Source organism: Talpa occidentalis, unplaced genomic scaffold (genome assembly GCF_014898055.3).
Source record: "Talpa occidentalis isolate TD23 unplaced genomic scaffold, MPIMG_talOcc4v2.1 talOcc4.6, whole genome shotgun sequence".
Lineage (NCBI taxonomy): Eukaryota > Metazoa > Chordata > Mammalia > Eulipotyphla > Talpidae > Talpa > Talpa occidentalis.
Window position 1 is genome coordinate 106648888 of NW_023604972.1, and position 144179 is coordinate 106793066.

Here is a 144179-nt window from a genome sequence, read left to right on the forward strand (position 1 = left end):
CTCCCTGCAAGACCCAAACATTTAATGGTTAATAAGAATGGATTGTCAACAAGTAAGACAGGAAAAGAGTTGTAGGGCCTCCCCTGGTGGCGCAGCAGTTGAGCGCTTGGCTTGGAAGCTGCCTGCAGCCTCTGTAGCGCTAATTCGAACCCCAGCCACCAGCGAGGGTCCCACATGGCAAGCAGACCTCTCCTGCCGCGCCCCCTGCTCCCCTCAGCAGTGTATTTCATCACTCTGCCTGTTCTGTTCCCCACTCTGGCTCTGGTGAATTCTCCCACCCTCCCGTGCTTCTGACTGTACCCAGTGCTTGTATAAATAAATAAATAAAAATCTTAAAAAAAAAAGAAAGAAAAGAGTTGCAAAATGATAATACCCAGATAGTGTTTTAAGAAAAAAAGTATTATTTCATTGAATTGGCAGGTGCTGCATCAGTAAGTAAACAGAATTGAAATGCCTTCAACTGATGTAATATTGTGGAGGGCGATGATGACACTGGAAAGAGCAAGCCCAGTGGTATAGAGGAACCAGAAGCCAGATTGAAAATGAACAGTTTGAGGGAGGAAAATAAAGCCACATTAAAAAAATGATTGTGGAAGGAAGAAAATAGGATGATGGATGGAAAGGGCTGTAGGCTTAAGGGTTTTATTATGTGGAATTTCTTTTAAGTTTAGAGAGACACGAACATGGCAAAATGATAGTGCAAATGAGTTCTGGGGGGGGCTTAAAGTGAAAGAAAGAGAAAGAGGGAGGGAGAGAGAGAGGGAGAGAGAGAGAGAGAGAGAGAGAGAGAGAGAGAGAGAGACTGACTACGGGTTCCGAATTGAAAGAAGAGGGAGGATAAAGGAGTAAATTACAAATTTGAGAATTTGGATTTGGTGGTGGGAAGTCGAGGTTATGTAGTTCCAATCCAATAGTTTATTTTCCTTGACTAGGAATTAAGATCATTTGCCAAGAATTTGTGGGTCAGAGAATGGAAGAAGTTTGAGGATAGTGGACAAATTCTGAAAGGAACTTCAGCTAGTGCATATACAGAGGACCATGAGAAGGAGAGAGTAAAGGTTCCTAACAAGAGGCTGAGCAGGTTGAGGGTTTACAGAGGATGGAAAAATATTTGTCTGGAATGTGGAACTCTCTTCCAACCCTGAGGTACTTGGGAAATTAGGAAATATGCAACTTCTATTGAAAGAAAGGGAAGTGGGAAAGGTATAACTGTGAGGAGAAAGTGGAGGGTAGACAAGTTTGAGGACATAGAATTGTTCATCATTGAGTTGGGGTTTCTAGTGAGTAAAATATACAGTCTGAGAGTAAGAATTAGAGCTGAAATTAGGTCAGGGAGGAGAAATAGCATTATACATGTAGACAGAAATATTCTGCAATGATTTTTTTTCTGTTGTTTTGTTTTGTTTTAAACTATATTTTTTTCTACTAAAAAATATAAACTATGCCCTACTTGTAGCGGTCTGAAGGTGGAGTGGAAGTTCCAACCCTCTTAATTACCAGGTTGGTTTTTCATTCCTTGCAAACGCAGTTAAAATAAGATACTGAAATTGAAGTTTATAGTTTGCTTAATTAAAAATGGAGTTAATCCTTTAAAGAATACTTTTAATTTTGAGTATAGTTTACCATTTTTGCTTAATTATAACTAAACATGATTATTCTTCTTTTTCCTTGACCTCACTCTAACAGAATTGAAAGTTTTGACATGATAGAATTCTTAAGTGAACTTTTTTTTTCTTTTAAATGCAACCTATGTTACTGTTCATCAAGAATTTGCTAACAGTATATTTATCTTCCATTTCTATCAGGAATTCTATCTGCTACAATGAGTCTTTCTAAGATGGTTAAGAGATACATATAAACTTAGGGTAAAGAGTAGAGGAATAAGAGGAATAGATATACCTATATCTTTCAAAATAAGGGTACATTTGCAGTTGAAAATTTTTTTACTATTATCAATTGCATACTTCATTAAAATTGAAGTAGTGCATTGGAAAATGAAGATTGAAAAGTAGGTTGGCTTCAAGTTTTTGAAAGATGGCTGTATATAGGGACTATTCTCTATAGCAATAAGGAAACTCCTTTCCTTCTTTCCTTTTTTAAAGAGTTTAGCAGTTTTTTTTTTTTTTTAAGATTTATTTATTTAAGCACTGGGTACAGTCAGAAGCGCAGGAGGGTGAGAGAATTCACCAGAGCCAGAGCGGGGAGCAGAATAGACAGACAGATGAAATACACGGCTGAGCAGAGTAGTGGGTGGCAGGAGAGGTCTGCGTGCCATGTGGGACCCTCGCTGGTGGCCAGGGATCGAACCGGCGGCCAGGGATCGAACCAGCGCTGCAGAGGCTACGGGCAGTTTCGCAACCCAGCGCTTAACCTCTGGGCCACCAGGGGAGGCCCAAGGAAACTCCTTTCTGATGATGACTTTCAATGTCAGAACTGGGCGTTAGTAAGATAACTTTCACTACTTTGTGTATGTTGGAATGGAAAGGGAGATACTGGAAGCAAAAGAACAGGAAGTTAGTGACATAGTCTGGTGACATAGTCTCATGAGAAATATCATGAGTCTTCTCTATACTAGAAATACAAAAGATGGTAAAAGAAAATTCCTGTTTCTCTGCCACTTTCAATACTTAAACTTCAATGTGTGGAGGATTTTCCTACACCAACCACTTCTCCAACTCTAGAGACATCAGTTAGATGTCCTATAATTCAATCATGACACTATCTGGAGTTAGCTCAATCAGTAGGGTGTTCAGTGCAACAAACTACCCCCCAATGCATACCCCTCAATGTCAGGTGCCAAATTCAAGGCCAGTTTCTCACCTGGTCTATAACTGACCAGCTATAAATCCTAGGTTCTTGTGACTTCCCTTCTTAGTTTCAATAATTTGCTAAATAGTTCACGGAACTCAGACAAACAACTTATTTGCTGTATCAAAACTGTATTACAAAAGGATTCAACTGGGGAGCAGCCAGAGAGAGATACAAAGGGCAAACCATGGAAGGAGGCATCTGGAGTTCCCACACCCTCTCCTCTCCTGTGTTACCCCTCTCCCCCAAACCCATATGTGTTCAACTAAGAAGTTCTCTGAAACCCTTAGGTTAGGATTTCTATTGAGGATTTGGTACACATGCACAGTTAAACAAACATTGACCATCTGGTGATTGCGTCAATCTCCAGCTCCTTTCTCTTCCCCAGGGGTCTGAAGGTGGAGTGGAAGTTCCAACCCTCTTAATTACCAGGTTGGTTTTTCATTCCTTGCAAGCAGCCCCGCTTGCCAATAGTCTCCTTATTAGCATAAACTCAGGTATGGTTGACAGGGGCTTATTATCAGTAACAAAAGGAGCTCTTTTCACTCTATTGTTGTGTCAGCAACACCACATTCATAAAGAAAAGAAAAAGGAGTCTTGGAGTATGCTGTACAATGCAGGGTGCTCTCGAAGAGCAAGAGCTTGGCTTTTTTTAATTGATAGAACAAAGAAAAAAGGGTGGGTCAAACTGGAATACAATAGTGTTACTTAGGGCTTTAGGGAGGGTGAGTCCCGCTGATCAGATAAATCATACTCCTAACCCTCCACCCATGGTTCCAATCTTATTAACAAGGCATTCCACAGATCAGTCTCTGGGATGCAAAGAACATCAGACAGTGCTCCTTCCCCTCCCAACCTTCCTGGTCGTACCTCGGAAGTATTCCCATTGCCTCAGGGCCAGCAAGCATCCTGCTCTTGTTTAACTTAAGGAGCCTTGAAGGGTCTGGTATGCTGTATTTAGCAGATCCGTGCTCTATCATTTAGGATGTTCCAGGGCTTTAGGAACTCTGTGCTAAAGACCAAAATATATATTTCTTCTATATCACAATATCACAGATGGGGTGGAGTAAGCTGAATACACTAACCATACTTTATTAGAAACTGACTATACTGCCTGACTTGTTTAGTAATAGTAGAAAAATCATGATTCCTGACTTTGTGCGTTTTCCAACTTCACCCTTTTCCACTTGCCCCCAGCTACCTTTCTGAGCCACATAGAATTTGTGTTAAAAGGAACAGGATGTTTCCTGACATCTGTAATGTTAGGGAGGATGGGGTAGAAAATAATTGCATAATTACCATTGTGAAATCGCAATTGGAAATGATTCTTCTGGCCTGAAACTGGCCCTTGGTGTCCCTTCGTGACATTTTCAGACTTTATTATAAGTGAAGAACCTTGGTAACCATGTCACACATTTTCCTGTGGTCTGAAACACATTCATTTAATGAGATGATGACCTTTGTTTATCTACAAAATGTGGAACCATTAGCTGTTAACCAAACATAGAGAATGAGGTGGAAACAATGGCTTGGGACTTTGAATCTCAAAATTTAGATGATTTTCTAAACAATATCTGAGCAAATTGAACATAAGTTTTCTATATTCCTGGAAATTCTGATATGAAAGCAGATGCACTATAGCTGTAGTTTAATGTGAATGATAAATGGTGTAACTATTTACTAATATTCTGTGCCCCACTTGCAAAAAATATATACTTATTTGATCCTTTGAAGTTAGGTTTGGTGATATATTTGCTTTGGTCAAAGAAATACAACTTTATGCACGTTCCTTCCAGGGGAACCAGTAAATCTCTTGCAGAGTTGCCTTTGTTCTGTCTCACTGGCAATGTAGCCAGAGGTCTCTCTCTCAGGCTAAATCCCTGGGTGAGGACAAAGCAATGTGGAGCAGAGTCCTCAGCTGCCATGTGAGGGAAATATATGATGAGCAAAAAATAAACCTTTGTTGTTTTAAGCCACTGAGAGTCACGGTTATTTGTTACCAACACATATAAAGGACATATATTCCTATTGTAGTTCTGTATTATATATCTGAAGTTATTCTTATAAGAAAGAAACATGGGGGAAGATAGTGTGGGTTGACAAGAAAAATTGGTAGGTCCTCCCCGGTGGCGCAGTGGTTGAGCGCTGGGTTGCGAAGCTGCCCCGCAGCCTCTGCAGCACTGGTTCGATCCCCAGCCGCCAGGCGAGGGTCCTACAAGGCACTCAGACCTCTCCTGCCGCCCGCGGCTCCCCTTAGCAGTGTATTTCGTCAGTCTGCCTGCTCTGCTCCCCGCTCTGGCTCTGGTGAATTCTCTCACCCTCCTGCACTTCTGACAGTACCCAGTGTTTGTATAAATAAGGAAATAAATCTTTTTAAAAATATGTTTAAAAAAAAAAACAAGAAAAATTGGTAGAAAATAGTCTTTAAGTTGTCACTAGAAATTGGTGAAAATAACCCACTTGTTCTTTTATGTTTAACTGTATACTGCTATAAAAAGAGATAAAATACTTTGTTTTAAGTACTTAGGAGAAGAGAAGGAGGTGGAAGAATTGGAACTACAAAATAATAAACATACAAAGAAATGAAAAGTTCTCCAGATTTTCTAAAGGATCAAAGACGAGTGAACTGACAGAAATGCCTCTGATCACAGAAGCCAAACCAACTCTGTGCTGAGTGTTTTTCTGGTTCCTCATCTGGGATTAACCTGTGACTGTGCTTCTCACTCTGCCAATCTCATCTTAGAGGGTCATTTCAACACTTGCAATATTGGAGGGGGTCTGTGGATCCGCCCATTACCCAGGATAGACAAAGTGATGACCAAAGACCAGGTGGAACTCAAAAAAGAAGTCTACAGAGAGACACGGCACTTGCAATTTTATCAGTTCGATATGCTTTTTTGGCTAGAAAGGAAGGATTTCCTTGTGTCTCTTCTTGGAGTCTGGAGACACATATCTCAAAGAAAAATGTGAAATGTAGATTAAAAAAAGTCTGATCAGAAAATTGTAAAATAATTTTTATTAAGGTATAATGCACTTATAACATATATAAGTTTCAAATATGCATCATTGTAAGTCAACATCTGTACACAGATGTTAAGTTCACCACTAAAATGACAGATATATTTATATATTGTGATATGATTAACACATTAGCATTAATACCTCTATCACATCATATATTAATTATTGTTTATTTTTTTGTGGTGAGAACAATTAAGATCTAGTCTCTTAGCAACTTTGAAATTTATAATACAGTATTGTAGACTATAATCATATATAAATGGATCAAAATCAATATATTGTATACCTTAAATTTAAACAATGTTATATGTCAATTATATCTCAATAAAAAAGTATGATGAGAGGTCAAAATCTGGACCTGACTTAGGGTTATTTTGAAGAAAGTAAACATGAGTTGCCCCATCTGACTTGAATATGCTAACTTTTAATTGCTTTGGGGTGTGTTTGTCTGTATGAAGTGAGTTCCAAGAAATTAGGCATAAAGTAATTGACTAGCACTAGAACAGTTGGCTCTCTCTGAGGGGGGTAGCAGGCTTATTCCTGTTACTCAAGAAATGTGGCATCCATGATTCAGTGCAATAGGAGTTCTGGTTTTAACTTTTTCTCCAATTAGGTAGTATGTGCTCCCACCAACAGGGATTATAACATCCTTTTAAAATTCTATAGATTTAATTCTGCTTAAAAGAACTGAAGTTTAGTTAAAAAGTGTTTAGATTTTCTGAACAGGTGTGTGATCTCACTTGGCTATGGCCAGCATTTGCTGACAATACTAGAAAGAAGCAAACACTGATTGATTAAAAAATGAATACTTAAAGACTTCTTTCTGAGCAAATACATGAACAAAAGCTATAGTTTATAATTTATTAAAACAAGCAAAAGCAAATTGACCACACCATTAAAAAAAAAGAGGTAGAGAAATAAAGAAACAAACCCAGATTTTAACTCCAGCCTAGCTAGAACAGAGCCCCAGATTTGTATGTGTAACCTGCTTTCCAGCCACTTCCACTTAGATGTCAAAAGGCATCCAAACTAATATGTCCCAACTTTATTCTTTTTTTTTAAGATTTTTTTTTTGATTAATTGATTTATACAAGCTCTGGGTACAGTCAGAAGCGCGGGAGGGTGAGAGAATTCACCAGAGCCAGAGCAGGGAGCAGAGCAGGCAGAAGGACCAAAGTACACTGCTGAGGGGAGCAGCGGGCGGCAGGAGAGGTCTGCGCGCCATGTGGGACCCTCCTCTGGTGGCCTGGGATCAGCCGGGGATCGAACCGGCACCTCAGAGGCTGCGGGCAGCTTCACAACCCAGCGCTCAACCACTGCGCCTCCGGGGAGGCCCCAAACTCTGTTCTTGATCTTTACCCTTTCTTAACTTTTCCTGTAGTCTTCCCCATCTCAGGAGATTGAAAATTTCTTCTTCCAGCTACTCAGGCAAAGCACTTTGGGGTTAGCTGGACTCTCCTCTTCTACATTCCATTTGTAGGCAGCAGGAAAGTTGGTCAGCTTTATAAAGATAGATCCAGAATCTGACCATTGCTTATTACCACCACTCTTCTCAAGGTCCCCTTTTGGGCTAAGAGCCCCTATTTATCTCCTTCCTTCCACTTTTATTCTCTCCAATACACCCCCTAAAAGAGAAACCAAGGAGTTTTTTCTTTTTTTCCATTTTACTGTAATAAAGTATACCCACACACATAATTTAGAATGAAATAATTTCATAAGGTGATTGCTAAAACAGCGATCCTTTACCACCACCCTTCTTGACATTTCCTGCTTCCCAGAGGCAGCCACTTTGAACTGCCTTTAATGATTATTTTGATATTTACCACATTTCCTTGTATCAACAATGCCCCATGATTGTAGCATGTAACAAATGCTGCCAGTTAAACTGTTGAGATATATCCTGATTATGAAAATGACATAGGAAAAAAGTCTCAGAAGAAAAATATTGATGATTTCATTTATGTGTGAACCATAAAGAAACAAAAAGAAAAAAACTGACTGGGTAAATGGGTGTTGTCAGGTTTTCTTTTGTCCTCCCACCATTGGGATCCATGATCAACATTTGTGGTCTTACACTGTGCCTGATGGCGGCACCTGGAATGTGGTGTGCGTGAGTGGGTGCACCTGAGCCGGAGACTGAGCAAATAAGCATGGTGTCCACAGAGAACAGAGAGTGGCGGCAGAGGACCAGGCGGTGGAGTACTATAGAGGCCAGCAGAGAGACCATGAGAGAAGAAGGCCAGAGAGCCCAGAAATAGTGAAGATTCTCTGAGACTGGGAAGCCTGCCAGCCTTCTGGCCCCCAGATCTCCCTGCCTGCCCTGTGCCTTGTTGCCTCATTACAAATGGTGTAGAAAGATCATAAAAAGCCTGAAAAAGCCACTGAGGGCTCCAGGACTCTCCTTTACCCATCTTCCCGAGTCATAGAAAAGCTGCTCTGTGCCTAGCTGGCACTATAGACTAAAACAGAACAAATACTAGAAATTTGACTGCAGAATTGAAACTACCAGAATGGGAAGGTGGGCAGGGGAAAAATAAGGGGGGCCCAGAGGATGATGGTGGAGGAATATGGGCGCTTTGGGGGTGGGTGTGAGCCTGTACCCCTAAAACATATAAACATTGTAAAGCAATGTTACTGCAATTAAAAAAAAAGATAAACAGACGAAGTCTCAGAATTGAAGAAATATGGTAATTTTATTTCTTTGAATAAAAATGTTTATATATGAATATAAATCATAATTGTGTATATTATAAATTATTGATTCTTGACTTTAGGCATTAAACATTTACTTTCCAATATGGAAGGTAAAGCCCTTGTGTGCTTTATAGCCTCTTCCCCAAAGCTCACCTCATTTAATGTAATTTGATTATGTGACTATCCAACATTTCATAGTATGACTAAACATTTTCAGAGCTGGACTATATATATGTATATATATATAATACTCTTTAATTATCTCTCCTTTTTTTCCCTGGAGTTATTGTCTTTTTCAAAATTTGCTTAAGTATGTACACAATTACTTTCAAACTCACTCCAGTATATAAATCTCAGACACGTTCACTCCTTCCTCTCAGAACCTTCTATTTCACTCCAGTCAGGAGAGGCTGATCTTGAAACCTGTGGCAGAGCTGTAAGCCTTTCACCTGGGATTCCTTTCCCCTCTTTTAGCAAGTCCCTGTTCCTAGGATCCTATGCTTTGGTATTTCTGGAACACAGTGACCAAAAAAACAAATCAGTGTGATATAATAGTACTGAATGTAATTGTTCTTATTATCTTGCAACTGGGGACCCCAGCTGGGAACAATAGGCAATTTGAATTGTCATAAACTAAATAGAACAATATGGAGCTGCTGGACAATTCCTGGGCCAGACTGGTACTTCTACTCTCATGCCACAACTGCATCCAGCCTGTATACACAGAATACTGAAACTCAGAGGGAGAGCAGTTCTGATTCACAATAAAGGGTCAGCTTAGGTGTCCATGGTACTGTTGCTGTATGCATATCTAGATAGGGGATATGGTAAAGGGTTTGGATTGTGAATGCCCAGCCTGACTGCTTCTACTATATGGTGCAACTGTTACTTATCAAAAAGGATTTAATGTAGTGAAACTATGAGGGCTCATATATAACAAATCTGCAAGCAAAGTCATAAAATAAAATACTTATTTTTCCAACTCTCCCATAGAAGAGCAATGAGAAAGTTTGAGATGGTTTCTTAAGATTCACTGACTCACTCTCCAGACATGTAAGCCTAAAAAAAGCAAAGTTGATGTCCATAATATGCTCTTTTCCACTTCTAGTTTCTGGTATCTATCTTTATATTTAAAGGAAATAAAAAAAAACATTCATTGAGCAGATGGCAGTCTACATAAGGGCCACGGAACACACCTGGGCCTTGCCAGCCACAGTTACAATAGAAACAGCTGTTGACCTGGAGCAATGTGTTAGTTTTCCATTAGCTCACAGTGCTCACCAGGCCATCTGTAGCTCTGAGGTACATTAATGGAGTCATTTTTTCCATGGTTGGCTTATTTCCATAGGTCATTAGGTAGAAAAACTGATAAAGCATGTTTACTACAAAGGAAAAAAAAAAAAAACCAAACCTTAGAGAGTCTACCAAAGTATCCAGGAAGGTCATCATTAACAAGACAATTCAATACACTTCAATACACTCCCTACCACCTGTAGATTCTTTACTAATCCTGGGCCAGCCTGGGGTGGGGGAGGGTTGGTCTACTTGGATTGATGTCAAAAGGCAACTTAAGTGTGGAGCAGAGGCTTGGCTTACTCAGACTTATTTTATTTTCTGATGTGCACTTCCTCCTCTCTCCTTTCTTTCTTCTTTCTTTCAGAAACATTTATTTCCAGTGTTGAGAGGATGAAGTATTTTATGAGGTGACTGAACTTTCAAGGTGTGAAGTAGTGCTTCCCTTCAGTTTCTTGCAGTAAAAAGTTCATTGACCCACTGAAATATGCTTTCTAGAAAGGAGGGACCCAATCTGTAGAATTGGTTCTTTCCCTCTAGAAAGGAGGGAACCAATCTGAATGCATGATCCTTATTGCCTGTCAGAGTATCTAGCACATAGTAAGTACTCAATAAATACCTGTAGACTGAAAGTTTGACTAAATACCTACATATATTGGGAGGCATTTTGGTCAGGCGCCTAGATAGCCTAACTATGTTAGTGTTTAAATAACATCAGCTCTGTAGACTGAAAGTAGGATAAAAGGTTGAAGACAAACAGAAAAAAAAAAAACCTTCAAAACAGCAGAATTTATAATCAACATAGAGATAAAAAGGCACTTTATATTCAAACACTAAGGAGGTATACATATCAACCTTTGTTTTCACTGGTGTAAGTTCCTCTAGCTCAATTTGTAGATTATACCTTGTGTAGGGAAAGTGGAGTTAATCAGGCTTTCTCTTGCCTCCTGCCGCTAGCCTCTACAGCTCCACCTGAGGCCTTCCTTTCCTCCCAGGTTTCATGCCCACACATGAGAGCGGGTTATTGCAAAAAGCACTTGGGGGTGCAAGCATGGGGCACACACAGTAGTGCCAAGAGCATGGGGCAGGCGTACCTATAAATGTAGATGCTAGGGAGATTACTTGGAGGGGAGGGGTGCTTGAAGCCTTGGTTGCTGCCAGCTTCCTGACCTCCCGGCCCTGTCAGCCCTCCTGCCCTGCCCTATGCCTGGTTTGCCCCACACCTTGTAATACATTTTCCTTGATTATATTTCTTTCAAAAAACTAAGTGTCAATTTTGTGCAGAGATGCTTTGCATTTCTTTTCTCTTATAAATTACAGGAAGAAGAGATCACGTTTTGGGAGAAGGAAAAATTGAGACTGAGCGTTCGGTAATTTTTCCTACAGGTAGTATGTGGGATGGCCAGGATTTCACCCAGGTTTGTCTGCTTGTAGGGTAAGGTAAAAGTATCAGGCTTTTCTTCCCTCCTGCCATCAGGATAGATGACGGAACCCTGCGGTCCTGAATGCATGCCTGATGGCGGGCACCTGGAGTAGGATGTGGGCATATGTAGATGGGATTCAGCTGGGCTAAGACTGGGCTTTTAAGGGTGGCATCACGGGGATGCCAGCAGAAACAGGAGAGCAGAGAAGCAGAGAGAACGCCAGAGAGCCCAGATAGAGTGAAGACTTGCTGGGGGCTGGGAGGCCTGCCAGCCTCCCGGCCCCCCGACACCTCTGCCTTCCGTGTGCCTGGTAAATCCCAATAAAAGCCTGTAAAAGACACCGAGGACTCTAGGACTCTTTCTTTATCCAGTCTGCTGGATTAGAAAACCTGCACTGTGTCTTCCTGCCACTACACTGCTACGACACACTCTCTTAAACATCAGATGACTCCTTCAGTGCTCCCTGGACATAGCTAATGTAGGGTAAGTAAAGAATCAGGCTTTTCTGCCCTTCTGCCATTAGGATTAACAAAGGAACCCTGTGGTCCTAAATGCATGCCTGATGGCGGGCACCTGGAGTAGGGTGTAGGCATATGTAGATGAGTACACCTAGGCTGAGAGACTGGGCTTATAAGGAGAGCGTTATGGGGACACCAGGGGAACAGCAGAGTGAAAGGAGCAGAGCAGAGAAGCAGAGGCCACGAGAGAACGTTAGAGAGCCCAGGAAGAGTGAAGACCTGCCAGCCTCCTGGTCCCCCAGCACCCCTGCCTGCTGTGTACCTGGTAAATCCCAATAAAAACCTGCAAAAGCCACCGAGGGCTCCAGGACTCCTTATCCCATCTGCTCAGGTCATAGAGAGCCTGCCCTGTGTCTTCCTGCTGCTACACTAATTTTCTGGAATTTCATTCAGGATAGATTCCCTGAGATCTTTGTTCATCAACACTTATTTTTCTTTCTTTTGATGACACTTAAGTTATACCCATGGCCTTCAGAATCTGACTAGACCTTGGCCAGTGTCGACTCTTTAATCAATGATTGCCTTAGTGGCCGTCCTCAGAAGCCATTAAAACCTGCAGGAGAGCCTTGGGAGGATGAACCCCACTTGCTCAAGGACACAGCTGTACACTGCTGAAGAGACCAGAATTCACTCAGGAGTGCTGCATTAGCCACAAATGTAGGTACTACGGGACTTGGGCTGAGGATAAACATGTCTGATGCTAGGTGAGGGGTAGCCAGGGGGTTCCTGGCTCTTTCTCAATAGATTTATGTGTTGTTCCTGTCTCCACAAAAACAATGAAGCCTGCTGGAGTTTCCCTCACACCTTTCTGGCTAAAGCCAATCAGATTTCTGCCCTCCCTCAGGCTATCTGCTAGGAACCACTCTGCTATTTTCCTTACCTTCAGTGACTCTTCTTTCCTGTTCTTTGGACATCCTCAGCCTGAGGGCCATTCATACACAGTAAGAGAACCTTCTGTATCATCTCAGAAATAACTAATCTGTCTCACCATTTTATACTGAACCCAATGAAGTAGAGTTTCATAGATGTCTGCCCAGTTGTTTTTTTTTTTTTATGGTAAAATTTAATAAGGAAATAATATTAGCATAGAGCCACCACCTTAATCTTTCTGTAAGCTCCTGGATACATGCAGGAGTTTTGAAACCTCACATTCAGCCATTCTTTTTCTTTGTTCTTCTTAATTAGGCTCCTAAGATGAACTGCAGTGGTTTTTCCCTTAGTAGCTTTGGCATTTCGTTTTGAATTTATTTAGTGCAATGCCCTGAAGCAGCTAGGAAAGGAAATTGTTTGCTAATTAGGACATATATCTCTGTTTTTTGAGGTGATCCTCCATTTTCTTTGTGTCCTTTCTTTTGACAGAATCCTTAGTGTCTGCTTGGATCCTGGCATGCACATCTTTCTGCTGTAATGCTTTCTCTCCATTTGACAGGCAGGATTGTCTTACAAGGAAAAGCTGAGCACTCTGACAGCTGATTACATTACATGGCTTTTAAAATTTTGTTCCTCAAAGGGCACTGAATGACAGTGATGATGACCTATGAAAAGCAATTAAGGTTTCAGGATCATTTCTACGTGTGAGCTGGGGAGGAGATGGCAGGGAGCACAAAGGGACTGTTTATAAGTGGTGAGAGGCTCTTGGGATAAGCATAGGGTAGGACATGAAATATCTTAGGTTCCATAAAACTATTGTTTTTCTATGTCAAAATAGGTAGAAAAATCCAATAGAACTGTAATACTGGTCAAGCAATTTAATCTTCTCTGCTTTTGCCAAAAGATCCAATGAAAAGTGAAGTCATTTGTCTTTTTCAGAAACAGGTTTTCTTCTCTTATTCAGAAAATTGCTTAGGATTCTGAAAACATTGCAGCACTGTGGGCACTTCCATAGGAAGTGGAAGAAGCTACTCCCTTTGAAGACCAAACTGTGAATAATTTCACATAGGTGGAGTTGCAATGCACAAAAGCGGGGCACCAGTGCTTTTGTGATCTGCGAGGCTTGTGCTGAACGTGGAGTGTGTGGTTTCTTGTTGGTGGAATCTGAGTTTTTGGAGTTGGGAAGACTTGTCTTTCTTTGATTCACTGGAGAAAGCACCTTGGCATATTAATTTCCTAACTATTTAAGTGGTAGGAAGTAAGCTGATTGAGAAATCTCAATCCACCAGGATTCCAGAAAACTTGTAATTTATTTTCTTAAAATAGTTATTTTTGCTTAGAAGAGTTGATATTTTGCCTATATTCAGCGTAGGCAGTAATATTTGCTGTTCCATTTAACATATGAAGTTGATATAAAACATGTGTGAAAATATTAAGATTGGGCACCTTATATAGAGAACCCACTTCACTCAAAATTGGATAATTGCCAGGTATTCAAATATACTTGAAGAAAAGCTAAGTTTCCATGGCACCAGGCAAGACATATGTTTCCCAGTCCAAATACAAATTTTAATTTAGATTCAAAATGTTCTCCCCCTTCCTTTATTTGGTTTTTGCTAATATGACAATGAGAGAATAGAAGAAAATATTTAGGACTATCTAACACAGGTCAATTTCCAGAAAACAGTTCAGTTCATTAGAAAAAGACATTGCAGAAAAAACCCTCGCAATGCTCATGAATATTTACTTTGTTCTGGAAATTTTGACATAGTGACAGTGCAATGAAAAACATCATGGTCTAAAATAATATCTGATTTCCATTCTACAGGCACAACATGAGGGAGATAGAATGGCACACAACAAGAAAGCTATCCCATGCATTATTTGTAATTCACTGTATTATCTGCTTCAGAATAATTCATGTGCTGCTTAACATTTTTTTGAAACATTCTCTTATGTCTTGGTAGTTTCCATATTTTGAGTCCTGCTGTGTTAAGATAAATGCAAAAAAACTGACAGAACCTCAGTGTGTGAAGTACAAATGCACAGGATGTAGATTTCCCATTTGGATATACCTGGACTATCTATGGATGAGGAAGGGAGCGATTAGGATGTGACCCACACAGAAACATCTTCTGGCAAGTGTGGTAGCACAAGGGTTAGTTAGGTACGTGACAGAACAATGAAAACAAAGCATGGAAGCTTAAGTCAAAATTTAACCCAGAGGGCTTCCCCGGTGGTGCAGCGGTTGAGCGCTGGGTTGCGAAGCTGCGCGCAGCCTCTACAGCGCAGGTTCGATCCCCGGCTGTTCCCCGGCCTCCGGAGGAGGGTCCCACATGGTGCGCAGACCTCTCCTGCCGCCCGCTGCTCCCCTCAGCAGTGTACTTCGGTCCTTCTGCCTGCTCTGCTCCCCACTCTGGCTCTGGTGAATTCTCTCACCCTCCCGCGCTTCTGACTGTACCCAGTGCTTGTATAAATAAATAAATCTTTAAAAAAAAAAATTTAACCCAGGTGCAACAAATAAAGACACTGGAAATGGAAGTTTGGAAATAGTCCATAGAATGAAGGAATCTGAGAGATTTCAGTGATCTCCAAATGTAGTTCTTTTCTTACTTAAATTAGAATTTTTCCCCTCAGTGTTCCTCATTGCTTCTGAACCTAAATCTAAATTACCTCAAAGTACTAGGGGAAAATTTTTTTGAGTAGTTTCAAAGTTGTAAAACAACATTAAGAACATAAAAATTGTCCCAAATCATCATCTGGTATAACTTTTCATTAGCTTTGTTCCCCCAGTTTTGAGATATAATGGCACAATACTGTAAGTTTAAGGTGTACAGCATCATTTTAAACATGTATGTATTGTGAGATGATTACCACAATATCATCACCTAATCATGTCATCAACCACATCCATCACCTCAGTCACCTCTGTGTGTATGTGTGTGTGTGTGTGTAGTGAGAATTACTACTCTCAGCAATTTTCAAATAAATGAATATATTATTGTTGTATAGTCAACATGTTATGCATTAGCTCCCAAGAAGTTATTCATCTTATAACTGCAAGTCTGTATCCTTTGAACACCTTCACCCATTAGTACACCCATTTTCCAACTCTGTTTGACTTATTTAATATTATGCACTTAAAGTATATTCAGATGGTCACAAATGGCAAAATGTCCTTTTAATGGCTGAGTGATATTCCATTATATACACACATATAAACGTCTATAGATACATGCACATATATCTGGATGCTGGATATTATGATAGTTCTATTTTCAATTTTTTGGGAAACTTCATATTACTTTCTGTAGTGGTTTACCAATGTATATTTAACTAACAACACAAAGATTCCCATTTCTCCACACCCTTACCAGTACTTGTCATCTTTTTTGATAATAGTTGTAACAGGTATGAGATGATAGTTCATAACTGTGGATTGTATCTTGCTGATGATTAATGATGTTGAGCACCTTACCATCTACCTGTTGGCATTCTGTGTATCTTCTTTGGAAAAATGTCTATTCTGTTCTTTTGCCCATTTTTTCATTGAATTTTATGGTGGGTTTTCAAGGTATATAAGTTTCTTATTATTTTGGCTATTAACCCCTTAACAGATAAATGATTTGCTTATATTCTCTCCCATTCTGTAAGTTATCTTTTCATTTTGTTTAATTTTCCTTCTGCACAGAAACTTTCTAGTTTCAGGTAGTTCCACTTGTTGATTTTTGCTTTCTTTCCTTGTGAGTTGGTATCAGATCCAAAAACACCACTGCTAAGATTGATGTCAAGGAGCTTATCCCCTATGTTTTCTTCTAGGAATTTTGCAGTTTCAGTTCTTACATTTAAGTCTTAATCCATTTTGAATTGTTGTGACTTGTGCAAGATAGGAGTTCAATTTCATACTACATACACTATATATAGCAATATAGCATGTATGTATGTGCTTTTCCCCACTCGGCAGTACACCTTGAGCAAATTTTCACATTTTCTTATTGATTATACTCTTAAAAACATCATTTTGATGTCAATTTATTATTCAATGTGTGAATAGCACAATCTCTGAAAACAACACTAATAATATCCTTAAAAACTCCTAGAATTAGAATTTCTGGATAAATAAAATTCATGTTAACACTTCACATGGCCAAAGAGCTTTACAAATATGGATACCAAGTTATAATACTCTCATATATGTGAATGTCCACTTCCCCACATTTAACTGAGCTTTGTAACATTTATTAAAATTATTTTCTAATTTGGTATTAGAAGAATTCCATTATTCTAAAGTCTTTGTTTTTATATTTTATCAGTGTGTATATATTTAAATTTAATACTCTTTATTCTTACACTTACTGTTATAATAACTTATAATTATTATAAAATTATATTACAAAAATTAATTATATTGTCATGAATAATTTTTATACTATGAAATTTTCTACTTCATTTTAATGATAATAGCATTCTATTTCAGACGTATCATGATTTATTTATACATTCTTCAATTATTTAGGCTATTCTAGTTTTTTTTCAGTATTATACCTGTTTTGTGAAGAACATCTTTGAATATAAATTTTTAGTCAAAATTTCTAATTTCCTTAGAATATTTTCTTAGAGTGAGACTACAGGGCCAAAATGTATGAACTTTTTTAAACTTCTAATACCAGACAATGTTCTTACAGTTAATGAATAAGTCTATTTTCTCATCAGTCTTGGCAACTGGCTTTAAAAAATCAGAATTACCTTACAAAGAGGATGATCAAGAGCAAAACAGTCAGCATATTAAAAATACTAATGAGATTTAACTTCCACCCAATCTATGTTCCTTAGTTTTCAATATTTCCTTTTATATTTATAAAATGAGAATGTGACATTTAAGATTAGCATTTATAAATCCAGTCACATTGGAGGAGTCATTTTGTAAGTTCTTAATTTGCATTAATTTATATAGCCTTGTAAATGAAACAGCTAGAGCAATAAAAATATACTTGATGAAGTATATACACTTAAAAATTAAATTTCAAGGAATTACAGATATATACTTTTTGCAATTACCTATAACTTTGATGTTGGAGATAACTTTGCTGTTATCTGTAGTTCATACTGGAGAGGTTTAATGGCTGTGGAGTTGCCATGGCCCATGGAGGCAGATCTGTAGACAAAACTGAATCATCATAAGATTAGAGAAGAGAAGACTTTTAGGAGCAGAATGCTATGTATGATCACAGACACAATCCAAATGTCAATGCCCTGATGTGAACAGGGTGGGAATTAACAGAGGAAGACAATGAGGTAGAGTTTGCTGTGTTTTTATTTGCACTGACATTATTTTATTTTATTTTTAAATATTTATTTATGCATACAAGAACTGGGGTGTAGAGCAGAGGTGCAGGGGGTGGTGAGAGGATTCCCCAGAGAGAGTGGGAACAGAGCCGGCGGATCTACTGAAACACTCTGCTGAGGGGAGCAGCGGGCAAGGCAGGAGAGGTCTGCTGTGCCATGTGGGTAGCTCCCTGGCCAGCTGGGGATCAAACTTGTGCTGCAGTGGCTGCCAATAGCTTAATAGTGTTGTGTTTTTAACCCCTGAGCCACCAGGGAGGCCCCTGACATTATTTTAAAATAAATACTTTTGTGTTGAAAAATATGCTTAAATTTAAATGTTTGATTTGATAGCATAAGTTTAGTTCTTCTCAGCCTTTATGATATTTTTATTAAAACTCAGAAGTGTATCCATATCATTAAGGAGGAGTGGCTGAATCTGTGCTTTTCTATCTATGATGGCAGTTACTACCTTAGTGCCTGCATTGATGGACTGGGATATGGCAGCCTCTTCTGAAGGTTATTTTAACAGGATCATTTCTGTTTCGGTGAGTGCTCCCTGATTTCAGTCTATATCACATGGGTTTGTATAAAGGAACAATGTTCTTCAGTACTTAAAATTCTCTAACAGCAGTTTTATTTTTTTTTATTTTTTTTAAATAATAAATTTTATTGTTATATTCCCCATACAATTGCAGCCCCCCCATTCTGACCCCAATCCCTGCCCTCCCACCCCCGCCCCCCTAAAAGTGTCTCTGGTTCATAGTTTTTTGTTGATTTTGATTTTCACTTTCTTAAAGTTATTCATTTTCCTGGTCCCTTATTTAAGTTTTCTAGATTCCTGCTATGAGTGAGACCATCCGGTATTTTTCTTTTTCTTTTTGGCTTATTTCGCTGAGCATGATCCCTTCCAGCGCCATCCATGTTGCTGCAAATTGCATGTGTTTATCTTTTTTGAATGCTGAGTAATATTCCATGGTATATATGTACCACATCTTCTTGATCCAGTCATCTATTTTTGGGCATTTGGGTTGTTTCCAAAGCTTAGCTATTGTAAACAGTGCTGCTAACAGCAGTTTTAAAGTCTTCTCTAGGAGTCCTTTCAAAGGATACACAGACCCCTGGGAGTCCCATAGCCCTTGCAACTCTTTAAGGGTGTCTTCAGAGCCCAAACTATTTTCATAATAATTCTGATATTATTGGTGATATTTGTGTTGATGACACATCTTCACAAGAGTCAAGACAGCTGGACACAGGTATACTAGTAGTCATTGTGTGTCTGCTTCACCATCATATGCTGACAGCAATGAAAACAACAGCAGAAAAAAATGGCACAGCACTAAAAAGCAAATGTTGATAATTGAATGTGTCCTTTCAATAATTTAGATGATAAAATGGGAAATATATATGAAGCACTTGCCGTATATTACGATGCTATCTTGAAAAGAGTATTTGTGCAACTGTTTGAATTGCAATTTGAGCTACTTGCATTTTTTCTCATGACTTACCATTTTTACTTGAAAAAAAAATGACTGGCAAAATATGATCATTTTGACCTGGATATTTGGCAGAAATTTTCTTGAAAATGAATAAAGTAAACCTTTTAAGAAAAAGGTTTTTTCTTAAAAGTTGCTTTTAAGAAAAGCAACTGACAGTATGTTGCTAAAGATAAAATTTGAGCTTTCAGTGAAGTTAAAAATGGAAAAATTTGTACCTAACATGAGCTAGACAACTTCTTAGTACTAAAGACTTTTTGATGACATTGTCATGATATTAACTAATGTCATTTTAAAAACACATTGTCCGATGAAATGTGTCAACATTTGTCATATCTGCATAACTCTTTCAAATAAAAAATTCAAGTAACAGACATGGTGTTACAAATTTAAACATAGATAAAATTTTGATTCAAAGTTCAAGATAGATCAATGGGTTTTAGTTTAAGAGTGCAGAAAGTTTATTGATATGATTTCATAGTCTACATTTTATTTATTCTTTAAGAAACTACTTTTTGAGTCTTAGTGTACGCCAGCAAAAAAATCCATAAATATACTCCTTCTTTTTTTAGGTGTGTGTATGTGAGGATATATTTTCTTCTTCAAATACTTCCCTGCACACTTTTCTTTCTTCTACATATGCTCAACCAAGCCATCATTTTGTAGCAAGATGAATGTCAAAGCAGATAACAGTATGTGAATATCATGACACTATCCCAAGTAAATGTATTCAGCAAAAGATTAAGATGACCTCCTGATTTGAAGGTAACATTGAGTATAATGTCAGTAACAGTCACATAAATAATTCAGCGATGTCAAAAAGAAGAAACAAACCTTTAAAAGGCTCTTTAATACTTTGTTCATGTGCACGGAAGACTGCTGAACTTGGTTATTGACATGAGATGGTGAATGCAGTGCTTGGTCTCCTAGGGAAACTGTTTGCTTTGCAATGTCACACACACACGTGCTCTTTTGATCTCAAATACTCGTCTTCTGTCTGCCTTCCTTGTGTTTAATAATCTGACATATGGCTTGTTTGTATCTTTTATTATGTTATTTCATCAAGGTACTTTGAGATCAATATCAAGAATAATTAGCAAACTGTAATTTGGTTTTAAGTACACATCCTTATCAAAATACATAGAATTATATGATATTTTTAGGATTTAGTGCTTCAGCTGATGACATGCAAGGTAGAGCTGAAAAAACTATATAGCCTGGCATAGTTAAGTCTATTGTTACCTGACAGAGGACACAGAAACAGAAGATGGGGAAAGGTGCTTCAAAAATACGCAGCTGGATAAAAATAGCCAGATAAGAAAGATCTTTTCCTGCTGCTTTTCTGATGTCAGTATTTCTCTTTCTGAGCTTTGACTATCACTCCTCATTTCCTCTCTCCCTGGGACTCTGAATTCTCATCTCAAATTTGATCTAACTTAAAGATGCTGTCAGCATAATGAGATTACAGGTATATCTCTACCACTAGCTAAGTGACCTTGACCAAGTGACTTCACCTGTTTGTGCTGTATTTCTCTTTCTATAAAATGGGGAAAATAAGTGGATCTGTATCATTGAATAAATATTAAGTGAAACAATCCATGTGCCACACTCAGCATCCCTCCTGCCACCATGTGAGTTCTGCATGACTATAAGCCATGATTCCTCTTTTCTACTTTTACTCATTGACACTTTCAACTGTATAATAATGGGTAGGAAAATAAAGAACTATATTAGGTAATTCAACAAATATATATTAAACTAAATACAAACGTTGTGCTGGGACTGGGGATACAAAGTTGAATCAAAACAATATCAGTGAAGGTGAAGACCATGTCCAGTAGCACACTCCTCTATTTATGACTCTGTACAAGCACCTACCATACAGTTTATGGTTGGCAAGTATATGCCACTAAGCAAAAAGCCTACTTTATAAGGTCAGTATAATTACTTTTTCCATTTGCAGATGCAGAAACTGAGGTCTAGAAAGGTAATGTAATTCATCCAGTGTTATCCAGTAACTAAGTGAAAGAATCAGCATAGAAACCAACTCACCGTGACTCAACTTAGAGCTAGTAATTATGCTGCATTCCTACAAAGGAAATACTAACACTAGGAATCCATTCTGCTTGGGAGGTGTGAATTGGGATCCCCCAATTTTTAATTTCCAAAACTTATCCCGCACATATACCAAATCTTCAACAAGACATTCCCTAAGTATCAAATATCCATCTTCTTGTGCAAGACACTGTTCTAATCTTTGAGGATTTAAAAGTTAATATGAGAGATGATAATGGAACTTACATTTCATCGAGAGAGACAGACAACAAACAATGATGTGATTGTCGTTGTGATAGATGCTGTCTGGGAGCATATGACAGAGGTTCTTACTTAATCTGCTCAGTGGTCATCAGCCTTCCCTGAGGAAGGAATTTTAAAACTGAGCGCTGAAGGACAAATAGTAAAAAGTTAATTAAAATAGAAATAGATGAAGAGCATTTTCACATGATTATGTGAATAGCATGTCCACAAGATTAACTTAGGGGGGCCTCCCTGGTGGTTCAAGGGGTTAAGACACAACCTGTGACACTGTCCGTAGCCACTGCAGCATGAGTTCAATCCCTGGCCAGGGAGCTACTCACATGGCACAGCAGACCTCTCCTGACTCACCCTCTGCTCCCCTCAGCAGTGTATTACAGTCAGTCTGCCCGTTCTGTTCCCCATTCTGTCTCTGGTGAATCCTCTCACCCCCCACACCTCTGGCCTGTACCCCAGTTCTTGCATGCATAAATAAATCTTTTAAAAAAAGATTAACTTAGGGTACTGAAGTAAACAAAATAAGGCTACAGAAATGAGTTAAGGCAGTAAGATGATATGAAGCTATAGAGACAGGTAAGGGCTAAATTTTCCAGGACCGTCAAACCAGTTTAAATATTTTGGTCTTATCCTAAATACAGTGGGTTTTAAAGAAGAGAGTATGTGATAAGATATGAAATTTGGCAGCATCACAGTATGAAAGGAGACTATGGAAAGAAGATGGCAGTGTGGACCTGGATAGCAACAATGGAGAGGAGAAAATTGGATAGATCTGAAAGATACACATGAGATAGAATTCTCAGATTTGGTGGCTTAGATCAGAGAAAAAAGCAGGAGGCAAATCCAGATTTGTTGGGGCCTGAAGTTAATGGAATTGGGGAACTTTCACAGAAATGGATTTGCTATACAAAAGAAGGGCCAAGGTGGTTGGCAAAATCTCAGACATTGCACACACATACAATGAGTTCTGGATGAAAAAGTATAGAGGATTTTTCCCTGCACTTCTTTTTATTGAGGAGAAACACTTTTCCCAGAATCCTCCCCAGAATTCCTCTCATGTGTAGAAAATTACATGGAAAAACCAATAACTCCTTCCAATTCTGAGACTCTCTGAGTTGAAAGGAAACTATTTAGAGAAGTGCACTATCATCTGCAAGTCACAGGAAAGGCAGTCCATCCCTGCACTCTAGTAACAGGATATTATTGTACAAGATACTTTTGAAGTAATAATTTATACTTGAACAGCAGTGATAAATTGAGCTGTCCTCAACAAGTAGGGCCAATGATCACTATCTAGCCCGGACATGAATGGCTGGGTGGATTCCCTCCTTTTCTCACATCTGAGTCATCTTCCCTCATGAAGATGAGTTCCAGCTCTCCACGGTTTCACTGGTGGTGGATTGTGACTCATTGAAAGCAGTTGGCACCTGTTTTCTGTCAGCTGACTGGTGCTATAGCATCTTAAACTGAGGCAAAGAGAAGTCATGAGCTGTAATCACTTAGAAATAATTGCATGCATGGTGATTATAAGCCTTATTTTTAACAGAAGTCCGAATCAAGTAGGGAAATTATTGCTCAAAGGTAATGTCTTCCCAAGTTAGCGGAGAGAACACTGGTCCTAGAAGATGGTCCAGGAAAACAGGATTCTGTCTGGAGAAATGTATCTCCATCTTAAAGTATCACAAGATCCACCAACATGTTAAAAAGGACTTCTGAGGACTCCTACAATAAAGAAAAATTCTGTGGTGAGTTAACATACATCTGAAGGGATATGAACCTCTATCTACCCCTGAAACATATATGGTTTTGTAAACCAGTGTTACTGCAATAAAAATGACATAAAAACCACCAAGTGAATGTATTGATGAGTGCTCATCTTTATAGTGTCCTTCACTGTTTCTTGTTACCTTTTTCACCTGGAAATCTATTTTATATGATATAAGTAAACCTGTCCCTGCTTTTCTTTGGGTCCCATTTGCTTATAGGATTGTTTTCCAATCCTTTACTTTGAGCCCATATTTATCTTTGGAGCTCAGGTGTACTTCCTGGAGACAGCAGAAAGTTGGGTTTTATTTTCTAACTCAACCGCCCACTCTGTGCCTTTTGATGGGTGATCAGTCCACTTACATTTAGGGTGATTATTTATATGTGAGGGTTTGCTACTGCCATTTTGTCCTTAGTTTTTTTATTCTATTTATTCAGTTTTTTTTTTTCTTTGTGCCTATTGTTCTTTGCTCCTATTTAGATATGAGAGCTCCTTTCAACATTTCTTGTAGGGGACAACTAATGCATGCACACTCCTTCAGCTTCGGTTTATCTGAGAAGGATTTTCCTTTTCCTTTACATCTGAAGGAGAGTCTTGTAGAATATATTATTGTTAGCAGGAAGTTTTTATCTTCAAGTATTTTGGATACCTCATTTCATTCCATGTATTTCCTCAGAGAAGTTTGATGTAAGCCTGCTGGGGTTATCTGCTTTTTCTCCCTTGCCAACTTCAATATTCAATATACTTTTTTTGTCTTGAACTCTTGGATGTTACACTACTATTTCTCTTCACAAGGGGCCAATATCCAAGATACACAGAATTCGTACAATTCAACAAAAAGAAAGCCAATAACCCAATCAAAATATGGGCAGAAGGACTAAATAGATACTTCTCAAAAAACTTGCAGATGACCAATAGGTACATGGCAGAATACTTGGCATCACTTATCATCAGGGAAATGCAAATCAAAACCATCTCACACCTGTGAGAATGCCCCATACCAAAAGACCAGACACAGGTTTCTGTAACTGGAATGAAAGGAATCCTTGTACAGTGTTGGTGGGAATGTAGAGTGGCCCAGCTCCCATGGAAAGTAATATGGAGAGTCCTCAATATATTAAAAACAGACCTACCATATAATCCAGCAATTCCACTCCTGGGTATCTGCCTGAAAAATGAAAAAACACTAATTAAAAGAGATATATGCACTCCTTTGTTCATAGCAGCACTATTTACATTAGACAAGCTATGGAAACAACCAGTGTCCAAAGGTGGATAAGTGGATTAGGAAGTTTTGGTATAGACACACAATGGGATACTACTCAGGGATATATATATTATATATAAATATATAATATATATGTATAAAATAAGCTCCTGTCATGGATGAAACTGGAGGCAATCATGCCTCCAATGATGAAATAAGTCAGGAAGAGAAAGACAAGCACTGGATAGTTTCACTTATATATGGAATATAGAAAAGAAAAGAAAACATAGAGAAACAAACAGCTAAACAATATATATCTAGTTTCTGGAAGCAAAAATTTGCCTCCTAAGGGATAAATTTTAAAGAGGTGAAATAAATCTATAAAGTAAAGCAGGGTGGCATGGTGGCATAGTGAAATGATGGAGCCGTTTTATTTTTAATTTTTATTTATTTAATTTTCCTGACACTTATAGCACAGTATATGGTTTATAACATAAGTTTCAGAGGTACCGCCTCATATTTTAACATGTATATACATTATGATCACTACTGAAAATCTTGTTTCTATCCCCAACCTTACAATTGACCCCCTTTCACCCTTTTTACTCTAGTTCCCCTTCTCCTCTGGTGCACACCTTTCTGTTGTCAAAACTCTAAGGGTTTGTTTTTGTTTTTGTGGCTTATCTTTGTTCATTGCTTGAGCTCTTTAGCCAACTTTTAAAATTCTGATTTAGCTGTATGACTTTGGAGTAGTGACTTAACATCTCTGAGCCTCTGTTTCCATATTCATAAAAAATATGTCAATTGCTGGATTATGTAAGCATTGGAAATCATATAACTTATTCTCATACATTATTACCTTATCATTTTGAAAATGTAGACTATATGGGCTTAACATGTAAATGTTCAATTAATAAAAACTATTTCTATTATTTCAAATAGCAGAAAATAACTGATAATGTAAGACACATAGTACTCATTGGATTCCAGTCTTACAAATTTCTTCTAAGAGGTTATGTCACCTTTTTGTCTTGCTGTCATAAGCATAGTGTGGGTTTTGGAATTACTGCCATATTCAAATCTTAACTTTCCTACTTGCTTTCTGTATGACCTTAGACAAACCTCAGTAACCTCCCATTGCCTCAATTTTCTAATCTATAGAATAGAGACAATTACAATTCTTGTGAGAGTGCAATGAAACAATACTCAGTGTTGTGAATAGTTAAAACTCATTGCTTTTCATTATTGTAAACATCAACACTTCTCAATGCTTTATAAAATATTGATATTTGAAAACTACTCCCACATATTACACAAAAATATGATTGGACATAGAACAAATTATTTCATTATGTTCTTTTCCTTCATTTGTTGCCTCTGGCTTTCCTTTGCCTTGTATAACTGCTCTTGGAATCTCCTTTGTCATTTTGAACTCTTTTCTCATTGCATCCAGTCTACACTGGCTAAGATTAAGTTGTTTCTTAGGTGAAGGTTCACATTAGAATAAGTCCCATGACAACACTATCGTGGCCTGCAACAATTTAGTGTTACCATCTTCTTCATTGATTCTAATTATTTTCTCCTTTATTGAATGTGTGGATAAGAGCTAAAATTCAAATCTATTTGTCTCTAAAGTCCATTTTCTTTTCACAACAATAAGAACAACAATCTCATTAATAATAAAAACTAGCATTTATTGGATATTTACTAGGTACAGGAACCATGCTAAATTATTTATCTACATTATTTTAATTTTTTTAAAGATTTATTTATGCATACAAGAACTGGAGTACAGGCCAGGGGTGTGGGGGCTGAGAGGATTCACCAGAGATAGAGTGGGGAACAGAACAGGCAGACTGACTGAAATACACTGCTGAGGGAAGCAGCGGGCAAGACAGGAATGGTCTGCAGTACCATGTGGGTAGCTCCCTGGCAGGGGATCAAACTTGTGCTGCAGTGGCTGTGGATAACTTCAGAGGTTGCGTCTTAACCCCTTTCACCATAAGGGAGGCCCTGTTTCATTTTATCTTAACAGCAAACTTATCAGGCATAGACTTCATTGTTATAAAGGAAGAAATAAGGCTCCAAGAGATAGAGTAACTTTCTCAAAGACATGCAAGCTAGGAGATGGTAGAGCCAGGATTCAAAGTCACCATGGCTGTCTTAAGAACCCACACCTCTAGCCACTTTGTGTAACTGTTACATGTTCAGATTATTTTTTTTTTTTTTTGTTCAGATTATTTTTGTCCTTTAATTATTAGAATAATGCAATTTATTTCAACACATCAATAATACTAAAACTCATGGCTCTTTGGTTTCTGCAAGTAAAAATAGCATCATAACAGTGTGGCAAGAGATTTGGGACATCCATTCATGTCATGAAAGCACAGGAAATGCTGGTGAATAATGACCAGAGTAATTGTTTATGAGTTAGGGGGACCACTGGACCCTTTCCAAGAATAAATTTTGGTCTGAGCTCTGGTGATGTCTGGAAAAGGGGAATGATAACACAAGAAGGAACTATATAAAACTTAAGGTCAAATCAAGCCTAAAGGGCACTCCCCCCTCACATTAAAACATTGTGTAGATAATTTAAAAAATTATCTGCCAGGGCACTCCTAGGGCTGGCGATTAAGGGCCTGACGGTAGGAGGGAACATAAACACTCTGCAATAACAAATAGGAGAATGTTTTCTTCTACCCTCTTCCATGGACAAGAATTCTTTTGATCTTATGACCTCCTCCCCAGTCAAATACTCAAGGAAGTTACCTATTTTCTGGGGTTATGTGGAAGTGGATCATATGTGGGTGGTAAGGCAGAAGAAAGTGTTTTGTGACGTTCCAGGCAAATTGTCTGGAAGTAAAACCATGGTTGAGACCAGAAGAGAAATCAAGAAAGTCATTTCCTGCCATCCTGACACATGCCAGCAGAATGGGGGACACGTAATGACTATAATCACCTTTTTGTCCATAGTTTATGACAACGTAATCCTGACATACTACCTGTATGTAGCTATTAATGCATACAGGCAATACAGATGGTACAAATGTACAAATTGCAAGTTAAAACCTAAAGTGAGCAGAACTTATTTTTTTTTAATAACAGAACTTTGTTGAGAGCTTCCTTTCTGTTAGTGGAATCAAGTTTCTTTCCCTTACTGTAGAATCACCTCTAACTTCTGAGAGAGGCTGGTGGAAGTATCAAAGCATTGACTGGGATGGGAATGAGTGCAACAGGGGAGCAGAGTTGTCTGTTCTGATGACCTTCTGCCAATGCCAATATCAGCTGAAATGTCCCTTCTAGTCTAAGAGGTCCTGAGCTGGTCAGTGTCACCCCATATGGCTCACAGGTACTTGTGAGGACATCTGATCCCTGCTATTAACCCCTAAATAAACTACCAGTACACAAGTCATCAGTTATGTGAGGCTCTGCTTTCAGAGGGAACAAAGAGAAGGAAGACCTTTAAAATTTTTTTCAAAGCTTCAGCAAGATCTTTGATTAGTTTTGGGATCAGAATTGAGGTGTATAATAGCGGCTCTGTTTTTGCACTCTAAGCTCAAGTAGGCACAATTTGAAAGAGGTAGTGTTGGTAGTGGAATGGACAAATGGAACATTTATTTATTAGTGAGTTTTGTTGTTACAATAAGGCCATGTAACAAGCTACCGCAAGATGTGGTGGCTTGCAGTAAGCATTTATTCTCATTCTCACAAGTTGCCAAGATGACAAATTCAGTTTATTTACATTGCATTCATCTGGACAGATCTGTTTCATGCTGTGGGTTGGCAAGTTTGGTTCCAGAATCTGGATTTGGTTAGATCCGCTCTATAGATATTTGTTGTGGACACTGGGCTGAAGGAGTAACAGCTCCCATTGACATAATCTTCTCATAGCACTGGGTCACTAAAAGCAAGAGTCAAGCCAAACTGTGCAAGCACATTTAAAACCCTGTTTGCATCATGTCTGTTAATATTCCATTGACCAAAACAAATCACATGGTCAAGCTCAACATCAATGATCCAGGCAAGTATCCTCTGTCCAAGGGGCAGAAGGAGTAGTGTAAATCATCATCATCATCATCATCATCATGTGCTAGAGTCTTGCAAAATTATAAGGTAGTAAGGAAAACATTTCTCTTTCTCCTAAAGGTTTAAGTTGACATTTAACAATTCATGTTTATCCCTGGGACATGTGTATTTGTGTTTGTACTTCTAACCTACACATGGTTAATCTAATTACTACTGAGTGAGTGTTCAGAAGAAAACAGAGACACATCTTCAATCCTTCTGGTAGAAAGACTTTGAAGATGGCTGGAATAATTATGACTTAGGAGAAAGCAATTGAGTAGGAAGGGAAATCAATGTTCCTCACTAGGAAGGTCATATTCTGAAAAGGCACATGGAAACTCCAGGAATGGAGGTCTGAAGCAATATAGAAAAGTATGTCTGAGGAGAGGGGTGGATCAAAGTTGGGGGAACCCCTGGGCAGAACTTAATGCTTAAGTGTTGTACTCTGTCCTGTGAACAAAGTCATGATGAATAGTTACAAATAAGTCATCTCCCATGTAATAAGTTCCCTTAGTTTTTCCTCTTTTTTCCTTAACACTTCAGGTAAAGCTCAGCCCCACAAGTTTGTGTGTTATCAAGAAAGTGAGAGACCGGACTGTGGAGTAAAATGAAATACACCTATTCAAGTGGGTTCTTAAACTGCCTCCTAGAAGGCCCATTTTTCTAAAAAAGAATTAGTGTTTTAATGTGAACCTTCAACATTTGTTTTGTACCATCCATTTGGGAAACACAATAACTAAGAGAAGAAGATACTACTTTTGTTGGAAACATGAGCTTTTTTCTTTTTGACTGAGTGAGAAACCATTTATTTTTCTGATTGATAAGCATATTTTACATATTCTGGTTAATACATCAAGTGTATATAATGTGGAAGTGCCCTTAAGAATGCTGACTACACAAGAGAAACTCAGCTACACATTGTATTAGGCTATCAGGCAAATGGCACTAAAATCACAACACGTACATATTACACTTTTTTTCACTGACAGAGGATCATGCCTTTCAAAAATATTTTATTGGATGAAACTTTCTTATTTTCAGGAAAATTTTGGTTCTTTAATATAATTATGCCCTTTAAAATGCTGTTTGATAAAAGCATTGGTACATTATAAATACCTGTAAAGAAAATATAGTTTAAAATTCCAAGGGAAATATTATATAAGTTTCCTCTTTTACATTTTCACAAAAATCCACACAGGCACTAAGAAAGACTGACAAAAATATTTTATGTCTGAACAAAATACTCCAAGTTGGAAACATCCAAACGTGATTTCATTTAAGTATTAAAGCTTCTCTAGAGTGAACCTTTGGCTAGAATCCAATGAGTTGGTTGGGGTTTTAACCAGGAAAAGATACTGTTAAGGATGAAAAAGAAAGCTTTATACATTTAGCACTAGATTAGAAGTGAAGAAAGGGTGAGTTCTAAATTATTACCACTTACTGGTTTCTCTGGGCCTTAGCTTTGTTTTCAGTTGAAAATATATCTAATATCCAATAATTCTCTGGTCATTTTCAGAGCTAATGCTTTTTGATATGCTGCAATTTTCAAAATTATAGCCAACACTTACTATATCAAATACCACCTGAAACTTTAAGGACATAGTGAAATTGCAATCCCATTAGGAGAACATCCTCTAATCATCACAGGTATTACTTTGGAAATCACCTCATTCTGCCAAAATTCAAATGGTAGAATAGGGGTAAACATGACTACCTACATTTCACACCAAAGCAAGTGATTGACTCTAGTGTTCTCCTCCTGGTCCAGTTCAATGGCATGTGTGATCTTACGGAGTTCAAATGTCTTGGCAAGTTTGCAGACAGCACATTCCAGTAGGCAACTGGAAGTTTTGAGAGTATATAGATTATAGGAACCTAGGGGTTGACAGCTAGTGAATTAGTATAATGAGCATATATAGGTGAGGTGAGATTAAGTAACCACATCAAACTGAATTTCAGATGTACTTTCAAGGGTCTAAAAATACTATTTTGGATTTATAAATTAATTAGATCATGGGAAATGCTCATCATTATTATAAGATCCTGCCTGAAAGGAGCTGTGGACATTTTTCCTAATGCATTTACACATATTACATGTTCGTTCAGTTCCAGAGCAGGTACAATCTGATGCCTGTGGAACACTGACAAGTGCAGTGGCTTCTATGAGCAGTGTGAGCAGGTGCCACAGGACCTGGCATTAAGTTGAACTTCAGCTCCAGCCAGCTGATGTTGGGGGAAAGTTATGTCTAGGGGTGGGATTTTATATGGAATCGTGTATTCAATAATCACTCCTGTTTATAAACATTTCACATGCCAAACAAAATCTACCTGAAGTACAAAGACAGCCTGGGAGCTGCCAGGTTGTATCCTCTGAGTTAAAGCGTGGGAGAAATTAATTGGGTGAGAATTTGTATGCTATCAGCTGTAAGACAGGGAAGGGTCTCTAGTATCTGGGAATGAACCCAGTTTCAAAGACCTAGAATAAATATAATTTTCAAAATACCTCTAATTGATTCTCGTCATTATGAATATTTTCCTGTCATTATACTGGTTTTCTGTTATGAGTGGTTTCCTGTTAAGATGATTTAAAAAAAAAATCGTGGCTAGGAATTTCTCAAGTTCCAAGTGTAGGTTTGCTCTAAGGGTAGAAATAGTTCTCTCGGTATTTAGTTTGTGGCTGAGAAATGAGACAGGTGAGGAAAACCTTCAGGAGGGGAGGGAGAGGAAGACCAGCATACAGCCTGAATCATTGCTACCTTTAAGCCCATGGAGGCCTTTGTATGGCACACCAGGCAAAGAGTGTTCTAGAATTGTTCAAATCTGATATCACGTATTTTCAGGTCTGTTTTATAGTTAAACCACCAATCTTTCTCCTCAGATAACCGGATGGCCACCCCCTGAATGAGTGGTACTTTGGAGTACAAAGGCCTAGAATATGGTTCTAATTATGACTCTTTCATTAGACTTTCCATATTGTGCCTTGGCACCAAATATTAATAACCACATTGGCAAAGACAGGGGACGAGATATAGGAACGTTTTATCTCTCTCCTCTTTTCAGATTACTTGTTCAAATTAACCTACTGCCTAGGTTACACCTTTTCTTTTGAGATATGAAACAGGGGGTGCCTAGAAGGGGCTCCAATGTAGTGCGAGGACCACCTGTAAACTCTTTCTGCAGAAAGAACAAACCATTTTACTTGTGCAGGCAGGGAAGACACATTTTGAATGAGCTATAATCAGTTCAGAAAAATGGATTTACTACTCGAGCTTGTCCCTTTCAAATGTTCTTGGGGAGAAAAAGAAAATTACCACAAAGGATATTATAAGCATAAGAATCAATGACAAAAAACAACCACATCAGATACAGGCAAAATCTAAGGGGAAGGAAGAAGCATGAATATTTCCAACTCAGGACCATACACTTATTTTAATTTTCCTCCCTTAGAATGTCCACCAGAGCCTGCAGCAGCCGGTCGTCTCTGTGCTTGTAAGGTTTCGTGTTATAGAAAACATCAACATAGTCGTTATACAGATTGTCCTCAGAGTCTTTAAGCTGGGAAGGTTGGTTCAGCTTTTCCAGGGCTTCATAGAAATTTTTGTAAGGGATGCTGAGCTTTGCACTTGGAGACTTCTTTGGTGATTGCTTTGCGGATGCGTTTTTGCTGAAAGCACTTTGTAGGAGACGCAGCATGGCTTCAGAGGGGGCTCCCTCTGCTAGGTCATCCCTTCTGTCCCCCACACTGCCGAGGCTGGGGCTTTTTGATGTCGCAGGCTTCTCGTTCAGGATCTCCTGTGTGGGCTGCTCCTAAAGCACAGAATGCCACCAGCAAAGAGAAGAAGTCTCATTATTTTGGATCTGGTAGGCCTATGACCTATTCCTGGAGAGGCATTTTGAGAAGTAGAGAAAGCATGAGACTTGGAGTCACACTAACTTTGGTTTCATTTTTTCCACTTACTGATGTACTCTTGCTATCTTTTAACCTCCTAACTTTATATGTCAAATGGAAATCAGAATACCTCCATTTCTGATGGGTTTGAAGACTGAATGAGATGCTGACATAGGTAAGTGCTAATACTTACTCATCCCTTTCACATGTCAGTAAAATTCATGTAGGAGTACTTAATAATTTTTAATTCATTAATTTAATTTTATTTTTTTAAAGATTTATTTATGCATAAAAGAACTGGGGTACAGGCCAGATGTGTGAGGGGTGAGATTGACTGAAATACACTGCTGAGGGGAGTAGTAGGCGAATCAGGAGAGGTCTGATATGCTGTGTGGTAGCAACCTGGTCGGGGATCAAACTCGTGCTGCAGTGGCTGCGGATAGCTTCATAGGTTGTGTTTTAACCCCTTGCGCCACCAGGGAGGCCCAAATTCATTAATTTTAATTTCTAAATTCTGGAATTCTGGATAAAAGAACACATTTTTAAAAATAGGGTTGTACCCTGTGGAAAATAAACAGCTTACCCCTCCTATTCCCTTCCCTCTCCATCCATGGTTTAGAAAGGAGCTGATATTAAATATTTAATAACTCATAGACTAGACACCAACAATGCTGTCATATGGAAACAGTTTCCTAGGCTCCCTCCCTCTGTCAGGAGTTTCCCTTTCAGCTGTGAGGGAGATATGGGATCTGGGGACAGACAGGCTTGGTGGCTGGCTACTAGGGCAGGCAGGGGGGCAGACATTGAAAAGATTACAGAAATAAAGCTTTGTTAACCATTGTGGAAATATTTCATCATTTTGACAATCAAAGATTCCTACTCATGCCTGTAAGGAATCTCTGAGGGATAAAATACCCACAAGGTGCCTCCTTAAATGGAAAGTGAAGATGCCTGGCATGCATCATGGGGGTGAGGAGCTGGGGGTGGGGAACTGCTTTCCAACACATGAATAGGGCCAAAAATCTGAGTTGAGGCCTCCACACAACTAGTCTACAAGTGCCTTGAATAAATGCTGTGTCCTCCAAACACCCAGCACTGAGCCAGACTTCAGTAAAGGTCATGTACAGCGAAGTGAAATTTTCTGAGAGAAACTGATTCTGTAATTCTGTAGCTTGGAGTTTCCAAGAAACTCCTTTATTAAGGAGTTAGTAAAGAGGTTGACAGGATTTGGTCACTTAGTCTAGATTTTCTTTCTGTAAAATGCACATACTAATAGCTATCCTTTCTTGGGATTACTGGTTAAATGAGACAATGTAGATGCTTAAAAATGAAGTCAGTTCACAAGTTAGGTATATATTATCATGCAAATCTGCAGTTCTCTTTACAATTTAATAGTTATTATAAATGAGTTAATTCACTTTAAGGAATTTAATAATTTCAATTCATTAACTTTAATATTAAATTCTGGATGAAAGTATAAATTTGAAAAATAATAGGGATTCAACCTATAGAAAATAAACAGTTTAACCCTTTCCCTCCGCTTCTCCCCACTCATGTTTGACTCACTCGTTGCCAGATAAGTGCAGCCTCCCTCACTGTATTGTCTACTACAGTTAAAAAAGAGCATGCCAAGAAGAACCGAGCCACACAGACCTCCCCTGAATCCACCATCTTCTCCACCCCTCTTCTGTCGTTCTGAACGGTATTGTAGGATGTGTACACACGAGGCTGTTTCATGTGCTCTGGCTGGGTAGATGTCCCATGCAAAATCAGCTTCCAGTTCACAATCCTGCCTTCATTTTGCATTCTTCCAGACTAATAAATAAGCATACATAATCTTAGTGTGCATTCTGAGTAACAGTAAACAAACTCTTTCAAGATATCTAAAAAAGATTTTATAAAATCCAACTTAAAATTCTGTGCATTCCATGGGTACAGCTCTCTGTACAAATTAAGTAAATCACTGGAATCACTCTTACTATGAAAATTGACAGTGTAATGGATGGGCCTTGAAGGAATTATGCTAAGTGAAATAAGTCAGACCAAGTAAGATAAATACCCAATGATCTGACTCATACAGAGGATATAAAGACACAAAAACAAACAAAACAAAATAAAAACAAACTCCTAGATACAGAGAAGACTTCAGTGGTTACCAGAATGGGTCTGGGGGTAGATGAAGTGGATAAAGAGAGTCAGTTCTGTGGTGGTGGATGGAAGCCAGACTTTTGGTGATGAACATGAGCTCGTGTACATAGATGTTGAATTACAATGCTATACATCCAAAACTTATACAACATAATGAACCAATTTTACCTCAATACAATTTAAAAAAGATTTATAAATTCAAAGCATTAAAACTAATTAATATCTTCATTTAGTTAAAAAAGCAGAATTCTCTTTTTCTATATTGGTGTGTTCTTGAAAAGTTGACTGTACCTTCCTTAAACAGTTATATTTACCCATTATCCCCTTCTAGAAACATTCTATTGGGATAAAACGTCAGGCTCTATGATGTATTATAAGTAGCCTTCAACATTAATCAATCCTTGAAATCTATGTATTGTGGGATGGCTAATAATTTTCAGGGGCTCAATAATTATGTTAGAAGTAATGTGCTGAAGTATAAAATATCTAAAAAATACCTGAAAAGTGTAAAGTCAGATTTTTGGGCTTATTATAAAGTGTTCCATCTTGGAAAACAGATTTTCTTAGTTTCCTGATGGTGAAATTGAGCTATAGGACGAGGGTCAAGTTCACAAATAGGTACATCCACTAAGAACATTTCCCTATTTTTCTATGAGAATAGGAATTTTCACAACTTTCATTTCCAAATAACAATTTTTGTAGGAGAAAGTTATTCTCAGAGGAAAAAGAAAATAAATGCTATTAGAATTTGTTTTCATTTAACTGACATCTTCAAGTTAATTATTTAAAATAATTTATTTTTAAAAAATTATCTAGACACCGAAATCTAGCAGTGCTAATACTTACAACACTTCTATTTGAGAGAATTCAAACCCCAAACACTATTCATTTACATATTCACCTGCAGAAAATGCTGGATAAATGATGCAGAATTAAATAATTTAGGTGTATTTATTTGTTTTTTTGCTAAGACATTTCTTGTCTTATTTTTGTGACTGTGTTACAGGTTTAGAAAAACATCAAAGAGGTTAGTAAACACAGTGAGAGGACATTGGAAATGCTTTTCAGTTTGTTTCATAACTGAAATGAGAGTCAAATAAAATATATTGTCTAATAAGAAAATTATATCAAAATAGTCAAGTAGAAAATATTTGTAAGAGTTACTTCACATGACCACAACCAAGTGTCATACATTGATTGTGGGCGATGGGGTTGGCTACTTTCTGACATGGAAACACTTGAATTTGTTCCATAACCTGTCACATTGAGTATCAAAACATCTTTTCTTTCTTCTTATAGCATGGCTGCTGCCTAACCTTTGTTTATTTGTTTGTTTATAATCATTTTGCCAACTGGGCAAAGCTTGAAACACTACACCTTTTCCTTGGTCATGCTAGGGAGTGATTAAAGTTCCTTAGGACTTTGATTAATGATGATACCAACCTTAAAAGTATTTCAAAGTGTTTAAAAGTGAACTGTGTTTCTATATCCTTTCATTCATACTTACCATATCTGTTATTTGCAAAGTCCAGGTACCTATGGGATTCTCTCCCCATGTGTGAACAGACATGAAGTCCCAATTCTTGAAGCCATTGGGAGATGTATCCCGCTCTCTTTCAGCCAACAGTATGGTGCTGGTTCCTATTTTCATGCAACACACATAAGTTGATGAATGTCTTAACAGCTCTGATAGTAGGATACATTTATAGCATCTGATAACTGAGAGTGAAAGCTGGGAGAGATTAGCTGTCTTCATTTTCTTTTTTTTTAGTATAAGGCCAGAATTGAGACATTCACAAGCAAAAAAATGTTTTATCTATAGTACTTAGTACATTACCTGACATATAATAAATTCTCTTAGGGCAGAGAGGGAAGTAAAGTAAATTCTCAATAAATATTACAGAAAAATGAAGAATGGATGAATATATTGATTAAGGTTTATTTGAATAAGGAGAATTCAGACTACATTAAAATCAAACTATTTTAAAGCAGAGAGTCAAAGACTTAAAATACATTTCAGTGAAACAATCATTGTGAAATATCAGAGGAAATCTTACAAATGCAATAGGTGCCTGAATCTATAATTAGTATAAACATTAAAAAAGTTATATTAAATGTTATAATCAGTATAAACATAAAAAAGTTATATTAAATGTTATATTAATTTAATATATCTTGTCATATAAAAACTAGTAGTAGGAGTAACTCTAATTTTTCAAATCCAAGCTCTCCTAGAAATATTTGTTGCTAAGTGAAAGGATCCTCAGTGAAAAAGGATCCCACTAATATTTCATGACAATTCCAAGACATCTAGAAAGTAACTCCAAAATTAACAGTGCTCACTCCAAACCTCTAGGAAGTTCATATCCTATATGGAGCTTACAGAGATAGCCCAATAGTCCCCATACATCATCCAAAGAAATTGAATTTAGTCAGTTGAATCCCACTAAATCATGACAGAATGTTGAGACAGCATCTTCTGGTTATATTGTGGTTTATGGTCCACAAACTTGTCCCCATTCATATCTCACTTGCAAATATCACATTATATGGTCTTAATCATATCATTATGAGAAATTTGTTATTCATCTGAATCCTCTTTCATGTACCATAATTTCAAGCTTTTTAACTGATTCATTGAATGTGAAGCTGATATATGCCAGCTTTATTAATTAATTATCAGAATAACTTTCATTTATGTATGACCTGAGATAACTGAATGACACATCAGTGACCTAGAAAATTGTATATAATTTGAAAACATGTAATACTGGAATAGACTTCTTTCTCTACTTATCTGTGAATCAGTAAAGAGAGAAGGGCAGTGTTCTGAAACAAAGAAAACTAAAAAATAATTTTTAAGACCTGAAAATAGCTATTAGGAGACTTAGTCCTATAAATAAGCAAAACACTCATTGGTTGGAAATCGTTCAATTTATAAACAAATGGCTTAGAAGAAATTTTTTAAGCTTAAAATGAATTTACCAGCAGCAGAAGTGAGTGTGACATGAAGGTCTCCTCTTCGGGAATATTCAATTGTTGCTTCAAATTGCACATGTTCCAGGGACTTGATAGCATTTTCCTGTCCTTCACAAGCTCTTGTTGGGATTTCAATGATAACTTCTCCATTGGCTTTCAGGGCTCTAAATACATTACAGAATCATTTTAGTCAAGTACATACACATCAGTGTTAACCAGATACTCAACCAAGTTGTTGTCTCTCCCCTGTTAAGAGTAGAACCCAATGGAAGATTAGCTATATATGAATTTTAAAATGTGTGTTGCATAGAAAATAATGAGGCATGGTTTTTACTGAAGAAAAACCAATTGTACATTTCATGGAAATATAAAAAGACAACAAATAGCTCAATCCTGAGCAAGAACAAAGCTGGAGGCATCACACTAACTGATTTCAAGATAAGTTACAAAGCTACAATAATCAAAACAGTATGATGATGACATAAAGACAGACACATGGACCAAAAAATTCATGCATATGTAGTTAACTGATTTTTGACAATGGTGCCAAGAATAATCAATGATGAAAGGGTAGTCTCCTCAACAAAGGGTGGAAAACTGGATGTCCACATGTAAAATAATGAAAGTGAGCCCTTATCTAACCTGTATATGAAAATCGACACAAAATGAACTGAACTTAAACCTAAGACCCCAAACTGCAAAATCTGAAAGAAAACATGGAAAAATTTATAACATTGAAGCAATGATTTATTGGCAATAGTTTTATGGCTATGACACCAAAAACGCAGGCCACAAAGCAAAAATAAGCAAGTGAGGCTATATCAAACTAAAAATATTTTACATAAAAAAAAGCGATGGAGCAATCAACAAATAAAAATGGATAATTTATATAATGGGAGAAAATATGTGCAAACTACAATCTGACAGGGAGTTAATCTCCAAAATATATAAGGTAGTCCTATTACAAAATATATAAGGTATTCCTATTACATATAAATGTCCAACAGGTCTATGAAAAAATGCTCAACATCACTAATCACCAGAGAAATTACAAATCAAAGTACTTGTTGTGATGCATTATAAAAAAAAAAAAAGACAAATGTTGGTTGGGACAAGGAGAAATTGAAGCTATTGCACAATTGGTGGGAATGTGAAATGGTGCAGTCACTATGGAAAAATTGTAGACTTTCCTCAAAAATTTAAAAATACAACTACCATATGTTCCAGCATTTCTGGATATTTGTCAAAAATAACTGAAGTCGGGAATGTCGATGAGATCCCATGTTCACTGTAGTACTGTTTACAATAGTCAAGATGTGGAAACAATAAATATCCATAGATAAATGAATGACAAAGTGGTACATATACATACAATGGAATATTAGTCAGCTTTAAAAAAGGAGAAATAATTCTGCAATATGCAACAATATGGATGAAACTTGAGGACATTATGCTAAGTGAAATAAGCAAGTTAGTCACAGAAAGATGTATACTATGACTCTACTTTTATGAGGTATATGAAACACTCAGATTCATAGAGTAAACAAGTGGAATGTGGTTGCCTGGACTTGAGGGTGAGGGAAATGGAGTTACTAATGAAAGGGCAAAAAGTTTCAGTTAAGCAAGATGAGTAAGTTCTACAGATCAGCTCTACAGCATTGTACATCTAGTCAACAATAACGGATTGTGCACTTTAAAAAATTTGGAATGGTTTATTTCATTTTAAGTGGTTTTTCCACAATAAAATCTTAAAAAAAAAAAACAGTAAAGAACACAGATATGTGAATACAATGCTATTTCCTGTGGAATCAAATTCAGGAGGGTTTGCTTTGAACCCATCAAAAAGTGGTCCATTATTACAATGGACAGGACTCTTACCCTCTTAAGAAGACTTTCTTAATAAATGGTTTTATTTTCCTAATGCATACCCTGAAACCTCCACCCTTAGGTATTTTGTGTGAGGGGGTTTTCAGTATTGGCAGAAATCAACAAAACAATTGTAACAGATTCTGCTTTTGTGGCAAGTTGTGGTGGGTCAGGAGTTTCTACATAAAAATAGTATAAAAGTGGATGCTTTATGGCAGAGAAGCCATCTATCACATAGCACTGTGGCATGAAGTGAGGCTCTTCTAGAAGTAGGTTTTGGATAATAATGGCTAGCAAGCACTCCATTTTACCAATTCTGACATGCATTATTTTTAACCTGTTAACTTCTTTATATCTTGGGTGAATCACTGATATAAATTGGCAATGATTTTTGTTAGTGGTATATTAAGCAATGTGTACCTTAAACTTAATGCTATATAGTGGGTAGACTGAGAGGGCAATCAAATGTGCCAATGTGATTTGCATGTCTTTGATCTCTCAGTGATTCCATATGGACTCACAAGGAACATTGACAAATGCCATCTCTACCTATTTCAGAAAGATAGGTGAGAAGAGTGACAAATATCATAATCAGGTGTTGCCATGGCATATATTTGTTTCAAATTCCTGAAGACACTTACCTGGGCTCAAAGGCATTGTCCTTTACAACACACTCTTTCTTCTCAGGAACGCTGCTCCAGGTCCTGGGATCAGCTAAATCCACCAGAGCTTTGGCATTAAGCAACCCAAATCCAAATCGACTATTCACCATTAAGCCTGCTCCATTCTTTTTCCATCCAGGATTATTAGCGAGTGGGTCATACTCAGAGGTCCAGACAACCAAGTGTTGCATATCTCGCCAGGTAAGATTTGGACTAGAGGGGAAGTGACCCGAAATATCATTCAGAAACAAAATAGAGTTTCCCTGAAAAAGCAAGGGCTAAAAACAAGTATCTCCAGTCAACGATTGAAATGTGTCTTTTGCAGTTATACTTATATAATTTTAGTCTGTATTACTATAGATTTGTCTTTTCAGTCAGAATTCAAAACACAGGACTTCTCCCCATATCATAGGCGTTAAGTTGTTAATATGATTAAAATAGAGTATTCAGCATTGTAAAAGAATATGATTTATTCCTTGATTTAGCTGGAGCAAAAATTAAAAATGACAAAACTTCCTTTGTGTCTTCCAGTCTTCTGTTGTCCATTAACTGCCCTGCCATTTTCAGCATTATGAACCCATAGATGAGGCCTTGACTTCCTTCTTAGGAAGACTTCAATTTTAAAGACACTAGCAACCTACTCTTGTATATTTTTTGTTTCTTTTAGTTATATATCAAAAAGTGTCAAGAAACTCTTAGCTACTTGAGTTCACAATTACAAGGTATGGTACTGAATACCGTGTGGATATGCAAGGAGGTGGTTCTTGTCTTTAAGAGGCTTACAATCCAGTAAAGGAACTAAGTCTTTTTATAACCAAAATATATCAGTTGAATGTGGGCATAATGTATTGTAGGTGAAGAAAGAATTCTTTGAGGCTGGAAAGTTCTAGGAGACTTTGCTGGGAGGAAATAATTGAGCTGGAATTTGATGAGTAGGTAGAATGCCAAGAAGTGGAGATGGATCAAAGGGCCTAGGACAAGGGAGTATCTCAGAGGATGGGCAGGGAGTACAGGGAATGACCAGAGTACAAAGAATGGTCTCATTTTCTGAGCAGGAAGAGGTGATCAGGAACATTGAGCTAGATGGTCAGGATCTTGAAAAGTGAGTTAAAGAAGCTTATACATCACCCTTTGGACAGTAAAGGATCATCTAGAATTTTTGAGCAAGAACATGAATGGTATAATCAGACGTCTTGGTGAGATTAATATAGCCGCAATATAAAGATAATAAGGGATGCAAAGAATTGTTGGGTCTATTATAATGAAGATACAGACTTTCCTTATGACAGTTATTAAAATTTCAGTTCTCCCTGTGAGCTCCTAAGCTTATCATCCTGCTACACCTTTCATGCACTGATTGCCTTCTAACATTCTGGGCAACTCATTTGTTTGGTGTATTATTAATGTCTATCTCCTCTGCCAGCATTTGCCATGAGAAGGACTGAGCTTTTTATCTACCTTGTTCTCTCATGTTCACCAAGAACTCAGAAGAATACAAGGCACAGGGTACATGCTGTGTAAATACTAGTTGGCTGAATGACAGAACATGCCTAAGTATTAACTAGCCCCAGATATAATTTTAAAACCTGTTGCTATTAGTCATTAGATTCCTTCAAGATCTCAAACATTTCTTTAGTTTTAAGATCTGTGTCGCTGTTATCAAGGCAATCAGCCATTATTTAATAAATACATGCCCAATTGTTTAGTCCTTTAACTGTTTATCTTATCACTAGTTTGTAAAATCATCACCAGAGGAACCTGGCTCAATTTGCCATCTTGTCTCCAGAGCACATAGTGTTCTGGTTAAACAATCCCCTCATGACAAAAAAGAGACAGTGCACATTCCTAAACACTGAGGAGCCCAGCTCCTGGTTAAAAACTGGGCTTCATCACAGGCAAAGGCAAAGGCTCTACCTGGGTCTCCAGGGAAAGCTGCCTCCCCATGCCAGCCTGTGTGCACCATCCGGGAGCAGCAGTCTCTGAAGTGAGTTGTAGTCAAGGATGCGTGTCCCTTCACTGGCCAAGCTCTTCCCATAAATACATTCCTAGCTCCTGCACTTTCATTGCTAGGTCTGCTTTGGAGTTCTTGGGTATCCCCCAAATGTGAGATGAGAGGAACCCCATAGAGATGAGATGAAGACACTTTATTCTAATCCGACTCCTAACTTTCCTCCTTACCTCACTCCTACCTGAGAGTCCAAAAAGTTGCCAAAGCCTTTTGTTGGGGTTCCTGTATCTGCACTGTTACCTGACTCTCAGTTGGTACACCTTTCCATGGGGGGAAACAAAAAGAGGGGGAGTTGACATCTTATCTGGTTTTAGACAAGTTTATACCATCAAAATATATTAACGTTTTCATTTTGGGTTTGTTACTTTAATCAGTGATTTGTTCTCTCTCAGTTCAGTTGTACTCCTGACAAATATGACATGTAACCTCAGAGAGTGACTGATAAAGTCCTTAGAAAGATTCCACCTTATTGATTCCAGGCGTCCCAGAGAATCCATATTATAATCACTGGGTACACTTACAAATGATGAAAATTCTTGAGCCCCACCCCAAACCTACTAAATTAATTATCTTTGGGTAGCACTTGATTTTTATTATTTATATTTGAAAAAACTATCCAGTTCTATCTTATAGCTAAAAATGTAGGAATTGAGAGAAAGAATATAAGCATATAACCAATTACGAAAACTAGTAGTCATTTCAAATCATGGGGTCAGAATAAGGAGTAATGAAAAGTACTTTATCTATATTCCACTACCAAAGACCTGTATGACCTTAAGCAAGTGACTTTATTTCATCTTCTGGGTTTCAGTATATATGTATATGTATATGTGCATGTATGTATGTATGGCAGAAGGGCTGAGTATGACAATCTCCACCATTCAGATGCCCTATCTTTTCAATATGATAAATATCTCATTGTGGATATCATTTCCACATCAGCCATTCCACATTCATGAATAATTAACTAGCTGAGCAGAAGTGGCTATTTTTTCCATGTAGAAACTAAATTCATCCTATAAAGTATTTTTTTGAAATTCTTAGTTCCTCCCAGTTTATTAAATTTCCAGGAAATTTTAGGTATGTCTCTCTCTTGTCAAGTCAGCCAGTGAATAACGTACCTATTTTCCTTGTGGACCTTAAGTATGAGCAGGTGTGCATGTGGAGGTTGGGATATGAAAGTGTACTAAGGAGGCAGAGAATTGTCTTGATAGACATATTGATTAAACACAAAACTTAGACTTTAATTTTATAATAGATCCTTTTTCATATCTAGTTGCAAGTTTTACTTTCCTAAATTTTCTTTTACCTATTCTTTGCAAAATATTCAAGGGAGCTTCATTGTCATGCAATTAAAGAAATTAAGCCCATTTCCTAACAGAGTTATTCTTCATTTGTGTGATTGCATTTCATAAATGAAAAAGAGCTGCTAACAATAGCATATCTCATTTCTGACAATCTTGCTTTGTTAATTAATGCTCAGCAGCAACCAAAATAATTACATTTTAAAAATTTACATTGGATAGCTAATCAAGGATATGTTTGTAGAAAATAAGGGTTATGTAATTAAACACTGCATTTAAGTATTGCTTCTAATTAGAAGAATGTAGGTAACATAATCTGGAGCCAATATTCCAAAGTGAAAAAATCTTAGGCCTACCTGGCTGTCTCTAATCTCACCTAGATAAACCAAGATATTTCAGACTTTCTAACATGGAAACTTGCCAACATTTCACAACCCACTGAGTCAAAGATTTCTGTAATGTGATTTATCCAAAGTTTCCATGCAGTCTTGAGAGTCCATTCCCTTTCTGCAGCCTTTAATAAAAAACAGAAAATTGGTTCATCCCTTAGAGATGAGAGAGGATGTAATGTTTCAGTTCAGAATTTTTATTCTCTATTAAAAATCATCTTATTCATTTGGTCTCTCCTCAGAAGACTGAGGTTATTGCCTGCCATCTTTCTTAGGTATACTCACTGCATAATAATAATGGCTTCCACAGGAGTTTATCCAGAGAATCCCTCTCTCTTAGTAGAAGAAAGCTAGATAGGTAGATAGACAGAAGGACAGACAGACAGATGATAGATAGATAGATAGATAGATAGATAGATATAGATACTTTTATAGATGTACACACCAGGCTATGCCTATTCAATACACTAATCTTCAGAATTACAACTGGATGACTTATAGGAAAACTATAGTTGTAAAGTAACTCTTTATAGCGATAGTTCTCAAAATTTAACTAAACATTAGAACCTCTTATATTACTTGTTATGAAAAGAATACCAGACAGTGGCAATAAGAGCTAGATATCTGCATGGTAAATAAACTCCCAAGGTGATTATATGCTGGGTTGGAGAAACACTTCCATGGAAGAGAGGTTCTTCTCTATCCATATTTGAGCCAGAAATATTTCTTTCCTCTTTTCTCCCTTCCTCCCAGTCCTCCAGGTATGTCATATCTAATGCAGCAGTAGTCTGTTTGTAATAAGAAACTTTTAGGAGGAACTCCTAAACAAATGAGCATTCTCTATTCCTTTTTCAGACTTAATCTTATTGGCCATCACTCCCCCTTCTTTGGGAGGATGGAAATCAACATTTCGTCTCCTTCACAAGGCTATAGGAAGCAGTTTGTTATAGTTGTTGACAACACAGATCTGGGGATCAGACAGACCTTTGAATCTCTTTGAGATATATTGGCAATACATCTCAATCTCTGTAAGTCTCATTGTCTTCATTTATAAATGCAAAGCCTAATTTGCATGTCACAAGTATGTGTAAGGATTAGAATTAAAATTTTACAATTACAATATTTATAAAGAAGCTAGCACAGTGTCTAAACCATAGTAAGAACCTGATAAATACTGTTATTATTCTTGATAAATTTAGCCCAGAGTTCTTCAGTTTCCATAGTTTCTCCTTGAGGAATAGCACATGGTTAAATCATTCTCCCAATTTTGATTGTCTGGGGATAAAGCTTGATCATACTTCTAGAAATTCTGGCATTCATAGTTTCTGAAATTATAATCTTGTTATAGATAATTGAACTGAGTTCAAAAAACTGTCCATTTGAGAACATGTACTTTGGCAGGAAGAATATAAATGTTAAGATAGATTATGTCTGTCTTACTGATGCTTCAATCAAAATGAAAGGAATTAAATTCTTATTATATGCACCAGGGAAATCATAGGCTCTTAATATCTCTGAAATCATGAACTATGTGAGAAGCTGATGGAACCTATAAACCATTATCCAGAAGAAATACCATGTACACACTCACAAATACATTGTATATATTTTCAAAAAGGTTCATGGACTTCTGGAAACATCCATGTACTTCATAGCAATCCATTGAGCCCCTGCTATAGAAATAGCCTACCAAAAAGAGCCACATATTTTTGGCTTATATCATTTTCTTATATCATTTTCTCCTTGCACAGATAAAGGTTTGAAATTTTAAAAACCGGAAATTGCAATTTAAAAATTTCAGCTCTTATGTGAAATTAATATTATAATTGTCTGGCTAAGTGGGTGTTTCTACTATATACTAGTCACCAGACAAGGATGCTCTAGGCCTGTCATGCTATATTGATATGCATATGACCTGCTGGGCAGGAAAGACTTAGACTTCCAGGATGTTTTTTTTTTTTTTAACAGTTCCCTGGAGTTAACAGCTTATATCCTGAAGCCATAAATATCATATACCACCTGTGTGAACTGCTTGCCTTCATGAGACCTTATTTTCTTCCACTCTGGATCCCTCACCATGAACTTTAACAATTCATTTTGAATGATCCATATATGTTGACAATGTCCATTCAAAGCTCAGAATCTTGTAAAGTGAAGAGATTTGCCATAAATAAATAAATAAAAAGGTGGCTGCTCTCCTGCCCACCTGTGACTACACAGGTGTTTCCTGTCACCAACCTTCTCCCTTTGCCTGCTGTGACCATGCAGGCTTCTCTTTTAACAAACCTATCCCTTTCAAGGGCAGCTCTTTCTGCCCACTTGTGTCTGTGCAAGTATCCTTTATTCTTCTCTCCTTTCATAATAAACCTGCCCTTTTAAATATAAAAAAAAATGATCCAACCCCTTCCATTTTATAGATGGCTAACTGAACCTTCAAATGTGGATTGATATGAAGTTCACATGACTAGTGATATACCTAGAATGTGAAGTCACGTGTTCCTTACACTTTCAATTTTTGATACTACTTTCCCTCAGATTTGGTTTGAAACTAAAGAAACCAGTTTTAGATTATAGACGTTGTCCTCTGTTTTTCCCGTCCTATGACAAGTGAACACAGATTCTGAACACTGAATCTGTTGAGCCCAAGAGCTCCAGGTTTCCCTGTTTGCAGCTGAGCATGTGGGCTTGCTCTTTGCTTACCACACACTTGGCCAGCTCCTCCAAGTAGCAAGACTCTTAGTACAAGCCTGTCTTGTTCCGTCACTGTGGCCATCTCATAGCTGATCTACCAGGGCTTAAACCACAGCTCCACAGGAGGCCTCAGGGCTCCTGGGCTATCCTGGACTCCTCAGGACAAAGTTCCAGTAACTTCAGGGCTTTTCTGTCTGTGACACAGGCCAACACGTTCTACTCTTCTGCAGCCGTGAACCTTGTTTACTAAACGTCATATGAGGTAAAGACTTTGTCCTCTCTTTAGAGAATGTGTGTTCTTCTATGATAACCTACTTATTAGGAAGGATAATAGTAATTTACAAGTTTAATCATTTCCTGTAACATGCAAGCATAGCATCTGACTTGGCCTTTAACGATTTCTCCCTACACAACATCAGGGCATAGAATAGAGGACAAAAATAACAACTCTGACCATACAGTGTGAGTTTTTTTCCCTCAGTATTAAGTATTGGACTATTGGTTAACTATTATAAGGATAAAAATAGCATTAAAGACCTTTTAATATCAGGGAATAAAAGTAATGGGGGGGTGTTTAGAACTTAAATATGGTAAAGGAACCATAATAAAGACAAATTAATGTATCTAATTTGGGGTTGTGAAGATTTTTTTTTTGAGCATAAAAAAGGGGAAAGTCGTAAAGAAACAGATTAACAAGTATGTGATACATATTAACTTCATTGCATTAAAAATTAAGTATAAATAAAACCCAAAAGGTAAATGTCAAGCTAACCAAGTATGAATTGCTTTCTAAAGTAAGACCAAAAGACAAAATCAAAGGCTCAAATGAGCAATCCTATAAGTTAAATAGCCAAAGAATATCAGCCACAAAGCTTCATTAGTAATGAAATAAAAGCACATAAAGATGAGCTACCATTTTCACTTATTAAAACATTTTAAAAGATAATAAAAGTAGCTTTCATAAGGGTTTAGGAAATCAGCACTTACACAAATATACAGCTCCTGGAAAAATAAAATGCTAGAGTTTTTCCAATCAGAAACTTGTCAATGTATCAAAATCACTAAAACATGTAAGCCCTTTAACTCAGAAATTCCAATTCTGAGTGTTTATTCATAGGAAATTATCAGAGATAAAAGCAAATATTTATGCACAGGGGAGTTTATCTAAGCATGATTATGTGACTTTAATCAAGCTTACACTTGTGTAATAGAGTATTCTGAAAATATAAAAATCCTGTTTTTAATTCTCATGTTCCCTGATGTGTCATATCAACCATAGGACTGGATTTATAAAATCTGGAAAAAAGGATGTTTTATAAACTTGATGTTTCTAGTACGATGCACAAGAAATCATCTGAACAAATTCTTTCCTGGTGAGACTGAACAGACGTGAGAAGGCCTTGCAGCTGAACAGAAGGAGAACAGGGGAGAAGAACAAGAATTCTTAAAAGTCAAGGAACATTGACTTCTAAATGAGTACATGCTCTTAATATACTATAGGGTATATTTAAAAAAAAATGACAAAGTAATGTGTATTTAAATTAAGATATGGATGTGCATTAAAACTACATTGAGATGTTAACAGGAAGAAAGCTGGTTTTTATTATTTTTGTAGCTTTCAAAGTTATGTATTGTAACTGTGTATTTACAAAACAATACATGTTCAAACAAAGCAGAAGAAGCAACCTCAGTAAAGGTGACTAGATTTCTGGGCCTTACTTTGCTTCCAGGGCCAGAGCGAAGATACCAGCAGCTAAGGGCGCGGAGGCTGAGGTGCCAGTGTGGGTCTCCGTGCAGTCATTGTGCAGGTCAGCACTCGTCTGAAGGAAGGAAAGAACGAAGAAGAACACATGAGGAGTGTGATGCTGTCCCCAGGGGTTAACCATATTGAGGGCTGCATCTGCTATGAGCAGGAAACTCAGCTGATTCGATCCCCTACTTCCTCCTCCAAACCACAGGCGGATGTTTGCCATCTGCTGATATTTTAGTTCACTCTCCTCTATATGCAACTTGTCTATAATTCTGGCATCAGGATGCCTTTTTCTGGGGATGAAGTACTCCCACTATGAATATTTTCTCTTCTGAGATTCCCAAACGAAATGCTGTCTGTAAAAAAGGGAATGTTTCAAAATCACTGTGAATCATGCTGGCCCATTAATCATCAGGTCCATTGTGTTTGGTCTGGCATATTTAGAAATTCTGCTCATGCAAAATTCCCTTTTGCCTTCAGACTGACATTTGATGGCCTCTCCAGCATGAAGATATAAAGCTCTCCTGGCCTTGGCCACTGGAACTACTTGCACAAAATGTTTAGTGTGTCTCGCACCCACAGTTGATTTGATGCCCATGAATTAGTGTCACATTTGCATTTTGATGAAAATGCTGAGTTTTTCAAATGAAAAGTGTACTATACTTAGGTCTATGTTCAAATTCAAAAACTACTACTTAGTAGATGCATCCCATGAGCAAGTCACTTGGTTTTCCCATCTGTAAAACGAGGTTGACACTTCTTAACTCATACTCTGAGGCAGAAATAAGATACTGGCTGTGAAAGCATTTCTACACAATATTATTGCATGCAAGGATTACCTGGGCTAATTTTAGCAAAATGAAGAGGTTGCCAAGATTAAGGAAAGAAAGCAAAAAGACTTCTAATCAGTCTGCCTTCAGGACCACAGTGCTATTGGTTGAACAAGTAGTTGGGCCAAAGGATTACTAACAAGACACCCACCCAGACTCCAGCACTATGGTTTTTAGCTAGAGATTTCAATGTGTGGGAGGGAGGTGTAAAAAAATAATTTGTTCTATTATCACCTCCTTTGGCTTCCCACTTGGAGTCACTGAATTTCTCAAGTTATGGTGGCTCTGTTTCTCGGCAGGCTGCGGAAGCAAGGTTGCCCTTTTTACCTGTTGACGCAAGTAAGCCCCCAGAGATGACTGTGCTAAGAAAGAGGTTTGCGTAAGACAAAGCCGTGTTTTTGCAACCATCTCAAATAGAATCCACCAGCTGTCTCTGACTTACCTAAGGAGGGATCTTTACAAAGATGGAAACTCTTCCTCCTACTTCCATGCACAGTAAACCAGAGGAGGGACAGTCTATGAAATGGATTTGAACTATGTAACAGGTCATTTTCTAAAAGGTAACTTGGACACCCACAGGCTCCACAGAAGCTGGGGGCTCTGAACACAAGTGGGCAAATGTCTGATAGCCTTCTCTCAAAGACGATAAAATATGCCTGCCATAAAGAACCCCTGGGTAGAATGACACTGTCTATTATTTCAGGAATTGAAGATAAAGACAAAGCTTTTAAGTTGAGACCACAGCTTTACTGTCCAACCTAGAGTAAGTTGCAGAGACAGGCATATTTCCAGAATAGTGATCGTGGATTAGATTCCAAGGTCTAATCATTAAGGGATTCACCTGCAATTGAATTGGATCATGACCTATTATTTCACTGAAGTTAGGATCTACACACTAGCTGTTACAGGCTTGTTACAGGTCTTCAATATGGGGCTTTAAATTTTGAAATTAAAAGTGCCCTTGTTTGTTCTCCAAGCCCCAGAATGGCCCATCAACATTGTGCCCCTGAAGGGAAATCAAATAATTGCCCTTGGCAGTCTGACTCATGGAAGTGAAGGCAGAGCCCAGCGTGGGCAGGAGATACTCTCTGAGCAGATAACCTTCCTGAGCTGCTTATTTGGACGCTGAGAAGTTCACCTCCGGGGAAATCTAGACTGTTATTTTCCTGTAGGCTGTATGTTCTCAGGAAACAGAGCTGTATATGTGCTTTATTTTTATCATCTGCTAAAGAGCAAGTCAGACCAGATCTCTGCTATTACAGGATCAAGAAGGACGAGGGTGACAAATTCCCTATGGCCCTGCCATCTCCTTTAAGGCCCTTCGCAGGGAGGTATCACACAAGTAAAACAGACATTTGGAGTCTTTTCTGTAGGTAATGACAGGCTTGGTGATTTCTCAGGGCTGAGTTTAAAAATGACAGAGGCAACATTATCTTGGCAGAAGTGTCATTATCTCCGAGAGAGAAAACTTCCCAATATATGTCAGTCTTTCAAGCAAGCGAGTAAAGCATGAGTCTCCTCAACTGAGACATCAAGCTTAAGCAAATCGATTTTACCAAACATAATGACCAAGGCATCCTTCTGAATGCAAGCTGCACTCTCCCACCAAGGCAGAGAGTTAGACAAAAGCAACATACGATTCGCTGGTCCGTGTAATCCCCGCTGCTGTATGAGGTGGCCAGCGTGGAGGAGCACTTCTCGGCGTACCAGGGGGACAGCCCCTGCTGCGAGGCGCTACTGATGGAAATGGTGTAGATGCTGTCTGTGTACCCATCGCAGTCACAGTTATCACCCTGACGCCCCCCGTTTCCAGAAGCCCAGACAAAGATGGAGCCCCTTCCTTGTCGCCCCTGAAGGAGAAGACAGAATATACCACATTGTTGATCACTGACAGCGGCCACTGTCACACCCCAATAAAATTCCCAACAAATACATGAAGTTCTTAGAGATAGTTATTTGGAATCGCTTTCCAACACCAGATCCTTCAGCGGTAATGTGGGAAATCTCACGTATTGCAAGCCACTGGACTCTGGTCCTGCCAGTCTTCCTTCATCTGGGCCCTTTTTGCAATAAGGCTGAGCAAGGGCTTTTCTTTCTTTCCTTTATTATGCAGATTCATAATCTGGCCTTTAGCACTTGCTCATATTTTTCCACTTTTCCCTTGGCTTAAGTCACTGTGCTTGAATCTTTGAACTTCCTCTCTTTCTTTCTGCTTGAATCTTCTGGCTGACTGATAGAATGACAAAATCAGGCATTATTCAGATCTGCTTTGCAGCTGCATTAAAGACTCTTCGATTGAATGGAACTCGTCAAGGCTACCCTTTCTATGATTTTTCAATTTGTGCTCTCCAAAGTTCCTACTTTGTTTCAGCCTGTGCAGAACAAGGCTTTAGAATCCTAGCAAGAATGCAGTAAACCCAAGTGACAGAGCAACACACAAGGATTCACCAGTCACGTGCAGAGTGGGAGGTAGCATGTAGCTGTTACTTAAGGAACCAGCTTACCTAGTATAAAAATTTAGTTTACCTAGTGTAAAAATTCAAAAGCAGCAGGAAAATGAGAAAGGATATATCCCAAATGGTTTTAAAGAAAATGTTCTAAAAGTAATGAATCTCTCATGAATGTCGGAACCAAACAGGGAAAACTCTCTTTTTTTTTTTTTTTTTTAAAGATTTATTTATTTATTTATTTATACAAGCACTGGGTACAGTCAGAAGTGCGGGAGGGTGAGAGAATTCACCAAGCCACAGCAGGGAGCAGAGCAGAGGGTGAGAGAATTCACCGAGCCACAGCAGGGAGCAGAGCAGGCAGTAGGACCGAAGTACACTGCTGAGGGGAGCAGCGGGTGGCAGGAGAGGTCTGCGCCCCATGTCGGACCCTCCTCTGGTGGCCGGGGAGCAGCCGGGGATAGAACCGGCACTGCAGAGGCTGCGGGCAGCTTCACAACCCAGGGCTCAACCGCTGCGCCACTGGGGAGGCTCCAGGGAAAACTCTCTTAACTTCCCTTCCTCTAAAGAAAATTTAGTTCTATAGATATATTTCAAATATAAACAAGGACAACCATTCTTCCCATATAAGCTAAGTGTTTTTCTTTCTTTCCTTTATTATGCAGATTTCTATCCAAATGGTCATGTTTCATTTCAGGTGGGTCTGTGTTAATCATCTTACCTGTTTGACACCATATTCGAAAGCCTTTTGGGCCAGTCTGCCTGGCCCCTCCACAGTTTTCCCATCATCATTAGGGCCCCAGCTTGCACTGTAAATATCCACGTGTCCAGGATTGAACCCAATTGAACTGGCCTCAATCGCATCAGTCACAATACCATCCAGCATTCTTATTCCTGAAAAGCGAAACAAATACATACATTGACATCAGCATGTATGAGTAGGGTAGCACAATATTCTTAATATTCATGTTTAAAGGACTTTCAAGAGGGGAAATGCAAATGGCCAACAGGCATATGAAAAAATGTTCAACATCACTTGTCATCAGGGAAATGCAAATCAAAACTACCATGAGATACCATCTTACACCAGTGAGAATGGCACATATTAAAAAAACTAGCAACAACAAATGTTGGCGAGGGTGTGGAGAAAAAGGAACTCTTCTGCACTGTTGGTGGGAGTACAAACTGGTCCAACCACTATGGAGAGCTGTGTGGAGATTTCTGGACCTACTAAACATAGAGCTTCCATATGATCCAGCCATTCCACTCCTAGGTATTTACCCAAAGGACACAGAAACATCAATTCCAAAGAACACCTGCACCCCTATGTTTATAGCAGCACTATTTACAATAGCTAAGCTTTGGAAACAGCCCAAATGCCCAAAAATGGATGACTGGATCAAGAAGATGTGGTACATATATACCATGGAATATTACTCAGCATTCAAAAAAGATAAACACATGCAATTTGCAGCAACATGGATGGCGCTGGAAGGGATAATGCTCAGCGAAATAAGCCAGAAAGAAAAAGAAAAATATCGGATGGTCTCACTCATAGCAGGAATCTAGAAAACTTAAATAAGGGACCAGGAAAATGAATAACTATAAGAAAGTGAAAATCAAAATCAACAAACAACTATGAACCAGAGACACTTTTTGGGGGTTGGGGGCGTGAGGGGAGGGATTGGGGTCAGAATGGGAGGGTTGCAATTGTATGGGGAATATAAAAATAAAATTTATTATTTAAAAAATAAAATAAAATAAAATCTGAGGGGAAAAAAAAAGGACTTTCAAGAGAGTCACAAAAAGGGGGACCACTGAATGTTCCATGCCCTAGATGTTACTAGCACAGTAGGAAGTCACTGCGTCTGTAAGCTTTCTTGTCTGTCCTTGAGAGATCATTGTATGTACTCTGCAGTAGCCATGGTGTTTTAGGTTGCAAATGTGTCTCCTCCCTCTGCCATACCAATAAACTAAAAATGATGGGATAGCTTTCAGAAAGAGCCATCAAACAGCACTGTCTCAAACTGCTAGGTCATGTTGCTGTGCCCATGCAAAGAACTCTGCATGGGAAACCGTGCAGCTTGGAAAACCGTGATAGAAAACAAGCAAATAGGGAAAGAATTCTTGTTTCTAAGCACTGATTAAAAATAACCCAGAGGCCATTCTTTTATGTGTTTGCTAAGAAACATTTTCAAGGAACACGCTTCCTTTTCTTCTAAATAATCTCAAGGATGAAATCATTGCCATGGATTTCACTCCTGAGGGGGAATCATTTTTCATCAGGAGTAGGCAGAAGCAGTGACTCTTGGTGCTTCCCAACAGGCTGTCGCCCATCATCAGACTCAGGATTTCAAGAACCACAAAGGCAAAAGCAATTTAGACAGATACAGTCAGCTACATGGCTTTAGGCTGATAAATACAAAGGAGTGCACAGTGTTAGATTTTTCACAGTATTATTTACTATGGAACAAAGGTAAAGGAACATGTAATTGACAGGATCAGTGAAAAGTCATAATTGTAGGAAAAAAATATTTGAAAATGTATTTGGAGGAAAAAAAATGCCAGTCCTAGTTACTAGCACTGTGATCTTGGTAAATTTGCTTAACTTCTCTGGACCTCAATTTCTCATGCACTAAGGGTATTCTATATGCAGCCACCATTCTATAGACCATAAACATATGAACTCAGGTCGTACAGCTTGAAATTGGGGAGCCAGGACCTGAACCCCAGAAATATGGCACCCAAATCTACTGTTAACTTCCAGGATATACCACCCATCATGTGTTGTAAGATAAGTAATAGACACAAAACAGATGCCTAATAAATGGATATAATTTTTCAAAAAGCTGCATTTGGGGTTACACCATCCAGGGATGGAGTCATGAAAAAAATTATTAGACCTGAAATCAGAAGTCTTGTGTTTTATATCCACATTGCCACAAACAACCTTAAGACCCTTGTTTAATTCTTCCTCTATAAAATGAAGGGATCAGACCATTCTCTCACAAACTATAGCTGCTTAGCTCATCATGACTAGACAAGTAAATTCTTCTTCTAAGTGATTACATAATTTGTGCTTTTGCCTTCATTTCTTTAAATTAACTTTGAAGAGGCTAGCATCAAAGGAATCAGGAATGACATTGAAAATCTAAGTATGGGCTCTACTAGCAGAGAATGCATTATATATGCCAGGCTGTTTATTGTTTGTTTGATTTTTTTATTAGTTTCTAAAAGAGAATGTGTAACCAAATTCAACATATACTTATGTGGTGTTTAAATCAACTTTACCATCACTGACATGTTCTACAATTGATCTGCTTTTGTGGTTCATACTTTTTGAAAACAAACTCAAAGTTTATAGCATGGCTTTGGAAGCCTGAGGTAGGAGTCGTGGGAGGATGAGAGACATCGTTTTATTCTCGGAGCCCCTGCAGAATCCTCTCCACCTTTCTCCAAAGGAACATAGACTATATAAATGCCTTCCCATTGGGTTCAACCAACTAAAGGCAGCAGCAGGAAGGTGAGGAATGAAAGGTTCCCCTGAATCTTCCCTGCCTAATGCAGTATAGTTATGCTCAAGGTCACAGCTCCTGTCCACAAACTCTCTCTTACGTTCACAACTTCCTCTCTCCAGTTTCCACTGACCTCTCCTTCCTTTGCTCCTTTATGTCTAAAGATGGTAGCATCTGCCTACATTTTGGGGGCTTTGTCATTTACCTTTAACTTATAATTCCTTTAATAAACTGTCCTGATGGAACCTACATGTTTCCCCAAAAAGACACTGACTAAAGTAATAAGAGCTTCTAGATTCTTGCTGTCAAAGATAACCTTAGGTTCCTTCATTTAACACATATGTATTCTTTTTATTTTTAAAAACTGTGCTATGAAATGAAGGACTACAGAATTGAGAGTCAGGGAATGTCTTTGACTAAATTTACCTCCTCCTTCTGTTCCCTTAGCAAGCTCTCAATAACAAACCCTTCTAAATCAGAACACAGAGAAAATTAGATTTGCTTCAAAAGCTATTCAACATTTCCATTTTTTTCCCCCACAAAGAAGCATGGCTATATTCAGTTATCATCTGCCAGGAATCCAGATTCATTGATTTGTTTGCAAATCACAGTCAAATTCTGTGGCAAATTTTTCATAGAGTTCATTTCTTCCTCTGGTTGTTGAAAAGTCCCTCCTTCCCCACCTCATTTACATTGAGTTATACAAGTGTCAAATTAAAGTGCAAAACTACCATAATGTTCCTCTGCTTTACCTCCAACTTTGGAATTATAAGCAATTCCAACCCCGCACTTGTGATTATTTGCTTGCATGGCAATTTCTCCTGCACATCTGGTCCCATGTCTGAGGATTAAAAAATAGGAATTAGAAAATATAAATGAGAACAAACATTTGTTTCATATAGGAACTCATGGTGCATAGATACATTAACAATTGGTCAGTCTTGCACTGCTTTTCTTCCTATCAGTACTAGATGAAGTGTAGGTATGAGTTGAAAAGCACAGCACTGGAGCCAAATGTGGTGAGTTCAAATTCTCTTTCTGCCACCAATTAGCGGTATGACCTTGAGTAGGTTATTTGGCCTCAAAGGGTTGTGACATCCATGAGATATTGTGTGTAGAACATTTTGAACAGTGGCTCATATGTAGTAAGAACCCAGGAAGTATTAACTATTGATACTAATATGAGCAACTCTGATACTTTCAGAAACCATTTCAAAGAAATGGTACTGACTCAATCCTTTTTGGTAGTGAAATGGCTCCTCGCATTCCCCCCAGTGACTTCTTTGGATTAGATTATCCTGGACCAGTCCTAGTAGGATACGGTAGAACATAATTTCCTCTCAAGCCCTACTCTCCTCTTCTAACCATATACAAGACTTTAAACAGCTGAGGGTTTTCTGGTACCGGGAAGAGGTTGAGATTTTAACAGCACACCACATATTAACTGTAACCAGGATGCTCCTGCAACTCTGACTGGGGGGAGAAGCCTGAAAAATACTGGTTTTGTAATCAGGCAAAGATGGTAATTGATGATTTCAGAGTATTTGGGGGGAAATTCCAAAACAAAGCAAATTCTGCCATTAAATCATCAATTCTGAATTCTTTCCCACTATTGCCCTGACCTCAAGAGGGTCAGTACGTCAAGAGCACTTTCATGGTGAATGTTCTTCATGAGTTTTTTCCATTATGGAAACATCTTGGAGCTGTGTGAAGCTGTGGGTGCCTTGGAGGAACTACTGATCAAATATACTGACATAGAGGAAAAGAAAAGGAAAAAAAGGTTAGTTTTAAGCAATTCTGCTAGCCAGCTACCACTGCCATGGACATCTAGTAGTATAGCCTGGCATGGAATTTAGAAATTCTAAATTACTGGGACACCCCAAATAATTCCGTTTCACTTATACACTTCCCCCAAAGTACCAAAGATGATTTCTTGGTCTCCTTCCACTAAATGATGTTCCTGCTTCTTGATGCTAATACTGGATAGGAATCCTAAGTCAGAGCAATATAATTATCTTTCATTTGAGATCTTCTGTAATGCAGTAGATATCTTTGTCCTTTTTGTCAATATAGCATTTTATCCTTTGGGGAAGTGGCTCTCCCTCACACCTTGTGAGTCTATCCTTCTTCTACAGAGTTTTCAAGGATTATGCAGATTCTGGAACTTTTTTTTTTAAAGATTTATTTATTTATACAAGAGCTGGGGTACAGGTCAGAGGCACAGGAGTATGAGAGGATTCACCAGAGACAAAGCGGGGTGCAGAACAGGCAGACGGACCTAAATACACTGCTGAGGGGAGCAGTGGGTGAGGCAGGAGAGATCGGCCACACCATGTGGGTTTCTCCCTGGCTGGCCGGGAATTGAACCCATGCTGTGGAGGCTGTGGACAGCTTCACAGCGCGGTGCTCAACCCACTGCACCACCAGGGAGGCCCCAAGAACTCTTTCTTTCTCTAGAATCTTGAGTGTTAAGTTCCATGTGAGCCCTGTGGATCTCCTGCCAGGCAAGATTCTCTGAGAATGAAGCTAAGTGGAAGAGAGGGGATCTAGGACCTGGGGCCTGAGTAGTTGGTGTCCTGAAGGCACATTATCTGGGCTCCAGGATCTTCTGATACTAGTGTATCCCTTGGGTGAAATTATTTTTTAAATCCCCATTTTAATGAATCTTTGAGTTACAATTCTCTCACTTGCAACAGCAGCTGCCTGACAATACACTGATTCTCTTAGATGTGTACCTGCTGGAAATATACAAGGAATCTTATGTTTCTCTGATGAATTAGCTCTCTTTGCCTCTGCAGGAGAAATTCAGTGCTAATGCCTATGAATTGTGCTCCTGGAAGTCACCACAACCTGTATTTCCACTTATACAGGTGACAAGACCTAAGATAGCAAAGAATTCAGGGCAAAGTCTCCAGCCTGTGCCAATGGAATCAACCTATGGCAAACATCGTCAGCAACTGTACCTCTGTCCTAAAAGTGATATGATGTAACACAACCTATTCTTTCTCTTTCCTTTCATACTGAGGACTATGTTCTAGAAAGGTGTGGTAGGATCATGATTCAAAATTTTTTTTAAGATTTATTTATTTTGTATTTATTTATACAAGCACTGGGTACAGTCAGAAGCAAGGGAGGGTGAGAGAATTCACCATAGCCAGAGGGGGGAGCAGAGCAGGCAGAAGGACCGAAGTACACTGCTGAGGGGAGCAGCGGGTGGCAGGAGAGGTCTGCGCGCCATGTGGGACCCTCCTCCCGTGGCCGGGAGCAGCCGGGGATTGAACCGGCGCTGCAGAGGCTGCAGGCAGCTTCGCAACCCAGCGCTCAACTGCTGCGCCACCGGGGAGGCCCCATGATTCAAATTTGGGTTGATATTTTTTCCTCTTCTTATTATCACCTCTGTCCTCCACATCTTGAGAATAAGGGAAGACTTTATCAAGTGGCTCTGTGTCATTCTTCGTAGGTCTGGCACTTTTTTACCCCCCGCTTTCCTTAAATCAGGCTCTAATATAAAAGACCTTCTTTTATCTTAGAACAATGGTAGTAACTGGCATTTAAACAAATTGATTTTTAAGAAATTATCCCACAGGATAGTTTAAAGAGTACTATTATACTGGTTAAAATATCCTTGTCACACATGCTATTTAATTAGGAAAATAATCTGTAATTGGTGTTAAAATACTGAATGCAGATTCATGCCAGCTTAATGGTAAGAGTTACCTGCACTTTAAGATTTTTTTTATTTAGTGAATCTTCTTTTGATTTGCAGAGGAGAATTCAAAATGCAGCTTTTATTACTATCATTTGCATCATAATAAAGAACAGCAGCAACACAGATAGGTTGGAAAGAGTATAAGTCTTTAACTACTGTAATGGCCAAGACAAAATGGGGCCTTCATTTTTCAAACCTAAAGGATTTATTTCTGATAACATGCTAGAAGGACAATATTTTGACAAATGATAGTGGTGTTACCTTTTTCACTGATAGTCAAGAGGAGCCTGAGAGATAGTAGCTTATTGTGTAATTTTCAAATAGTAGATTCTGAATTGAATCAGCAAATTGACTTGTCTCTGCTTCTGCTCCTATCAGATGATATTATTCGGGTCATGCTGATATCTCATTGAAAGGTCTAGCTTAGTTGCTAAATAAGAAACTTTGATCAGCATCATCATCAATATCAATGCCAGTGACATCACCATCATAGCCAATGTTCAGCTTTTTCATGTACCAGATACTTTCCAATTCAACTAGACATATAAATTCATTTAATGTTCATAATGACCCAATGAAGCAGTATTATTATTGCATTTTTTAGAAGAGGATCAAACTGAGGCACAAAGAAGTTAAATAATTTGTACATAGTCACTCAACTACTAAGTGGTAGAACTAAAATTTGATCTAATCTCACAGCAAAGTCACTGCTCTTAACTGGTTGTCTCTGTCATGCTAACACTACACTGTACAGAAGATCCTCAGTGTACTGTGCTCTGGAAGCACAGAAATTTTGGGCACAAATAAGTACCTTTTGATGGGTTCCAAAGAAACTTTAGGTCAGTATTAACTGCCCCAGTCACAAAGGAGTTCTGAGAGACAATAAAGGAAAAGGTAAATAGAAAGTGTAAGTGAGGAAGAGTGGGAGAGAGACCTGGATTGACTCAGATGGCTAATCATCCGGCAGAAGGAGGTCTCCATGTGGTATCCGTAAAGATATGAGTGGTTTCCCATTGCTTTGCTCGTTCCCTTTCCACTTGCAGCAGTAAGCTCTAATTTTGCTTGCTTTTGATCCTCTTTGGAACAAGTCCCTTTTGGGTGGATCAAACAAAGAGATATGGAACTGTCTCACTGAAACCCGCAAGAGGTACTATTATAAAGCACACATGGACAATGACATATGGGCACTGACTCTTGACCGTGTGCACAGAGAATGAAGTTTTTTTGAGGTCAGGAAGAAGGTTAAAAAGTCTCTTGCCTCTGAGTCTTTCTTTAGTCTCCTGCCTTGGCAAGTTTGACTCCTGGCCCTCTTCATCACCCTAAGGCTGCTCCAGAGAGGACATTAATTTAGAAGTCAGATGCTATCCTCTCTCTCTTCCATTTAGCTCTGGAACACGCTGCAGGAGCATGGAAACAGGCTAAAAGGTAGTTCAATTTTCTAGAGATTCAAGGGCCAGGCCTCAAGTCTATTTCTCTCATCTGACATCTGGGCATGCTCTTCTGGGGGCTGGTATGTGTGTGGCTATGAGAGGGGGATTTGCTATCTTGGTCATTTATATTTTTTTAAGATTTATTTATTTGTGCATACAAGAACTGGGGTACAGGCCAGTGGTGTGGGGGTGAGAGGATTCACCAGAGACAGAGTAGGGAACAGAAGAGGCAGATTGACTGGAATAAACTGCTGAGGGGAGCAGCGGATGAGCCAGGAGAGGTCTGCTGCACCATTTGGGTATCTCCCCAGCCGGGGATCAAACTTGTGCTGCAGTGGCTACAGACAGCTTCATAGGTTGTGTCTTAATCTCTTGCACCACCAGGGAGGCCCAGGCATTTATATTTCTTTTCAAGAATAACATCAGGCATGTTGCTAAAAGTAAAAGATTCTCAGAAGCTCAATGTTTTTACTCTTATGTCCCAAGCATTCTTTCTGGAACTATAACTATTCAGTAACATTTGAAAGGAGAATTTCATAATACTAAAAGAAGTTTAATTGAAATGTCATTCTGTAAGCCAAAATGAATGTCAAAATAGAAGATCTAGTTTATGTTTTTAAAGCAGCAAAATACTGCGGTATAGATGGCGTATATGAACATTTTCTGAGAGCTGAAGTGTAGATCATATTTACAGCACAATTTTCTCAAATTAGATAAAAGCATTTTGAAGAACCATTCCCACCAAATCCACATTTACTCACTTGTTCTCATTTGTGGGATCATATCGGGGAAATGGATCATGGTCATTATCGTTAAAATCGTAGCTAGCCTCTGGATCCTAAAAAGACATCAAAACAATACTGTAGCATCATTTGAAAAGTATCACTTCCCAAGTGTTCTTCTCCTGCCCCACTCCTATCTGGGCTGACAGTTACAAAGTCTACATTTCAGAGTTTCAGGTCCAGTCACTGAGCCTTATTATACTCATAAACTGCACAGAGATGATGTACACAGCAAAGCAATCCAGCATCCAATTCTCATTGAATGCTGCCAAACCTATAGCTCATAGAACCTGAAAGAAACAGAGTTCACTTAGTTCAATAACCTCATTTTAATTTTTTTATTTTTTTTTAAGATTTATTAATTTATTATATAAGCACTGGGTACAGTCAGAAGCATGGGAGGGTGAGAGAATTCACCAGAGCCAGAGCGGGGAACAGAACAGACAAACTGATGAAATACACTGCTGAGGGGAGCAGCGGGCAGCAGGAGAGGTCTGCGCTTCATGTGGGACCCTCACTGGTGGCCGGGGATGGAACCAGCACTGCAGAGGCTGCGGGCAGCTTCGCAGCCCAGTGCTCAACCGCTGTACCAGCAGGGGAGGCCCTACCTCATTTTTAAAATGAGAAAGTTGAGGCCTAGGGAAGTTGAATGACTCAACTACGCTATAGAGCTAGTTAGTGACACTGTGACACTCATCTTTCTTATGTGTATAGGTGCAAAGAGGTGGCTGTTGGGTGCAGTACAGGTCTACAGTGATCTCCAGCCTTCCCAGATGCACTAATTAATGAGTTAATTAAAAGTTCCCCCCCTTTCCAACCAGACTGCTACACTTAAGCATGTTCCACATAGGAAACCCATCAACCTTTACTGTTACGTTTCAATTTCTTTCAATAATTCCTACTTTTTGCTAACCTTTTTCTCCCCTTTCCTTTGTTCTTTAACTACAGAATGTTGGATGAGTGGAAGGATATGAGAAAAGCAAAAAATAATCTTAAAGATAAAATACTAATCTAAGATGTGATGGAGAACTTCATGAACAATTAAGTAAATCATTTTCACTTAGAAATTTTTCCATTTCTAGCAAACTTTTCATTTCTCAGCTTGTCATTTTGTACTGTGTGGTATGCATTCTTGATTTTCATGGAAGGAATCATACTCATGTAACTTTACAACATCAGAGAAAAGTGACCAATAGGGATGCAAAGAAGACGACTGTGGATATGATCTCTGGCATCAGACTTGATTTAATTGTCTTATTACCCTGAAGACAGAGTAACATAGAGTCTGAATAACTTTTAATAATTTGTTTGGTGTAGGTGCCTACTTCCAACCCCAAGGCACATGCTTTTGGATATTCCTTGGCACCACTGAATTCCTTCAGTGCTCACTGGTACAAAAAAATGTTCATATGACTGATGGGAGGATGAGGTAAAACCTTGTTCCATCATTTTGGGAGCCAATATCAGAGTAGTCTTCAACTGATTGAAAACAAACTCTAATTGTGTGTCTATACAGACAATTCCCTAAGTTGCAGTCATGGGAGGGCCCAGACTCACATAGTTGGCATAAATGTCTGTGTGGTTCCACTCCAAGCCATCATCCAGTACCGTGATAACAACTCCTTTGCCTGTAATGCCTTTTTGCCAAACAGGTATCACATGGAGATCCAGCTTGGGCAAGGTAGCAGTCATCCTAGTATCTTGCTGGTGAAGAAAAGTGAAAAAGCATTGGTTAAAACACACACACACACACAATTTTCTTACTGCAAATTTATAACTGAAGCTCCATTCTGGAGACCCATCATTCTTTTTGTTGGGGTCACTCTTTAGAAGAAGGCAATTAGGTAAAATAAAAATAAAGTTGAGGGTAGGGCCAAGTGAGTCATCAGAGTGCTGTTCTTCTCCCAGTTGTTCCAATGGAAAATCACTCAGAAGGATGAATCACCCCGTGCCCCTTCTCTTTCAACTATGTGGCTTTGAAAAAGTTTGTCCCTAAGTTTCTTTCATTTATAATTACATGTTCAATCTTTTCATCTACTGAAGCTTTATTTGATGTTCTATGTTTCCATCTCCCTGAAAATGCTGAGCTTACATTGCCATGCTGAACCTACTTTATATTGTCTGGCTCACAGTCATTCATAGATGTTTTATGACTTTTTTGAAAGAAAAAAAAAACAGAACTTAGAATGCTCAGGGAAATGTGTTCTGGCCAAGACTTGTAATTTAATTGCCTGTTTTAAATATGACTGATTTAAGAACAAGTATCTTGCTTGAGAGAAGATCTGGAGTTTTCATTTTCAGATAACTAAACTGATAGTTACTATGTGGGGGGACTGTAGGGGTAAACAGACTGCAAAGGAACACAGGTATGAACATATCACCAAGAATTTCAGAAAGATGCAATAGAAAAAAGTCAGGCATCTGGTGAAAAGGTCAATAAGAAATTTATAAATGAGATCAATCAAAAAATAGAAATATATGGATTTCCCCCTGGCTGATGCTCTTCAGAAAGAGGTAAGGGAAACAGAACTTACTAGGCCAATGTGAAGCTGAATCACAGATTTTTGGCCAAGGTCAGAGAAGGAGGTCTTTGTGCTGGTCACAAGAATAATTATAGAGTGTGGTTATTAGAAATATGGCCTGTGGAGCCATGAATTATGGATCCAACACCAGTAACCATGTGATTTTGGAAAGTTACTCAAATTGCCAATGTCTCTCTTTCTTTATCTGTTGAATGGGCACAATTACTTTATCTACAACATAATGTGAGAATTAAGTGAGTGAATTCATATCAAACATTTAGAATAGTATTTGGCACACAGTCATGCCTGAATGTTTATTAATAGCCTCTTCTGCTGGAGTGAGCTAGTATTGTTTACGCTAAGTGTTAAGAAAATTGATCTCTTTTCTTAAATCCATTATGCAACAGGGTACCTAAGCCTTATATTATCATGGAAAATTATTTTTTGTAATAGTCGCAACAAAAAACACTTCTGTTAACCCAAATTACTACTATAGAGGCTTGATATTACAACAGAATGGAGAACACCACCTTAAGTAGGAAAAATCACAATTTCTTCACACCAGTAAGAATTTTGTAACTATCTTAAAGATAGAATGGCTTACAAGTCTGCAAATAGACTTCACTTGTTTCCTTCCTTAGCCTACTTCAGAAATTCTTACCTGTAGCATGCATGTGAGAAATGTCAGTTAGGGCTGTTCATACTGAACCATGTTTACTGTACTCTTGGAGTGACTTAAAGGGTGCTCAAGAATAACTTTGACTAAGTGTGATTTTTTTCATGAGTACTGTTTTGGATCCATTAACTTGTAAGACATGATTCATCTGTACTTACTCCAGATGAGCTTACGGAGACAAAAAGGCAACAACACCTCTTCTATTAGCAGCTCAAAATCTGTGTTTAAGACACTCATCTTAAACAGAAGATTCAGATCATGAAAGGTCCCATTCTCCCTAGTCTCCAGATAACATAGCCCTCTGCTGAATTCTTCATCACTAAATAAAATGCATTGTGCAAACATCACAAGAGAAACAACCCATATCCCACACAGTCCTTCTGCAGGTACTTACCAAGTACCACTGCTGATTCCACATTGGATCATTGAAGAGATTTAGTACTGAGTCTCTTAGAACTGAACGTTTCCTTCTCTCTTTTTCATACTGTTGTTCAGCCCATATCACCTACAAGGATTTTATACCAAGAAAATTGACAGTCACATAGCCATCCATATGGGATCACCTTCCTTCTAACTAGTTCCAATGCCCTTTCCAACAGAGTTTAGGCATCTCTACAATAATTTCATTTCACTACAGGTCAGACTGACAGCTGAGTGAGAAGAAGGAATGGCCCACTGTGGCCATAAACATTCCCTCTATTACATAAAGTGTATCTTTACGGGAAGGAGAAGCGGTCAGTAATCACTGTGCAAGTAACTGTTCAGCTTACTTTCATGAGCAAATGGACCATAACATCCATCTTTATATTCATATTCCAAGACTCCAGACCTGAGAATTTGTCCATTTTCATAGAATAAATCAATAAGCTAGAGAGGCCACATATTGCAGCTATGGTGCTGGTATAGCTTAATTTCTCTTTCCTTACATGCAAAAGGTAGACATTACAAATGTTACACAATACAAGAAAAATACTGTATCTTTGAGAATTCAAAACTCTGGCTCCCCTTTGCTGCAGCCTCCTGCTTACGAGTATTTAATATGAGAAACAGATCCAAGGTGATGAATATGCACTACTGACCATGCACACTTGCCATTAATTTAGTCTCATGTATTATGCAAAGAGATCTGACAATACAAAAATTACCTTCTCCACATTTATGGCTTAATCCTATTATACTTGAGGCCCTGAGAGGGTGAGGGGCTGCCTTGTGGTTATATTCATTATGAGATAATACCATGCTCTTATTTCCTGGGTAACATGATTGTTTCTTACCCAAAAATTATCCTCTCTGTTGCACACAGGATGACAGTCCAGTGTGTGGTGGGATATTGTTAGTGTGAGAGTATTCATGAGTCAGATCCAAAAATAATTTGCAACTAAAGGATAAAACCATCTTGAATTTCCAATTAGAAAATATACCGCAAACCTATTATAAACATTGGGAGGGATTTGAGAGGTAGAAATTAGTCACTATAATTTACTTTTAAAGTGCCTATGTTTCCAAGCTTAATTGTTTTAGCTTAAAATACCTCATTGCTTGGAATATACTGCCTGTCTTCTGAGCTGGTCTTTGGAAGCTTACTGTTAGGGCCCAAGTACTAATCTTTGAGGGAGAGAATCACTTATACTTAGAGATTTCATTAACAGACTTGTAAAGACAGTATATTGCTACACTTCGGAGGGCTAATTTGAAAGAATATTATTCCCATACAAATAAAAGGAGCAATAAAATTAAAATCAAAAGCAATTTTTAAAAAATGGAATAGAAGAAGAATCACTGTCACCTGATCAGATAAACATCCAATTATTTTTAACAGTGTTCTGATTGTATCATTAATTCCAAATCGAGTATTAATCGCTGGAAGAATAGACCGAATAGAATAGAGCAAATTGGTGGTGTCTTTCTATTGTGTATATGATAGGGACAATGTACTTAATTTTAATTGTAGATAATCTATTTAATCTGGCAAGAACATTAAAATTATCTAATATAAACTTCCACTGCAAGCTTCTATGACTTCTAGAATTTTTCCTAAAATAAAAATTATTCTGGGGACAACTCCCCTGCCCACCTTGATAAGATTTCTAATTCTATTCTCTGTACAACTGCATCTTCCCCCCACTTCATCCCCACAATCCAAAGAACACCTGTTTCCCCTTTGCAAGCCCCCATTCCCCATTTCACTCACATTCCATAGTCTATGCAGATCCCAAAGGAAGAGGGAGGAGTAGTTTAATTCAACTAGTAGGGATCAGATCAGATCAGATCAGATTATCCCTAGTAAAGTATATTGGGGAGCAGAATGCTGCTGGGGTGGAGACAGATGAGGGATAGCAAAAGAGGGATACCTTTTTATAGGATGATATAGACTCCCTTGTTAGGAAATTATGTTAGAGAGTAAATTCTTAGCTCTTTTTCATTATGCCTTAGGATTTCTCCCTGAATAAACTATTAAGGAGCTATGCAAAGAATAGAACTGAGCCATCTGTTCATTTTAGTGAGATACTTGGAGTAACAATAGTAATAGGTATTTTCCACTCTGTCTAATTTTCTCCTATGAAGCTGAGGAGATCATTTTGACTTCTTTGTGTGTTCATGTCAGGCATGAATTTAGGCAGACAGGTACATTTGTTTTTCGCTTTGTCCAAGAACTAAGTCTGGTCAGATTGTTGTAAGTTGTCATAATTTTCAGAGTCTCTAGTTACAATGACTGAGTCATTTGCCATGGGATGGTTAGTGGTAAGACCTCACTGGACAAGAAATTTTCAAAATAATATTCAGGAGCTTTGATTTGGCTTCTCACATCTGGCTATTGCTTGAATAAAAGGGCCAGTAGCAGGTATAAATGAGCTGCGGGTTGCCATTCACTATCCAGATACAGTATTTAGGGTACGGTTGCTTCTTTAACATTTGAACATTGGTAACCTAGGTCCAACCATGCTTGCCCTCATAACTTGTCTTCTTCATTTTCTATAATTCTATCAGGTACAGAACAAATAAAAATAGCAAATTATTCCACAGGTTTCATGAATTCCATGTACTTTCAACAGTTCTATCACCTTCTGTCACTTAAGCTTATTTTCCCCCAGGAAGCTAAAGTGCTCTATCTCTCACCAAACTGCCATAACTCCCTAGGGTATCTGAACAACAGAAAATGTTTACAGACATAAGTCCAGGCAGAATAAATTTCTATGAAAAATTCTTGAGAAAAGACAACATAGTGTATGCAAATTGCAATACTTCCAACAGTCTATATTTCTATTGATGTTTGTCAACCTTGAAACTACTACCTATGTTCATTCTAGATACTCCTTGCTTTTGCCTAATCATTGAATATGTATACAAGATCAAATAGCATAATACTTAAGGAAACATTTGCCTTATGAAGACATGAAATTAAAGCCCTGCCATCCCCCATGGTGGAATGCTTTAGAGTTACACTGTAATTAAAGGAAGTTTCATATATTGCATTTCTTTGGGCGCCTCACACCGGTTATTAAAGTGCTTGGTACACAATAGGCATATAATAGGAGGTTGTTGAGAGACTGTATTGCCAAACATTTTTATTAGTGTTACCACTTGATTTTCAGTATTCATTGTTATGCTCGTAGATCGGATTATGAGCTGACATTTTATTTATACAATATATATATCAGCCCATTGACTATATATATACACAACTGTATATACACAATTAGTTAATTCAACCAACCCAATCCAGTTATCATTATATATACCTATAATCTTATAGAAAAACAAGAAAAAATGCAGATAATAATTGGATCATAATGAAAAAGAATCACATTTACAAAGCACCTTCGCTCTTGTTGACAATCATAAACAAAGCAGATAAGTCAGTCACTAGTTTGAAGACACTGCACAGCACTTACACGATCATCATCAGATAATCTCTTAGTGATATGAGGAGCACTCCTTCGAGACCTTCGGGGATGGTTTTTGTGTTTGAGTAAGTAGTGATTTTCAAGTGAGCCAATCTACAAGAGAAAAAAGGTAAAATAAAAATCCACTCCACAAAATAAGTATTTATAGGCTATTTTGAAACCTGACTAACTTAGAGAGTGTACTTGAAGGTAACTTTTTCTTCAAGAGGAAGACACTGATAGAAGGTTCCCTCTCTGAGTCAGTGTAGTAAATGAGATGAGCCTCATGCTATTATCATTTGGACACGGGTCATGTTTCTGCTTCACATACGTCAAAGGAATTGCTTTTGCTTTTTTATGTGACAATATTTATGTGGTAGATATTTCTCAAAAAAAAATTGTCTCATTACTGGAAAAGCAAGCAAACTCTTTGGGTACTATGTATGATCAGTACCATATTCAGTGAAAACAATTCTTTGTTATACAGTACATCCATAAAGTCCGTAACAATGATTGCTATAAGCTATTGGTAGTAACTATTTCACCTTTTAGTAATTCAAGGTTTTGGGGACAAATCATGCCACTTTTAGGACAGGTGTTCCACGTAGGAGTGTGCAAACTTTTGTGGGTAACTATCAAAAAACTATTTAGAACTATGTTCATTATTCTTTTAAGCCAATGTCCCTTTGTCCAAAACAGTACTTAAATGGAAGCTACCACATTCTCTAGATGTTTTGTATTTTTAAAGAGAGAAATCACTGACAATGGAGTATTTCAGAAGAATAACATTGTATAAATCGGTGTTTCTCATAATCCAGAGAATTTTTAAATACAGATGCTAAGGTCCTGTTCCAACTCTGAGCAGGAGTGAATCTGCTATAACCTGCAGATTGAGTGGATTGAGACATCACCCATACTTAGGTGAGTCTTTGCTGTCAACTGGTTGTGCTACTGGTCACTCCCTTAATCTTAACTTTATCCAGAAGTCTTAAGAGCCTCAAGATAGTGATGCTAAAATTTGTGTAAACAGAAGGAGAAATAAGCAGAACCAGGAAAGCACTATCAAGTCTTTTACAAAGAATTATATATTTCAAATGTTATTAATAATGTCATTTCTAATGAAATGGCTAGACAGAATATAACATATACAAATTACATGTAAATATAGATGATTTTTCTTACTATTTTTTAAAGCTTCTTGTGGCTATGCCATCGTTTCCTTAAAGAGCCTCCAAAGAATACTGACAATGTTTTTTTTTAGTTTGGGCATTTATAGTGTAGATTTTGAAAAGCAGTTCCCAAAATGAATAGGCCACACACCTTTGGATGTGTGTCTAGGGATAACAAATGAAAAAAGCAGGAGGGATTTAATTTTTTCCTTCCCCAATCTGTTCCCATGGTTATCAGTGCTATTTAGCTGCCCAAAGGATATAGGATTAAGTACCCAAGTTTCCCCTCTCCCCCCACCAATGGAACACACAAGATTTCCAGTACAATTCCAACCACTACTCACTCTTTCTTTAGATCCCAACAATTCCTTGAAGTTTCCATACTTATTAGAAAGCTGCTTTCGTGTTGTCTTCCTGGTTCCCTACAGCTGTTTCTATGCCTGGAATGCCTTCTCCAATCTCATCATATTTTCCTGTTAACCTCTGACTCTTCTTCCTAAAACCCTGTGCAAATGCTTCCTCCTTTGGAATGGCTTCTTTTCCCTCCCCAATTCCTTTTCATCTTCATTCATTCAAATCACAAATAATGAGACTCCAGGCACAATTTCTATTACTGCACAATTACATGCAATTGCAATCACTTGTTTCTAAGCCAGTCTACTCTGAGTTCTTGAGTCCCTGAAAGTTTCTTTTATTCCTGTTATTCCTCAGCCCCTAACATGGAGTCTGGCAAAAAAAAAAAAAGGGGGGGGGCAGGGAGGCAATAGAAAAAGTTTTGGTGGGCTACTGGATTACAGAGAAGCCGATCTTTCCTGCAGGGCATTTCAAAAACAGTTTTACTTATAAAGTTGGAGAATGAAGCCTCTCCTCTGGCAAGGGAAGTCTTATTCCTCAGCGTATTAGATCTATGGAATCGCTAACGCCCACGCCTATTACTCATCCATGACTTCAGCGGCCTCCAGAAAAAACGCGCCAAAATGTTTTACAACTCCTTCCACCCCCGCGGCGATGCACGCCAACTTCCAAGGCCAGGGGCAAGAGTTTGATTCTGAGTCAAATATAAGGAAAGCTTAGAATAGAACTCACACCCCTTGGGGTTTTCCTGAAATTGCACAGCTAAAAAGCCCCCTTCCTGATATGTTAAAGCCATCTCTCACTCACAGCTACCTATTAAACCAATCCTCACTTGGACAGGCAACAGTTTTCCATCACAATCTGAAAGCCCTCAGGGTTAGACTGAGGGACGAGAAATAAATGTATCCTTTCCTCACAGTCAATTCCGCAGCTTGACCTTTCCCGGAGACTGATCCTGCAAACTTGGGAAGCTCAGACTGCAAGTTCCGGGTGAAAACCTGGACTCGGGTAGAGGAGCAGAGTTGGTCCCAAGCTTTTCACCCACCTCTTCCCCCCACCCCCGGACTCCCCAGGACACTCAGTGACCCTGCCGACTCAGCATCCGGCGTCCTGCCATTGGCGCTCTCCCAAAGTTCTGGGCTTGCCCCCTAAGGCTGCCGGCGGGCATCCCCAAGCCTGCTTGGCCCCTTGCATCAGGACTTGTATCTGACGCTGCCATATTGAAAAGAAGGAAATTGTGGGCTCCCAGACGCAGACCCTGTGGGTTGCAGGGGACAGAGAGCACGGCCTCTCCCAGGGCACTTGGTTGATAAGAGCTTGTGTGCACCTCAAGCTCCGTGAACAAGAAAGGAGAGAGATTTCTTCCAAACCGCACAGGAACGGATTTCAATTCCAGAGCCCACAACAGAAAAAAATCTCTATCCAGCTGCAGCGGCTTGGTTCTGCCTGGCTGCGCCCATCCTAAACAATAAATAACGCCAGCTTTCTCTCTCCAAACGCACCAGGGGCAAGTGATAGAGACGCGCCTAGTATTTGCCACACTGGACTCAGGAGAGTGCAACCTGGGGCTCCACTTGGGAGATCGAGCTCCAGTTTTGACAGTCCCCTAGGATCCCAGAAAGTTTCGTGAAAGTGCAAACTCTTACCTGACCCAAAAGGTCATAGCCCAACTCCTGGGCTATGGCCGAGGCTGCCTCCGGTCCCCCGGGGATCTCCGCCGCCCATTCATTCACAAACTGCCTCTTTGCTTTTGCACTGTTCAATGCACACCAAGCGCAAAAGAGAGCGAAAGCAGTATACTGCAGAGTCCAGGCTCGCTTCACCATGGCTCTCGCACTCGCTCGCACACAAGTGGGAAGGAGAAGGGAAAGAAGCAAGAATGTAAAAGCTAGAAAGACTCGCTCAGGCTCAGGACCACTTCTCGCTCGCGGCTGTTCTGGGAGCAGATGGGAGGTGCGCGAGCCGAGGCTGGGCGGCGGCGAGCGCTCAGTGCAGCGCCTCGGTCTCCCGGCTGAGTGGAGCCCCAGCCCTTCCCAGCCGGAATGGAAATGAGTGTTTACACGTCAAATCGACGAAAGCCATCTCTTGACGTCAGATCTACCTGGACTAAGATCTGGATGGTATTCCCGGGGGTGGGGGGGTGGAGAAGCGGCTAAAATAAGCAGCGAGGGATTAAGAAAAGGAAGGAACCGTTTGCTGGGATCAGTGAAGTCTGCTCCCTGTATGACCTTAAATTCTGTAGCCTAGAGAGACTCCTTCACTTCTCAGAGAAGTGCCCTATTTGAATATAACTACCGAGAAAGAAAGGCTGGAAATGCAGCCCACGAGCATTCTCCCTCCCTTCTGTCATTCGTGTGCGTGTGTGTGCGTTGTGCACACACACATGTATGAATACATATGTATATACCTTATTTGATTATCTCGTGCGTGTCGGGCAGGGGGTAGGGGGAGGGAAGGGTTCTTATAATGGTCCTGTTTGTACCAGCACCCGCTATGGACAACAGGGCTCTTAGGTCTTTCAAATCTGTCGGAGGCTGGGAGGGCAGCGAGGAGGGACACTTCTGCCGCCCAGATTCTCATCTAATCTCCTTGAATACAATGCTAAACCAATACTTTTTCCAATGTATTTTTGTTAACAACTTTTTTCTCCCCTGTTTCTCAACCCCAGTGAAACAACGTCTAAAATTCTATTCCAGGTGTCGCAGAGCTGACTGCAAATACCTTTATGGTGCTTTTCAGAAAAAGAATTAATTACATGATTTTTAAACAGAAATTTATCTTTCTCGTTTAAAATCAACAAGGAGATCTAACAACACAAATGCTGCTGTGTTGACTTATGGAGGGAAAGAACAGGTTTCATTAACTCTGAATTTTCCATTTTTCCTTCATTAAAGGTCTTCACTTTCTTGTTGAACTGAAACTGTGCCAATACTTTCCCATAAAATGCACGTGTCTCTTTGTGGAAGAATGTTTTCCCGTGGAAGAGAATAAGCAAACGTCTAAATAACGCCCCCTCCCCCACCCCGGAAATGAATTCCGACTCCCCAGGCGGAATCTTTTCAGATTCCGAGGGGTTGAACCTGGCGCGAAATGCCCTGTGTGTGTGTGTGTGTGTGTGTGTGTGTGTGTGTAGTATTCAGCACCAAGGGAATGGACAGCGCCACAATGACTGGAGTAGCCTTTCTTTTTGCGTGCCAAGGACTGCAGCCCTTTGGCAACTGGTCAGAGTCAAGCTGTTTTCTTTTGACTTGTGCCTTTCCCCCTTAAAAAATGGAATAATACAACACTGACCGCATGGGTAAGTGTGGTTCGGTTAATGTTCGTGACTATTTATATGGAGATTGGGGGAGGTGTTGGACTCAATCCAAAAGTAAAATTACAGGGGAGTCAAAGTCTCTGCAAAGGTTTTTTCATTTTCTAAACTCCCAACCGCCTGGTGGCGCAACCCATTCTAGAGATAGAGCAAAGAAAAGGGCTAAGATTGGGAAGAAGGCATATAAGCTTGTAGAGAAAGGGGAAAAGGAGATATTCTTAACAGAAAAGAAATGAAGAGATTTGGTGGAAGATGAGGCTGTGTAGTCCTAATTCTTCATTACCTCCAAGTTTGCCAAACTGTGGACTAGAATGATAATTTCGTTAAACTTAAAGCTTCTTGACAAAATAAATGTCAATGTTAATAAGCCATGTGATATAGTAATGGGCATTACCATAATGTGAGTAACTCTCAGGTGATATGTTGTGGAATGGACTCAGACTGATAGCTCTCTCTGTCTGCTTTGTAAGTACATATGTGATGGTTGATGATTGGGTGAGCTGTCTTCTTTCCTGTCATACCTCAAAGTAAGTGGTGGCTTCAAGCTCTCTGAGGTGTTTCATTCTCACAGCAGACAGATGCTCTGTGCTGCAAGGCACAGGGCATTCATGACAAATGTTTAGCATGAATGGTAAGTTTTACTAGAGCAGGAATATTTTTCATATTATTCTTGTAAATCAGTTTTGCTGAGCATTGGAAATAAGGCCAGTGTTTCATTAATGATGCATTTATCTTAAACGAAGCACTATACAAGCCTGAAATAAGCAAATATGTGATTGATATACTTAATGGGGCAACCAGAATTCTCACAGTAAGATGATACCCTATTCAAAGTATGTGTATCTATATCCTGTGTATCTATATTGAGAGCCATTTGGCAGAACTTGATCTGCTTTGTTGACTGCACCAGCTTCTCCTCTAACATATATTCTAACATATACAAGGATTTAACAGTAGAACATGTAGAACTGTAGTCTCTTAGAAAAGAGTATCATTTGTACTTTGTCCTCCTTCAGGTTCAATTGGCATATGTGGGGACTTCTTAGAGGGATGAGATTCTTTGGACAGAGCAAAAACTTAAGTTAATAGTAACTCCAGAAATATATTGGTTTTTTTTAAAGATTTATTTATTTATTTATACAAGAACTGGGATACAGGCCAGATGCGTGGGAGGGTGAGAGGATTCACAAGAGACAGAGTGGGGAACAGAACAAGCAAACTGACGAAATACACTGCTGAGGGGAGCAGTGGGAGAGACAGGAGAGGTCTGCGCGCCATGTGGGACCCTCACTGGCTGGCTGGGATCGAATCTGTGCTGCAGAGGCTGCATACAGCTTCACAGTGCATTGCTCAATCACCAACGCCACCAGGGGAGGCCTTATATTGATTTATTAATGAGAAAAAAGTAATGAAGAAAAAGCCTTCTGTTTTTGTTTAAGAAAAAGATTTAAGTTGGGATGGATGGATAAAGTGGAATATGAACTTTCTCTAACTCTTAACTGAATAAAAATGCCTGTAGATTTTAGGGGGGAATATGATTACAAAGTTAGATGTAGTTGCATATCAGTAATTTACTCTGAAATTGCCTTATTGTTTTTATTCTGCAGACCTTATTTGTCAGTTTTGGAGATGCAGAAGAAATGAGTGTTTGGCAAGGCCACAGGTACAAATAAATGTAGCATCTATCTAAGCTTTTTTATAGGAAGGGTGTGTCTAACCCTGCTATGTGGATCACAATAATAGCCTCCAGTCTCATCAGTGCTGTATTTTATATCATGAATTAGAAAAGTCAGTTATCACCTGTAACTTGGTTTTAATGGCATTTGATTCATCTGATTAATTATATAGAAAGCAGGATAATTCAGAGACCAAAGAGGACTGTGTTTCTATTATGAATTATCCAGTGAGTGTCATGCCTTTTATGACTACTCTCAATTCCCCAGTGATACAGTAAATCATTCATTAAGTTTTTTAGAGAATAATAAGAGCAAGGCTAGGGTGAGCAGGAAGTAAGAATATGTTTTCAAGAGAGTTATAGATCATCATATCCCTTTAGCCTTAGAAAATAATTTTTAAAAACTTTGCTATTGTGAAATTGTGTTCAATTGATGTATCACAAAGTGAACATGATGTGACAGTTCAGGTCAGGAAAAGCTAGCCTCTCAGAATAATATTCCAACATTTTTAAGAGTCATAACAGTAGAGGAAAAATAACTAACATTTGCCAGTTGTTAGTAGACTTACCTGTTTCCTCTGGGCAACAGTAAGTATATATTAAGACAAGTCTATGATTAACTAGTATGCAATTATACTAAAAAATACTTGGTGATAACATATTATAGAGGGAAATGTACATATAGCAGTGTTTCCCAATATAGAAAATATTTGCCTGGCACATGAGGGTAAACAGTATGAAATTTGTGGATATTTATATGGGATTTGTTAGAGAAGCATCTCATTACATTTTCTCAATATGACACAATTTTGAAAAGAAAACATTTTTTGCAACATGTAAAATTGAATAGACAACTTTAAATTGAAAAAAATGACTGTATTTCTATCACATTATATTCCTATATTTTATATCAGTTTATGATTTGAAGACTATATATCATTTTTAATTAATACATTTTAATTATCTTCAAATTCTTGATAACTGCTATCAATGGAATTTTAATTTGCACAAGTAGAGAATAAAATAATCATTTTAAAACAAAATTAGAAGGCAACTATAAATCAGAGACATTCTGCAGGGGAGGAAGAGGGATCAAAAGAGGGGAGGGAAGAGCACAAGGGACTATGGTGATGGTGCACAGGTGAATTGGTGGTGGAAATTTTGTGGGGACTGCACCTGAGAGGAGAAAGCAAACATTGCACAAAAATGAATAATGATGTAAAATATATATAAATACATTAAAAAGTAAAAAAAAATTTATAACCATTTAAAAATTTGCCAAACTTGATTTTAAATAATATAGTGCTCTTACTTTTATTTCCTTGCCAAATTTACCATTGGAATTTCATGAGACATTCCATATATAGATTTAGAATCTTCCTAAATTTTGTATGTCAAGTATTACAAAACAATATTAAAATTCTAAATTGACAAATACACATGCATTTTATACTTGTCATTATGCATTTACTTTGCTACAAATGCATTTAAGTATTTAATATATAGGAAGACTAATATTAGGACTGGCAGCTGGGATGCACCTTCAAAGAGACACTGACTTTCTTTCTTATTGTCTATACTCTCTTGGTGAAATTTTGCTAGGTATGCTATACTAATAGAGTACTTATAACATTATACTAATAGAGTACTTAAAACATGAACTCCTTCATTACATCCACAGATCATTTTCCCATGATGTAAAGGAACATACTTGCAGCGGTTGCTGAAGTAGTTCTCATAGTGGTAGACACTCTACTTGGTTCAGTTTACTGCCTTGAGACCAGATCAATGAGTGGTAGGTAGGTGTTGCTAGCTATCATTTCCAGTTGCCACTCATCATGGGTTTTCTTACAGGAGACCAGGATCAAACTATTTGCTTGGTCAGATATCTAAAGATCTATAATTTATAGGTTGGAAAACTGATCTATAGAAATAGAGCAAAAAAAAAAAAACTGTACACTGACAGGCCTCATGTGGATGAATAACTGTGAAAGAATGTTATTGAATGAACTAGACACACAATTAAAAATTTGAATTTAATATAGAATCTGTTATAGGACAGGGAGAGGGGCAGCCCAAACCCCGCAAAACTGCCTATTCTAAATGGGTTCTGCCATCTGCCGCATCAACACAAAACATAGGAGACTTTAATGGGAAGGAACTTTAATAAAACTAGGAAACAATACAGGTAAGGCAAAGAGTCTAGTTTCTAAATGAAGCATCCAGAGTTACCCGTCCCCTCGTGGGTAAAAGTCCATCCAAATGGGATTGGCCCAGAACAAGGCCCCAAAGCCTGCTACAAGTCTAAAGCATCTTCCAGTGGGGACCCACAGCAAAGGTTCACAAACAACTGGACAAGCCCGGAAGGAAAAGAGCAAAATCAACATCAAGATAAAAGCTGCCATTGTCACCTCCCCACGGGTCTCACCCACATCTGTGTCACCTAGTCCACGACCAAAAGACAAGCGCAGTTTCTTCACGTGTCTCTAGGCTCCATGCGCCTCCTCCAGGTCTCCTTGCTCCATCCTGCTTCCTTCCTCAGTCTCTTCTGCAGCTTCTCCTTTTCCTGCTCAGCTCCACCCTCCCTTGGGTGGGGCAGGGAACCTCCCCCTTTCCTGGGGACCACCCTGTTGCAAATTGAGTAGACTTATTAAAATGGAAGAAATGAGTACTAATAATTCCCATTGTTGAAAATCACTGGAAATGGAAATGGATAATTAAATGCAGTCATATACAAATTATTATTAATAATAATTAAAAATTGTTAACAATTTGCCTTTCGTTAGAATAGATTACTTTTAATATGCATTTACTGAGACAATTTTGGAGCATCCCCATTTCTATTTCTTTTTTTTTTTTTTTTTTAATAGAGGCATGTTTTTTTTTTTATTTATTTATTTGTTTGTTCGTTCGTTTTGTTTATACATGCACTGGGTACAGTCAGAAGCGCGGGAGGGTGAGAGAATTCACCAGAGCCAGAGCAGGGAGCAGAGCAGGCAGAAGGACCGAAGTACACTGCTGAGGGGAGCAGCGGGCGGCAGGAGAGGTCTGCGCGCCATGTGGGACCCTCCTCCAGTGGCCGGGGAGCAGCCGGGGATCGAACCGGCGCCAAAGAGGTCGCCGGCAGCTTTGCAACCCAGCGCTCAACCGCTGCGCCACCGGGGAGGCCCTCCCCATTTCTATTTCTAGGTAATATTCCCTGCTTGCTCTTTTTATTCAAACAATACCATTCAGAAAACTACTTTCTCTGCTTTATTTTTCTGTATTATTCTGTGAGAATTATAGTTAAGAAAAGTGATCTTACAAGTTATCTAATTCCTCCCTTTTCAGTGTGATCCACAAACCAGTATGATAGGCATCACATGGGATCCTGTTAGGAATGCAGTCTTTTAGTTCCCACTGCCTTTTTAATGAGTCCTTATTGATTCATATGCAATTAGTTTGAGAATAATTGATCTCCCTAAGACTATGACATTCCTCAGGAGTATTCCTATCAAGTGCTTTGATAATTCCTGATCTTCCCAAATAGCCCATTCTTGGTTTGGTTTGACTCAGCTGGTTACAGACATTTTCCTTATAATGGCATACATTTTCCTTTGTTACCTTCCTCCAGTCAAATACGCTAATTTTGTTTTGTAGCACTGCACTGACAAACCTCAATCTCTCTTCTCCATTTTGAAGACAGATTATTTTCTTGCTTGAGTACTCAATTGATTCTTTTTTCCTTCTCTAGGTAAAACATCACCAATATTTCTAATGATTTTGTATTCTGGTTACTCTTTTCTGTTCTGGATCTTTTTAAACATACTATTAAAAATATGGCATCCTGAATTAAATGTAGTATAGTTAGCCAAACCTGTGCTGACTAAAGCAAGAAATTAATTTTTTTTCCTGCTGCTGTAGTCTAAAACTGATCTAGCTCTTTTTTTTTTTTTTTTTTTTTTTTTTTGCTGAACTATCAGTCTACTAGAGACACTGTAGTTACATGTGTTATTAAGTCACATTTCCACTCTGACTCATCACAGTTTTTATGTTTTGTTATATGTATGTGTGGAGGCAAAGGGCTAAATGTAAGAGCTATTTCTTTCTCTGCTAAATTTTAGTTTCTCAAAATGTTTGGAATCTGATTTTATCCCCTGATGATTTATTCTTTGCCTTATGCTCTATATTACTATAGTTAGGCTTCTATTGGTGTCTTCTATTGGTGTCTTCATTAATAAAGATTCACAAAGGACAGAAAATAGAGCCACCAGAATCTTTCTGACAACTTAATTGATTTAATAATCATTACTCTCTAGAAACTGTTACTAATTTACCTTACCAGTGACTCTTCAAAAGGATAGGAAAAAGACTTTATCTCTTGATATGCTGAACTCCAGATATAATATTATAGGCCTGGCTCCCTTAATGGCATTTATTTGACTTGCTCTGTGTTATGCTGGGTGCCAGTGATCAATGTTTTCTTAATGAGTTATTCAAACCAAGTTTTTGATAATGTTTTTCTGAGGTAGATGGTAGCCCATTAGTCTAGTTCGTAAAATTTACCTTCAGTTCATTTGTGGAAATTAGAATTTTTTACCATCTACAGTCTTTTAGCAAAAATACTTGTTCTATTTTCTAGTATTCCTTAGTGTCTTTGACACCTGTTTAGGTGTCTCCCATGTAGAATGGATTTATTCTTAAATTGAAATTCACCTGCATTACCTGTCACTTCTTTGTGAACATTCTCAAGTATCAATAGTAGTTTTATAAAACATTTCTTCTGACTTGTAACATTTTTGTCTATCGGAACAAAAGTTGGTTAGATGAATGAAAATTAAGAGCTGTATTCTAACTAAAACTTGCTTAAGCAACAAAAGGGAAATTTATTGGCTCATGTAATTAAAACATTAAAAAGAAATAAAAACCTGGCCAGGCAGACTGGGTCCAAAGACTTGAATCACATTACTGAGTGCTTTTTCCTGCTCCCTCTCCTCCCCTATCTCTTGCCCTTCCCCCTCACTTCCCTGCTTCTACATCTTTGCAGCTCTTATTTTTCAGACTCTTCCACAGGGCAAAGTACATGACTATAGGTACTTCTGGTATCACAGTGTTCCAGTTCATAATACAAAGCAAATAAAAGGGTCTCTTGTCTATGCTGAATATGAAAGTCCCAGAGACCTGTAGGTGCCAGGCTTTGGCAATGTGTTCATCCTAGCTAGTCACTGTAGACAGGAAATGTTAATACTGTCATTGATCAGATGAAGGCCCTATGGACAATTTGTGTCTAGCTATACTATGATTAGCAGTCTGTAAAGAAGGAGAAATTCCCCAAAGAAAGGGTAGGGTGGAGGTCCCCATAGTAAAGGAAGAAAAAGTGTTGAGAAATAAACACCAAACACTATGTCCTTCAGGAGGCAAGTAGAGCAAGTAAATAATAAGCATTGATAATCCATGTTATCTCATCTTGAATATTATCCCTATGATAGGGGTGAAGGATGTCCTGCGCAAACTCCATACAGGCTTTGTGGACTCCACCCCCACAACACTGGGAACTACAAATCCCATGATCACCAAAGGGAAGGTTGCAAGGATCTGAGGGCGGAGTTAAGCAACTAGGCTCTCAGTTTGGGTATTTAACTGGCCAAGTGGCTGGGGGTCCTTTCCCTTGGCCATGCAGCATGGTAGGTTTTTGCCAGCTCAGGGCGTCATTGGGATTCCAGGTCAGCGGAACAGGTAGGATGCATTTACAAACTTATCTCCCTCTTTTTCTTCCTGAGTTATTCATTTCCCATTTCCCCTTCTCTTGTAAATAAACCTTTTATCAACCTTTTGTGTATGTCTGCAGTGTAGCATTAACAAGTCCCCTTTAAGCGCACAGGTGAGGACCCACAGTCAAGAAACCCCATTTTATATCGGGGTTTGCCCTGTAACAGCTACTGCAGTTCATGTATTTAAGTATCATTCAACATTTAAAAGAAGATAAAGATGTTGAATTAAAATGCTGAATGATGCGAGAAGTGATGTTATGCTATGTTCATTGTTTTATGTTACAAGGTACCGACATCCGTATGTTTAAAAATAATGCTGTTATCTCTGATCACTTTGTTAAAGTCACATTGGTTGAAGTAGTGTCTCCACTGTAAAGTTACTATATGAAAAGGAATATTTCAATGCAGAAATAATTGTTGACATTATAAACTATTATATATTAGAAATATATTAATAATGATCACATTTATATTTTTTGAGAAAATGGAAAATACACTTCCTTTAACGTTTGTGTTTATGATTCTCAGGACTTATTATTTAATAAGTTAGCAGATTTCTTTTCAGTGTTATTGAAAATGTTAGTCCAATCCTTTAACTATAATTAGAGACAATTTTTTGAGGCTGGCTTTTCCTTGCTTGTTTACAGCAGTTTCAGTGCAATCCTTCAAGGATTACATTTACTTAAACAATAAGCAGATTAATTCCAGAATTCGCTGGTGGGAGATGATAAACAAAGGTAAAGTTAGGTTTAGTACATTGCTGTTTATCCCTCATTGGTCCTGCTAGAGAGAAAGCCTGAGGCTCACCAATCCTACAGCTGATGCTACAGGAAATTTTAACCTGATTCCTATCTAGCACAGATAGCTCAGTTCTCAGCTGCTTATCTCTGCTCTGCCCTCCTGGGTCTTTTTGACCCTCCACCAACTGGGAAGAAAAAACAAAAGTGTAAAGGCAGAATTGGTTCATAGCACATCACTTCAAAAATTCTAAATTGGTTTCTGACACTTAAACTCAAGAGATACCCAGTAATCTGTTTTTCTGACTCCTGTTTAAAAACTGAAAAATATGGGGTTGACTTCCCTTGCAGAAACACACCCCCACCTTCCTAAACATTGACACACAGTGTCAACTTCTGCAATTATAATACCAGCACTTAAAAAAAAAAAAAAAAAGAGTCCAGGATCTCTTTCCCTACCAAAACTAGAAAAGCAAAACATAGCAGAGGAAATCAAGTGTTTGGAGACACTGTTCTCTTACTCCTGATTTACTCTATTCAATTATGGTATCTGCCTGTCTCTTCTGTGCATTTGTGTCTGCAATCCTTTCTGCACAGCCTCCTTGTAGACTTTCCTATACTGTTCAGACCTGGCCAAGCTGCAGCCAAAGGACTGTACTCACGGCAAGAGAAATGCAAAATCTAGTGGGTTTGATACCTTGAGTAAATGTGTATTGGCCTGGGGAGAAATGAACAGGTAGCAAGAATTTCTTCCAAGTCCATGAACCCAGGAATGAGCTGGACTTGTGGATGGGAATAGATGTGATGTTAGAATGGTTGAAGAGGTCAATTTAAGGATTCATGTTGTTCTGACTCTCCAGTACAGGTTAATCAGGAATCTAGGGTAAGGCCACACTACACATGGGGAAATATAGTGGGTTGACATGGGAAGGATGGGAAAATATGAGTGTGAGAAAGTATTTTTGTGGGGTACAGTGATTGGTAATCCAGATTCTTTTCTGGACAAAGCAGAAACAGTGCTTTAACTTTATTTGTAAGATTGGTTGTAAATGATGGGGAAATTGACACCTTTTGTCAAACTGGGTCTAAACTCTTAAATGGACACTATTTTAAAAAAAAAAAAGCACAGAAATAAGAGCAGATTCTGGAGCTAGACTGCCTGGATTTGAAACCTACTTAATAGTTCTGCCACTTAATAGCTGGGAAAGTTTGGACCCATTTTTCTCTGTTCTTTGATTTAGTTTCCTCTTTTATAAAATGGGACTGTCATGCTAACTCACCTCATGGCGTTATTATACATAATATACCTGCAAGATCCAGTGCAAATGCATGATGGGTACTTTAAAAAAAAATAGCTCCCTGGATACAGCACAGTATGTCATTAAAGTGTTTTTTTAAACAGTGAAGAGATAATGTGGCTGTGGATGCACATTGGATGATTTCAGAGCATAAACCTGCCTACCTTTGGCACCAGATTCTCACACTTCTCTCTTCCTATGCCCTTTTCCAATATGTTCCCCTTCCTTTTTCCTTTCCATCAGTCTTGCATATTCTTAGTTGATTTTTCCCACAAGCCTATTAAGAGAGGCAGGACAGAATTGATTAGTTTCAGTTCACTAAAATGCAGAATAGTAAAATAATTTAGCAAAGGCTCAAAGCAGCTGACTTCACGCATTTGTGTTTGGGTACCAGATGTTTCTTCTTTGAGCAGTTGGTGTTTGATTTCATACTGGAGGATAAACAGTGACTGAGTTAAAGATGAAAGGAAGACCTAGAGGGTTTCTTCCTATAAACACATTCACTAAAATCACACCTTAATAAATAAGATACTGTGTTGACTCGATACATTTAACTATGCTGGAAATGTATTCACTGTGAAAGTAGAAATCAGTGTGTTGGGCAGTCAACATCAGGAGTGGTGGTCAGGTCTTGAAGCACACAGAGAAAGTAGTTCAAGAGGGCAGCTTTATTTTAAAAGCACTTATCCCTCTACTTTGTCCTCCTGATATTAGAACCTATGATTCTCCTTTGGTGGTTGAATAGTACCTCATTACTTCATTTCTATTTCCTAAGATCATGCGAAACCGTGTGGGCCCCGTCCGTGATTATAGGAACATAATATAACTGGTTCTTTTTTGGTATTTTATACATTTCAAAGGTACTTCACATCTACTGGCTTCTTGCCCCACTATTATCATTTCTATTTCACAGACAAGTAAAAAAAGTCACAGATGTATGAAGCCACGAGAGTTTGCATAATTAATCTGAAAGAGCTAAAACTAAAATTCAGACTTACAGTAAAGCACTGTCTTCCACTTACATGGAATCGTTTGGGGTTCAATAGTTTGAACTGTTGAAGCTTCGAGCCCTTTCTGCCCTTTGCTAATTTACTTAACTTTCTAAAACTTTAGCGTCCTCATATGTGAAATAGGGGAAATATTGCTGACTACTATTTGTGAGAACTGAAATTGACTAAATAATATAAATCACTTCGAACAGGGCTTCGCAAACAGTAAGTGCTCAGTAAAGGCTAGCTATCATGGCTTTTGGTCTATTTTCTCTTGTCACATTTTTGGCTTTGTATCAAAGAGAAGTGTCCATGGTTTGAGATTAAACCCAAAACACAATCACCCTGGGTTGTTGGTTTTTTTTTAAAGATTTATTTATTTATACATACAAGAACTGAGGTGTAAGCTAGAGGTGTGGGTGGTGAGAGAATTCACCAAAGAGAGTGGGGGACAGAACAGGCAGACTGACCGAAGTACACTGCTGAGGGGAGCAGCGGGTGAGACAGGAGAGGTCTCCTGTACCATGTGGGTAGCTCCCTGGCTGTCTGGGGATAGAACTTGTGCTACAGTGGCTGCTGCAGAGGCTGCGGACAGCTTCACAGTGCTGTGCTTAACCCCTTGTGCCACCAGGAAGACCCTCCCTTGGTTTACGTTACCTTCAAATATTATTCTCCTTTGTTGTTTTGGTAAGACTGGAAGCTTGAAATATAAATGAGTTAAATTGGACGGAATCTCTGGCATCGTACCCAGCATGTAGTCAGCCAACATTTTTCAAGTAGTGTATATTGTCAGTTAAAATTCAACTCAACTGCAGTGCTTGTTTAAAATGAAAACTCCCAAATATTCCTTCTCCCATTCTGATGGTGTCATAGTATGATGTCTAAGGATCTGCAAATGTTAACAAATATCCATTTAAAACTTCATGAAAGGCCTCAGGGTTGGCACCTACTCTGCTTCTTCCCATCCTCCTTATTCTTTCTCATCATCATCATCATTGACCTCTTCATTCTATTTGTCTTATCTATCTTCTCATTTCTTTCTTCTTCCTTTTTCTTCTTCTTCTTATTTATTTATTTAGCATTTCAAATAGGTTACCTGAAGTTATTTTCCAGTACTAAGCTAGTTCTATTATTATCTCTTTAGAGAAAATGCCACTGAACCTGGGGAAAAATACAGAATAATTACTCAAACCAAAAAAACATATATATAGCTTCCCAGGAGCCAATTAAGAAGACAAACATTTGGCTGAAATGATTATATGCTCATAAACTGCTGTAAAGTTCTGGTCCTCTCACAAGAGCTGAAATAGTGTGTGTTTGGTTTCAGAGCTTATTAATGTTAGGCTGAAATTTAATACTTTATCATGTATTAGTATATTTAACTATCAACATGTATAACTATATGTAGAATCATTATCCTGTAAATAGTAGAATTCATATTGATATTTATCTTTGGCTTCAAGTCCAAGAAGATATTATCTATGTTATCTCCCACCACTCCCCATCTGAACCCCCAATTTATTGCACCTCTGTGCTGGGAAACTAGACAAGAAGCCACATGTTAAATAAGAAACCACTTAAACTAACCAGACATGGCTGTCTATTTGGGTACTATAATGGTATAGTTTCAAAGAACAAAAATATTTTAGAATGACAAGCTTTCAAAGAAATAGAAATAGCTAAATCAAATCGCAGTCTTTGAAGTGATTTTTAGCTGGACTTGTAGATTTTATTATCAGTGGTTGTCAATTCTTGCTGCACACTAGAATCATTTGAATATATTTTAAACAAGACTGATGCCCTGGCACTACCCCCAGAGACTGTGACTGACGTTGTTTATGGACCATGCTAGGTGATTCTACTCTGTCCAAATGATGGCTGTCAATATGCTGAATAAGGTATACCTGAAAATTGCCTGTTTTCTGCAAAGCATAGACATAAATTAAAAGTAATAGTAAAAAGGGCCTCCCTGGTGGTGCAAGGGGTTAAGGCACAACCCATGAAGCAATTGGCAGCCTCTGCAGCACAAATTTGATTCCCCAGCCAGGGAGCAACCCACATGGAGCAGCAGACCTCTTCTGACTCACCTGCTGATCCCCTCAGCAGTGTACTTCGGTCAGTCTGCCTGTTCTGTTCTCCACTCTGTCTCTGGTGAATCCTCTCACCCCCCACACCTCTGGCCTGTACCCCAGCTTTTGTATGCATAAATAAATCAATCTTAAAAAAAAAAAAAACAACCTAATAGTGGAAGACAATGGGCAGGCCCAAGATGACAGAATATAGAATACTTATTCTTAATTTTTCCCATAATCATAGCAAAACTACAACTAAATATAATAGGCTAATCTAAGCAGAAGCAGACCTGAAGCCCAGGCTAGTAGAACTTTCACAACAAAGCAACTTCAAAACAAAATATAAAAAGACAGTACCCAGACAGATAGGAAAGACAGAAAGATACTTTCACCAAGGAGGAAACCTCAGTGCAGGAACAGTGAGATGCATTCGAGAAGATAGCTCTGTGCTGTAGAACTTGGAAAGGCCATGCCTAACACCCAGTACCCCAATCATTCAACGCAGCACGGTGTAGACAAGTTCCTATATAGAATGCCCGCATTGTGGGCTAGAGGGAAGTAAGCACAGAAAAGCTGAGAATAAAGTAGAGACTAAGAACCCTTCAAAGACCCATGAGTAGAATCCCTTGCCATACCCAATGCAGTTACAGTGGTTCAAATAGCTTCCAACTTATAGGGAAAGGAATACCCGATATCATCCTTACAGCATTGACCTGGGAGGCAGAAACTTTAGGGAATAATCTAGGGTCAGAGTCATCAGCAGTTACCATCTTGGCAACCTCTCTCAACCCTGCTGATAACACCGTATGGGTGGGTACCATCTTGAAGCCCATCTTTCAAACTTTCAGACCCTATGGTGAGTGCCTGATGAGCACTCCACCCTTCCTCAAAATGTCAAGGTAGCTGGAGGCCAAGAGAAAGCAGTCAGAGTGCTCCACCCTAGATATAAAACCACAACCTTACAAATATTAATGGATATTAGGGGAGAAATTGGCAGTACCACAACAATAGTAGGGGACTTTAATACATCAATGGCTGTATTATCTATCTGATCCTCCAGATAGTTAACCAATAAGGAAATATTGGTATTAAATCTAGATTAGACCAGATTAACATAATAGATATATAAAGAACATTTCATCCAAAAGCAGCAGAATATGCATTCTTATCAAGTGTACATTGAACATTCTCAAGGATAGATCACATGTTGGGACACAAAATAAACTCAGTAAATTAATGAAATCATACCAAACATCTTTTCTAACCACTATGGTATGAGGTTTAAAATAAATTACAAAAAAAAAAAAAAACCTAGAAAAAAATCACAAATATGTGGAGATTAAACAGTAAGCTACTGAAGAATTATTGGGTCACTGAAGAAATGAAAGGAGAAATAAAAAGGTGTCTGGAAGTGAATGAGAGTGAAAATGTAATATACTAGGATCTTTGGGATGAAGTAAAGAAAGTATCACTAAAAGGAAAATTCACAGCAATATAAATGTACCTCAAGTAAGAAAATTCTCAAATAAACAATCTAAACTTACTCCTAAGGGGATGGAAAAAAAAAAAAGGAAAAGAGAAAACAAATCCCAAGTTAATAGAAGGAAATAGCAAAAATCAAAGAGAAAAAAAATAGGAAGGAAAAAAACTAAAAAAGACCATTGAAATGAAGAGCTGTTTCATTGAATAAAATCAATAAAATTGACAGATCTTAACTGCACTCATTAAGGAAAAAAGAGAAGAAACTTAAATAAAATCAGAAATAAAAAGCGATTGTTAATGACTAATACAAAAATACAAAAAATCATAAGGAACTACTATGAACATCTGTATGCCAACTAATTGGACAACCTAGAAGAAATGGCCGGTTCCTTGAATCATATCACCACCCAGTCTAATACATGGAGATCCTCAAGGACATTCCAAACAAATTTTAGCAATATAAAAAAAATGAAGTTAAAAGACAAGTTAAGTCTGTTGGTCAGTTTCTCTGCACTGAATCATAGTAATAATCATAGAACCTGCTGCAGGGATTGTGAGTTCATTTGCCCCAACTCACTGAAGGGTAAAAACAGACATTCTCTAAACCACGCTTGTAAAGACAGTTGAAGATATTTACATAAAGAGGGTATTCTCTGCTCTGGTCTGCATTCCTGGCTTAGACTTTTTTAGTTTTCATTGAAAATTGGTGCATTAAAATTATGATTTGTAACAATCCTCATGTAACAGATTTTTTCCTTTACTGGAGCTAGGCATAAGGCATTAAATTTAGAAAGATCATGCATAGTGTTCTTGTACTTGGTGTCTGCCTAGATGTTCTGGCACTTGGGAATAGACTTTTCCTGTCTTTTTTTTTTATGTTTAATATTTAAAGAGCTTTTAGAAATTGAGTTCCTTTATGATTTTTGTCTTATATGGCAAAATTTATTGGTTTATATGATTTAAAATTGCCTCTTTCAAATGTTTCTACCCAATTTATTGTCTTTATTAGAGTTAAAAATTATCCTTTCTCATTTACAATCCTTGAGGTGAATTACATTGATTGATTGAGTCCCTGGAATAAATTCCACTTTGTCACAATGTATGGTCCTTTTAATGTATTTTTGAATTCAATTTGCTAAGTTTTTTTTTTTTTTTTTTTTGAGGACTTTTGTATCTATGTTCATTAAAGATAGTGGTCCATAGTTTGGGGTTTTTTTTTATGTGTGTAGGTGATGTACTTATCTGCTTTTGGCATCAGAGCCATGTTCATGTTGGCCTCGTGAAATGTATTTAGGAGCATTCCGTCTTTCTTAAGAGAATTTTTGAAAATATTGAGAAAAACAGATGTTAGTTTGTCTTTAAAAGTTTGGTAGATATCACTAGTGAAACCATCTTGTCCTGAACTTATGCCTTAAAAATGTCCTTTTGCACTATAGTTTTTGAGTATGATTGGGAAAAGATAAGTGTAAATAGTAATTTTTATTCAGCTAACCTTACCTGAAAGTATAATAGTCAAACCAATAGACATTATCAAAATGATCCTCAGTATCTGATTAGTTAAATAAACTATAGGGCATCACAAACAATGGAAAGTTATTCAGCCATTCAAAATCATGCCAAAAAAATACCTCTTGGGCCTCCCCAGTGGCGCAGCGGTTGAGCGCTGGATTGCGAAGCTGCCCGCGGCCTCTGCGGCGCCGGTTCTATCCCCGGCTGCTCCCCGTCCACCGGAGGAGGGTCCCACATGGTGCGCAGACCTCTCCTGCGACCCACTGCTCCCCTCAGCAGTGTACTTCGGTCCTTCTGCCTGTTCTGCTCCCCGCTCTGGCTCTGGTGAATTCTCTCACCCTCCCGCGCTTCTGACTGTACCCAGTGCAAGTATAAACAAAACAAACAAACAAATAAATAAATAAATAAAAAACATGCCTCTATTAAAAAAAAAAAAAAAAAAAACCTCTTGACTTGGAAATATATCAATTTATTAAGTGGAAAATTACAGGATCATACCACTAATAAAACACCTAACAAATAATTTTTACTTTCTTCACCCTCTAAATTAATCCACTCACAAAAAAAAATTCTGTAAGGAATCACTATTATTATTCATTTTATATATGAGAAAATTGAGGTTAGAGAGATTAAAACTGAAAGAAAGAAGCAATTTTAAATTGTGCAGAGTCTTTGGCCCATATTTGAGAATGATAGGCCCCAGTGAGTTCTACTCACAATACCTACCAAGTATCACCAAGTATTAAAAGGGCCTGAGAACAATGCAGACCAGGATGTTTTCTACCAAGCATAGCCTCTAGCATTCCTCCTTTTCTTTCCCCTGGGGCAATCTGTGGGATTAACAATCTGACAAAAGCAAGAGGTTAGTCAGAGTTTTTTTTTTCTGCTTTCCATGCTGTTTCATCAGCTGCAACAACTTATTCTAACACATAAGGTAATAATTCTGCAACTCAGTAATCCTCTGTCATCTAGTTTTGTGTAGGTTCTGGTTTCAGGATGCTGATTGTGATACACTGGTGTGATTTTATTCTATGTCTGAATTTTCCATTTATGTGCGTTTTGTGGAACAGTTGTGATCATTCTACTTTATAGATTTAATAAGTAAAGTTTGTAGTATATGACTCAATTTCTGTAAAATAAAAAGAAACATGTATCTGTAAACCATATGTAATTCTTTATTTTTTTTTTTCAATCTCAAGTAGTGTCATTCTAGCTCTCCTTGTAATTGTGTTGGAGCACTGGACACAATGCTATCAGTATCCTCAATCTTCTATAGTGTACTTGATAGGCCTGATTTTCACAATGAAGACATTTACCAATGACCTTTCAGGAAAGGAACTCTTCTCCCTCTTTAAAGAACACCTTGGTTACTGGTTTGCAGATGGAGCACACATAAAGATTTAGGGTGGTAAATTCAAAACTTGCAAAGCCAGGTTACTGGAGGTTTGAAAAATAAAAGGCACTTCCCCTGTGGCGCAGGCAGTTGAGGCAGCGCTGTGAAGCTGTCAGCAGCCTCTGCAGCGCCGGTTTGATCCCGGCAGGTCACGGAGATTCCCACATGGCACCACAGACCTCTCCTGTCTTGCCCACTGCTCCCCTCAGCAGTGTATTTCAGTCAGTCTGCCTGTTCTGTTCCCTGCTCTGTCTCTGGTGAATCCTCTCACCCTCCTGCACATCTGGCCTGTACCCCGGTTCTTGTATGCATGAATAAATAAATCTTTAAAAAAAGAAAAAGAAAGAAAAGCTATATGTAGGTATTCTATCTGCTTGCTTTGGAGAAAAGAACTGTCCACACTCCCCAGAAACCTCATTGGTCCCCTTTAAATGCTCACTAGACCTCCAACAGCTGTTACTTGGAATCCTTTCTGTTTTTCCAACCTCCTACGTCTTTAGTCCACCTTTCTTTAAATTCCATCTCCTCACCTAAAATTTCACTCTTCTATTTTGGGAACATCTCATTTCCCACTCCGGAATCTTCAAGTTCTCAGTTCAGACTTCTTCTTGTAAATATCCTCAGCCTCCTCCATTTTTTTGAAGATCTCAGTCCTGCTTTTTTCCGCCTCTTAAGATGCTGGATTCATTCATTCATTCATTCATTCACTTTTATTTTCTTACATCATTGTTCAGTTTTGTACAGTATTTAATTTCTCCCCTCACATCTAGACCCCATAGTTCTCCCACCATCACATCACCTATAAACCACTGTTATAGTCTGTTGTGCTCTTCCCTCTCCTGTTTTAAACCTTCGTCCTCTCCTTCCCCTGCTCTGTGCCTCAGATATATGGTCAGCTTGCAAGTTTTGTTTTTTTTCCTAATCCTTTCTTCAGTTTCCCTATATTCCACCTATAAGTGAAAACATTCCATATTTTTCTCTTTCTGACTTATTTTGCTTAGCATAATCTCCAACTCTGTCCATGTTGCTGCAAATGGGCATGAGTTTATCTTTTTTGATTGTTGAGTAATATTCCATTATGTATATACACCACATCTTCTTGATCCACTCATCTGTTTTGAGGCTTTTAGGTTGTTTCCATATCTTAGCTATTGTAAATAGTGCTGCAATAAACATTTATGATACTGGATTCTAAGGAAAGTTGAGCCTAGGTCCCACTGCTTGTGTGAGGCCAGAGAGCGTAGTGCTGGAATTCTTTGGAATTGCAAAATAATTCTTAAGGATCCAGAAGGACATCAGGGAACTCCTAGGATTATCTTTTTGCCAAAACTTCTCCTGGGTCTACATAAGAAACCCATCTTCCTGTTATTAGTATAACTTGACTTTATTGTGATATAAGACTTTTGCTTATAACTCTGGGTAATATTACAAATTGTCCTGCCATTAACATAACTTGGAATGGGACCAGAGTCAATTGTTTCTCTGTAATTCTGGACTTTTGTCTGTCTTTGAAAAAAAAAAAAAAAGGAGGATCTGGACAGATGCATCACTCATTATAAATAGAAGTATGACATCTTGCTAAAGTAGCCAGAGTTCTCCAACATCCTCTCCTATTCAGTCAGTCCAAGCATTGCTTCAGATAAGATGTGAGATTTTATGCCAGGAATACGAAGAAAATAATCAGTCAATGCTCAGCTTTTGAGTCTCTAAAAATAAAATTTAAACCTCACTGAAGAGAGGGTTATCTAAGATGTCAAGTGTACTGATACTCAAGATTCATTTTTTTTACTGCAATAAGCTGAAATTTGAAGGAAGTCAGCACAAAGTTTGTGCCATAAACAAAAGAATTGAAAGAGACTAGAGTCTACAGTGCCTTATCTTGGAGACTAGATTATAGGCTCCTTAGGACAGAGAACCTTGAAAAAAAAGCAACAGTGGAATAAGGGTACAGGGCTTCAAATTTTGTCTTCACCAGACCAATGACTAGGAGAAAGTAAGAGTGTTTCAGATTTGTATCATTTGGGAGATCTGTAAGTGAGTCAGGATTCTGCACATTTAACAACCATAATAGCACAAGGATTGACCAATTAGAAGTGATGCAAAATCAGTCCAGATGATGATTCTGGTAATGCCTGATGTCCTTTGAGAATTCAGGGTGGCAGTGTCCTTGCATATGTTTGTCACAGCAGAGTAGCGAGGTAGGAATCAATTAAAATGAGCCAAGACATGAGAATGTATGAAATGCCCTTTGGCTTTCTCTCAGGTTTCTTGTAATATGGTGAAAGCTGAAAGTGTGCAGCCTCAAGGGTCTTGGTAGCAGCAAGAGCAGGGCACCAATGGACTCTAGAAGTTTGAATCTTCATTAGAAACTGAGGCAGTAATAAAGGTAGTGTAACAGGGTGGTCCCCAGGAAAGGGGGAAGTTCCAGGTCTCCTGGCTCCATCCTGCTTCCTTCCTCAGGATGGAGCCAGGAGACCTGGAGGAGGCGCATGGAGCCTAGAGACACGTAAAGAAACTGCGCTTGTCTTTTGGTTGTGGACTGGGTGACACAGATGTGGGTGAGACCTGTGGGGAGGTGACAATGGCAGCTTTTATCTTGATGTTGATTTTGCTCTTTTCCTTCCGGGCTTGTCCAGTTGTTTGTGAACCTTTGCTGTGGGTCCCCACTGGAAGATGCTTTAGACTTGTAGCAGGCTTTGGGGCCTTGCTCTGGGCCAATCCCATTTGGATGGACTTTTACCCACGAGAGGACGGGTAACTTTGGGTGCTTCATTTAGAAACTAGACTCTTTGCCTTACCTGTATTGTTTCCTAGTTTTATTAAAGTTCCTTCCCATTAAAGTCTCCTATGTTTTGTGTTGATGCGGCGGATGGCAGAACCCATTTAGAATAGGCAGGTTTGCGGGGTTTGGGCTGCCCCTCTCCCTGTCCTATAACAGTAGTGGGCATAGAAACAATTTCCAAAAGATAGGCAAGACTATTTAGAAAGCAGCAGCTACCAGCAGAGAGCACAGAATGCCTACTGTGCACACACACACACCCATACACCCATACACAAGCTCTCATTGGAATTTAAATTGTCATTCAGGGAAGAAAATAAAGAAAGGTAGAACCTTAAAATTGCCTGCGTTTGAAATTCAATATTTGAGCAATAAATTGATCCAGGTTACTTCGAAAAACTAGTCAAGATTTCTGCTTTTAGAAGGAAATCTGAATTTATGAGAGAAATTACACTTATTTACAGAAAAATATAGACTTTATTCATTGTGTGCCTACTCAGTTGCCTCTTTGTATTTGTGTGCATGGTTCTATGTATATGTGCACTTAACACACCATGCAAATGCCTACTAAGGTCTTACCCTTTGATTTCTAATTAAATCGCCTCAAATGCTGTCCGTGTGTGGTAAGATCCCATACCCTGTCCATTGTCTCCAGAAAATATGCAACCACGAGAGAACTCTCCTCTGCTAAAACAGTACTTTTCTGCATCAGTGGTTTATAAAATATTTTAAGTGAAAATGTCATTTTGGATGTAACTCTCATATGTAAAAAAAGATAAAACCAGGGCCATTCTGGCTAAGCAGAAATGAGAGACCAGGAATCTGCTCAAGACATCTATCTCCAGTATTTTTATGGAATTGAAGTATTCCTATAAAGAAAGCCATTTTGAAAATGATTGCTCTACTCATCGCCACACTGGGTGCATTATAGAAAGTGTATTCAGGATGTGCGGGCTATAAATTTTAAATTTCTAGAATTAATTCCAAATGGAGCAGGGAATTTATGCATACAATTTATGATTATGAAATTTGGGGCTTTTACTTCATCTAAGTCTTTGCCATGCTGGATTTCAACAAGTGAAAGCAAGTAAGCAAATCTTTTACTCTGGCATAAGCAAACTCTCCTGTCAGCTGCCCTAAAAGCAACTTTCTGTATTTCACTCATTCATTCAACAAATGTTTATTATCTTTTCACCAAGCACTAAACACTGTGCTATTTCTCTGCCTTCTATTGATGATTAAATCTTTACACGAATTTTTGGAACTATAGATGCTTCTGATGCTCTACTGTTAGATCAGAATGAGTTTTTCTATCACTGTTTAAATTCTTGAAGCTCTTGGTGGGTTCAGTCCCTTTTAGGAAAATCAACACAGACATTAATATCAATGATTATGCAGGTTGTCATTATTCATGTGAGGGTGGGCTCTGGTTCAAGAGAGTGGGATGAAAAGATCATCATTTATCCAAAATGGTAGTCCAGCAGAGACCTTTAAAGGCATTGCTGTTGTTGCTCAATTGGATCAGATGCAATTTGAAAAATGCAAACATTCCCTAGGCTTAGAGTCCACAGAGAAATTGTGGAGGAGAATGGTAACTTTAAAATACTGGGTATTTATTTTTATCAAGTAATGCATATAGTTAGATCAATTACTTCTACTGGGCTTATTATAAAAGATTACCATCCTCTGCCCACTTCAATTGATTCCATTTTCAGTTCCTCCTAGATAACCCTTTCCTCTTTCCTAGCTTTTAGCACTTTACCTTCATTTTATTTCCTTAGCACTAAATAATATTATTTTTTACATTTTTGTTATTTACATTTTTCAAGTATTTAAGTTTTAGGCATTATCTATCCTAAAACATCTAACTTCACTCTGACCATACATACACAATAACTTCTGTCTCTTCATACAGCTTAATCACAATTCTATTTAATCTTTTTTTTTTTTTTTTTTTTTTTAGAGGCATGGGCATGTTTTATTTATTTATTTGTTTGTTCGTTTGTTTTGTTTATACATGCACTGGGTACAGTCAGAAGCGCGGGAGGGTGAGAGAATTCACCAGAGCCAGAGCAGGGAGCAGAGCAGGCAGAAGGACCGAAGTACACTGCTGAGGGGAGCAGCGGGCGGCAGGAGAGGTCTGCGCACCATGTGGGACCCTCCTCTGGTGGCCGGGGAGCAGCCGGGAATCGAACCGGCGCCGCAGAGGCCGCGGGCAGCTTCGCAACCCAGCGCTCAACCGCTGCGCCACCGGGGAGGCCCAATCACAATTCTATTTAAAAATCATATTCAGGGCCTCCCCGGTGTCGCAGCTGTTGAGCGCTGGGTTGCGAAGCTGCCCGCGGCCTCTGCAGCACAGGTTCGATCCCAGGCTGCTCCCCGGACACCGGAGGAGGGTCCCACATGGCGCGCAGACCTCTTCTGCCGCCCGCTGCTCCCCTCAGCAGTGTACTTCGGTCCTTCTGCCTGCTCTGCTCCCCGCTCTGGCTCTGGTGAATTCTCTCACCCTCCCGCGCTTCTGACTGTACCCAGTGCATGTATAAACAAAATAAACAAACAAAATAAATAAATAAACATGCCTCTATAAAATTAAAAAAAAAATCATTCAGTGTTTTTTGATTATTTTATAGCCATTCACCTCTGAGACATACTGTCTACCAAGATTAACTTTCCTTTCTTATCCACTTTGCCATGTGCATTCTTTGCTTACTTTTCTATATATTTATTACCAATTCATCACCCATTTACCCCAGTTTCCTCTTGTGAAAATCCATCATTTTCATCTTACTGGAGACATTTCTCTCAAAATCTTCTGATCTGTCCTGTCCACATAGGATTGTCTTCCTATCTGGTAACTTCATGCTCTTCTATCATTGTTTTTTCACCTCATGAATTGAAGCAAAGTTTGACCCAGTATCTTCTGTCCTTTTGATATTATTCCTTATTTTTATAGAACCCTTTTTTTAAAAAAAAATCATTTATTTATGCATACAAGAACTAGGGTGCAGGCCAGAGGTACAGGGGTGAGATGATTCACCAGAGACAGAGTGGGAACAGAACAGGCAGACTGATTAAATACACTGCTGAGGGGAGCAGTGGGCGAGACAGGAGAGGTCTGCTCACCATGTGGGACCCTCGCTGGCCAGCCGGGATCGAACCGTCGCTGCAGAGGCTGTGGACAGCTTCACAGTGCTGTGTTCAACTGCCTGAGCCACCAGGGGAGGCCCCCTAGAACTCTTCTTTTAATTAAAATTGTGGTAGGATATACAATTCCATTTTGAAAAATAATTTTCCCTAGAAGATTATAAACCTTGCCCTAATATTTTAATATTGCCAGAAGTTTTGTTGACCAGTTTAAAGCTATTCAATATTATGATTTCTGCCTTTTCATTTTCCTCCTGAGGATTTTTTATTACCTACAGTGTTCTGAAATTTCACAGTAATGTACCTCAGTGAAGATATATTTTCATCCATTGTGCTGGAAATTTAATTTATCTTTCAATCTGGAAATTCATGCCCTTCAGGAAATCTGAAGGACCATCTAGAAACTCATTTCCTTGCCATCAATATTCCTTGTTCTCTTCTTCTGGAAATTCCATTATCTAGAACCTGGTCCTCCTCAAGGGTCATTCTTATGATCAGGGATTATTTCATATTCCTCTTTTTATCTTTCAGAAATCTAGGCATTTTACTGTTAGAAGTTGCTCAGTAAATAATTGTTGTATCAGACTAAATTTACTGAGTTCTTCCCCCCCCCCAGGTTTAATGGGTGTGGTCAGTGCACCTCTACAGTTCCTATTTGCAACACCCATATGCCTTTGAAATACCAGACAGACTTGGCAATGGCCAAGAGAAAATTCAGACCTCCAAAGTTTAGATGTTTAAATTGACTAAGTTCTTAATAAGAAAATTCTCTCCTCCTGGGATACCCACCTTCTATACCATCTTCATTTCCTGACAGTTTGATATTCTCTAAGATCTGTCCTTTATCCTCTATTCTGATTCTTCCTCTCTTTCCCCACAGCACCATAGAGCAGCTATTATTTATTTCTGTGCTTCATGAATTCTATGTCATCTTTATTTGATATCCTTAGAAAGAGTTACCTAGTCTTATAGATCTTTGAATATCATCTACCTTCCACATATTACCTCTAGGAACCTAACCAGTGTTTTATTATTATTATTATTATTATTTTATTATTATTATTATTCAAATATCTGTTGAATGAATGAATGAAAGAAAATGTGGAAATTGACCTTTTAAAAATCCTGTCACAGAAGTTCCAAATAGATAAAGAATACTTTAGCCAGGGCCTCCCTGATGGCCCAAGGGGTGAAGACGCAGCCTATGATGCTGTCTGCAGCCTCTGCAGCATGAGTTTGATCCCAGGTCGGATAGGGAGAAACCCACATGGTGCAGCAGACCTCTCCTGTCTCACCCGCTGCTCCCCTCAGCAGCGCACTTCAGTCAATCTGCCTGTTCTGTTCCCCACTCTGTCTCTGGTGAAACCTCTCACCCCCCACACCTCTGGCCTGTACCCAGCTCTTGTATGCATAAATAAATAAATCTTAAAAAAAAAAAAGAAACTCTAAAAGAAAATACATTAGCCAGTGGACAAACATAGCCTCCAGCAATTACAGGTGGAAAATATTCTTTTTGTTAAGGAAGAACATATACAGAAAAAAGTGTCCTCAAAGTCATTGTTTCTGAATATAAGAACACAGCAGCAATGGCTATTAAAAAGTGCCAGTTGAAAACTATAATTTTTCTGCTAATTTTCACCACTATGTTTATACATAATATTGAGTTCTTTTGGCATTATTGACTTAAGGAGCATTAGTAATTGTATTTAAGAAAAGTACATATACAATAAGATTTATAATTGGCCGACAAAATTATTTTCCTGATTATCTTGATTTTGCCACTACCTGTGTGCGATGAAGTTTAACAGAGTGTTTCAAAAGAGGACTGTATGTAAAGGAAACTGAATTTTAAGGGATTGCACTTTCTTTGTAGATCAAGACTAGAATGATGTAAAAGGGAAAATAGTGATTGGCACATACCACAATAACATAGCAGCATAGATACAGGAGGTTTTTAGGGCATCACCATAAAGCACAGTGGGAGGAGAGTCAAGTGTGGGCTTGATATTGACCATGACAGTGAGCTGCTCCCGGGGATGATATTTCACTGAGGTCTGCGTGGGAAATTGTTTCCAAAGTACATGGGATATGATTCATGGACCTTTGAGGTAACTAGTTTCAATCAAAAGTTTTGGTATATTGAACTAAACAGAAGAAATGCTTTGGCATCAAATGAAAGTCTTAAATCTGTAAATAGTCCTTCAATATGCAGAAACAGCCTTGAAATAAGGATGGGCAAATTGGTGTGTCTGTTGCTCCACACTTAAGTTCTATCCATTCAGCAAAAGAGATAGGATTTTAGGAATCCTAATTATCCAAATGTTTCTCCAAATATATATTTTTCTAAACTGTAATATAAGGACTTAATGTTAATGTAGCATATCTATGTGTTACCCCCCAAAAATAGTCTCAAATTATTGATACCCTACTATTTGACAACCATATATATTTTTAAAAGATTTATTTCATTTATTTATGCATACAAGAACTGGGGGGTAGGCCAGAAGCATGGGGAAGTGAGAGGATTCACTAGAGATAGAGTGGGGAGCAAAACAGGTGGATCTACTGAAATACACTGCTGAGGGGAGAAGTGGGTGAGGCAGGAGAGGTCTGTGGCACCATGTGGATTAGCTCCCTGGCTGGGGATTGAACTTTAACCCCTGTGCCACCAGGGAAGCCCATATTATATCTCTTATCCCATTAACCCTGATAACAGCCCATGAAAAAGGTATTTCCAGACTACATTACAGAAATCAAAGACAGATACATGAAATAACCTAACCAGATATGAAACTAGTGAATCCCTAAACTTAGATTTAAACCCATGGCCAAAGTCAATTTTCCTTTTAAAATGCTACATTATAACTTTTATGTCATTAGAATACAGAAGAGGTGTTGGAGCCAATGACAATAGTCTCAGCACTATGATTTCATTGTGTAGAAATTCCACATCTCACAGTGCCCAAATCATTGTTTGCAAAGAAGCAATTTGCCGATGTCTGGCAGAGGCAAGGTGGTAGTTGTGGTTGTGAACTTCAAGGCAGCAATTAGTAGGGTATCCATCCTGTACCCAGCTCTGTGCTGTGTCTAATGTGCCATAAAACACTGGAAGAGCCAGTGCCTTGAATGGTTAACTAAACAGACTTTTTTTTTTTCATTTTAAAAATAACTTTAATTAGTAGGGAAGATGAAATAGACTGGTAAAATGTAAGTACACAAAATGGAGTATTATCCAGATATTTTAATTTATTTTTTTTAATTTTATATATTTTTACACCGTTCTTTTTTTTTTTAATGTATTGATTTTTTGTCTTTTTTTTTTTTAGATTTTTATTTATTTATTTATACAAGCACTGGGTACAGTCAGAAGCACGGGAGGGTGAGAGAATTCACCAGAGCCAGAGGGGAGAGCAGAGCAGGCAGACTGACGAAGTACACTGCTGAGGGGAGCAGCAGGCAGCAGGAGAGGTCTGCGCGCCATGTGGGACCCTCACCCGGTGGCCAGGGATCAAACCGGTGATGCAGAGGCTGCAGGCAGCTTCTCAACCCAGTGCTCAACTGCTGAGCCACTGGGGAGGCCCTTACACTGTTCTTCATTTTTGTACAATGTATGCTTTCTCATCTTGGTTATAGTCCCCATGAAATTCCCACCACCGGGCCTCCCCGGTGGCGCAGCGGTTGAGCGCTGGGTTGCGAAGCTGCCCGCGGCCTCTGCGGCACCGGTTCGATCCCTGGCTGCTCTCCGGCCACCAGAGGAGGGTCCCACATGGCGCGCAGACCTCTCCTGCCGCCCGCTGCTCCCCTCAGCAGTGTACTTCGGTCCTTCTGCCTGCTCTGCTCCCTGCTCTGGCTCTGGTGAATTCTCTCGCCCTCCCGCACTTCTGACTGTACCCAGTGCATGTATAAAACGAAAACAAACAAACAAATAAATAAAACATGCCTTTATAAAAAAAAAAAAAAGAAATTCCCACCACCCATTCACCTGTGTTACCATCACCACAGTGCCCTGTGCTCTTCCCACCCCTGTTTTGATCCTACTCCCTTCTCCCCTCTGCAGAAATCAAAATCAAGAAGCAACTATAAGCAGACATTTTTTTTAACAAATTATATTTATTGAGGTAAAGTCATTATACACACACAAACACACACACACATATGCCACATTTTTAGATTCACTCCTCTGTTCTTGGGCACTTGGGTTGTTGCCATTACTTAGCTATTACAAATAAATCTGCAATGCACTGAGGAGTACATACATCCTTTGAATTAGTGTTCTTGTATTCTTCAGGTAGATACCCAGGAGTGGAATTACTGGGTCGTATTGTAGATCCATGTTTAGTATTTTGAGAAACCTATTTTTTTCCATAGAGGCTAGACCAGTCTACATTCCCACCAACCAGACTTTTTTTTTTTAAATTTCCCAATCATTTCACCAGTAGTAACTGAAATAATTTTAGGTGGCTGACAGACCCCTGAATTAAATCATGCAGTCTCAAAGAGAGAGGCACTCCCTTTCTATCCTCCTGATAGCCATCAAGAATAGCTCATTTTGGTGCTAGTATGCTTTTGAAACTCCTGCTAATCTCCTTTTCCAATAAAGTGAAAGCAGGCATTTGGCTCAGAGGCTCTGGCAAGCAACAGAGCATTTCTTTTATTGGTATCTATTTATGACAATTAATGCTGCTTCCATTTATGAAAGAAATAGAAATTGTTTTTTAATTTAGGCTATAATGCATCAATTGAAATAAAGATATCTAAAAAATAATAACGCAGGCATATGGAAATAATACATGTTAAATAATAATATAAGGAGGTGGCAAAACAACAACTGTAACAGGGTGGTCCCCAGGAAAGGGGGAGGTTCCAGGTTCCCTGCCCCACCCAAATGGAGGGTGGAGCTGAGCAGGGAGAGAAGAAGCTGCAGAGGAGACTGAGGAAAGAAGGAAGCAGGATGGAGCCAGAAGGAGACCTGGAGGAGGCACATGGAACTTAAAGACACATGAAGAAACTGCTCTTGCCTTTTGGTCATGGACTGGGTGACACAGATGTGGGTGAGACCCGTGGGGAGGTGACAATGGCAGCTTTTATCTTGATTTTGATTTTGCTCTTTTCCTTCGGGGCTTGTCTGGTTGTTTCTGACCCTTTTCTGTGGGTCCCCACTGGAAGATGCTTTAGACTTGTGGCAGGCTTTGGGGACTTGCTCTGGGCCAATCCCATTTGGATGGAGTTTTACCCATGAGGGGACGGGTAACTTTGGGTGCTTGATTTAGAAACTAGATTCTTTGCCTTTTCTGTATTTTTCCTAATTGTATTAAAGTTCCTTCCCATTAAAGTCTCATATGTTTTGTGTTGATGTGACGGATGGCAGAACCCATATAGAACAGGCAGGTTTGCAGGGTCTGGGCTGCCCCTCTCCCTGCCCTATAACACAACAACAACAGCAAACCAATCCAGGCAAACCTGGAACCTGAGTAACTGAAATTGGCCCAAAAGGGATAGGCTAGGTCTTAGACTGCCCTCCTTATGACTGTTTTCTGACTTCTGTGAAGAATGAACAGAAGTGGAAATTTCACTTTATAGAAGTTGTACATTAAAAAATCATTCATGTAAGCCTCGTTCTCAGTAATTAGGCACTGTCATAAATAAACAAGGACCACTAGGTGACTTTCATTCTATGTAAACCATAAATAACTTCTGGAAATGAGATTGAATTGTTTATAAAAAGATAGAGATAATAAACTTTGACCCCATGGTTCTAGTAATTAAAATGGTTTCATTTGAAGATAAAACCAGAATAAGTAGATAATTCATCTGTTACTTAGTTGTGTTATAGAGCAGCCCCGATATTAAACGGGTTCCTGGCTGTGGGTCCTCACCCGCGCGCTTTAAAGGGACTTATGAATACTCTACTACAGACACACGCAAAAGGGTTAATAAAAGGTTTATTTACAAGAGAAAAAGAAATAAGGAAAATGTACAACTCAGGGAGAAAATAGGGAAATAAAGTCTTTAATGCGTCCTACCCGATCCGACGACCTGGAAACCCCAAAGTCACTCTCAGAGCTAGACGGACGCCGCGAGCTGGCCGAGGGCCCCAAAATGGAGAGCGCCCCCAAAGCCCACGTGTCTGCCTTTTGTATCCACCTGGCTGCTTAACCCCACCCTCAGGTCCCAGCCACCTTCCCTTTGGTGGTGATGGGATTTGGAGTTCCCAGTGTCTTTGGCTTTGACCTGGGGTGGGGGTGGAGTCCACAAAGCCTGTATGGAATTTGCTTTGGGACTGCCTTTTCCCCCTAACAATTCCCCCCTTTCACTTTTTGCCACCATTTCCATGGTGATGAAGATCAAATATATGGAGGTTGGGATGCAGTCTCAGATGAACGTTTTGTCAGGTTCCAGTGTGAAAGAAAACCAGTCTCTCCAGGTATTTGTCCATTGTGGAAAGCAAAAGTCCTCCACTCCAGAAAAAAATAGTTCATCAGTTTAAGCCAAAAAAAAAAAATCTGGAGGCGTTAGCCAAAACAAGTCAGCAGATATGTAAAAATTTCAGGAAAAAAAAAATCTTAAAATGGTTCAACTGATGTAAAAACACAAATTTTCTCAACCTTGATCCCAAACTTTTAACAGCAAAGCAAAAGTTTGCAAACTAGATCTACTTTTAAACCATTTTTCTATTTTTGCATAAAATCACAGAGTAGAAATAACTAACAGCAATTTTAGCTGGCTTTGTTGAAATATTCCATACAGGATCAGAGCGAACCGTTGGCATCTGGTCGATGCAGGCTTCAGGTATAAAGTTGGTCTCATCAGACTCCACCTGGGCTTTCCTCTTCTCGAGGGTACCAGGGCATTTTCGTTGGCCGGGTTGTCCAGTCCTGCCAATGGAGGCAAGCTTCCTCACCTTCTTTGGAGGTCTCTGGAACCCTACAAACAAGGCAAACAGGTTCTCCTCTTCTTGGTTCAACTCTTTTTCAACTTTCTGGAAGAACTCCACACAAAGCCACACAATCAAACTCACGTCCAATTTTCGTTAAAACAGACAAAATCCCTATGGAAGTTATGCAAAAACAGACTCTGAAATAAGTAGCAAAAATTACTACCACTATTTGTATGCTGTGTTGGTATCAAGGGGAGAGAAAACGTGACAAGTTAGCTTTGCTGGAAAAAAATTACAACCTTTCTGCAGATCCTGGTTAGTCAAAACAAAACAAAACAAAACAAAAATTTCGTGGATTCAGGACAGAATGCATAAAAAAAAAGTTCCAGTATTATGTCAAAGAAACCTTAGTAAATGTCAGGTGTATTTCCAGGTCTATTGAGTCCTTTGTAAGAAAGTTTTACTCTCAACAGTTCCATCAATAGGAATCTGTTGAGACCTTTTCTCCCTATATTTCCAGAAACAATTTCTGTAGATGTGAAACAATTGAATTATACAATATTACAAGGTGACAATCACCACTGACAATTTACATACATACCCGATACTACTGTTAACATATTGGACATACCAAAGTTTTTTACCATTTTCCCAAGTGACAATGCTTCCCTTCCAGTTTTACTTCATTAGGTAAAAGCCAAATAGAACAAATTTATGTAATGCTTTCCCAGGAGGAAAAGGAGAAACTTCGTGGAGTGTCTCAGGAGCTCTACTGAGGTTCCACAAAATTTCCTTGCATCAGTCAAATGACAGGCCACCAAATTTGTACTTGAATTTAGATTTCTGGGAAGCTTTGCCATAAATATCAGAAAAGTAACAGAAACAACAATATTCAATCTCTATGAAGGCACCGGCTTAGTTCAGTAGCACAATGTTGACAATCAAACCATAACTTTTTGTTTTTCTCATAACTGGAGACTCTTTTTTTCAACTTATACGGGCACCATGTATACCAATTTGTCGATCACTGGAGGTCAAGACGGTTAGACACAAGGACATACAGACAGACAACATGCAGACACAAAGAGCTCTTTAGTTACCATTCATCACGCGTGGGATATCCCGTGCAACTGCAGTTTGTCTGATAGGCCAAAGTAATAATAAAAAAACAAGCAGGGTTAACAAAAAAACTTCAAAGAAAAAAAAAACAAAAGTTGATAGGAAATAACAAAATCAAGATTAAAAACCTTTGTATGAAAGAAAAAAAATACTGTCAGCATATGCATGATCCTAGATGTCATTTCACATCTCCTAAACTTTGCAAGGAAAGAGATTGGTTAGAGCATGGTAGTTTTTTTCTTCTCAGGGTTTCTTCAGAAAAAAAAAAAACGAGTTCTTGGGTATCCTGCAACAATAACTGGAAAAAGAAGTCAGTAACATTCAAGTTTCTTTCTGTTTCTTAAATAAATATCTCAAGTCTTCAATGGGTTCACAAGACCAATGGGACTTCGTCTCTGGGTCCGTTCCTTCTGGCGCTTTCTTAACTCTGGAATGATGTACCCAGGGTTTTATTCCTGCAAGTTTCAGAGAAGTATGTGTGCTTAGCAAAACATCATATGGACCAGTCCATTTTTCTGACAACTGGTTTTGGGCATCCCCACTCTGCCAGGTCTTCAGTAAGACCTGATCTCCAGGTTTGAAGGGATGCAATGGTTGATCAGGAGGCATAGAGATTCTCGAGGTTGCAAAGTTATGAATTACTGTCAGAACCTCCTGGATGTGTTTCACATATTGTGTGATCCGGCAATCTTGAGCTATTTCCGGACTGGCTTTCAGAACTGAGGCCTGGAAGGGTCTTCCAAACACAATTTCAAAGGGGCTTAATTGTAGCCCACTTCTAGGTGCCACTCTTATGCGGAGGAGGGCAAGGGATAGTACCTGGTCCCAACGAAGCTGTGTTTCTTGGCACAGTTTCGCCAAGGTTTTCTTCAAGGTGTGGTTCATCTTTTCTGTTTGCCCAGAAGACTGCGGTCTCCATGCAGCATGCAATTTCCAGTTGATCTGTAACGCACTGCTTACTGCATGAGTAACATCAGAGACAAATGCTGGCCCATTATCACTCTGGATAGAATCCGGCAACCCAAAGCGAGGAATTATCTCCTTTAGCAGCTGTTTTGCAACCTCAGAAGCTTTTTCCGTCTTTGTGGGAAATGCTTCCACCCATCCCGAGAACGTATCCACAAAAACCAACAGGTATTTGAAGTTGCCTGTTGTTCTAGGCATTTGTGTAAAGTCCACCTGCCAGTCCTCAAAAGGGCACTTGCCTCGATATTGAACCCCAACGGCTTTGGGGTGGGAGTCAGTCTTGGGGTTATTCCTGGCACATAGTTGACAACCTCGGGTGATCCGTTGTGCTATTCTATGCAAATATGGTCCCTTCAAATATGGGCGTACAGTTTCTAATAAGGCATCTCTCCCATAGTGGGATCCTTCGTGAAGATGTTTTAGCACCGGATATACCAGGGCCTCCGGGAGGAGTATCATCCCATGGGAGTTTACTCTCCAAGTAGAGCTGGGGTCAAACTCAGTAAATCCCCATGCACGAGCTCTCTCCTCATCCCGCTCGGTGTATTCAGGAGCATACTGAGTCAGGTCCACAAGAGGGATGAGTGCACCCTGGAGGGCAGAACGGGCAGCGGCCTTAGCTGCCCGATCAGCTGCCCTGTTGCCCTTTGCCAAGTCAGACCCACCCTTTTGGTGGCCGGGACAGTGCATCACAGCGACAGCTGATGGTAAAGCTACTGCCTTTAACAAGGCCAGGATTTCTAATGGGTGTTTGACATCCTTGTTGCTAGCCGTAAGAAGTCCCCGCTCCTTCCAAATGGCCCCATGCATGTGGAGAATCATAAAAGAGTATTTTGAATCGGTAAATATATTGACTCTTTTACCTTTTGAGAGTTCCAAGGCACGGGTCAGGGCTATTAATTCGGCTTTCTGTGCTGATGTACCTGTCGGAAGGGCCTTGGCTTCTACGGTGTTCTGGAGTGTCACCACTGCATATCCAGCACATCGACGGCCTTGATCCATAAAGCTGCTGCCATCTGTAAATAGCTCCCACTCTGGATCCGGCAGAGGCTGGTCCGTTAGATCTGGTCGGCTGGCATACACTGTGTCTATGGTTTCTAAACAGTTATGGATTAAAGTGTCATCCTCAAGTCCGTCTGCATTGCTTGGAAGCAGTGTGGCAGGATTCAGGGAATTAGAAACCTGCAGTTTCACATTAGGATTGTCCAACAGAGCTGCTTGATACTTTCCCATTCGCCCAGCGGTTAACCAAAGTCCACCCTTCTGCTCCAGCAATGTCAAGACCTGATGTGGCACACACACAGTGATGGGCTGACCCAATGTAAACTTCTCTGCCTCGTGTAGGAGGTCACAAGTGGCAGCCACAGCACGCAAGCATGAAGGCCATCCCTTAGTGGTGTGGTCCAACTGTTTGGACAGATATGCAACGGGCTGCATTTCTGGTCCCAACAATTGGATCAGCACTCCTAGGGCAACCCCCTGTCTCTCATGTACATAAAGTCTGAATGGCTTCCTAAGATCCGGAAGTCCTAATGCTGGTGCTGAAATCAACTTTACTTTTATTTCATCAAAAGCCTTTTGACATTCCGGAGTCCAAGACAAAGGTTCAGAGTCCAGGCCTTTGAGAGCATCATATAAAGGTTTTGCTATTAGTCCAAAATTAGGAATCCAAATCCTACAAAACCCAGCCATACCCAAAAATCCGCGCAACTGTCGCCGGTTACTGGGGATTCTAAGGGCTGAAATTACCTGTTTTCTTTCCGTCATCAGGCTCCGTCTGCCTTTCTTGATTTCAAACCCCAAATACTCACAGTTTGTTTGCATATCTGTGCCTTGTTAGGTGACACCTTGTAGCCACATTTTTCCAGGTGGTTCAGTACCACTATGGTATTTTCCAGACAAGATTCGTAGTCTGGACTTGCAATCAATAAATCATCTACATATTGCAATAAGACACCCTGGTTTAGTTGAACCTTCCTGAGATCCCTGGCCAGTATTTCCTCAAAAATAGTTGGGGAGTTCTTAAATCCCTGTGGAAGCACGGTCCAGCAATACTGGAGAGTGCTCTTGGACTTAGGGTCCTGCCACTCAAAGGCAAAAAGCAGTTGATCCTGGACATCAATTGGAATACAGAAAAAGGCATCCTTCAGGTCTAATACTGAAAACCACCCATAGTCACCAGGTATGGCAGTTAATAGGGTGTACGGATTAGGCACAGTGGGATGTAAATCCTGAACAATGTCATTAATAGCCCTTAAATCTTGGACAAAACGATACTCGCCTGTATGGGGTTTCTTCACTGGCAGAATTGGAGTATTGTACGGTGAGCGACAGGGCCGAATGAGTCCAGATTGAAGGAACCTTTTCAATACTGGCTCAATTCCTCTCAAGGCCTCCTCCCTTAAGGGGTATTGTTTCCTTCTCGGGGTTTTGCTCCCCTCTATCACTTCTATCTTTACAGGCTCCGCATTTTTCGCACGTCCTGGGGTTCCATCAGCCCATACCCCTTTACTTACTCTTTCAACAATTTCTGGAGGTAAAATTTCACTTTTTGGTGGAGCATCTTGAGTAAGCAACATCTGGAACCGCAGAGCATGCTCTGGAGGAACCTGTAGGTGAAGCCTCTGATTTTTGGGTGAGAATATAATTCGTGCATTGAGCTTACTTAAAAGGTCACGGCCAAGGAGAGGGATTGGACACTCTTCCATGTACAGGAAGCTGTGCTGGAGCTGTGTGGTGCCTAGCCGGCACTCCAAAGGTTGCAGGAAGGGTGTCTGTTGTGACTTCCCTGTAACCCCAATGACTGCTGCAGTCTTTTTGCTCATTTTAGTTAATTTCGAATTCAAAACTGAGTATGTTGCTCCAGTGTCCACCAAGAAATCAATCAGGCGATCCCCCACAGCGAGGGTTACCCGGGGCTCTGAGGGGGTTATTTTGATGGGTTTAAGATCTAGTGGAACCCCTGGGCACCCCTATTCTTCATCTGAACCTTCTCCATGAACTATCATTTGTCTCCTTTCCTCCACACTTGGCTCCCGATTCCTTCTACTCTGTCTATATTCCCTCCTATCTTCACCTGAGACCCTACTCTGTGCTATCACTGGTCTCCTGTCCTCTGTGCTGGGCTCTCGATTCCTTCTACTCTGTCTATATTCCCTCCTATCTTCATCTGAGCCTCTACTCTGTGCTCTTTCCTCTCTCCTTGGTTCCTGGTTCTGTGTACTCCTCCTATATTCCCTCCTGTAACCCCTACGTGAATCATCCTGTCGTGGTGTCCTCGGTCTTCTATCCTGTCTGCTGGAATTACTGCGTCTGCCTCTGTCCTGTAACCTGGGACAACTGTCCTTCCAATGTCCCTCTTCCCTACAGAAAGCACACTGATCTCTTCCTAGGGGTTCACGTCTCTGTCCATTACTGTTATCCCGAAACTCTGGCCTGTGCTCTCTTTGTACAAAAACAGTCGCAGGTTTCGGTCTCCTGTCCTCTCTCCTGTTCTCTCTATTATTATAAACCTTAAATGCTAAGTCCACTACCTGGGACGGACTCATCTCTGTGACGCCGTCTATCTTTGCTAACTTTCTCCTTATGTCTGGAGCACTATTTGTGATGAACGCCACAGTGAGCACACGAGCATTTTCTGGGGCATCTGGATTTAAATCCGTGTGGTCTGAATACGTCTGAATAATCCTCTCAAGGAATTCAGATGGATCCTCATTAGCCCCTTGTGTAAGTTCCAATATTTTATTAAAATTTTTTTGTTTGGGGATTCCCTGCTCCAGTCCTGCCAATAAACATTTTTTATAGAGATCCAACTTCGCCAGTCCTCCATTGTTGGGGTCCCATTGAGGATCTACCTCTGGGACAGCAATCTCTGGCTTCGGGTTTTGGCTATCCTGTTGGTGGAGACGTGCAGCCTCTTCCCTGGCTTTCCTCACTACTATCCTCCGCTCATCTAAACCTAGTAAAACATGTAACATCATCTGTATATCTGCCCAGTTAGGGCGGTGGGAGAGAAAAACGGAGGCAAACAAGTTCGCCATCCTCTTAGGAGCCTGCCGGTACGAGGGAACAGAGTTCCTCCAAGTTAGGAGGTCCCCTGTGCTAAAAGGATGGTGCGACCAAAAGTACCCAGCAGGTTTCCCCTCTTCATTCACGCCACCTATCGGCAGCTGGCGAAGAGGAAACTGTCCTGCCACAGAGCGGTCGTTACTGCCAAAATGGGTGCCGCTCCTAGTGTGGGGAGGAGACACCACGATATCTACCTCCCTGGAGGGCAATGGAGGCTGTGAAGCCTCAGGAATCTGTACGGGAGGGGCCTCAGGAGGGGCCTGGTCACGTGGAGAAGGCCCTTGTCCTGAAGCCTCAGGAGTCTGTGCGGGAGGGGCCTCAGGAGGGGCCTGGTCACGTGGAGAAAGCCTTTGTCCTGACGAGTTTAAGGTATTTATAGCATATGAATCTCTTCCTCTTCTAACTCTGCCCTTCTGCAGTCCTCATGGGAAGGAGAACATTTATCTCTTCTCTGCACCATTATTCTAGCCTTTTTCTGTGTCATATCCCATTCATGGAGGGCGGCCTGTATCTGGTCCTGCACACTTTTAAAGGCGGACTCAAAAACGTTACGATTTTCGTCCCTCACACTGCCAATAGCTGAATCAAAAGCCTGATTTTGTCGTTGCACTTGATCCTGCATGCTTTGAAAAGCTGACTCAAAAGTCTGATTTTGTCGTTGCAAAGCTGACTCAAAAGCCTGATTTTGTTGTTTCATCGCTAAGTTAAGAGCTTGAATTTGTTGCAGCACATTCTCAGTATGTGAAGTACAACCACTACTTCTCATAGAAACAAAAATGTAGCACATGGCGCCTATGCACATTACCAAAAAAACACCTAGAAGCACAGACTGCAAAGGGATGGCTTGGAAACCATTCACATATGTATACAGAATTAAAATCACATGCCATAAGCTAGGTCTAATCCAATTATTTACACTTATCAAACTGGTGGTAATATTTAATGGAAAAAGGCTACTTAAATTCAAGGCCGGAAAAAAACTGAAAGAACTCAAGTTAGGGATTAAACTGCTGAAATTCATGGTTGAGGCCGCGTTTGGGTCAAAACCACACCCACAACGGCCGTATGTGCGGAGAAAAAAAAAACTTTTCAAGACGTGAAACAAAGAGTTTCACTGCGAGTCCTGCAGACCTAATGCGCTTTTATGGTGACCAACGCAAGAAAAATTACTTTGGGCTGGTCAACCACGGGTGAAACGCAAACCACGTTGGACGCCAAGTTGTTATAGAGCAGCCCCGATATTAAACGGGTTCCTGGCTGTGGGTCCTCACCCGCGCGCTTTAAAGGGACTTATGAATACTCTACTACAGACACACGCAAAAGGGTTAATAAAAGGTTTATTTACAAGAGAAAAAGAAATAAGGAAAATGTACAACTCAGGGAGAAAATAGGGAAATAAAGTCTTTAATGCGTCCTACCCGATCCGACGACCTGGAAACCCCAAAGTCACTCTCAGAGCTAGACGGACGCCGCGAGCTGGCCGAGGGCCCCAAAATGGAGAGCGCCCCCAAAGCCCACGTGTCTGCCTTTTGTATCCACCTGGCTGCTTAACCCCACCCTCAGGTCCCAGCCACCTTCCCTTTGGTGGTGATGGGATTTGGAGTTCCCAGTGTCTTTGGCTTTGACCTGGGGTGGGGGTGGAGTCCACAAAGCCTGTATGGAATTTGCTTTGGGACTGCCTTTTCCCCCTAACAGTTGCAACACCTAAGGAACCTGTTTGATATTGGTTTGGAGAGGTAGGTGTTGGCTTTAGAGTGTGGGGTCCTTGGGTTATCTCTGAGAAAAATTTCATCAGAGATTGCCTTTCAGCAGCATAAGGCTAGTTTCCCCCAGGAAATTTCCCCATATGGCAGAGATGTTGGGTTATATTCAAAAGGGCAGGTTCACTACAAAAAAGGAAGGGAAGTAAAGGATGCTTGTGATGGAGGACAGGAATAGAAAAAAACTGAAAGGGAGGTGGGCACAAGACCAGAAACCTGGCTCACAGAATGCCAAGAGCTGGAAGTCAGGGCAGAAGGGATTAGCAGAGCCATTGACCTAGCTATGGAAACCAAGATTCTTAGTCGCCAACGCCTAAATTACAAACACCCAAGCAGGTATCAGACTGCGGTAGGGAGTGTCTGGAGCACAGGCCCAAGGGTAAAGGTATGGAGATTGAGCCCAAGAGACCCAAAGGTAAAGATATGGAGATTTGAGCCCCTTGTGGAATCTCAGGTCCTTTTCAGATTCTGTATAGTTATCCAAAACCAGCAACTAACCGGAAGAAGGCTCGCTAGGAGTGACCCCTCCCCAACAGAAGAAGACTGTATCAGTGCAGGCTAAGGGCAGCACTCCTTCTGCCCACCTGTGCCTATGTAGGTGCTTCTTTTCACCAACTCTCTACCTGTGCAGGGCAACTGCTTCCTGGCTGCCTGTGACCTGTACCTGCCGGGGCTTCTCTTCACTACCCTCCCTCAGCAGAGGTCACTCTCCTCAAGGCCTCCCGCCTGCAACCATGCAGGCCTCTCTCAGCAAACCTGTCCCTTTAGGGGCAGCTCTTCCTGCCTGCTTGTGTCTATGCAAGTGTCTTTTACTCTTCTGTCCCTTTCCCTAATAAACCTATTCTTTAAATATAACTGATGTCTCTGTCTCGTGGAGAAACTCGCCTGGGAAACTCGCCGCGTGTCGCTGAAATAGGAACACTGGTGCAACCTTTCCCAGGGTGAGCCCAAGGACCCCATACTCCAACCCACAGACTCCAAAAATGACAACATTTGCACAGATACAAGTGGGCAGAAAGAGCTGCCCTTGAATGGGACAGGTTTGCTCAAAGAGAAGCCTGCATGGGCACAGTGGGCAGCCTTGGGCAGAGAGCTGCCTCCACTGCTTTGCAAAGGGAGAAGGTTAGTGAAGGAAAACACCTGCATAGTCACAGGCGGGCAGGACAGTGGCTGCCTCTTGCCAGAGCAGAAATTGCGCTGATACAGTCTTCTTCCCTTTGGGAGGGGTTCATTCCTTTGTGGATTATTAACTACTATAAAATTATGTCTAGGGTTGGCATCTAAGGATTTTTTTCTTTATTTGGTTTGACTAGGTCGATTTGGAAGGACCAGTGATTCTTTTACAATGGCCCTCAATCTCCACATGCCCACCTGGTCTGCACCTCAGGCTGTGCCTCCGGATACTTTTCTTTATAGCTGGTTTGATGACTATGACATTTCTACCCCTACCTCCAGTTTCTGGCCTGGTCTTGTGATGCTTCCTTCCCAAATTTTCTACTGTTAGCCTCCATCATGTTGACACCAATATAAACTTTCTTACAAATGCAAATACTGGGAACTTGATGGCCCCTGACCCAACATCAGTTAGTACATGTAGGGTAAATGAAGATGGCTCAGGCTTTTGTGCCACTGGCCTCTGTGGCTCTCGCCTGTGCCCTTGAATGCAGGTGGCGCTTGGGAGCTTGGGCGCAGGGGACACATGCCTGATGGTAGACACCTGGAGTGTGGTGTGGGCATGGGTGAGTGAGCGTACCTGAGGCTGGAGGCTGAGGCTATAAGGGCGGTGTCACAGGATGGGTGGTGCAGAGAACCATTGGCAGAGGAGCCCAGAGAGCTTAGAGGGCCCAAATATTCTCCTGAACTGCACCTGCTTGCATCACTACAAATGGTGTAGAAAGATCATTAAAAACCTGAAAAAGCCATTGAGGGCTCCAGGACTCTCCTTTACCTGTCTGTCAGGATCCATAGAGAACCTGCCCTGTGCCTTGCTGGCATAACAGTACATTTCACATAAAGCAAACTTCCCAGATCCACCATCTGACTTTAAACACCTTCCACATCCATTCACTTCTAGATCAGCTCTGAGAGAGTGTGATTTTTGTCTGTTATTGGATCATGTGGTAAACAGTCGTGAATATTTACTGATCGAATTAATGAAACCTGCCTCCTAAGTGATCTTGATTTTATATTATCATTCCAGACACAAGTCCTTCTACACTGTCTTTGCATTCTTACTCAATTTCTAAAATGGATTATAGCCTGACTATAGCAGGCTCCTCTATGAATGGGTGTTGTGACTGAAAATTCAGTGAATGAAGCTCAGTCACACCAGTAATGCTCTTCTCAGTTGCTGGTGAACAACACTAAATGGCCCCAGTTGATGTAACTCCAAACTCTTGCCAAACTCTTGCCACTACCATTTATATTTTCCTTTCTCTACTCTTGTTCTGAGATTATCAACTGTTATTATTGTTTTTGGTCAAGCACCTAATTTTAGCTGCTTCCTTTAAAACTTTTGGAATAACTGCTCCTAGATAACCAGGTGTGTTATTCTGGGATTTAGATATAGTTATCCCCACACATACTTGCATATGTACATATATTTTATATAAAATATGTGATACATTAATATACATAAAGTGCTCTAATACATAAATATATGTGTAGGGTAAGGGAAAAATGTCAGGCTTTTCTGTCCTCCCGCTATGAGGATAGATGATGGATCCTTGCGGTCCTGAATGCATGCCTGATGGCAGGCACCTGGAATAGGGTGTGGGCCTAGGTAGATGGGATTCACCTGGGCTGAGACTGGGCTTTTAAGGGCGGCGTCACAGGGATGCCAGCAGAAGCCGAAAGAGAAGCCGAGAGAGAAGCAAAGAAGCAGAAGCAGAGATCACCAGAGAGCCCAGGTAGAGTGAGGATTTGCTGGGGGCTGGCAGGACTGCCAGCCTCCCAGCCCCCCAGCACCTTTGCCTGCTGTGTACCGGGTAAATCCCAATAAAAGACCTGCAAAAACCACTGAGGGCTCCAGGACTCCTCCTTAACCCGGTCTGCTGGATCAGAAAACCTGCACTGTGTCCATTCTTGCCTCTTACAATATGCTATATATTTTAATATACATATAAAATAGATATGTTCTATGTAGAAATATAACATATACATATATTTTGTATTCATAGGTATATTTTATGTATTTTCCTATTTGCCATCAAGTGCTCTGGAGGGGCAAAGAGAGCTCTTTTTTTAATTGAATTTTTATTTTAATTTTATTTATTTTATTTTTGTAGAGCGCTGTGGTGTAGGCCAGAGGTGTTGGGGGTGAGAGGATCCACCAGAGACAGAGTGAGGAGCAGAACAGATGAACTGACTGAAATACACTGCTAAAGGGAGCAGACAGGAGAGGTCTGTTGCGCCACATGTGGGTTAGCAACCTGGCTGGGGATTGAACTCTGGCCATACAGGTGATAGTGCTGAGACTTAACCACTAGGCTAACAGAGAGGCCCCTGAGAGCTCTTCTGTATTGTGATTAGTGGGTGCTGCATAAACTCAATGTGTGGGTGTAGGGTTAAGTAAAGTATCAGGCTTTTCTGCACTCCCACCATTAGGACTGATGATGGATCCCTGAAGTCCTGAATGCATGCCTGATGGCGGGCACCTGGAGTAGGGTGTGGGCATGCGTAAGTGGGTACACCTGGGCTGAGAGACTGCGCTTATAAGGGTGGCGTCACGGGACGCCAAAAGAAGAACCACGAGGAGACCAGAGAAGCAGAGAGAACGAGAGTGAAAGAGAGACTGAAAGAGAAGCAGAGACCACCAGAGAAGGCCGGAGAGCCCAGAAAGAGTGAAGACTTGCTGGGGGCTGGGAGGCCTACCAGCCTCCTGGCACCCCTCGGCACCTCTGCCTGCCATGTACCTGGTAAATCCCAATAAAAGCCTGAAAAGCCACCAAGGGCTCTAGTACTTTCCTCCTTTACTCCATCTGCTCGGATCATAGAGATCCTACCCTGTGGCCATCCTGCCATTACAGTGGGCTTTGTGACATCGTTGTAGCTGCTAAGAATCATTTTCTTTTTTTTTTTTTTTTTTTTTTTTTTAGAAATTGCTTTTTTTTTTTTTTTTTTTATAGAGGCATGCTTTATTTATTTGTTTGCTGGTTTGTTTGTTTTGTTTATACATGCACTGGGTACAGTCAGAAGCGCGGGAGGGTGAGAGAATTCACCAGAGCCAGAGCGGGGAGCAGAGCAGGCAGAAGGACCGAAGTACACTGCTGAGGGGAGCAGCGGGCGGCAGGAGAAGTCTGCACGCCATGTGGGACCCTCCTCCGGTGGCCGGGGAGCAGCCGGGGATCGAACCGGCGCCGCAGAGGCCGCGGGCAGCTTCGCAACCCAGCGCTCAACCGCTGCGCCACCGGGGAGGCCCTAAGAATCATTTTCTTTACTTCTTCATTCCCAGTTGTTATCAGTGTAGTTGAAGTTTCTAGATAAATAAGCTCTCAATAAGTGGAGTACTGCTGTAAATAACAAATACATATAGCTTAATTATATTTCAGAGCTTATTCATTTTTCACAGTTTGAATTTAATCCTGTGCCAAATTATTTCCTAAGATAGAACCTGTTTTATCTAAATATATCATTTCTGAGTTAGTAGAGACTTCATGTTCCAGTCTCCATGAATTTAGCTGACTCATTTCATTTTGCCATAGTTATTCTTTTAAATTAAAGTTTAATTCTTATTAAAATATCAATCCACCTCCACCAAGAAAAGTAATATAATAATGCACATCAGTGAGCTTAGTTTTATGAAAAAATTCCAAATCCTATCTTGAGAGCATTTTTAATAACTATTAAGGACATGTCAGGTGGGCCTTCACATGGTATGGAAAATGAGACAAAATCTCTTCCCACAACTCATAACATCTTATAGGATTTGATTCTTGCCTTCTTTTCTTCTAATCTCAGTTCATGCCCCATCCCCTGACTTCTTGTTGCCCAGAACCCTTGGCCTCCTTTCAGTAGTGCCTCAAAAGAGCCAACCTCCCATCCCCTTCAGGATGTCTGTCTTGTTCTTCTCTTCCCACACAGCCTTTTTTTCCCTGTTTTTTTTTTTTTTTTAAGATTTATTTATATATGTATACAAGAACTGGGGTACAGGCCAGAGGTGTGGGGGGGTGGGTAAAAGGATTCACCAGAGACAGAGTGGGGAACAGAACAGGCAGACTGACTGAAATACACTGCTGAGGGGAGCAGCAGACGAGACAGAAGAGGTCTGCCATGCCATGTGGGTCACCTCCTTGGCCGGGGATATCGAACTTGTGCTGCAGAGGCTGTGGATAGCTTCACAGGTTGCGTCTTAACCCCTGGCACCACTAGGGAGGTCCTTCCCTGTCTTTTCAAATGACTTAACTGTTACCTCAGACAGTCCTCCTTTGAATGCTTTAAGTCATATGTTTCCTCTATATTCTCACTTGTTGCAAATTATTTTTGTCCACAATATTTACCTTGTAATTATTTATTGGTCAATGTGTTCTTTTTCCCCCCTCTCTTAACTTACACTAAACAAATCTTTGATTAATTCTATCTTATATCTTTCAAAATTCTCCATTCCGCTAACATAAGCCAACATATTTTTATTTAAACTACCGAAACAGCATTCTAGTTCATCTTCCTCCTACTTTCTTTGATCACCTGCCACAATTTGCCCTAAACACAATAGTCAGTGATCCTCTTTCTCATAATAAACTTTACTTGATTTACATTTGCTCGCAATACTGTATAAATGTCGGGGTACATCTACATCTCTGTGTGTGTATGTGTCACTCACCCACACTAAGTCTAGTGCCCACTCCGACTCTCAGTTTGTCATCATCTGCCTTTTCCGTCCTCTCCCTTCCATACCCCTCTTGTAACCACTATGTTTTTCATGGAGTCTGTAAGTTATTTTTGCTGTTTTTTTTGTTTGTTTGTTTGTTTGCTTTACTTACAATCCATACATTCCATGAATACGCATTAGGTTGTTTCCATATCTTAGCTATTGTGACTAAAAGCACGATTCTGTTAAAACATGACTTAAATCATGTATTTCATCTAATCCAACTCATTTGTGCAGTTTATAGTTGGGTTTTAAATTCTAATGCATTTCTTGTTACACTCCTGATTTTTTTTTTTAATTGATTGAGGATGACACATGCATTTATGTGGAAGGAAATTGTCAGCATAAGTCTCATTGTTCTCTGTTTCCATGGGTTAACACTTTGTCCAGTCTGTTATTGTGTACAGCATTAGTTGGCAAACCATGACCCAAGGACCAAATCTCCCCAGTCAACTATTTTTGTATAGTCTGAGAGCTACGAATGGGTGTTACATTATTAAATAGTTGAAACAGCAAGAGAGAATAATATTTTGTGACACATGAAAATTTTATGAAATTCAAATTTCATTGCCCATAAATGACATTTTATTGGAATGCAACCATGCTCAGTTTGTGTTGTCTATGACTGTTTTTGCATTAACATAGCAATATCAAATAGTTGCAAAAGACACTGTATGTCCTACAATATCTAAAACACACAGAAGTTTAGATCTAGAGAAATAATCATAGGTCTTTGGGATTTCATGGATTAGTAAAATTAAAGGATTAGAAGAGAGAGTAAACAAACACAGACTGCAAGTTTTAATTCATTACCAAGTAAAAATATTTAAACAAATCTTCACTAGAATTTAGAGACAGTGTATTATAACACAAAATAAGAATGGCCACACTCACAGAACAAAGGGAATAGTATATATTTGAGAATATGGTGCTTTAGTGTTAAACATAACTGGTATGAGTCCCTGCTCTAGTTTTTCTCTATGAGAAACTGGTCTCATTATTTGACCTTTTCAATATTTAATTTCCTTCACCTAAGAGATATCATGAGAATTCGCAGAATTAATCTTTTTTTCATATTATTTCAATAAACTAGTAAGTTTCTAGGGTATTCTATTTCTCATGCTACCGCACATATACCCCACCTCCCAACTTATTAAAAATGCCTGTAGCATGGGAATGAATCCCACATTTATCATTGTAGTGTGGCAACCAGGCACAGGCTGGGTAGCGGGGCCAAGGGCCAGGAGGCTGTAATTTTTTTGCAGTTTTAGCCTGAATGTAATATTTAGACTATAGGTAGTTGTAGAGGCAGGAAGGGATGGAGCAGGATCTCTGTGATCCTATGCATATGGGTAAAGGAGGAGCCCTAGGTGGTTTTTCCAGGCTTTTATTGAGTTTACCAGGTACATGGCAGGCAGGGGAGGCTGGGAGGCTGGCAGATCCCTCAGCCCCCATCGAATCTTCACTGTTTCTGGGCTCTCCAGCATTCTTTCATGGTCTCATTCTCTCTCTTCTGCTTCTCTTTCTCCTCTCTTGTTCTCTGGTGTTCACTCTGGCCCAGTCTCTTGGCTCAGGTGTGCCCACCTATGCATGCCCACAGCCTACTCTAGGTGTCTGCCATCAGGCATGCATTTAATCTAATGGTGGGAGGGCGGAAAAGCCTGATACTTTTTGTTTACTCTACAGTAGTGTTCCCCTAATATATACAATTAGAACCCTTGACTGAGCCCTCACTCTCCAGGCTCTCAATACTGTCCCTTCTGCTTTATCTATAAGAAAATACAGAGGTTGAAAAGAATTAAGTTAATCTTTTCTGCTTACCATAAATAAATGGCAGCTTTCCAGGGCTGGTTAGGATGATCCAATGTTGGCAATATCAATATTGCAGAATGGCTTCTTATATCTCTTTTTATATAATTCATTTCTCTTATGGTCAAATAATACATAGAGACCACAAATTTAAGAGCACATTCATATCAACCACTTATCACAAAATAAGGTCTCTATCAAAATGGGGAGGTGGGTTAATAAGCTTGTGATCATCAGGAATAATATTGAGAGGAAAAATTAATATAGTCATTGAAATATATAATTTTCTGGCTTAGGAAAAATGGGCCATAATGGCTCTTTAAAAAAAAAAAAATCAAGTAATTATAGGATTCAGCTGCTTTAACTTTAATTCGGCAGAGGACCAAGGAGCCTGCAGGACTCCCATGGAGTTTTCTCTCTCCCTCTCTGCTGGAGCTAACCCTTCAGAGTAATTAAGAAATAATTTCAGAGTAGCCACACATGTAGGCAATCAGACCCAATATAGGAAACACCTGCTTTTACTTCAATTCTGGCCTGCTTACTAATAGGGTATATTTGTCTTGGGACATTGTGTTTGCTTGTGTAATTGTGCATAGCACATTTTCGGATTTTACCACAGATGGATCCTGAAAGCAGTTCTGAGTGAGTGTATCTGGGTAAGTGAGACACAAAACGCCTCCCTCCTCTTCTGTACAAACAGACGCAAGCATATTGAGGTCTTTCCCCAGCTTCTACCCACACCAAGCAGGGCAAACAGGAAGCAGTCTGAGAACAGCTTTGGTCTTTTCGCCTTAGCAACCGGGTTTCTTTTGTTTGGTTAACAATTCGAGAGGCATCCAACCAAAAGGGATGGAAAATACACGGCTCAACAGCTAGACAAGGGCAGCGCTGACAGTAGCTCTGATGTCATGGAGCAAGAAGAGTCTCGTATCTAGTGGGAGGATAAGCTTCAAGTGCTTGGAGTTTCAATATCATATATATTCGATGCACTTTGATAAATAGTTTTATGACTTAACTCAGAAGAATATTATACTGAGAGTTCTGAAAGAATGAGAAGAGTTGCTTGAGGACGTGGAGAAAATAGAGACAGTAGAATCACAAGGAGAACCCGATTGGAGAAGAAATAAAACTCCAGTCCAAAGAACCAGGTCAGAGTGAAAAGTGGCATGCACTAACTTTGCTTATGTAATACGTGACCGGAAACTAAGCGGATAAGGAAACAATGGAATGGAAAATGTCATGCTGGCGTTAAAGAGCTACGTTATTTTTGGTTAAGGTATTTTTAGTCCTACATCATCTCACATTTCCTCAATTTTAACTTTGTTTTGCCTTAAAAAATTAAAATATTAGCTGTGGTCATTATTTCTTTAAAGCTATTCGTCCTTAGACATAATTTTTGGATATTAGCTTTATTGAGTGCTTACTCTATACACTGTATTTCAATACTGTGACATTCACTCTTTTAAAATACAATTAACTGGGGGGGGGGGTGGTTAATGTATTTCCAGAGTTGTGCCACCGCCACCACTACCAAGTTTTAGGACATGTCATCACCTCAAAAAAACCCATACCTCTTAGTTGTCATAGCGTTCATTCTTTCCCCCAGCCTCTTCAGCCACTTATCTGTCTTCTGTCTTTATGAGTAGGCCTGCTAGGAACTTTCATAGGAATGAATTAAATCATACAACATAAGGCCCTTTGTCTAGCTTCTTTCTCTAAGTGTGATGTTTCCAAGATTCCCCCATGTTGGAACATATCCCATTCCTTCATTCCATTTTTATGCCTGAATATTCCATTGTATGGATAGCTCATTTTTAAAAATCTATCATTTTATCAAAATTTGGATTATTTCCATTTTATTTTGCTATTATGCTATTATGAATAATGCTGCTATGAACTGTCATGTGCAAGTGTCTGTGTGGACATTTTCAATATCCTGGATATATATGAGTGCAGTCACTGGATCACATGGTAACTCTATGTTCAACCTTTTGAGGAAATACCAGAAATGATGTCCAAAGTGTCTGCCCCATATTCCATTCCCTCTAGGAAGGAATGAGGGTTACATTTTCTCCATCCTTGCCAACACTTGTTATTGTCCCTGTTTTTATTATAACCATCCTAATGAAGTGGTTAGATACAAAGATTCTGAGTGCTCGCTCCAGAATGGCCTAGCACAGGTAAAAGAGGCCTGGGTCTTTCATCTGGTTTTATCATCTGACACATTTTATTTGGAGTTGCATATGAAATTAATTAAACTAAAAATACACATTTTTCCCCCTATAAGCAGTGATTTTATTCTCTCAACTGTCAGTCAGTGAATATGACAATGGAGGTCATATTTTCATAATTATCAGAGGCATGATACAGGCATGCTTTTATTTGCAAAGTCAAATTTTGTGTTAAGTGCTGACATACGCCAAGTGATTCAGGTATCAGCCAGCTTAAAGCAGATAAGCACTCCATTTGCTGGGGCATGACCAATGCTGTAACTACTGACTAACCAAACAGAGCAGCACATATGGACAACCCTAATAATGGCTGACAGGGTCTTTTCCCGGTGGAGGCACAATGACAGGATACAGCATGAAGTATTGAAAAGAGCCTAGCCTGGCAATGCAGAAGTCTGGATTACAATTATGGAATTAAACTGTACCCAAAACTGCACCCCAGAACTGCCTCTCCTACCAGCCTAAATGTGTCCACTCTGCTCATCATAGTTTCCCTGTACTTACCAGAGCGCACTTTAAAAATGTTTTACATTATTGCTTCCTTAATTGACTGCCTTTGGCTGTAGGTTATAATCTCTGTGAGGTCAGGGAATCCTTTCTGTTTTGCCTACTATTGCATTTTTAGCATTTTAGCGCATACTTGACATAAAATAGATGGTGACTAGACATTGTAGAGCTCTTCTACAAGTCACTCAACTACAATTTAACATTTGTATGGAGTCTGACCTTGTACCTAAACAGAATCTCTTTCTACATAAAGTTACATAAAGTTTCTAATATGTAAAATATAAAATGGGGATGTTAGTAATGCCCACTTCATTATGTTATGAGGACTAGATAAATATGTTCAGACACGTTAGTTGGGGTTTACAGTATATAACAAATATTCACCATTATCAGTATTTTGATTCTCAACCCTGGTACCAGTTTCTCAATAAAAACGTGAAAGGGTTGAATCTCTCCTTAATGTGTCCCCCAGTGCTAATGGTCTAATAGAAATATGTTATATGATAATCTGTACCCATGTTGTTTGTGAATATTCCATTCCTGATCGGGTGGTATGTGTCCTGGGAGTGTAAGTAGGCGCTTGATAACAATGGAAGTGGCTGGTTTCATTCATGGAGACAAAATTATTTTTAGGAAAGGCTTTTCTCTCTAAATCAATTGTGACGTGAAACTGATATTTTCCTCTTGGTCTAAACTTTACACATCTCTTATTTTTCTTTAACTTTCTGTGATCACTTAAATTTTGCCTCACCTCCATCTCCTATTATTTTTCTAAATACCTTGCCTGTTTAGCCTTTCAATTTTAACATGAGAACACAGAAAGTGATAGAGAAAACATGGAGGGAAAAGTGGAAGATCAGAAGGAAAATCTGGAGGAGGATGAAGAAGCAATGGAGAAAACTGTGATAGAGGAGGAGAGAGCGAAAGAGAGGACAGGCTACCAAAATACTTAAGTGAAATATATGATACATTTTCTGTGAAAAGTGGGTCTAGAGAGTCTAAAGAAAAAGTACCCAGGCTAGAGATCACATACTCTTACTGACATTGAAAAGAACTGCAAAAAAAAAAAGTTCTGATAAAAATAAAAGTGCTACTCTGCTTTTTATGAACCTTATATCCTCTTTGAAATAGACAATTATAGATGAAATATTTTTCTAAATTGTGTCCCTAGCTGTATCACACAGGAATTCCTTTGTTCAACCAAAAATGATAGAATTTACTGTCTCTGACATACTTGAGTTTTATATAAGGAGTAGTTACTTAATTGATTCAAGGACCAAGTCCCATATACATGATATTTCAGTAAAAATTCTAGAATATAAATAGTCTATTATAAAATATCATTTGAGATTTCCATACCTAATTCCATTTAGATCAAAATATCAAAATTCTGAGAAAATCACTTATTACGTGAATTTGAGCCATTTGCAGCATAAATACTCCATACCCATGAATTAATCTTGATTGGAATGACAGAATGAAGAAACTTTTTAATTTCCTTTTTCAAATACCCCTTTTTTATGATATGTAGCACATAAAAATCATTTATTTCAAAGTAAAGTGAATAGACAAAAATGTATAACTTAATGTATATTGTAAATACTGTGTAGTCATTACATAGATCAAGAAACATAACATTGGCAGCTATAAATTTATAGTCCTCTTGAGTCTGCTATGGTCAGCATGTTTATGTTCCCCCCAAATTTGTACATTGGAATCCTAACCCTCAAAAGTGATGGTACTAATAGGTAGGGCCTTTAAGAGGTGGTTAGGGAATCAAAGAGGAGCCCTTATGAATAGATTAGTCTTCTTATAAAAGGCCCACAAGTCTCCATAGTCCCCTTCTATCATGTAAGGACACAAGCAGATGTCTGTACCCCAGAAAGGGCACTCACCCATCCATGCTGGCACCCCGATCTCAGACCTCCATCCTCTAGAAATGTAGAAGTGCATTTCTGTTGTTGATAAGCTCTACTGTCTTGGGATTTTATACAGCAGCTCTGGTGGAGTTAAACAACATCCAGTAAAGCAATTTCTCCTACCAGTTCTTCAGGAGTAGCGTAGTTTTTCTCCATCATAGGTGGTTCATTTACATTTTTGAAATTCATTTTGAAGTTCTAACAAAAACCCTGCTGGGACTTTAATTAGGATTGCACTAGATTTATAGAGCAGCATGGAGAACATAGTATATTAATCAATTATTTATTTAGGTCTTTATTTTTTTCATCAAGATTTACAATGATCTCAATAGACGTCTGGCATCTCCTTTGGCAGCTTAATTTCTAGGTATTGATCTTATGAAGATTATGTCATAAAATTTTACAATTATATGTGCAGAAATCTTAGACATACCTTGAAAGCTTTTATCCAAAGTATTTGATATTTTATAATACTGTAAATGCTCTATTTGAATTTTACTTTTTTATAGCTTGCCATGTAGAAATAAAATTGATTTTGTATATTGACTTTCCTGAAGTTTGTACAGCTGTTTTGTTAATCCTAATAATGTTATTATATATTCCTTTAAAATTTTTAATGTACAAAACTATACATCTATAAATAAACGTTTTTGCTCTTTCTTTTTAATCCTTATTTTTTCAATCCTTTTCTTGGACTGCCAATGCAACGTGATATTGAATTGTTGGTGGCGGACATCTTATCTTGAAAGAGAAAGGTTCAATATTTTTACTATTTATTATATGATACAATTTTTTATTGTTCTTTGCACAATTAAGGACACTTCATTTTTTTCCTCATTTTGTCATGGGATTTTGTTTTTTAATCATTAAAGTTACTAAATTTTGTCACGATCTGGGTTCTCATGGTTACTGGCGTCTCATTGTTTCTAGACCTTGTTAGTGAACAGTATCAGGAAGCAGTATCTTTCCTATTTAGTATTTACTATTTGGGGGCATAGTAGATCTAGATGAAATCTGTCTAGGGCAGAGGTTCTCAAGTACTGATATTCATAAAAATCACCAGAGATGCTGGTTGAAATGCACATTTGTTGACTTGATCCTTTTAATATTCCAACTCTATGGGTGTGCTGTGGCACAGTAATTTGCATTATATCAATATCTAGACCCACGTGTGACTTTGACACCACACCCCAAGAAACATGGCCTAAGAGGTGTGTCTAGTTCATCCAGTCCCAAAGTAAAGACTGAAAATATATAATGACTTCTACTAGAATCATAAATCTATATTTATGAAAATATTTTACATAATTACAGAGCAATATGTCTGTGATAAAAATGCTAAAGATTTCAAAAGATTGTGATTAGAGTTTATCCTAGTCCATTTGAATAGGTAATTTTTGAGACAGATCATAAAGAAAATTAGGAATGAAGATGTGAAAGGAGCAGTTGTTTGTGTGTTTAGTAACTCTTAAGTATGTTAGTATTCTGTCCACATTGAAACATCCTGCCCTAAAATCAGAAAACGTGGAGAAAAAGGGCAGGGAAAGATGCAAGGCTAATTGGAGAAAATAAAGGATAAAAAGGATCTCTTTTGGAATAGATATCTTTTAGAGTTCCAGTTAAGCTAGAAATAATATGTGCTTGACTTACACATGAACTTTAACTTTATGCCAGAAAAATCTCTCCCCTGCTACTGACTTCAATAAATAGATTGATTCTGAAAGCACATTTACTGTTTAGGACCCATTACAGAAGAGTGTTGTCTCTATGTCTTTTATTCCAGTACTAACATAGGCAGTAGGTAACAGGGAGACCACAGCTATGATTCATTTACAAGTATTGTGTCTAAAAGTAATTTTTGTGGCAGCTCAACCACTGAGTGATTTCAAATTTCTAAATACATGGTAAAGTACATCAGCATGATTAAATGCACTCCCACGAGAACAAGTGTTTGTTCTCAATATCATCATGTAGCCTGTACAAGTCTAATTTGAGAGTCTAGATGTTCAAAAACACCTGTCACAATACATTGAATATGATTATGTTTTGTGCAGGATGATGTATGACAAGCTCAGCTTTTGACTGAAAAGTAAAATATAAAGTGGTCTCTTTTCCCCAATAAGTATTCAACTGCCAAGGTGATGTCTTTTTCTATTTTCACAATTTTTTTTGAGATCAACTTTGCATACTTAGAACACTTAATCATTATTTTTCCAGTTGGCTACTATCTCAGGTAGGTGATTTAGAAGAGTCAAATACAAATTTGAGGTGAGAATTCCCTTTATCTTATTCCTTTTTTTTTTAAAGATTTATTTATTTATGCATACAAGGGCTGGGTACAGGCCAGAGGTGCAGGGGGTCAAAAGATTCACCAGAGACAGAGTGGGGAACAGAACAGGCAGATCGACACAAGTACACTGGTGAGGGGAGCAGCAGGCGAGTCAGGAGAGGTCTGCTGCGCCATGTGGTTTGCTCCCTGGCCGGCCAGGGTATCGAACTTGTTGGCTGCTGGAGGGATAGAACTCGTGCTGCAGAGGCTGTGGACAGCTTCATAGGTTGCATCTTCACCCCTTGCGCCACCAGGGAGGCCCCCCCTTTAACTTAATCTAAGGGGAAAAATAGAATATGTTAAAAATAACCATCAAGTTACTTTCCAAATAAAGACTGGTTATTTATATGTATATGTGTATAATCATACACACACACACACACACACATGATTTACATCAGGTAATTTTTTCTGGTTTCGTGATGGCAGGTGGTCTTTTGAAAAATACCTCTACAAAGGATCATCCATCATATACCAGAATGGGAAAAGAGGGCAAATAGCTATCATGTAGTTTATGTTTCTAGAAATTTTTCAAGCAAGGTACATATTTAAGAGGCTTTAAAATCATTATAGAAATGTGTGAATTATATAAAATGTAAAACATGAGTATCGACTTTTTTATAAATCAGTATCATATCTACTTTGTTCTAGCTCATTAAATTCAAGTCTATATGAGTTGTTATATCTGAGACTTCTTCAGTGTGGCTTCTTTGGCAGGACCCAAGGTCATGTGCCCACCACCCCACCCACTTCCCACTTCCCAGAAAAAGAACTAGGTAAAGACAAGGACATATCACTACATGAGCAAATACACACAGATTTTCTCATTGTAGAAATAAGGTGAAGTGGATGATTCATATTGAAAAATCATAATATAGACAGATAAAAATCCAGTCACTATAGAAATTATGGATTTGGGGTCAAAAATATTTTTTGATCTACATCCCCATCACTATATACTATAGATCAGCCAATCTACTATAACAGACAAAAATGTAGCTTAAATAATAACAAATTCAAATGTAAAGGCAAGAATGGGACCTGAAATTGACATCTACTTTAAGACATCACAAGACTATATCAATACCGAATTGTGGCATTCAAGTTAAGCGTATACATGAAATATTTCAAGTCTACCACACTGTATAGCATAATGTCTCATAACATAATACTGAATATAAGTCCTTAATCTTCTCAGCTAATGTGCTAATTTTGTGAATACCAAAGCAACTCTCAATAGCTTACCCATTAATTTTATCATAAATAACCTTAAGTCCTATGTGTAAATTAAAGTAGATGGACTTGAATATCCCATACAAGCAAGAACTGAAAAGGGATTTGCATTTTGGCAAAAGCGTGTAATGAAGTGAAGTAGGTAAGCAGCCCGCTATGGCCTTTGAGATTACTTTAAGAGTAGTTGGTTTACAAGGCCAAAAGGAAAGAGCATAATTTTTTTTAGAATAGCCATAAACTAGTGTATTCAGATTTTGTAAATTGACAGGATAGCTTTACACTGTAAAGAGCTTAATAAGATTCTGTTTTCAGTTCCACAAGTTAGACTTCATGGCTTCTTCTAGCAAAAAACATAGAGTTGAAAATGGTTTTGAAGTCATAGAGAGAGGATTTACACACACACACACATACACACACACACACACACACCCCGCCCCCTCCTATAATCCTGCAGCTGAATTGGACAGACTTGGTGGTCTTTGTAATTGTGTTAGGAACTGAGGGTCACAGTAGCTTTAAGTAACTTGACTGATATCACAAACCAGGTTGAAGACAGGTTCAATTTGCATAGTTCTGTAATTTGTAAACATTGAATCAATAACTACTAGGGTTATATTCCTCAGATACCACCTGACAGAGACTAGACTATTTGCCAGAAAATTCACACCTCACCTTAAAGCTAAGTGCCTTCTGACACTATCAAATATCCCCAGATTTTCTCAGTCTCCGGCCATGATTATGTTCCATTTCCTCTTTTCACAATCAAATTACAGTGAAAAAAATTTTACTTGAAGTATCTGAAAAAGACCTCAGTAAGGTCAGAGGAAGTGGTATAACATGAATTGAGGTGTCTAGCATTTTGATATAAAATGCTTGCTTTACACAGGCTGGAGAATTTAGCATTGTCAAAAACACTGATAGTGTTATTTTTCTGGAAATCAGATTTGCTGCACAGCATCTGTTTCCAGTGCATTACCAACTCACCCAATTTTACAGTTGGATTATTTGAGATCAAGAAAAAACTTTAAATGACATATATAAAATCATTCAAGAATATTGGTTTTATTTAAAATAAAGATCACAATTATGCTGTCTTTTGCCTAACTCTTTTAGTGAATAAGAAATTATCCCTACAACTAAATTGCACACGAGTGTATAATTTGAACCTGCATGTTGGACTGGTTAAATCTTTAAACCTAGCTTACATATTTTCAACTTTTCCTAGAAACTCAACTAGAGACCTGTTCAATCCCATACTAGTCTTATTCTTGACAACTATCCACAGCGATTATTTTAAAGTTTCTTATAACATCTACCAATCTCTAGTTTGTACTCTCTAATGGAAAATGGAATTCTTTGCTTCATTGATATACACTCTGAATTTCAGGCAGGAGAATGTCCTTAACTCATCACAGTCTGCTAAGTGAAGTAAGTCAGAGAAAGGCAATTACCATATTTTCTTATTTATATGTGTAAACATTGAAAACAAAATCAAGCTCTATGATACAGAGAATAGATTAGTAGTTGCTGGTGAAGATGTGTATGGGTAATGCACAGCATGGTGATTATAGTTAATAATATACAGATATACAATATACTAATACACTATATATTAATATACATAATATATTATATATTTGAAAATTTCTAAAGAGTAGATCTTAAATGTTCTCATGACAAGAAAAAAATTCTTATAGATGGTGATGAATGTTAGCTAGCATTGTGGTGATCATTTGTAATGGACACAAATGTCAAATCATTATGTTCCACACCTGAAACTAATATAATGTTAAATGTCAATTAAACTTCCACTGACTAAGCAGAACGACATAGGACTGCACCGTTAGGAAGAAAGTTGATTTATTTTTAGTTTGGAAGTGGGTTTTTTTTTTTAATTTAAATTCTTCATTTGTTTCCACTATGTAAATATATTATGAGTAAATTTAATTGTTTTTATTCTAAACAATTAAGCATATAGTTTTAAGGTTGAAGTATATATAATAATATACAGGAGAAATTTTTTTAAACTACCCAATTTGGTAACTGTATGATATACAGTAAGAGTAAATATGCCTTGATAGATCATCCCAACCTAATTTTCATACATTCTTAGTGTCTTCATAATATATGACATGCAAATATATGCCATCTTTTACTTCAATCCACATAATCTATAATGATTTGCTCTATGCTTTGTAGCATTTCCCACTTCTTTCAAAGTTCCTTTTTTTAAATTTTAACTTATTTCTTTTCTTACATTGTTGTTCATTTTTGGACAGTATTTGATTTCTCCCCTCTGGTGTAGTCTCCATATTTCTCCCATCACCACATCATCCTGAATCATCACCACAGTCCCTTGTCTCTTCCCTCCCCTGTTTTGACCCCCTCCTTCTTGCCTTGCCCTATGCCTCACATCTATGGTCAGCTTGCAAGTTCCTTTTCTCTGACCCTTTGTTTGATTGCTCTATAAAGAAAAAGGTAAATATTGAAAGGTTTCACTTATATGTGGACTAAGTAGTATCTGGAAAAAAAAAAGACAAACCAAGCTCAAAGATACATAGAAGATCCCGAAATATTATTGACTAACAAATCTTTTCCCTGCTGGTGGGGGCCTCATAAGGAAAATGATTTAAACCACAGAAAATAAAAAAAACTGCTTTTTTGGTGCACATTTGAAGTTAGAGTAAGTAAATTTAAGATGCAACTACTTTTTGCATTAAAATTTATTTTTGTTGATTGTTTTTCATGCCTAGGACTCTTTGTGTTTATTTTTGATGGCACCAAATTTCTTTTTCCCTGTTTATGCTTATCTACATGACTTAATTATTTCTTGACAATGTTAACTTGACAAAGTGCCATGGTTCCAGGATGCCAGGTTGACCACTTATCATTCATAATGCTTCTAAAGTGATGACAGACAGGAATTATCCAGGAAGATGTTTGTGCCAGAGCCATGGTTAGGAATGTCTAAATCCTCACAGTCTCTCTCTTAGCATGCTCATTTCTTGCACTTTTCTTTAACACCCAAATACTTGAAACATTGTTGCTCCATAGAAAATTACAAACATATTTCAAAAACAGCAGTTTCTTGGCAAGTCCTCTCTCTATACTTAGCCTGAAAGACTAGCCATATGGTTATCCCTTATTTGTGGGAAAAATTATCTTCTAATAGACAGAAAAATAATGAAGCCATGTGGGGCCATTCTTTTCTCTCTTTCATTTTCTCAATTCTCCTCTCCCTCAATACCAATCCTATATATACACTTCACAGCTATCTCAAAATAAGTGGCCCGTTTTTGTCTTAGTGTAGCAAGAAATATTCAACGCCTGTCATGATGTGGAGAGCTTGTTAATTAAGCCTAAAGATCTCAGCTAGACATCAATTCTCTATTTCCTTCATAATTGTTACTTAGTAAATGGTAGATCAGCTGTCAAAAAAGGAAAAAACAAAACAAAGAACAAGACAAACAGAAGTTTTCAGTCAGTAAACTCAAAAGATAGATACATTTTTTTGTGTTTCATAAGGTAAAGAAAAGCAGTCTGCTGCGGATTCGTCTGACCTCTTCAAGTAAGATACTTGTTTTATTAGTTTAATGAGATTTCTACAGTATTTACCTTAGGCAAAATACAGAGAAATAAGTGGATAGAGAGACCTAGAGATATACAGATACACACACACACACACACACACAGTTTGAGAGCCTCCAGATTCTCGTTGTGTGAGTGGCCCATTCAAAAGCGTTTTTTGTTTTTTTTTTTACAAAATCATTACTTCCGGAGATAATTTAGCAAACACCTTCACAATTTGCTTTCACAGACATTATTATCAACAATTACTCTGACAATAGTCATGATTATATTTTGACCCATAATGCTTCAATATCAGATGATGTTGTCTAGTATCTGTAGGTTGTTGGTACAGACTATATATATTTTCAGTGCATTTTAAGAGATGTTAATACAAAAATCTGCATGTTCTTTTCCCTATTCAACATTATCCCTTCATTTCTCTGGCAGGTAAGAATATTCATTTTTCTGTCCCCAATTTGATTCAATTAGTCAGGTTGCAAGTGCCAGACTGGAACCTATAATCAAGAGTTCCAAAATGAGGAGAGAGGTCATCAGAGAGGATGAGAGAATGAGAAGGCAGTCGGCTTGTTGATTTTCCTAATCAAGCAGACCTGGAAAAAAGGTGCCTTCAGAAACAGGCCAGAGATGATAAATAGATCAGGAGACTGTGGGCACCAAAGAACTCATGCACCCCAGAGACACAAACCAAATGTGCAAATACCCATTTTTGTGTGCCTGACTCACAATGCAAATTTAAGCATCTCTTAATAAGCATTGATCTAAGTACAGTTTCCAGATAATTGATTAGCTTAGGCAGTCAAATATCTCACTTTTCTCCCTAATAACCTTGAATCACTAGTATTTTCTATTAATTGACCATTTGTATGACTTAGTGCAATTTATGTTATCAAAGTAAAGCATTAATTCCCCTTTCATGCCCTTGGCTCTAAAGAAATGAGTATAATATCAACCCTAAAAAGGTCCCTATGAGAACTGATAATATATTCAATAACAGAAATATTTGTTTAATTCTTTGCTGCAAAAAACTAACAGAATTAAAATAAGTATATTTTATGGCTCATGTTACTGCACATCAAAACTATGAATTTTGAATAATGTACTTCAATTGAAATGATGCCCGTTTGATAAAAAATGAACATTGGCCAGTTATAGGATTTTGATGCAAAGTGAAGTTGTCCACTTACTTGTTTCCAGTCTTCTTGTCCCAGTCATTTCTTAGTTTTCTACATTATCACTTTTCTGGAAGGTCAACAACCCTTGCTGCTGATCAAGGTCACCCTTCATAACCTTATACTCTTTGTTGTTTCAGCAGGTTAATTATTTTAGTGTGTTTGCAGGTTGTGTTTAATATTCCTGAAGGTAGTCATTAAGAAGGGCATTAAAATGGATTAGCTTAATGTAGATACAACGTTCTCTTTCTGTATCCAACATCTTAATTTATTTACCAATATTTATCCAATAAGAAGTTACTCACTGATTACCTACTATATATTATCAATGTAATGGGTGACAATATGTACTAGGAGGGGTCTGTACCCTTGCAAAACCATAAAATGAGTACTGACATTTGAGTTAAAACCCAACGTGGCCACTGAATAGCTTTGTGATCACAGACAAGCATTAATTTCTTCCCATTAAAGAGGGAGAATAATGACTCTTTCATAGGATTATTGATAGACTCACTTGAACACATGAAGTGGTACATAAAAGATCATTGTGGTAGTAATAAAGGAAGTGAGGCATAGAGTGAGGTGCTGTTTGGTTGTAACTGAGGGAATAGAGCAGTAGTAGAAATCAAAGAAGCAGAAAGTGAGTACTGGAGAGGAGCCACACAGAGCAAGATATCTGCCAATGGGACCCAAGCCAGGTCTCCAAGTTGCAGGGGGGACACTGTATTCAGTAACCACATTTTGACACCTGCATATTACAGTCTTTTCATCAGTGACCTGGAGATCTCATCTCTATACAGGATGGAGAGCTCTGAGGTCAATGTTGACAGTAGAACACGTATCACTGGTGACTGAATCTGGATTTGATTGTCTATTTAATTAAATTACCAGACAATCAACTTAGCAACATTAGTTCAAAAGAGCTCCTTGAAAGTGAAATTGTGCACAGTAAGGATATTTTGGGAGAAGGTTGCTATGAAGTTAGCCTTTGAATTTTGTTTGTATCCTTGAAAACAGATTTAATGAGTAGCTGTCATTTGTCAGGCACCCTTACATTCAATGGGAGGGGAAGGAAATGACAATAAATTATAAGAGGTAAAATACAAGGAGGCCTACAGGAAGAAGAGCAGCTTGCCAGACAAAGAGGGGGGCCAGCACACTCCAGGCAGCAGAAACAGCATGTATGGCTCTTCTAGGGGGAGTGACAGTACAGTTCTGTGGAAGAATTGTGGGCAGGGGATAAGTGGGTGCTGGGGATCTCAAGAAAAGAGGATGGGGAATTAAAAAACAACCAGAACAATTTAGCAATTGCAAGTTATGTTACAGAGTTTGCATTTATCTTAAGCATTTTGGAAAGACATGAATGATTTTATTTTATTTATTCATTTATATTTAAATATTTATTTCTGCGTAGAACTGGGGTGTAGGCCAGAGGTGCAGGGGGTGAGAGGATTCACCAGAGATAGGATGGGGAGCAGAACAGGTAGATTTATTGAAATACACTGCTGAGGGGAGCAGAGCGTGAGATAGGAGAGGTCTGCTGAACCACATGGGGGTTAGCTCCCTGCCTGGGAATCGAACTCAGGCTGTAGTGGTGATAGTACTGAGAGTTAACCCCTAGGCCACCAGGGAGGCCCCATTAATGATTTTAAATGAGCAAATGACATGATTAGATTTGCAGCGAAGAAAACTGAGTGAAGTGTGAGTTGCAGGGAATTAAGGAACAATTAGGAAATTCATAGAGAACTTGAGGCAGAAAAAGTTGGTGACTTGGACTGGGGTAATATGATGAAAATAGAAGAGAATAGAACATAGAGAAAGGTTAGAGTAGTTCAGGTTGAATCCTGGTTGACTGTTTTTGAATCATTTTAGATACGGAAAATAGGGAGAATCTGCTTGGAGTGGTTGAAATTGGAGAGAAAGCTGAATCCATTTCTAGATAGATGGACATTTTAGTGCCTGCAGTATATTTAAGTCAATTTGTCTTGTATCAATGTTTCTGGTGCTCTGGCAAATAAGCTGAATGGGAGATAAAGATATGAAAACCATTGACATTTATAGGAATTGAAAATATGCAGATGGCTTAAATCATCCAGAAAAAGTGAGAGGATAGCCTAGGAATGAACTCTGGGCAACAATGACATGTAAGAAAGGAGCTGCAAACAGGAAAACGAGGAGGAGTTAAAGAATAGGAAGAAAGCCACATATTGCGATGACACAGACACCAAAAGAAGAGGGTATTTTAGAAAGAAGAGGATGGTACATGTCAAGTTTCATAGCAAAGTAATCAGTGACCTTTGCAGGCAGTTTAATGAAATGGATCAGGCACAGGCCAAATTAGAGAAAAAGCCAATCAGAAAGGGCAGTGAACACATGGAAATAGCTCTAGAAATTTGACCACGAAAGGGAAGGAGAATTAGGCCATAGTTAGATGGGGGTCAGATTTTAGACCACAAATAGTTGCCCAAAGGAAAAGATGGTCACTGAAGCTGAATTCATTGGAGCTAATGGATGCCTTTCACGGCCTTTTCAGGAGGGAAGCCTACAGCTAAATTGGCATGTGGAGGAAGAGCTCTCAACCAGAAAAAGGAATAGATATGAAAGAAACAGTGATGGCATGTTGGAGTCACTGTCGTTTTTATAAGCAGAAAAAGGCAAATACATTTATATTTTAACACGCTCTGTCTCGCTCTCTCCCCCACATCACATCATCCATTGCATTCTTCTGCTATGTATTTCATTTAAAAAGACTCTCTAGCCTAGCCAAAAAGGAACTTCTTACCAAAAGAAATAATCACTAATGGTCAATAACTATAGCATTATTCTGCCATACCATATAATCTTGATATGCAATTCTCATTTGCTACATTCTATGCAACTGCTTCTCTTTTTTCAATAAATTAAACTTATAGTGAAACTGCAAAAACCAAAGACCCAAAATGACAGATAATTCCAATAGAGATAAGAGCTTTATATTTCATCATTTAAAAGCAGTTTTGGGAATATTTACTAGCATTTTAAATAAATATGCTTATATCAATTTGTAATCCAGGAAAGCCAATTTAAAAATTCTTTATTGCCCACTCACTTAGCCTAAAAGACAGGTTGGGCTGAATCATCTACAGAGCTGGGTTTTTGTTTGCTTGGCATCTAATAAGAAACAGATGTATCATAAGTGAGAATGTTTATATTCATTTTCAAAGCAGCGATATTGCAGGAACAGTCTTCAACATTCTCTCTCCCTTGGAACAAAGCATCTTTTCTTATGAGGAAATTGGATAAGATGTTTGTTTTCAAAAGGGACTAGAACAATTTTCTCATCTGGAGAATACACAGAGAGGTAAACAAGTGGAAAAATACTTGTGAAAACTTCCAAAGGAGATGTATATCTTCTGGAACCATGGAAAGGGATTTTTTTTTAAGTTTGTGGTATCAAGTAACTAATTATAAGATCCTATTGGCTTAAAAATGCCTACTCATGTCTGAAGGGAAAGTAATAAAATATCGTAGCAATAAAAAAATAATAATCACACTCACTGTGAACCGCAAAACCTTATTAAATATCCCTTGACTACAATTTTGAAAAAACGCTAAGTAATTATCAAGCTTCATTTTAAATTAAAACCTCACCCTGGTGTTCCACGTCACTCTTACGCACACATGGTAACGAGGGAGAATTGTGATGGCTTTGTGTTTATTGCAACACAGCTGACTGGCCACTCTTATGATATAATCTCCTTCCCACTGCAATTTAATTAAAACAGTGAAAGATCTGACCTTTGCTAGAGATTTTCTTATCCATAGCACTAAAAATATCTCCTGGAAGCAATCTGTCAATATGATCTTTCAAGCACAATCCTGCTAGCACTGGAGAAGAAGAGAAAAAAAATAAGAAAAAAACAGAACCCATAAAGGTTAGCACAGGTTAGTGCATGGTTAGTTGTCATGGAATCAGTTGCAAGATTGTGTATTAGGAGGATAAGAAATGGAGTTAAGTCACCTAATTATCTGAAACAATGAATGAAACTCCCCTACTGAGTGTTCATATATAACAAGAGCACCACCAATGAGGATTGTCTCCTTTCCCTCCACCCTTCTTCCAGGAATCATTTATTGCATCTATTTTTGTTTGGCTGACTCTTAGAGACTTCAGAGCCTTGATTTATAGATATTCACAGGAGGCCTTCCTGTCCCAGAACCCCCATAATTCTGTGCATCCTACAACAAAAGATTGTGTGATGAAGAACGATGGAAGCAGTTCACTGCACGCTCTGCTCTGATTATAGAGATGTTCCTGTCTCCTCATAGGATAGATGTCATTTATCTTCATCGTTATGAGGAGATAGGAAATTTTCTTTTTCACAGTGTGAATGTGGTCTTTCTATTTAAAATATAATCTGATAAAATATAATCTGATAGGTAAAGGATGGAAGTACTGGAGAGAAGTAAAGTATGGTTCAGGGAAAGATGGGGCCTATGATAGGGAAGATGTCCTGCTAAACATGCTTATCATTCAATAGGGAATGCTAAAAAGGTCTAGATTTGAGATCAGACACGTCTGCAGTCAACTCCTTGCAGTCAACTTCCTGCAGCCAACTTCCGAGTCTCCTTAGGAAATGCATGAATCATGTCTGTGCCCCTGGCTCAGCCTATAAAACAAGGACAGTATTATTGAATTTACAAACTTTTTAAGACAATAAAATTATTTTAGTATATCATCTGTTACATATTTTTCATGTTTAGTAAAAAATATAAGTCACTATCAACAAAATAAAAAAGTCACTAAAAAAGCCTGCATCAAGATAAGAACTACAGGATCCATGATGAAATGGAAACTTTAGTTAGATTCTTATTGGTCAAATGCATGCTGTCAACCAGCTGAATTAGTCAGTCAGTATACTTTAGTCATAAAACTAACTACAGATTAAGTATCTGTGCTTTTTTAGTGCCCATACCACCTGCATTTGGAAAGCTGAAATGAATCTAAGACATGGGAAAAGATTAAGAGAAACTGTTTTGTTCATATTTGTATCCAAATATGAATTTCAAAATCTTTAACTGATTTTCAAAATCTTTAACAATTGGTATGGAGAAAATACCAACACACAAAAAAATGAGTGCCAACTACAGTTAAGTGAAATATCTCTGGCAATGTATACTGGACGATTACCAGTCCTGCATTTTTCTATGTCTAGCATTAAACTTTGTGCATAGTAAGTGTTTGATTAATATTTATTGAATTGAATTCCTACTGTATTAGTCTAGTAATTGCACAGAAGTGAAGTTAATTAGGAAAAATTTCAATGAAAAATGTTCAATTTGAGAATTTATTAAAAATGGTTTTGACATTTTCCCCCATGAAGATATTTTAGTTTTATGAATCAGCTTAAGTATAAGTTGTCTGATTTAAATTTAATCTTTTTTCTTTTGCTAAAAAACATTTTAGTTACTTTAATAAATGTAATTTTATCCACTGATATAAACATCCATTTATATCTTGACTCATTCCAAAATAATATGAAACAATTCTCTTATTTTGATTTACAATTTACAAGGAACTTTATCAAGATTCTGTGACAACTCTTGAAAAATGAGATGATGGGGCCTCCCTGGTGGCGCAAGGAGTTAAGCACTATATTATGAAGCAATCCACAACTTCTGTAGCACCAGTTTGATCCCCAGCCAGCCAGGGAGAAACCCACATGGCCAGGCAGACCTCTCCTGTCTCACCCGCTGCTCCCCTCAGCAGTGTATTTCAGTTAGTCTGCCTGTTCTGTTCCCCATCTGTCTCTGGTGGATCCTCTCACCCCCCACATCTCTGGCCTGTACCCCAGCTCTTGTATGCATAAATAAATAAATCTTTAAAAAAAAAGAAAAATGAGATGATGAATTAGAGGTTAAGTGACTTGCTAAAATCAGACAACTAGTGAAGTACAGAGTCAAGACTCACATCCAAATTATATGGGTTCAAATCTAATGCTATGTTCACTCTGCACCCAGCAACCACTTGGCTGCATATATGAAGCCAATATTAAATTTTATTTTTAATAGACTGAAACTTTACTGACAATTTTAAGTGTTCACCTTCTAGTGCTCCAAGCTTCAGCACTAGGATAGCACTTGCAACATGCTTAACAAGCCAGCACAGGTGATTGCAAGAACTTAGTCTTTTTATGTTGCTAGAACTTTCTCATTCTCATGAAAGACTGGAGTTTTTCTAAGCTTACTCTTTATACCTTTGGTAACCATTACCAATAGCTGTACTCACCATCTCACCATTACAACTGTTAAATTTCCCCAACACACACCAATTGTCACTCTTTAATAGAGCTTCAGCCCAGCTAATAATTCCATATAAATAGATATGAGGTGTCAGAAAAATGAAAGTTACCAATTTTCAGTTGTAATAAAGCATATAGTTTCTCCTTCTACATATGTTTTTAAATCAGGTACAAACTTCAATAATTATGCTCAGCAGAAGCATCTACAAGATGTGTTGGCCTCAGACACCAGATGGATTATTCACTCTGGAACAGATGGTAAATTGATATTAAATAATGATAAGCCTGGATTTTTCCACCAGTCATGACTCTCATATTCTATTGATAAGTTTACCATTTTGATAAACATCATAGGAAACTGCTGTCCAGTTTCCTGCTGTCCAGTCTAATTTCTCCTTCGAACCAGTTTTAAGAGGAAAAGAGAAGTTTTCTCCTGGATCAAAGAATATCTCACCACAAAGATACTTTGGAGCTGAAAAATGATCTCCAAGGAGCTCATAATATTATGATTGAGCCAGCAGATTCATACTACTTTCATAGAGAAAAATCTAGGATTTTTCGGTTCCTACTCAGGCAATTAATGTGGACAATAGCCAAACGGGAGTAAAGTACAATTCTATTAATGGCTACATAAATAATCAATATTTAAATATATGTCTCTCTGGAAGTCAGACATCATAGTTAACAACTTAGGGTTAAGTCCTAAGTGGGAATTTTTGCCACTTCTTAAATTGAAATTTTGGGCTAGATGCATGGGATAAGGAAATGGAAGAAAGGAGTGAGCTTTCTGGTTTCATGGAATTATTACTGTCTCCCCTTAAAATAAATGGTCATAGGATAGGTCATGAATTCAACATGGACTCATGGATGAAAAATTGAAAACTGGATTGATGACATTCAGGAACAACACAAACACAAGTCAGTGCTGTCCAAGTTGACCTCTCATATCCTCAGGCCCACTTACCATAGAGAATGGGAAGAGTTTAGGAAGGGGTAGAATTATTGTAGACAGAAAGATAGTAAATGTCACATAGAATGATTTCCAGGGTTCTATTTATTTAGTACCACATGCATAATTCTTAACTCCCTAATACCTGAAATTCTACTAACATAATGTATTAATATTCTATTTTAAATATGTTAAAGTTAATAAAATATAGACTAAAATGATCAGAAATCTGATTTTGTGGCCCAAAGAGAGTAATGAAGCAACAGTTAACCAAAACTGAGAATTAGGGAGATGAACAGATCAGATCTGAACAGATCTGAACAGATCAAAACTAGGACTTCTGAAGAAAAACATGTCTTACCTGGTCTTACCTTAAAAGACAGGTAAAATATGGCAAATCTTCATAGCAGTAACCTTAACAGATGTTTGACTATTTGACTATACAAAGTTAAGTGTTATATAAGTAAATTTTTCCATGGGTGAAAGTAGGGAGACCAGCATGAGTGCATCTTCTCCCAGTTTCACCTCAGTCAAAGGCTTTCCTTTCTATATTTAAAATAGACCATTTAGGATAGATGAAAATGTACTCATTTATAAACTACCCATCTAATCAATCACTAGAAATATTCAAAGAGATAACTGCAACTAAAACTTAAGATTTCCTTTCGCTTGCTTAGATTTTATTGCATTTTGTTCTCAAATTTTACCCAGAGACAAAGACAGAAGTTAGGTGGTTCTGGACTACTAGAAAAGTAAAAAACAAGTACCATTGATTTTATAAAGTTAAATAATAAGAGGTATATATAGATCAAGGAAGATATATAAAAAGTCACCCTGAAGATGGACAATATCTCCAATGATACTAGAGACATAGGTAAAATACTACATATCTAAAGTCAGAAGGAGGAGGGAGTGTGAGGACCAAAGGGAGTTTAGGGGCTTAGAGTGGCAACGTACAATCCCAGAAGACCAGTCTTAGGAAGGGAAGAGCACTCTTTTTCAATTCAGGAGTAATCCATGCCTCAGAGAAAAAAGATAACCATGTCTGTGAATTTCAAAATCCAGGAATAGTTGTCATCTGCCATTGCAGACTTGGGAGAACACATTTCAGGCAGACATGCTATATTATTTGATAGGGTTTGATCTCAAATCCATGTGTGTGATTGCCTACCTTAAGGAGCAGGACTAACCTAGATGTGGGCCTAAACAACCATTTTTTCAAATTATTTTCCTCAAAATCCTCGAGTTTCATTCAATTTTCTCATGGGTTCCTTCAAAGAATGCCAATCAGTTATAGTTTCATTGTAAATTAATATACTAGCCCTCTGTTTTTTAGACATTGGTATCTCATGATTTTGGATTAATGTGTGTTGTTCATTGGACAGATTTATTCTCAGACACTAATTGTGTCAGATTTCAGAGCCTGTAGAACTCCTATATTAAGGGTAAAAGACAAAGATTAAGTTGTTTCAGAGGGCCCTGTATAGTCTGCCAGTCTTTTCTTAGAACATCCTTGCCTTAGTTGAACTTTCCTTCAATCACATAAATGTTCCTCTTAAAGTACTTCAAGAGTACAAGAGCAGATACAAAATTTAATTCTGTAGTATGATTTTTTGAAAGCTTGTAAATGAAACTCAATTTATATTCTGTCATCACCATGAATCAGGATGGCATCAGGAAATGGGTGCCAAACATATTGTTTTAAATGAGGGATTGAGGTGTGTGACATTATACAATAGGAACAAAAAATACAAACACTTTTATGTAAGATTTTTCTCTAGCATTCCAACAACCATTAATAACTTTCTCCTTTTGTACTTTAATGTAACTTTACTTATAATTTTATACAGAGGGGAAATGGTGGATAAATGGGATCCTAGAGTAATTATTTCCTTTTGGGACACGAGGGAGAGGCACGTAGAGGGAGCAGTCACATCTAGAACGAAGCTGAAGATGTGAGAACCTGTGTCTCACAAAGGAGAAGCGATAGAAACCATTGGAAAGGGTAGAAAAGATTGAGAAAGCAAGTCAATATTGGAGCTATTTCACCAAAAGGGGTACCTGCCATTGACCCACCAAGTACCCTGGGCTCTCCCAAGGCCTGAACCCAAGTAGGAGAATACATACTTCTCAATGAGATAATGCCTGTTCAATCATCTAAGAATATTTCATAGCCAGTGACTAGCTTCAGCAGTGGGAAGAATCACTTGTCTACATCCCGTGCAAAGAAGACATCCAGACAGCCAATGGGCACATGAGAAAATGTTCTTTTTACTTATCAACAACAAATCAAAACTACCGTGAGATACAATCTCACACCTGTGAGATTAAACCATATCAAAAAAGGCAAGAATCAAGTGCTAGCAAGAATGTGGAGAAAAAGGAACCCTTTTACACTGTTGAAAATGTAGAATGGCCAAGTGTATGGAAAACAGTATGGAGGTTTCTCAAAACATTAAAAATAGATCCATAATACCATTCAACAATTCCTTTCCTAGGTATCTACCTGAAGATGCAAAAACACTAACTCAGAGGAATGTGTATGTTACTATGTTAATTGCAGCACTACTTAAAATAGCCAAGTAACAGGACCAGAGCAGTATATTAAAAAACATGTTCATACACACACACACACACACACACACACACACATACACACAGAGTGGAATACTACTCAGCTATAAAAAAGATGAACTTTTGTCATGCAAAAACATGGATGGAACTACAGAGGATAATTATAAGTGAATAAGTCAGAAAGAGAAAAACAAATACCAGATGGTCTCACTTATATAGAGAAACAAACAAGGATCAGAAAAAACCAAACCAATAACAAACTCTAGAAATCTGACTACAGAATTAAGGTACTAGATGGGGAGGGGGAGATCAATAGCAAAGTGGGGTGGGTGCACAATGCACTCTAGTGGAGGACTGTTGGTGCCTTGGTTGGTGAGGGTGATGTGGAAACAAGCATCTGAATCAATGTAATCTTGTGCTTCTGAATGACAATGTTGTAAACCACTGTTATCTCAATAAAAATAAATTGATTAATAAATGAATTGAATGAAATCAGAAAAAAGACTTCTGTATTAAGAAGAGAATTTTATACAATATGACTAACTCATAAATATTTTATTAGAATTGAACACATGCTAAAAATATCACATGTTACTATAATTATGGAGCAACTTTATGCTTCGGAACAAAACCAGATGGGATTAGGAAAAGCAATTGCTCTGAGAAAAGTTATTTATTTGCTAATTCAACATGTTATGGGAAGAACTGCTTTATCTCAATACTTAACCTGGGATTGAAGTGAGTATTAAAGACTTAGGAAGAATTTTAGTTCTTTTTCCTGGGAATTTAGTGTTTTGTGACAAATTGAAGTTAGCTGTTTCTTCCTGAATGGTAAGATGTCATCTCCAGTATTTAATAATATCCATAATAAAAAAGCAACACTGTTTTCCCAAATGCACACTGATGAACGATTACTTCTTCCATTTTTAAAAATTTTTGTTACATCGTGTAATATATTTCCAATGTGAAAAACACTAGACCCCCAAAATAACTACAGCCTAATAATAAGCATTCAAACAGTTTTTTGAATGCTGGATAGGAACATTGCACTGTGCCAAATTCTTTACATATTGCAGAGTGCCTAGTGAGGTGTATTAATTTCTTTTAATCCAGAGAAGATTCCAGATAATTCTTTCTAGTGAAGACAGCAAGTCCGTTAAAGTAGAACTTTGTTGGAAGGCTATTTCCTAGATTTCAGAAGCTATGTTAATGCACAGGGAGTAAGTAATAATCATTATGTTGGGGGAAGAACCTTCTATGAACCCATTAAAGGCATCTCCTCCTCATGTCCCTGGCACTAGGAAAAATTTAATAAACTTTCCTAGAGAAAGAATGTTTCTGGGCCTCCCTGGTGACCTAGGAGTTAAGTCTCAGTACTCTCACCACTACAGCCTGAGTTTGATCCCAGGCCAGGAAGCTGACCCACAGATGGCACAGTAGACCTCTCCTGTTTCACCTGCTTCTCCCCTCAGTGGTGTAATTCAGTAAATCTGCCTGTTCTGCTCCCCACTCTTTCCCTGGTGAATCCTCTCACCCCCTGCATCTCTGGCCTATACCTCAGGCCTTCTATGCACAAAAAAAAAAAAAAAAGAATAAAGTTTCTTTTGGGAGAACAAAGGAAAAGAACCCCAAGCTCTCTTCTTTGAAGAGTCAACTCTGTTCAAATTTCTACAATGAATGGAAATGGCACAAACAAATTTTTCAGTCAAGAAAAGACAAAAGGACCCCAAAGGACAACTTAGCTTAAATGAAGGAGTCATAGAATAAATCATTGAATGGGGACCTGGATTCAATACCAAATCCCACCACCTTTTCATAAACTTGATCTCAGAAGAAACTATGCTCAATATTCAGATTCATGAAATTCCTGGAAACCCCTTTTAGTTTACATTGCACAATCTGTTTTCAAGGCCTTTGAATGGATTTAGTGTGGGAATGGGAGGTTTTGATAAAATAATTACAAACACTTGTCTTGCTTTTGCAAATATAGAAGAAGGTTTCAACAGAGGTTCATAGGCACAATTTCTGTTCTGCTTTGAGGCTGACTTCAGTCTAGGAAATAACAGATAGAGCCATTCTTTTTTTCATGGAAAAAGAAAACTATAATGGCACCAGGGTAGCATTTATAAATCTGCAGATTGGGTAACATCCAATCACAGACAACATCTTCTCTGATTACAAAAAGAATGGTTTTTCTGGTGATAAAGATGTTATACAGGGCCTCCCTGGTGGCACAAGGGGTTAACCACCACACTATGAAGCAATCCACAGCCTCTGCAGCACGAGTTCGATTCCCAGCCCACCAGGGAGAAACCCACATGGCCAGGCAGACCTCTCCTGTCTCGCCCACTGCTCCACTCAGCAGTGTATTTCAGTCAGTCTGCCTGTTCTGTTCCTCACTCTGTCTCTAGTAGATCCTCTCACATCCCGCATCTCTGACCTGTGCCCCAGCTCTTATATGCATAAATAAATAAACCTTTTTAAAAAAAAAAAGTTATACAATGCACTATTGACAATTCACATTATGTATATATATATACACACATACATATAAAGTTATATATATATATGTAATACACACACCCACGCTACAAATCCATAATAAAGGGAGGGCTTTACTCCTAGATCTCCTGGATGTGCCATGTGTTAGGAGAACTTTGGTACATATGAGCCATGACGGGTAATGGATATCAGACATAAGTGTCAATTTCCATGCTCCCCTTCTTTCCTGCCCTTGCCAGCCTGACCTATCCCCCACCCCAAGACTATCAATAAAAACAGTGTCTAGGTGATGTGGCCCTTCCTGTTTGCTGACAAGTGAGATACCATCTATATAATAGGCCCTCACAGCCTCTTGGATATGTCCCTGTCTACCCACACAGCTGGGCTTTGAGGTGGTATTCCTGTCACATTGAGACAGAGGCAATTAAACTGACTGTGGCTTATTAGTGCCAGTTAGTTCAGGAACACTGAATTTGAGGCGCTGA

The 144179-nt window shown here is 38.8% G+C and overlaps 1 protein-coding gene across 1 annotated transcript; it reads right to left on the minus strand.

Annotated features, from left to right (window-relative positions):
- Positions 1 to 29589: 29589 nt before the first annotated feature.
- Positions 29590 to 71797, minus strand: PCSK1 (proprotein convertase subtilisin/kexin type 1). The gene is made up of 14 exons (XM_037530155.2): positions 71447 to 71797; positions 68287 to 68391; positions 64788 to 64898; positions 62753 to 62899; positions 61175 to 61251; positions 56027 to 56115; positions 52481 to 52653; positions 50950 to 51162; positions 48452 to 48552; positions 40320 to 40553; positions 37819 to 37976; positions 36341 to 36474; positions 34339 to 34500; positions 29590 to 32603 (listed from the first exon to the last, which is right to left on the minus strand). Exons 1-14 carry the CDS (start codon positions 71624 to 71626, stop codon positions 32226 to 32228), a joined length of 2262 nt encoding a protein of 753 aa, XP_037386052.1. The 5' UTR covers positions 71627 to 71797; the 3' UTR covers positions 29590 to 32225.
- Between the last annotated feature and the right edge of the window lie 72382 nt (positions 71798 to 144179).

What these genes read in the sequence shown, in the direction of transcription:
- PCSK1 (XM_037530155.2), bottom strand. Translation starts at nt 71,626, where the DNA reads ATGGTGAAGCGAGCCTGGACTCTGCAGTATACTGCTTTCGCTCTCTTT. An exon ending in GGAATCAGCAGTGGTACTTG is followed by an intron (nt 62,900 to 64,787) that starts GTAAGTACCTGC and finishes TTTCTTCACCAG; the next exon opens with CAAGATACTAGGATGACTGC. An exon ending in TCGAATATGGTGTCAAACAG is followed by an intron (nt 51,163 to 52,480) that starts GTAAGATGATTA and finishes CTTCTCCTTCAG; the next exon opens with GGGCGACAAGGAAGGGGCTC.